This window comes from Spermophilus citellus, assembly GCF_964194105.1.
Source record: "Spermophilus citellus genome assembly, chromosome: 6".
NCBI classification, from domain to species: Eukaryota; Metazoa; Chordata; class Mammalia; order Rodentia; family Sciuridae; genus Spermophilus; species Spermophilus citellus.
The window spans coordinates 139,020,915-139,165,093 of NC_138187.1; the positions used below are offsets into that span (position 1 = coordinate 139,020,915).

At 34.9% G+C, this 144,179-nt stretch overlaps 2 protein-coding genes across 2 annotated transcripts in view; both read right to left on the reverse strand.

Moving 5' to 3' along the window:
• The window catches only part of LOC308652198 (coagulation factor XIII B chain-like), a gene marked incomplete at both ends in the record, with an annotated part of 22,866 nt that extends 8,371 nt beyond the window's left edge, over window positions 1-14,495 (reverse strand). Inside the window, 8 exons of the mRNA XM_081299975.1 lie at window positions 1,253-1,435; window positions 2,527-2,712; window positions 2,797-2,976; window positions 5,527-5,703; window positions 6,152-6,328; window positions 6,529-6,714; window positions 8,416-8,616; window positions 14,432-14,495. Coding sequence (XP_081156101.1) covers window positions 1,253-1,435; window positions 2,527-2,712; window positions 2,797-2,976; window positions 5,527-5,703; window positions 6,152-6,328; window positions 6,529-6,714; window positions 8,416-8,616; window positions 14,432-14,495 — 1,354 coding nt within the window. The remainder of the gene's footprint in view (window positions 1-1,252; window positions 1,436-2,526; window positions 2,713-2,796; window positions 2,977-5,526; window positions 5,704-6,151; window positions 6,329-6,528; window positions 6,715-8,415; window positions 8,617-14,431) is intronic.
• A 10,959-nt stretch (window positions 14,496-25,454) lies between these two features.
• On the reverse strand, window positions 25,455-105,922 carry LOC308651314 (abnormal spindle-like microcephaly-associated protein homolog; the record flags this gene model as incomplete). The annotated part of the gene is given in 30 exon segments (XM_081298230.1): window positions 25,455-25,560; window positions 27,675-27,796; window positions 27,800-27,844; window positions 28,849-29,025; window positions 30,567-30,721; window positions 31,297-31,489; window positions 31,671-31,835; window positions 31,839-31,862; window positions 32,823-32,972; window positions 34,121-34,330; window positions 35,410-35,471; window positions 35,474-35,499; window positions 36,653-36,819; window positions 38,654-39,052; window positions 39,418-42,957; window positions 45,253-45,447; window positions 46,628-46,756; window positions 46,856-46,998; window positions 47,107-47,314; window positions 48,537-48,758; window positions 49,577-49,662; window positions 49,757-49,902; window positions 51,698-51,873; window positions 52,564-52,694; window positions 53,473-53,614; window positions 54,993-55,060; window positions 56,025-56,270; window positions 61,461-61,607; window positions 62,042-62,146; window positions 105,856-105,922. Coding segments are annotated over 30 exon segments (7,752 nt in total).
• Between the last annotated feature and the right edge of the window lie 38,257 nt (window positions 105,923-144,179).

The following is a 144,179-nucleotide window of genomic DNA, read 5'->3' on the forward strand; positions in this document are numbered from 1 at the left end:
AGGTGAAGATACATTTGAATTTGAATGGGATAGCATCCTAAGACTTACTTGAAAGACAGGAACTATGAACAAAAGGCTTAAAACAGCTTAAGACTTAAGCATCTATATTTTAAAACACTAAAAATAAAAGTAAAATAAAATGGTTGCAGTATACATGATTCTCAAATACTCCATTTAATTTATGTAGATATACCTTATGAGTCTGAAAAATGGCTAGGGTATGAACAATCGCTAGTAGAAAAAAACAAATCTGTGGCCACTTAGAAAATGGAAAAAAAATGCCAAATTGGCTGATACTTAAGTAAATCAAATAATTTTGCTTATTAAATTAAAAATAAATTTGAAGATTAAAATACTCAAAGTTGACAAAGATTAAAAACTTCCTACTTTAATACACTAATGGTAGGGTTATAAATCAGAATAAACTTTCTTTTTTTCTTTTTTGGGCAATTAAGAAAAAAATAATTTCCAGATCTTTCTATCTAGAAATTCTACTTTGGAAACTCTGAAAAATAAGAGAAAACTAAAACAAGGTCAAAATATATTTAATTAACTTTTTAAATGAAAAATAATGTTTTTAAAAATGTATAAACATTCATTTACAAAAATGTACTGTTTGGAATGTAAATATATTTAATGCTAAACATCCAGCAATAAAGTTATCAATTAAATTAATTTTTATGTACCTGCACTGTGGGATACTATTTAGCCATTCAAATGTATATGTAGAAGTTAAGATCAACTATGTTTACAAATTTTTTAAGTGAAAAAACAACAAGATACGTAATGTCTGCACAATATGGCAGCATCTTTATGTTATGTATGTGTGTTTAAATGGGAATAGAAAAAAGCTTAGAAGATTTTTCATTATCTAAATCACTAATATCAGTTGTTTCAAACAAGTTACTGATATTTTCTGTTTTCTTCTATTTGGTTTAATTTGCTTATAAATGTTTTTGGCAAATAACAACGACTTGCTTTTACAGTTTAAAATTCTAATACTTATTTAAATGAATATTTTAACTTACAAGAAGTTTAGCGTGCATTACACATTTGAAAAAGTAATGTTGTAATATGTTAATGCAACTACAGTGTTAGAGATTTTATACTTGTTTAGAGAGTTTCTAAAATGAAGGGGATAACATGTCAGAAAAAAAAGAAATTATACTATTTCTATGCTATACAATATTTAAAGAAAATCAAAAATAGAAAACATAATAGTAAAATAAATTTGGTGTTTTCTTTTTCTTACCCAAGCAAACAGGTGGGGATGACCATCTTCCTTGTTCACAATGAGATATTTTTGATCCCCTCAATAAGTAATATTCATTGCATCTATACTCCACTGAGGATCCTGTTGTGTAGCTTGGCAATAACACACCAACCACAGCCCCATTTGTTATATTAGGTGGAGGCCTACAATTCTCATTATTTTCTAAGAGAAAAAGTTATTTCAATTAATATAAACTCATAACAATATAATAATATAATATTGTTACCCAAACTATGGTATCTCAATAGTCCTGTATACTTAGGACAACTGATTTCTAAATTCATCAGAAATGAAAGAAATGTTGTTCAGCTGAGGTATTTTTAAAATTTATTAAGTAAAAACAAACAGCAAGAAAAGTATGCATACTTTTCTCTTAATTGTGAAGGAATTGTGGTAAAGATATTCCTGAGATGTATAGAGGGGTAAATGATGTACTTCAACCTAAAGATTATAGTTAATTCTAAAACCACCTTTTGGCATCAATGCACCTCTATCTTCTTGCTTCTTGTTGTGTTCACCTCAGTTCTCAATTAACCCAGGGATGAAATATCTATTTTTCTCTCTTTAGAATCTTTCTCTTACTCTGCAAATTTATTTAGCATCATTTACAGCTGTTGTAAATATACTAGGTAAACACATTTGGAGTTTTCCTCAATATCTGGTCAAGAATGAGAAGGATGACAAGAAGGGTAGCAACTAGGAATGATTCTGTAGCCTGGGAGTACTCTTTAGCAACACCAAAGATTAGCAACCTGTCTTAGAAAGGTATAAGGTTCAGAATGGCCAGATGCAAAAGTAATATCAGTAGGACTTACCTAAAGACAGAAACAGAATGCTAGACCCTAACTTCATAGGACATGTGGGGAAAGGAACTAGATCACACGCACGGTCATTCTCCAACATGCCTTTACTTCTCCAGTGAAGCACATCCTCACCTGTTTGTAGGTATTTAAGCTCATAGGTCATGGTGCTCACAGAAGTCAGATAACCGGGCCCAGCACTAATGTATTTAAACCTTTTTTTTTTTTTTTTCGGTTAGTTTCTGAGTTATTTACATTGGCTTGAATTCTAAAGATGACTCCTTACACACACACACACACACACACACAAAAAAAAAAAGTAGCAAAGGAGGTATAGTAGCAATGTACTTACAACCCTTGTAAGCAGTGGTTTTGAGCTATGAGTATGTAGAATAAACAGAATGGAAAATCTTGCACTATAGTCCTAGCTACTGTTAAACGTGGCAGACATACCAACACACTCAGGGGGAATTGTCCATTTTCCACGATTACAAGCTATCTCATTTGATCCACGGATATGGTAGCCTCTGTCACATCTGTATGTCACTTTATCCCCACTGTAATAAATCTTAGAATATAGGTTTGCTGCGCCATTCTCCACGAAGGGTGGTTCCTCACAGACCCTCTTCTCCTTTTCTTCTGAAACATACCATTTGAAGAGAAGGGATCATTTAGCTACACATGCATAGTTCATTTAGACTGAGTTTACTCAATGTTACTAACCAATGCATTTTGGAGGTTCTGTCCACTTTCCATTTTCACAGCGTATTTCTTCTGACCCCTGAATCAGAAAATTAAGTTCACATTGTATACGAACCATTTCTCCGTGACGATAAGCTGTTGAATACTTTTCAGTTTTGGAGTTTAGGGGCAGAGGTGGAGGAGGACATCGATGTCTTCTTCCTTATGGAAAGATATCAGCATATTTATTCATATAATTAACAGAAACAATGAAGATTCAATAAGAGCTTTTATGGTATCAGGCACCATAGAAACTATGACAGACAGGTTCAAGGAGCACCCCTAGGACCTCACCTCTTGACATTTACTTCCTTACGTAATATTCCGAGCAGTGAGACCAGTGAGACCTGTGACTTGCTCTGGACAATCAAATACAGCAAACATGATGGATTAGTATATGATTATGAATACGTGATTATGCAACATAAATTTATGACACTATTCTTCATGGAAGATTCTCCCTGCTGGTTTTGAAGACACAGCTGCCTTGTTGTGAGCTTCCAAATGGACAAGGCTACAAGGCAAGGAGAGGAAGGTGGCCTCCAGCTAATAGCCAGCAAGAGACTGAAACTCTCAAGTTCAGCAGCCTGCAAAGCTCTGAATGCTTCCAACATGCTCAATAAATTTGGAAGATCATTGCCTAGGCAAGCCTTGGGAGAGCCTCCAGGCCAGCCAACACCTTCACTGTGGCTTTGTTAGACACTGATGCAGAGGAGTGAGTTTACCCAAACCCAGACTCTGAGCTACAGAACCTGGGATTAATGCATGGATTCAATCTGAAGCGGCTGAATTCATGGTTTACATTGTTATGTACCAGTAAAGTAATAAAACACCAAGCCTTTTAAATTCACTATCTCCTTAGGTCCTAAATAATTTTCTTAAGTAGGGACTATTATTTCTCTCATATTACAGATAAAGACACTGAAGCTTATGAAGTAGGTGACACATTTGTTCTTGAGCCCGTGTCCATCTGTATTAAATCTGTTCCTAACTATGGAATACTTTATTAATGGTTTACTATTGGTACAGTAACAAATTGTCATAATTTAGTGGTTTAAAACAGCAGAAATTTATTCTCTAACACTTCTGGAAGCCAGAAATCCAAAGTCAGTTTCACTAAGCTAAAATTGAGGTTTCAGGAGGACTGTGTTCCTCTGGTAGGTTTTCAAGGCAGATCCAATACTTTGGCTTTTCTGCCCTCTGGAGGCTGCCTGTATTCCTGGGCTTAGGTTCACTCCCGCCTGTTTATGCATTTCAAATCGCCTACTTCCTCCTCTGCAGTCAAATCTTCTTTCAGTTTCTTAAAAAGGACACTTGTGATCACATCTAGGGTCCAAATGAATAATAGCAGATAACCTCAAGATCCTTAATCACATCTGCAAAGTTCCTTTTGCCATATAAGGTAACATTACTGGTTTCAGGGATTAGGATGTGGGTATCTTTGGGGGGAATGGGGAAGCATTATTAAGCCCACTATACTACAGCTCTTGAGTATTTATTATCAAATAGCAGGCATGTTGGCATACCAGTTCGGAAGGGGGAAGGGTGAGGAATAGACAGTAAATATTTGTGCCACTTATGTTTGAAATAACATGCTGCAGACAGTTTGCTAAAAATCTTCCTCTCCACTGTTGTCCCAATGCTATTTTGTCCTACTGGAAAATGACAAAACCGCCAAAGTTTTCATTAAGTGCAATTAGGAAACTCTGATAGTTCCAGGCAATCCCATTGCATAGCCCTGGTCAGAAACCTAGTTCATTCTCCCAGCTCCTGTTTCAAATTTTACTGCTCTCTTCCAAATTCCACCTTCATGTCTTTCACCTGCCTGTGGATGATGAATTATTTCCTATACTACAGAGAAAACGGTTGCTACCAAACCCTGTGCCTCCTCCCAGTCCTCAATCTCTTATTCATCTCTTAAGACCCAGTCCAAATATTATCCATCACTTCTGTGAAATATTACCCGTTGCCTCAACAAATACCATCTCCCACCATACCTATATAATAATCTAATGATTATTTAAATATTTTGTACCTGATTTTATAGCAACATTTGCAACATCAGAGCAATTATTTTTTCATATTTCCTTTGCTGGATTAAGACCTTCTTCAAATGACATTGTAGTTATGGTTAAGTAATTATTAAGTTGGTGTCTACTGACAGATAAGCATACCACCTGCCTGAACAAATTCAGTGATAGAAATGTAACCTTAGACATTACACTTTTGGAGTAGCTCTAACTAGATGACCTCATTTTCCATTTTCACTTTGAGGTAATAGTCTTCCAAGTTTTCTGCTCTCTATCTCACTACTTTGGAGATTGAATTTTCACATCAATAAATACGTAACCAATGGAGAAAATGCCCTCACAAAGATGCTCCCTTGGGGCAACTATCTGTAATAATTTCCAATTTTTTAAAGTTATTAATTATAAGAAGAGATTTAGCATTGATAATACAGATTTTTGAGTATTATATTTAAAAGATACTCCCTCTCTACAAACTAATTTAAAGCTTTAAGTTTCTTTAAATGGAATAAAGATTGATGAAAAGAACATTGGTTTAAATGACATTATTTATTTTAAAAATAGCACTAGAGACTAGAAATAGATATCACCACAGATATTTTTTCAGAGCTCATAGAGATTAAAACTTATTAAAATATGAGGTTAAGATATGCTACTTCCCCACGCATAGAACTTAGAAATTTACCTTCACATACAGGAGATTCTGGGTACCAACCAAAGTTATAGCACTGAATTAGGTCAGGTCCACTTAGATAATAATTTTCATGACAGAAAAACTGAACCACATCTCCTTCTTCATAGGTTTGCTTTATAGGATGAAAATAGCCATTCTCAATTAATCTTAAAGAAGAGCACTGTAATTCTAAAATTGAAAGAATGAATAAAAACACAGTGTTTATTTTTCCTACCAGAACAAAATTTATATACTATTTACAACCTATATCTGAATAGAAACTAATAAGTTTCTCTTATGCTGTTTTAGCTAGCAAAAGTTTTTGAATTTATTTCATATATATATATATATATATATATATATATATATATAAAATATATCATTAGGGTTATTTAAATTCCATAAGCAAAAATGAATTTTCCCACTTGAAAACTTTAAATGATCAAATTCTATAAGCAAAAATGAATTTTCCCACTTGAAAACTTTAAATGATCAAATTCTATTATGAAAGTAATTAAAACTAAAAACAAAAAAAATATGATTATGGGTCATAGTTATCATAACAACTTTTAACTACTTCAGCGTGAGAGGTACTTTTTCAGAGTGAAAGTAAGTTGTGTTGAACGTGAGAACCTACTGGTGCACTTTGGTGTGAGAGACCATCCATACGTGTGGCATTCCACCTCCTCTGCGTGCTGTCCTCCAGCTGTGTAGTAGCCAGCAGCACATTCATATTGCACTTTATCCTTCACTTTGAATGTTTTCTGTGTTGTGGAATAATTTCCATTATGTAATTCAGGGGCCAAACATGTTTCTAGAAAATTTAAAGTTACTTATTTTATGAACCTCACCAATAACTTAAAAGAGATTTTATATATATATATATATATATATATATATATATATATATATATATATATATATATACATACATACCTGCTCATAGAAGGGAACACTAGTTTTGCAAGCTCTTATCCTCAGTCTTAAGATAAGATAAGATTCTTAGATACCTACCATGCTCCTTCCTACAGGTTGGCTGAGAAGACCATCCATCAGAAAGACACTGCACCACTTCTTCATCCTTCCCTCCAGTGGTTTTATATCCAGAAGCACAACCATAACGCATATTCTCTTTAATTTTATACAAGAATTTTACATCAGAGACATAACCATTTGTTAGGTCAGGCTTAGTGCATTTTCCTGTGGGGGGGGGAATTCTTTGTTTAACTTAGTGATGAAATGAAGCTTGCCTTTTATTAAATTGCAAAATGAAAACAAACATTTCATATCACTCTTAATTGGAATTTGAAGGAGGAGAGAGAAATAATTTCTCTCTCCACAATTCCTTGATTTAATTTTGGAAATATAATCTTATAGGTCATGAATAAAATTTCTTTGAAAATGGATTCAGTTTGACACTAACTGTCTCTGTATTTACTAAATTTAGTCCTTATATTCATTCCTAACCTTACCTACTTTTAGACTGTAAGTTCACACATGCTAAGCAGTCTCTCTACCATTGAGCACATCCCCAGCTGGATGGATCCATAAATAATTCTGCAAACATCTTAGATTAATATGAAAACTGTTCTTTCATTCTATTGAATATATAGTTTAAATAAATCTGTATTTATTTAAAATATTTATTTAATTAATTAATATTTATTTAAAATATTTTGGGATCACCTAGCAGCACAGGATTCAGTATTTAATCCATTTAAACTGTGACTAAATCATACAACAAAGTTATTTTTGGTAAATATTTGCAACAAGAACGTATAACATAATAAATTTCTACAGCGTTCTGTGGAAATCTATCATTTTTATAAGCTATATTGTTAGACCTTCATAACAAAGCAATTCAGAAGAGTTAATAAATTTGTCCAAGGTTCATGTAAGTTTAAATATTTTTAATACTTGCAGTATGTCCAACATTATGTAAAGCTTATCTCATTGAAGCAATACCAATTCCATTGTACAGATAAGAAACTAATGTTCAAACCACTTCCCCATAGCAGAGCTGAATTCACATACCGTCAGTTTGACTGCAGAGATTTGTATCTAAACCATTAAATTGCCATGCTAATTTCTTCTGACTCATATTTCAATATTCTATTTTCCAAGATAAAAGAGTCAATAAATCTAGGGCTTATAATTTATTTCTATGCTTTAGTTATAAATAGGATTTATTTACTAGAGTTAATGTATGCTCTGTGTTAATACCAAAAGTGCAATGCCTAAAGTATGAGCTGTCCTGAAGCCACAGAATGGATAATTATCCCAAATGGATGTGGTATATCAACCACAGTTACTACCATACCCAACCTCCTCTTCTAAATGAAACAGACCCAAGCAAAGCCTTTTACTCTGGAAAACAGAGCTTAGGGAATTCTTAGCTTAGGAGAGTTCACCTGAACCACTGGAAGCCCACCAATAAATTGAGTGTAATTTTTCAATTAAATAATGAGATGAACCTATCATAATACCTGCTCACAAATTTGGACTCAGAATTTTTCATCGGTATTAGAAGTTGGCACTCAAAGGAGTTAGGAATTTGCAAATGATAGGCCCTGGAATAACAACCTTGTCCTTGCCGAGAATGTTTCATAAGTACGTTTCCTGGCCTATTATGCAAAATGTTCCATATAACAGTTTCATTTATTACCCGTGTTCCCTTCACAGTATATGATTTTAAAAATATATAGAAAATAACATTTTAAAATGAAAACATTATTTATACTATTTCAGATACAGAATTTTTTAAAAAGAAAGTTTGCTAGTAATTTTGTTCTTATCTACCAAAAGGTTTTTTTTCATAGAAATAAATTAGCTTTTTCAATAAACTAGTTTCTTGGAGCACCATAGCCATCCCTCGTTGTGTTAACACAACTGCTCACTTACTGAAGCACCTTGGTTCTGGAGACCAGCCCTCTGCTGTACATCTGCTTTGCTCTTCTTGTTTCCCACTTTCAGTTGTGTAGCCAGCCAAACAGAAAAATGGCAACTTTTTGTCTATGCTCATTGGGAAGTAAAAACTCTTAAAAGTATAGTAATATTGGGCAAGCCTTCCATTTTCTACCGTGGGAAAATCACAGCGTTTCTCTGAAATGAAGAAAAACTCAAGCTGAGACCATGGAATTCGCAATCAAGCAATAACACATTTTTAAATCCAGCACTTATTTTTATTACCTAAAATTTAAAGGTGATTTCTTTTGGACAATCCAAGCATTTGTTTTCTTTTTCCACCATAATTAATATACTAGTAGTTCTGAACAACTCTAATAGATGCATAATGAAAATCATATGTAATTGTAAAATTCCTAAAATTCTCACATTACTAAAAGTAAAAAAGAAGCATTGAAGTTCATTTTAATAATATGCTTTATTTGGTCCAATACCTTAAAATATGTTGCATTCTTCTTACCCCCTTTAAAATCCTCTGTATTTACACTGACAGCACCTTTTCACTCGGACTATCCATATTTCAAGTACTCAACAGTCATAGGATTTTCCCTCAAAATTAGCAAGAGATTGGTTCCAGGGCTATCCAGCAGATATCCAAACCCATGGATGCTCAAATCCCTTTGTGTTGGTCTTGGAGTAAAGAACAGTAAAACATGATGTCCCTAAAATGCCCATTTATATTCCCAAGAATCTAACCCTCTCAAGGGAACAATGAGTGGCCCCAGCCAGATGGTCCAGATAAGTGTTACTTGAAGGACACTGACTTTCTCTCAGGCATGCTGAGAATTAGGACAAATTAGTGTTATCTTAGAAAGCTGCTTTCTTGCATGTATGTCAAGTTCCTTGGAATGCTGGTCACATCATGCGAGGAAGCAAGGTAATGATGTCACTGCTTCTGTAGCCTAACTCATTGATTCTCCTCTCCCTGCAGTAACTACCACAGAGCAGAGAGCTGTGGAGAGGATCAGTGCTCATCCAGCCAGCTGCCACTGGACAGAGCACAGTGAGGGATAGTCACTGCTTTCTGGCAAGGCACCATAAAGGACAGAAGAGCTATGCTTCCAGCCCCTCACCACTGGACCTTCCACATAAGCAGTTTTCAATAAACCTTATGTCTTGCACTCTGTCTCCAAGTCTTTCAGCAACATGTCCCACTGCCTAGTACAATGGGACTGTGGAGTGTTATGTAAAAGGTGCACCCTTATGTAAAATGCAGTAGTATTTGCATGATGCCTACAGCCCTCCTTAGGCAGACTTTAAACTCTATTTAGATATTAAAATACCTAAAGCCATGCCTAATGCATGGATTCAGCAGAACACTGGGCAACATTGCAAATTCAAGTTTCACTTTTTGGAACTTTCTGGAAATTTTTCTAATATTTTCTATCCTCAATTGCTTAAATCTGCAAATGAGGAACCCGGGAATATAGAGGACTGATTGCACGTGGCTACTATCCTCTGTATTGGACAGCATCGTTCTAAAACAGATGAACTTCTCCTTAAGATAGGCAAGCCCCTACCCCAAACTGTGAAGTAAATGGTTTTTGGTCATCTCTCAAGACAAAGACAGATTAAAATAAAGATTCGAATAAGAATTTAACAAATAGGATATTTAAATGGTCAGAGATCAAGTATTCAGCCTTTTTCATCATCAGGGAAATGTAAATTGAAACCATTATGAGATACTGCAAATCTACTAAAATTGTTGAAATGTGAAAGATTATCTCAATGGTTGTTAAAGATATGGAGAAACAGGACTTCTCATAGCACTATAAGTGAGAGTATAAATTGGTACATGAGAAAATACATTGGTAATACTTATAGAAGCAGAGCATGTATCCTATTATCCAATAGAAGAGCACACATCTGTGAACACAAGGACGTGTCAAAGATTTCCATAGCAGCACTCTTCATGTGGTGCCAAATCAGAAACAACCTAAATGGCCTTTAATGGTAGAAAAGGTAAGCACGTCTCAGATGAGGCATACCTGTAATGTTCTATGTACAGCAACACAAATAAATGAATGATGAATCTCACAAATATAACATTACATGAAAGAAGCCAGTCAACATACATTATATAACTCTTTACGAAGACAACTAAAAATCCCTGGTAAAAGAAGTCAGAAAAATTACCTTTAGAAATTAACACCTTTGAGAGGTCATTTAGAAAGTTTTTTTAGGTGTTATTGATGCTCTATATCTTGATTTGGTTAGTGAAAAGCTGCCTAAAATTCACACAACTCTATCTTATGATATTTGCCTCTTTCTGTGTCTATTATATTCCAAATAAAATGTTTACTTGAAAAATCTCTGGTTATGTTGGAGATCTTTAAAAAAAAAAATGCTTAAAGGAGAGAAACCCTTGGGCAATTCCTGGGAGTGGCGCTGAGTGAAAACCAGACTCAACCAGACTTGTGGGTCAAAGAAGGCCTGGAGCCAGTGGGTTATTCTGGTTTCAATGCCTTGATTACTGCCTACCCTAAAACTGCCTTAAAATAATAAAGAAATAAAATAATGATACTGCCAGCCCATGGCTGAGGGGAATGGGCATGGAAGGATGACTAATATAAAATTGCCAGCATCTTGAGAGAGCAGAGCAGCAGATAAATACATGTGCAGAATAGCCTCCACTCCCTGAGAATTACACCATTTTTCAGGAATTTCAATGAAAAGACTTCAAAAATACTAGTGAATACACAAGGATGCTCCCTGAGGGTCACTGTTGCTGGACTGAGTGGGATGGGGGCATGCGTCTTTACCACTTTGTGGCTTCAAAGACTGTCCTGAGGCATGTATCTCTATCACCAGGAGAGGCACATTACTGGTCAGTAGATGGCATGCCTTGGAGAATGTGAATTCATGAGAAAAAAGAAATAAGAAGAAATAGGAGGAGCTCAACTCCAATAAAATAATGTCAACAAACTGGATAATAAATATCAGATGAAGTGAACTGAACAATTAAGAGGAGAATTTCAAGTTTGCATAATGAATAACTCAAATAGAAAATGGAAAATACTGGTATTACAGACCATACATAAGAAGCTATAAAGAAGCAACAATGAAGTTAGCCAATCCCCCCAAACCAAATGCTGAATGTTTTCTTTGATATAAGGATGCTGATTCATAATGGGGTTGGGGGGGGGCATGGGTGGATTAGACAAACTATAGATAGAGCAAAGGGGAGGGAGGGGAAGGGAAGGGGCATGGGGGTAGGAAAGACCTTCATGCAAAAATTATCCTATTATAGGATATAATTAGGGTATAGGACATCATTACCCTAAGTACATGTATGAAGACACGAATGGTGTGATTCTACTTTGTGTACAACCAGGATATGAAAAATTGTGATCTTTATGTATAATATGAATTGTAAAGCATTCTGCTGTCATACATAACAAATTAGAATAAAAAAGTACAAATTTCAAAACATGAATTTTTTTTAAAAAAAAGAAGCAACAATGAGATACACTGAGTATGAAAATATAAACAACCTGTTAAGTATGGAAAATAGCAGAAAATGGTTTAAGCCAAAGAATTAATTTGTACAACAAAATATAAGATTTTATCATTTCTAACTCATAACATCAAGGCCCCATATTGCACAGTTCAGGAGGTACCAATCACACTGTATGATAGTTCAAAGGTACAGGAAAAAAAAAAGAAACTAAAGGGTAAAATGTAATGGGTTTGATTATTTAAAAATTTGAGAATTTCTTTGAAAGTCATTTTCCACAAAACACATACATACTACTTTAGAAGAAGGAACTTGCAATGTCTAAAACTGATAAGAAGTTACAACTTGTAGTTTATAAAGACTTCTTACAAATCAGCTCCAAAGAGCCATAAAGCAAAGAGAAATGCTAATCAGAAACAATTTAGGAAATCCCAGAAATCTGAACATCTAAAAAAGTATATGAAGAGATGTACAAACTTACCAAAGATCAGAGACTATCAAATTAACATAAATGAGATGGCACTTTATGAACAACAGTATGGCAAAGAGCACAAAAGTAGAGAACAGGAAGTGCTGCTGAGGGTGATGGGAAGCAACAGCTCATGCCCATCACCTTTTGAAGATTACATACATTGAAACAGCCATTTCACAAAGTAATTTGTCATTCTGTTTCCCTAGGATAATTGACCTAATAATCCCACCTGTGAGTGAATACAGGCTGAAGAAATCTCACAGAGCTATAGATGACTATATGACAGTATCAACGTCAGAATTATTTGAGGTTAGGAAGGAAGTAGCATGTCCATCATCTGAAGACTAGATAAATAAAATATATGAAATGCTACACAGTTCAAAAGGGAACAAAATAGTTTTGCAAAGTGGAAATATATTTGAACAGTATCTAGTAAAATGAGAAAATCAAATCTACATCAAACTTTCATTAATGTGAATGTGAAACACATGCACAAATAAGACATGTAACAAAGGAATTTGAATATTTAAGAAATATGGAAATCATATAGAATGGAATTCATTATCAGAGATGATCTAATCATCTCTGAGTGAAAAGCGTATAAATAAACAAAAGCAAGGTCTTTCATAGGTCAGTAATGATTGTACACCATGAAGTGAGAAGGACCATTATTTCACTCTTGTCCCTGAGGTCCTTAGTTGGAGAATATGAGATCATGATCCCTGCTTCATGTAGCTTACTTTTTTGTGTCAGATGAGTTTATGCTCATATAATAGAAAATTAGCTACAATTTTACAAAGTCATCACAATGTAGCTAATAGATAATGATATCATCTTGACTTTTCCTACTTATAAAAATCAAAATCAAAGGAAACTTCATGCAAAAATTATCCTATTATAGACAGAAATGTATGAAATGAAGATGAATTTTATTTATTTCACCTTCATAATTTATTTGTAGACCTTCTGGCAGAAAATTTGTAGTGAACTATTCAATTAAGAAGCAATTATAACTTACAGGATATTTTATTTCAACAATTCCTCTAAGATGTTTATTTTAGAAAAGTTTTGTTGCTGTGGTTTCCAGGTTTTCATTCACTCTTGCTAACTGCTAACTGACCTGCCTAGGTTCTTAATTAATCCTACAGTTGAAAAGCACTGATAATCCTTCCTAAGAACATGGTATTGCACTGCCTACCTTTTACTGACACAGATCTTACACACCAGGCAGTCTGTTAATCACTGTTGTCCAGACATAATTCTTTTTTAAAAAACATTTTTAGTTATAGATGGACACATTTATTTTACTTACTTATTTTTATGCAGGGCTGAGGATCAAACCCAGTGGCTCACACATGCTAGGCAGGCACTCTGCCACTGAGCTACAGCCCCAGCCCCAGACATAATTCTTAATAGAGCCCTCTCACTCTCCAAAGTGGAATATAAAAAAAGTTTCAGCTATGCGGATTTCATACTAACCACTACTTAATAATCCAGCCAGTGAATAAATAAATCATGGAATAAAAATCAAAGTAGCAAGAGTAGAAAATCTTGTTGATGATTTATGGTTATTTCTTTTTCAAATTTCCCTCAGTAAGCTCTCACCTTGTAGACAGAGAATTAAAATTCTGTAAGTTGTGTCAATGTTAAGAATGGATTCTTGCATAAAACTGGAATTAAGGTTAACATGTGACTTCTAAACTGCCACATTATTAACCAGAAACCCTTTAAAGTATATTTAGATAATGTTAGATCATGGTCTCCTATGCTCCCAAACCTATATATTCAAAGGGTCTTTGTTTTGTGTTTTTAACTTAAACTACTTTAACAACAGTTTGCTAGTTTATCTCAAAGGGGAAAAAAAAACATCTTTCTAAATGCTATAACAAGCTAAATTTACATAAAGAATGTGATAAAATTGATACATCAAAATGAAAGATTATACCAAAACTTAAGTTGTATGAATATTAGAATTTCCATTTATAGTTTTTTAGAGAATAAAGCAAATTAAGGATTAATTTTACCTTCTGCAGAGAGTTCTCCTAAGATCATTAATATAATAACAAAAGCCAAATCTTTCAACTTCATCTTCAGTGGTACGTTTCATAAAGATTCTAACAATTCGAAAACACTAGGGAACTCTTCATTAGGTAAACAATGCTTCTCTTGAAGAAAAAGTTAATAATTTACTACATCTAAGTCCGTTAGGAACAAGCCTTTTATTTTACCTAAAATATTTTCAAATAATGTTAAAATAACACAACTATATAAATTGACATTACTTTTCCTACCAGAGTCTAATAAGAACATGTGAACCAATAAGGGCAACAATAGTAGCATCACAAATAATTAACACAGGCTGTTTAAAACAAAAAAGGAAAAAAATTCAACTTTGATTCTCAACTGTCAGTTCATAGAGTAAAGTACACGTAGCCATTGTTGTTTACTAATATTGATCAAGCGAAGAGATGAACTTAGGAACATGAGATCATAGGTACTGGATGTTAAAACAGGTTGTTGTCTATATAGCGTTCCTTAAAGACATAAATGATCTTAGTTGTCTCAATGATAAAAAAAAAATATTAAAAATACTAACAGCTAACATTTAGAGAATTTGAACTCTGTGGCAAGTGGCAAATAAACACTGTGTTTTATGATCACTCATTTGTGAAAAAGATTTTGAATGTCCACCATATTCGAGTCCACATTGTGGTCCTGAGGCAGACAGCAGTGAAAAAGCAGACTAAAAATATTACTCCCATGAAGTTTACATTCTAATAAGGTTTAATTTAAAGGAAAAATTAATACTAATAAGAACAATAATGAGGAAGGTATTAATGTTCCAATTTTAGAATATTTTATTAAAATATAACATTAAGGGATGGGGTTGTGGCTCAGTGGTAGAGCACTTGCCTAGCAAGCGTGAGGCACTGGGTTTGATCCCGGCACAACATAAAAATTTAAAAAATAAAATAATGGTATTGTGTCCACCTACAACTAAAAAAATTTTTTTAATAAAAACATAAAACATAATATTAATAGAGAAGTACCTATATCAGTGAATTTTTATATCAGTGAATTTTTACATCACAAATTCAGAACCCAGAATAAGAAACAAAATATCTGCATCCCAGAAGCCCCTTCCAAGTCACTACCTACACCCTTCTACCCGCCCCAGTGTAAAAACTATCTTTACTTCCAACAGTGTAGATTAATTTTGCCAGGTTTTAGACTACATGAATGACATCATTTAGTAACCATTCTTTTATACCTGTTTCCTTTTGTTTCACGTTTTGCTTAAGAAATTCATCCTTATTTGGGGGTATAGTAGTTTTTTTTTTTCTATACAGTACTCCATTCTATGCCACAAACTTTCTATCCTTTCTACTGTTTGTTGAAATTTGGGTGATTTGTAGTTTAAGAAACTAATGTGGCATATGCTCATTTTCAAAGAAAAAAAAAGGTATTTTTTTTTTAATTTGAAAACTTGCAAACAGAATGCTTACCTGAATTCTATCATTAATATATATATAAATTTTACAAAGTCATTATATATAATGTGCTACAAGTCTGGCAATTAAATTTTTGATGTTTTTATAAATCTCAATATTTTCCCCCCATAGAACTGTACCAATTGACTTTCCCATGGAGAGTGCACAAGGTTTGTTTTCTCCAAATGCTCACCATCAATTGTTATTCTTTGTTTTATTGATAATAACCATTCTAACAGTAAGAGGTGGTATTTCATTTTTAACTTACATTTTCCTAATGATTTGTGATGTTGAGCACCTTTTCATTCACCTGTTGGACATTTGTTTGTCTTTCTTGAAGAAATGTCTATTCAAGGATTTTGCCCATTTAAAGATCAGGCTATTTCATTTATTATTAAATTATAGGAGTTACTTATATATTTTGGATAAAAATACCTTATCAAGTATATGCTCTGCAACTATCTTCTCCCAGTCTCTGATCTCTGAGTGCTGATGCTTCCACTGCTGGGCCCAAGCTTCTGAGTTTGTTGTATTCCCACTGGTTCACTTTTTATTTTTTCCTTGAGATTTGGGATGAATTCCAGGAAATCATTGCTCAGACTAATATTCAGAGATTTTTTCCTGTTCCCTTTTAAGAATTTCCTTGTTTCATATTTCACATTTCTCTAACTCATTTTAGTTGAATTTTGTAGTTGATGCAAAAATAAGAATCTAATCCTTTTACCTCTGGATAGCCAATTTCTCTAAGACCCATTGTGGGAGATTGCCATTTCCTCACTGTGTATTCTTGGTACCTTTCTGAAGGTCTGTTGATTATATTCATGTGGGTTTATCTGGAGGTTCTGTATTCAGTCCTATTTGACTGTATGTCTGTTTTTTACAACAAAACCACACTGCCATAATTCTGTAGCTTTGTAAATATGTTACATCAGCTTTGCTCTTTGTTATGGTTTAGTTATTAGGTGACTCCAAAAATCTCATGAGTGAGACGACGCAAGAAAGTTTACAGGAGATATTATTGGGTTATGAGAGTCTTAATCCCTTGATGGGGTTAACCGAGGAGTAACTGCAGGCAGGTAGGTTGTAGCTGGAGGAGGCGGTCCCTGAGGCTGTTTGAAATCTTTCATGGATCCAAATGAATTTTAGGATTATTAACATTGTTCTTTTAACAATGACCAGAGAAGGAAATTAAGAAATAAATTCCATTTAAAATTGCATAAAATACTTAGTAATAAAATTATCCAAAGAAATTAAAGACATAAATTCTGAAAACTACAAAACACATACAAAAGAAAATTTAAGAAGTAAATGGACAAATATCTCATTTTTATGAATTGAAACAATTCATATTGTTATAATGTCCACATTCCCCAAAATGATATATAGATTCAATGTAGTACTTATCAATAATTCCAATGGCATTTTTTTTTACAAAATGAATAAATCCCCAGAAGTGAAATGTGGATTAGAAACGGATAAATATTGCTATTTTCAATGAAAGCATGCCTATTAATTATTTTTTATTTCACTATGAATTGCCTATACAGGTTCTTTGCATATTTTTCTGTTGAGCTATCTGTCTTATAGATATCTATGAGCCCATAATATGGAAAGTGGAATTGCTTTGTGATTTTGAATTTTATATTCTTATTATGGTTTGGATATGAGGTCCTCCAAAGGCTCCTGTATTTACACAGGAAAGTAAAGAACTGAAATGATTATAGATTATGAAAGCTGTAACATAACCAGTCCATACTGGTTTGAATGGACTGAATGAGTGGTAACTCTAGGCAGGTGGGGCAGGGCTGAAAGAGGTGGGTCACTGGTGGTATGCCATGGAAGGGTCTTCCTGGACTCTTCCTGGACCCTTCTCTGCTTCCTGGCTGCAAGGAATGAAGAACTTCACCATGCCCTTCAGCCACAATGTTCTGCCTCACCTTATACCCAGAGCAATGGAACTGCTTGTCTATGGACTGAGTCCTCTGAAACCAAGAGCTCCATATTAACTTTTCCTCCTCTAAGTTGCTCTTGTTAGATGTTTTGGTCACAGAGATTAAAAGCTAATTAACACAGAAATTGATACTGAGAAGTGGGGTCATTGCTGTGACTAACCTGACCATGTGGTTCAGAAGCCTTTGGAAGTGGTTTGTAAAAGTTGAGAGATGCAGGCTGGAAAGGGCTTAGAATGTTGTAAGCAGTGATTAATGGGCAATTTTGGTGGGAGCTCGGAAGATGCAGAGAGGAATGCAAACAGTAAAGCCTGTGCTCTCAAAGTTTCAGAGGGGAATGGGGACTCAATTGGAAATTGGACAGCATGTTTGTGTTATATTCTGAGAAATAATTTGGCTACATTTTACTCATGTCCTGAGACTTTGTGTGAGGCTGAATTTAAAAGTGAAAGACCAATTAATCTGGTGGAGGAAATTTTAAGGCAGGACATCATTCAGTCCATGGCATGGATATTTCTGGCAGTTTGGGGCCAGGTTTATTCTAAAAATTAAGAGCAAAACTAGATAAAAAACATTGTAAAAATTTGCAATTTGGCCAGAAAAATGCTTTCAAAACTGGGGTCAAGAAAGATGTGGTTGTGCTGGAAGCATGGTGGCACATGCCTGTAATCCCAGTGGCTAGGGAGACTGAGGCAGGAGGATGGATTCAAAGCTAGCCTCAGCAAAAGCGAGGTGCTAAGCAACTCAGTGAGTTCCTGTCTCTAAACAAAATACAAAAAAAAAGGCTGAGGATGAGGATCACTGGTTGAGTGCCACTAAGTTTAAGTCCCTGTACCCACCTACCCCCTCCAAAAAAAGAAAGAAAGAAAAGTGTGGTTGTGGGCTGGAGTTGTAGTACAGTGGTATAACTTAGAACCATATAAAAATAAATAAATAAAATAAAGGTGTTGTGTCCATCTACAACTAAAAAATAATTATAAAAAAAGAAAGTTGTGGTTGTTTTATTAAAGACATTATAGCTACTAAAGAGATGCTAAGTATTTGCACAAGACCTGATGCCTTGAAGGCATGGCAGGAATTGACAAGACCACATTACATCATAGGCTCAAGGGTGTAAAAGGAAAATTTCTTTTGAGAAGAATTTCTGGGCACCCTACACACACAGTTGTTTCACTGTGCTCAGCTGCCCAATCACTCAGAACTACTGCACCTGTAGTCCCAGGAGGCCCAGGTACTGGTCAAGATGGCAGTAGACCATGGCATTCAAGTGGTACTATTTCTGCAGGAATGCATGATGATGGATTCAGTGAGTCATGGAGGTTTCCACTGATGTTTCAAGGAAGGCCTGGGAGGCCAGGCAGAATCTACTAAACATAAAATTTTTGTGGATAGTTATCAGAGAAGTAACTTTGTTTTCCCCATCAGAATTGCCAATTTATTCCAATTATTTATCAAATAATTCACTGTTTTTGCACTGTTCTGAATTTCCATCATGGTAATTTACTAAATTCATGTACATATTTTAGGTCTATTTTTAGATTTTTCTAACTATTTCATCATTTATTTTAGTTAGGATTTTTTAGTATCATATTTTCACTACTCTCACTATGATAGATAATGTGAATCTAGTTTTCACACTTCAAGTCATCTTTTCAAAAATTTTCTGACTAGTTTTGTTTGCTTATTTATTATTAATGTAATACTGGAGTAAAGACTGGAGTCGCTCAGCTAATTCATAATCTCAATATCCAGATTGTGAGTTTGGAAAAGCACTACTTGTTTTACACTTAAAACTCTTGATCTCAAAAATAAAACTTTAAAATAGTAGCAATCTTGAGGTATATTGTAGACATACTAATGAGATAATTTAGTATTCTAAAGTTTGATCTTTAAACACACACACACACACACAAATTAGAAGTGGTTTTAGAAATAAAATCCTAAGTTTCATAAAAACAAGACAAAATACCAAAAAAAACTTCCAATCTACAACTGTAAAACCAATTAAAATGTTTCAAAAATGAAGGCCAAAAATGTAAATAATAACAATAATAATAATAAGAAAAGGTCCTTTTAGACATGCATAACTTGAAAGAATTCCTGATCAGTTAGTTTACATTATGAATCATGTTGAAAGGAAGTCCTTTAGGCAGAAGGAAAATGACACCAGATAGAAATATGCAACTATTAATTGACTGAAGATTAACAAATATAGCACCTATATGAATAAATATGTTTTTAAAATTTAAGTCTCTTTAAAATTAATGATTATTTAAAGTAAAAATGATGAAATGATAATTTATTTAATACACTAGAAGTAAACTATTGATAACAATCCAAAGGCAGGGGAGGAATAAATTTAATAAATTGGAAAATCTTTGTGTGTGTGTGTGGTGCTGGGGATTGAACCCAGGGCCTTGTGCACGAAAGGCCAGCACTCTACCAACTGAGCTATAGCCCCAGCCCTAAATTGGAAAATCTTTAATAATGTATATAAAGTTGTATAATATTACTAGAGATAGTGTGTTAAGTTAAAGATGTTTACTAAAAACCTTGAAGCAGCCAACAGAATAACAGAATAACATGACAAATATTTAAAGCCAATAAAGTAGATAAATTGTGATCACAAATACTATTCAATCAATCCAAGAGAGGGAAAAAAAAAAAAAACAGAAAAAAGGAACAGATGGGATGAATAGGAAAAAAAGAACAGGGAGAAGAATTAAACCATCCATACTAATAATCATAATAACTTTAATAAGTCTAAATGCTCCAATTAAATGGACAATTGTTAGAGTAGATTAAACAATAAAGTCCAAATCATATATCTTCTGCAAGACACCTCTTAAACACAGATAGGTTAAAAGTAAAATGTGGATGGGTATACTATATTATAGTAGATCGGGTGGGGACCTCCAAAAGAGATTTCAATGTTCAAATCCTGGAACCTTTGAATGTCATCTTATTTGGAGAAAGGGTCTTTGTAGATATAAGTAAGTTGAGAATCTTGAGATGAAAATACCTTGGATTACCATTGTGTACCCAAAACTCAATGACATGTTTGAAAAGTAGGGCAGAAGGAGATTAAATAAAGAAAAGAGAAAGAGGCAATATGACTATAGACAGAAACTGTAGTGATGTAGCCAGAAGCCCAGAAATATACCAGGAGTCAACAAAGTTGGAAGAGGCAAGGGACAGTCGCTCCTGGATCCTGAGGGCTGCAGCTCTGCCAACATCTTCATTTCAGACCAATGATCTCCCAAACAGAATAAGTTTCTGCTGTTTTAGGCCAATAAATTTGTGATCATTTGTAATAGTAGCCCTCAGAAATTAATATACATGCTTATGCAAACCAGAATTAGAATACCCAAAATGTGAATGCATGTCATACCAATAAACTGCACACACTTAAAAATGGTTAAAATGTTACATGTGTTTTACCACAATTAAAACATTTTAAACATAGGAATGGGGGGGGGGGGGTCGGTGGCCAGAGACAGAGAGAAAAAGGGAGCAGGAACTGGAGTTGCTATATAAATATCACGCAAAATTTTACAACAAAAAAAGTTACTAAGAAACTTGATCATTCCATAATTAGATTAGTAGACGTATGAAGACAACATAACAACCTTGAAGATTACAGAATAAGAGAGCTCCAAAATACATTCAGTTAATTGGTTTTTGAATCAAGGGGACATAGACAAATCTGCAATTACTACAACCCTCTATCAATAACTGGTAAAAGAAGACAGGTAGTAAGAGGACAGAAGTCTTGAATAGCACTATCACCTAATTTGCCTGAATTGGGTTTGTCAAACACTCTACACAACAGCAGGATATATTTTTTTTTTCATATGTATGTGGAACAATAGCCATGTGGTCCAAAGAACATTTTGCAAACCAAAGAAGCCAGATCATAAAAAAAAAATACATTTCAATGGAGAAAGAATAGTCTTTTTAAATGAATTAACTTGAAATGGATCAATGAACTAAACAGTACAAATTTAATAGAAAATCTTTATGTCTTTGGGTTAAGCAGAGATTTTATATCACCGAAAGCATAATCAGTAAATGAAAAAAGACAAATTGGATTTCATAAAAATTAAAAACTTCTGTACTTCTCATATCCTATAAAGGACTTGTGTTCAAAAAGATTTAAAGATCTCTAACAACTTAGAACAGTCAATTTTTTCAATGTGCAAGACTTGATAGACACTTTCACCAAAGACATGTAAATGAAACCCCCCCCCCAAAATACTCAATATCATTATTGTTAGGGAAATGGAAATTAAAACCACAATGAAATAGCACTAGTCATTTTGAGTGTTTAAAACTACGCATGACCATAGCAAAAGTGCTCTTCAGGATGCTGTTGATGTAAATAAATATGCAAAAAACATATTGCATTATTTAAAGGAGTCTTACCGAAAATTGAAATGGACATAAAAGAGATGGATAAAATGGGAAGCTGGCCAAGTTAATTAAATGAAGTGTTCACACCTGAGTATGAGATAGAATGAGGAGACTCCACTGGAAGGGCATGTAGGACTGGTAAGTGAAAACGAGGAATGCAACACAATTACAGGGTGGTGATGCAACTACACTGCTTTTTTTTTTTTTTAAGTGTTGGGTATTTCTTTTAAAACATTAGATTGTATACTCTATTTATTTTTATGTGGTGCTGAGGATTGAACCTAGTGTCTCACATGTGCTAGGCAAGTGCTCTACAACTGAGCTACAACCCCAGCCCCAACTACACCGCTTTTTATATTTTTTCACCTTATAACAATTTATCTTTAATTTGTTCTAATTAGTTACACATGACAGTAGAATGCATTTTGACACAGCATTCATAAATGGCATATAACTCCTTTCTTTTGGTTGTATATGATGTAATTATACAGATTATATAATCATATATGGACATAGGGTAATAATGTCTGACTCATTCTACTATCCTTCCTATCCCCTCCTCTCACTGCCTTCTGCCCAAGCCAAAGTTACTCCATTCTTCCCTACCACACCCGCCACATTATGGATCAGTATCCACTTATCAGAGAAAACATTCGGCCTTTGCTTTTTTGGGTTTGGCTTACTTCACTTAGCATGATATTCTCCAGCTCCATCCATTTACCTGAAAATGCCATAATTTCATTCTTCTTGAAGGCTGAGTAATGTTCCATTGTGTATATACACCATATTTTCTTTATCCACTCATCTGTTGATATATAAAGAACTCAAAGAAACAAATAACCCAATCAATAAATGGGCAAAGGAACAGAACAGGCACTTCACAGAAGAAATACAATCGATCAACAAATATATGAAAAATGTTCAGCATCTCTAGCAATTGGAGAAATGCAAATCAAAACTACTCTCAGATTTTATCTCATTCTAGTCAAATGGCAATTATCAAGAATAAAAGCAATAATAAGTGTGTTATTAAAGATGTGGGGGAAAAGGTACACTCATACATTGCTGGTGGGACTGAAACTTGGTGTAACCACTTTGGAAAGCAGTGTGGAGATTCCTCAGAAAACTTGGAATGGAACTACCATTTGACCCAGCTGTCACACTCCTTCGTTTATACCCAAAGAACTGAAAATCAGCATAATTCAGTGATATAGCCACATCAATATTTATAGCAGTTCAATTCACAATACCTAAAGTATGGAACCAACAATTATTATTTTTAAAATCTCACCCTATCTAGCTGTACTAAGATGGGAATTGTACTTCTGTGTAATGCACAAGACACAATATCCTTATCACTAAATTTGACAGTGTATAAACCATAAAGGAAATTGCAGAATAGGCTGCAACTTCACCCCACGTAGTAAAACAGGGTTGTGCAGGAACAGCTCTATAATTCCTTACTTGTTAAATCTAACACCTCTCCCTTGGAATGGGCAAAGGGGAAGTCCTGGTAGGACTAACGTTACTGCTTACTGCTCCCTGGCTCAGTAATACTGTTAAATGTCCTTCAAAAGATTTTTGGTTTTGTGTAATATTCAACAAGGAAAAAAAAAACTATTTAAACATCAGGAAGTCATTTTCTTGCATGCATAATATTTATTGTGCAATTACTAGTTGGTTATATTTATAAGAAATTAGCACCATTAATGTTTATATGCTGGCCAATTAAATCCTAGAAGTATATATAATTTACCAAAGTAAATAGATTATTTATAGTAAAGCTCTGTTGAATGAAGGAAAACAAAACAATGAGAAAGTCAATAAAAATTACAATGTTTGAAAAACACTTAGTACTGACACTTCATTGAGGAAAAAAAAGAGTGGGAAACAAAAATCTCCATCATATTTGAATATACTTTTGAACACATCAATATGTTTAGATCTATCTTAACCAAATTATAAGTTGTGTTAGCTTTGGATCACTGTGACCAAAATATCCAACAAGAACAACTTAGAAGAGGAAAGGTTTATTTGACTCTCATGGTTTCAGAGGTCTTAGTCTAAAAACAGCCAATTCCATTGCACTGGGCCCAAGGTGAGGGCAAAGATCATGGCAGAATGGTGTGGTAGAGAAGCACTGCTCCATTCATGGCATCCAGAAAGCAGAGAGAGAGAAGGGATTTCAGGGAAGATGAACCCTTCCAGGGCATATCCCCAGTGACTCACTTCCTTCAGGCCTGCCTCAACTGCCTACAGTTACCACCGAGTGAGTCCATTCAAACTAGGATGTACTGATTAGCTCTCATAGTCTAATCATTTCACCTCTGAACATTACAGCATCAACACAAGAGCTTTTGGAGGACACCTGAGATGCAAACTATAACATAGGCAGATAATTTTAGGCTAGTTAGGATTTACTTACTATTTCAAAGAGATAAAATTTTTATAGTGTCCATGCATGGAAAACTTTGGGGTCCTATCAGACTTCTGTGGCCCTGGAGCCACATAGATACAGATGTCAATAACCTAAAGTTTACAAAATAAGTAACTTTCAAACTAAATAACTTTCCAATTTGTAGTATGTAAATGAACAACAAGTTTCTTTTAAAGCAATACTATTCTCTTCCCACTATAAATTATAATCCAAATTAAAATCAGTTCAAAGTTAAGGGGTTTTAGTATATATACTGACTGGTTATATTCTTATAATTTCCCTAGAGAAGCTCATTTACCTCTCTGGATGCTTTAGCCAGTGAAGGATACAAATTAGTACATTATCCATACACATGTGTGGGAATATTTTATGCTCTTCTCATTTTCTAAGTGAATAGATAGAATCTTTGACTTTCAACATGTGTTTTGGTAAAATGCTTTTGCTTATCAATAAAACAGGTAATAATTGATTCCTTTCCTTTTAGGAATATGACTACATTCAAACTAATATAACACTTTAATAGACATGAGTAACAGTATTATAATCATCTTATGACATATTTATTTGTTATATGCATACAGCTATATTAAATAAAAAACAATGAAGAATTTAATAAACAGCTTAGTTATTTGTAATATATTTATTTTTAATACAAAGTCAGATTTTAGAAGTTGTACATAGAAAGCAAAAAGCAATTTACATATTCATGATTAGCTTTAATATTTCTTTATACTGTACACACTGAAAATGTTTATATTTACTGATAAGGAATGCCAAGTGTATCCATCACCATTTGAATAGCTTGCAGAGAATTGGTGATTTCTTCTATACTATCTCTTCTTAAAACCCAATCCGGTTTAAGTCTGTTTTAAAAAAATAAAAATACAAATACGGCATTAAAACAGTACATTTCTTAAAAGAGTTAATTTCTTAAAAGAGTTAATTTTTATCTTTATGTGTTAACTAATTCATGACACATCATTTCTCTTACAACCTTTTCAAAGAGGTGGAAGAACTTCATATTATTGCCAATTATCAGTTCTAGAATATTTCCTTATGATACTGGCTTCTTTGAAGCTTATACTACTAATTTTGCTACCATCTTTTGCTCATTGACCATCTCCTAATTACGAACCTGCTCTTGGACTTCCCCCAACTCCTGCTACCATTCTCATTAATATCAACATCCATATGGCTAAAAACCCAACAGCATTCTGTTTTTGCAACCCTTTCCTTCCATTCTTTCTTAACCAATCCTTTCTCACATAGTTTACATTCTAGACTTTATCACCACTTCTGATTTATCCATGTTATCTGCTTTAATACAGTCACTGAACCAATTCCTCCACCCTGCTGAGATCTCTAGTTTACTTGACCTCAACACATACCTATTGTTCATTAGAATGTTATTCTCACTTTCCTCCCTAACTAGTTTAGTTATCTCAATATGATTCCATTCTGTTTCTTTCTCCTATCAAACTTGTCTAGAAAATTCTATTTGGATTCCAAATTAAATAGAAATATCTTCTTTCTCCCTTCCTATACAGATATTGCTAAAGAAACTATACATTTTTATTTTATGTCAAATGGGCATTTGAATTGCCTAGTATGTTTCTACTCTCCCAGATGACTATTTTATTTCTTTCCTCTTTTCAAATATCCCTTCCATACCCTCTAAGCTACTTCTGAGTTGTTGAGTTTAAAATATCACACCACATGGAGAAAACGGTATCAATCAGGGGAGAGCTCATGTATCTTCTCACACAAATCCCTACTATATACACTTCCATCTTCTTATTCTTTCTTATTAAAAATCTAAATGCCTCACCATTGGTTATGGTCAAAATGCAGTATGTATCCATACGATGGAAAGGAGTGATATAAAGGAGTGAAATTTCAATCCATGATCACATTCATTCATCTTTTGGCCTTAAGTGCTATCTACATCCTCAAACCAACAGTACTCCAATTTTTATCTAAAAATTTGTTCTTCTGTTCAACCATAGGCATGATTTTCCAATGGCTTATTTATATTTTCCTCTTATTTATGCTGTAGGTTTCTCAAGCTTATTCAAAACAAAAGCCATGCCATGATGCAATACTCCTGCCCACTTTGTGCTATCCTCTCCTCAACTCACCCTCCAGGACTTAAAAATCACATGATGCTTTCTCGGCCATTCTCTTTATCTTAGTAGTTGTCACTATCTTTATTATTTTACTCATTAATCTGTTTGCTCATTGTCATTCTTCCTGAACCACATAGCTTTATGCTGCACAACCAAATTTAAGCACTTTGTAGTTCAAGATGCAGCTCTATATGATTTCTACTCCTGATCATGGGGACTAACCACATAAACAAACACACCTAAAAAAAAAAAAAAGTAACATAAACTAGTTAAACCACAATTATCTTTATGGGTCTATAACAGGCTAAATGGTGACCCTGAAAAATATATCTATGTTTAGTCACAGAATCTGTGATGTTACATTATTTAGAAAAAAAGAAAACAGGTTTTTTTTCTTTTTTTGCAGATATACTTAAGTAAAAGATCTTGATATAAAATCATCCTGGATTAGACTGGGGTTTGGCTCAGCCGTAGAGTGCTCGCTTAGCACATATGAGGCCCTGGGTTCGATCCTCAGCACCACATAAAAATAGAGAATAACATGGAAAATAAAACTGATATAACAAGGTTCTTAGCATTAGGTCTGAACTATTTAACATAAGGAATTTGTTGAATAGCTACTAAATACCCAAAGCTACATCAGTATTATTTCATTATTTAGTGAAATCAATTCCTTTAGATTTACTGAATAGTCTATTCTTTTTCTTTTTTTGGGGGGGGATAATCTATTCTTATTCATATGTCGTTTCTCTATGGTTAAGGACAATATCTTGCTTATGATAGTGTTAACAAATATTTATTTAAATGAATGAATGGTGACATGAAATTACAGAATAGAATTAACTGCTTACCTTGAAACTATTCTGGTCCTTATTGGTGTTTCTGGAATAAAGGGAATGCCTATGGAAGAATTCTTCTTTTGATTATTAAGTATTCTTTCAGCATTTATTTTATGTTTACGAGCTGTAAGTTTTTAGATGCTATAAATGCGGTCAACAACTTTGGGACTACTTCGTACATCCTAAAAAAGAAAGTGTACGTTTACTAAAACCTAATAAGAATTCAATCTCTCCTAGAATAACAAAATCAATCATTTGAATACTATGCAGTAGGCTTTCGAGCTTTTAACAATCAAGAGCACGGCTCTCTAAGTATAGTACGCAAATTATTTTAAATTGTGAAATAATATGTAAGACAATTATAAAGAGGAGAAATATTCAAAAATTGTACATTTAACTCGATACTGAATGCAAAAAGGAACTATACTCAATATAACCTGTCATATCTAGTTACTAAGTCCTATGAATTTTACCTCTTCCAACTTTCTAGAATCATCCACTTATCTCTCATTGACACAACCCTAGGTGAAGCACAATCTCTTGTCTAGCCACTACATATCTACATTTGCCTCCTTTAATGGTCTCCCCATATCTATACATGCTCTCACAAATTCATTCTTCAGTCAGTAGCCAGGGGGATGCTAAAACTTAAATAGGAAAATATTATTCTCTTGCTTAAAATGCTTCAGTGGTTTCCACAGTTATCATGATAAAGGCAGGGCTCTGGTTACTCTTATGTTGATTGTGATACCTGGAGAGAATAACTCAGATGTCTTGGCACAGAAAAGCTTGAGACATATTTATGGTTATGTTAGGTGGATAGAGAATTATACGTATCTTATTTCCTACCCTGCTAAGGTAATTTGTTATACTCTCTAGTAAGTAGGAAATTCTTATTTACATGACTGAAATAAATTCTATTTTCAGAATTCAGTTTCTTTAATATCAAAATGAAACAATGAATACACACACACACACACACACACACACACACACACTGATACTAGGCAAAACAAAAACAAAAACAAAAAACAAAACATAAAAACAACAACAACAAAAAAAACCCAAGTTTGATCACATGCAAAATCCTATTTTAGTGTAATGGTTACTAAAGGAAAAACATAAAATCTATACATGAAAGAACATAGAAAATAAGCTCAAAGAAAAGTAACTGATCAATACTTACAGAGGCTCTGTTTGTTGTCTTCAACAAAACAGCCAACAAACAACAAGTTTTTGTGAAAATGCTTCCACCCTTGTCTGCAACTTTGTCACCAGGCTTTTCTCGGTACATCTGCAAAAGCTCCAACAATGTGTGTATACAGTTTTCTACATCATAAACTGCTGAAGTAGTTTTCTCATACTTGAAGAGAACAGAATGAAATTAAAAGTTGTAATAAGCATACACCTTTAAAACTGCCCAAACATAAAGACAGCTTAGAGCCAAATCTTTGAAGTATCTGCCACAGGTACAAAGGACTTCATGAGATAATGTTTTATTACTCCTATCATATTTGAATCTTATATGCATATTAATCTTTTACTTTCCTAACCACTTCAAAAGTTCCACATAAAACAAATTAAAGCTAAAATCTCTAAAAAAGAATATCTTGAAGTAAATAAAAGCAAGCTTCTAAAGAGAAGACCATTTTAGCAAGACTCTCTCATGAAAGAGAACTTATCTGTTACAGTTAGTCATAGGGTAAGATAATGAGTAAGGCAAGATCTAATTACACTATTTTACATCCTTCTTGAGAGGAAGATGTACTTTAGAATAAAACAAATTTGATACTAATAAATCTAGGATTAGTTTTTCATGCTTTATTTAATGATACTATTACATTCATACTGAAATTTGCATGGTTTCAAAAAATAATCATTCTAACATAAAAATAAGAAACCATTAATAGCTAACACTTGCATGGTATGTTTATGTATCAAAAACTTTTAAGTATATTAACTCATTTAATCTTCACAGTAACATTTTGAGATGAGTATTTTTTTTTATATACTCATTTTACTGTTGAAGAAAGTAAAGCAAAGAGAGGCCAAATAATCTATAACAGCTTGCAGAACTGGGATTCAAATTCATTAGTTTGGGTCTATGTTCTTAACCACTATTCCTCAATATATTGGGTACACTACAGTCGTGGTTTCGAGGGTGGGCAAGGAAGGTAAATGTCTCATCTTAATACCACTGATTGTATGCAACTTCTGTAAGCATTATCATTCCTTTTCTATAAAATGGGAAATATATGAGTTACTTTACAGGATTATTATAAGGATTAAATTAAATAATGTACAAAAATATTGGCAAGTTCTCAATAATACTATTATTCATATTATAAAAGTAATAGAAATAAAACAACAAAATAGCATTCATATCTATAGTTATATTCATAAATTAAATATTTTTCCCCATCAAGACTCTTTATTTACATGAATTTTAATTTAGAGGCCTAATTTCAAACTTTGTTTTTTTTTTTCCTTTTTTGGTGCCATGGATTGAGACCAAGGGTAGTGCTTAACCACTGAGCCAAATCCCCAGCTTTTTTTTTTTTTAATATTTATTTTGAGACAGTGTCTCACTAGGTTGCTTATACTCTAAGCTGCTGAGGCTGGCTTAGAACCTGCAATCCTTCTGACTCCTTCCTGAGCTATTGGGATTAGGCATGCAGCACCATTCCCAGCCTAATTTCTAATTTAGAGCATTTCTACTCTACTTCATAGAGACTCCTCCAGTCCACACTGGATGTGTGTATATGTGGACGTATGTATTTAATCCTGCAGAGTAATATCTTTATTTTACAATTTATATAAATTCTATCAATTCTATCTATCTATTAATTTGCAGAGTTACATTTCTTGAACAATGATTATTTCATTATTAAAATGGAAAACTACCTTAGCTACATTAAGCAAAACTTGTACAGCATATCTGATGACCTCCATACAAGGAACACTACGATTACAACTTCGGATTAAAACAAATATTTTAGAAATTGCTCCACTCTCAGCCATGTTCTCACAACAACGTGGAGATAATCTGGTAACAACCTCTGAAAGAGAAAAAGACACATGTTAATTTCCAGTAACAACAATGCATTCCAAGTTTATATATAACTATAATGTACTAAGTAGAAAAATAAATAAACAGAAAGAAGACCAATTGAATAGAGAAAGAGGACAGGGGAGGGACTGGGAGAAGAAGAAGTACAAAGGATTGAAATGGAGCAAACTGGCCGGGTGTGGTTGCACATGCCCGTAATCTCAGAGGCTTTAGAGGTGGAAGCAGGATGATTCCCAAGTTCAAAGCCAGCCTCAGTAACTTAGCTAAGCCCTATGCAACTTAGCAAGATCCTGTCTCTAAGTGAAAAAATAAAAATAAAAAACAGACTGGGGATGTGGCTCAGTGGTTGAACACCCCTGGGTTCAATCCCTGGTACCCCTCTGCCCCCCCCCCCCTCAAAAGAAATGGAGCATACAAAGTTATATGCAAAATGAACCCCACTACAATGCTCCAAGAAAAAAATGAAGTCTTAGTTAATACTGTGTAATCACAATGTTCTTTAAATATTCAAATATAAAAAATGCATTCCTAATCTTATGCAAGATATTGTTATAACAAACTAACCGAGGTGTTTTAGGGCCTCAAGAATGGCAGAAAGGTGCTTATACGTTAAAAGATAATGAAGTGCAAGTGTGGTTCTTTTGTAGAGTTTATCTTCTTCTCTAATCTCCCTATTAACCATCTGAAGACTTAACCGTATAGCTTTAATTTTTGTACAATCATGTTTCTTCCTCCAAGAGTAGCCTCTCCATAATGCCTTAAAGAGATAAAAGAATAATTTTAAGATTACAGCCCGTATTGTTTTGAATTTATATATACATTTACTTCTACAAAATAAATATTTTCAGTAAATTTATATGATATAAACAGATACATTTCAACTAAAACCTCAATTTTGGTTTTATTCCTGTATCAAAAACCATAGAGTTTTCACTTACCTGAAGTTTAGTGATTCTACTATTAAATTTTTCCTGTCTTTTGCGAAGGAGAAAGTGACGTACTGCTTTCTGTGTTACTGATGCAGCCCTATTTTTCTGGTTCATACATTCTTGAACTTCATGCTCAATTTTTATGATGCTATAATATTTCTCAATAAATCTCTTTCATTCTAATTTTGCTCGAAACCATCTCTGTTTAAAATGTGAAGATTTTTTCACTTTTAATACACACATTTTTAAAAGTAGACAAAAACGTACATACATTTATATACATATTTTATATATGTTAGCATTCTTCATAACCATGTGAAGTTTACATGCTCCTTGAATTCTAAAAGCAGATAATATGAAGCTGCTATGAAGTGAAGGGGGAAGCCAAACTGGCTGTCAATGCTAAACTCTAAAGGAGAAAGAAACAGAAGGTCAAAACGCCTTTCAAACCTCCAGTATCATTTCCCCCTTCTACTTCATAGAGACTCATTCAGTCCACACTGGATGTGTGTATATGTGGACGTATGTATTTAATCCTGCAGAGTAATACCTTTATTTTACAATTTACATAAATTCTATCAAACTACAACATTCTGAAAATTATTTTTTCACTAAATATTTTATTGGTACATGCATGTTAATTACACAAATAAGAACTTTATCCAGAATATAGAATTCCTATAAATCATAATAAAAAAGAACATCAAGTAGAAAAAGGGACAAAGTGCATAAAAAGAAAGATTAGAAAGAGCACATGATACACAGATAAGAACTTGAATAATAAATGTAAAAATTTCAGAATTGCTGGCAATCAAGTAAATGAAAAACAAAATGAGATACCATTTCCAATTCACTGGAATGGCAAAAATCAGGGTGTCTTCTGATGCCACTGTTGTGAAGGATTTAGAGGAACAGGTACCCTCCAACTTTACTAGTGGGAGTATAATAAATGAGTAAAATTACATCAGAGAGTAATTCACAGCTTTATTGCTGTTCCATAAAGAAGATATCCAAACTTCCAGCCATCCTAATAGTTATATGCTGAAAGTGTTACATATTATATGATATTACCATAAGGAATCTGAGAATTGTTCAATATATGTCAAAAATTTCTAAGAGGAAAGTTACATCTCATAGTTTTTCTGCAAAAGACAAACTGACCTGAATGCAAATGGCTGAATTAACCCGTTTGTTAGCATTCTTCATAGCCATGTGAACTTTATATGCTCTTTGAATTCTAAGAGCAGACAGGTGATAATATGCAGCTGCTGTGAAGTGAAGGAGCCGAGCTTTGGCTCTCTGTTCTAAAATCTAAAGGAGAAAAAGAATATTAATAATCAAGTGTCTGACTTTTTTGATACACTAATATTTTAACAGAAGAAATTTTTTGAAGTACTATAACAAATGAGTTGATTGCTCAGTTGTATAGCATGTAGAATATTAAAATATTTTATTTTTTTATTGGTTCTTTTTAGTTATATATAATATTAGAATTCATTTTGACATAATTTAAAAACAGAATATAATTTGCTATAATTCAGATCCCAGTACATCTCCTTTCCTTCCCCCACTTCCTGCCCTGTTCCCTTCCCTCTATTAAAGTGTCTGATTCTTAAGATAGTTTTTTCTCTTATGTAACTATCATGATTCAATGTGATTATAATCCTATATTTCAAAATATTTAGAATAATTTAACTCATGATTCAGAATATGTAAGCAAAATTATAGCATTTAATGTAACTAAACTACCCAATAACAGCAATTTAAGACCTTCAATGTATGAATAATGAAAGATATCAATGGTAAAAACCAAAAAAGCCTACTGTATTCCAGCAGAATAGAGATGGTGACGTTAAATCTGATAAAATTATATGAATTAATTGTTCCAGTATTAGTGTAGCACAAGTCCAGTGTAAGATTCTTATAGTATGGCTTTCAACAGTGATCTTGGGGCTTTAGATTTCTAATATATATGAGTAAAATACAAAAGAACTCTATTTTAGGTTCAAATCAGGCTGTTATGTCTATGCCAGTGCTTTATATATTGGAAGCCAAATGTCATGAGCTCCCTTAACAGAATTCTCTTTTGCTGAAGATGTGGGTGACATCACAGGAATGGTAGTTACAATTCCTTAAGGGCAGCAAAAGGCTACCTGAGTAAAAATTAACATCTTTAACCTATGAAACCTTTCCCTCATACTTCTTTCAGTTTTTTTATTGAGTCATTATACAAGAGAAATTTTATTTTGCATCTCTGGCAATGGGAAGCAGCAGGGTCACAGAACAAAAATCTGTGACACCCAATGCCCTTCTATGTAGCTCTGCAGCAGCTGAATGAACTCAAACTAATAATTATATTAGCTCTGAAAATATTCTCCAAAGACCAAAATGTCTTACCACCACTTAACATCAAATACTTTCATTTCATGTGATTGAAACATTCTACTTAAAAAACTTACTTTTCTCCTTTCTAACCAGCCACGCACTAGTGCTTGTAGAATAACTGTAGACTTTTTTAATTCAAGATATTTTATTCTTTCACATTTCCCAGCCTCCCAGGCTCGTATATGTCTTTGTATGATCAAAACAGCAGATTTCTGCTGAAGAAAGAGCTGTCTTCTTTTATGTCCTCTAAAATGTGCTTGGATCAGACAAGCAGCACTATGTTTCTACAAGGAAAATTTTACAAGTGATATTAATAGATAGAAATAATAAGATTTTCAACCTACTAGAGATTCTTGAATTTTTTCAATGTTTGAGGATGTCATATTTCATAGATATGAAAAGGTGATACAGTCTATATAGACCTATAGCCAAAATTGAAGGGACAAGCCAAGATCAATAGATATTTGGTGTTCTCTCCCTCTTACCCTCCTGATTCTTTTCATTGTGAGGAGGAAAAGGACTAAAGTTATTATAGGAAAAATACATTTACTAAAAGAGCTAGCTACAATATAAAGAGCAGAGTGGTCATTATAACCAGCCATGAGGGAACTTCTGTGGTTTCAAGAACCACAAAGCATACCACCAGCATACTTTATGTTGCTCAATTACATAACATCCTGACAATCGAATTTTCACACACACAGAGGATGTGAATTTAAATAATTTTAATTCATTTAAGCTAGGTTTGTTTTATAAACCTCCAGCTATTTGGGCAAGTAAATTTACCTCTCTAAACATTTTCCTCACCTTTAAGTTGAGTAGGATAATAGTAACTATTTTATAAGATTGTATGAAGATCAAATTTGTTCATATACAAGAGCTTATCCAATGCTTGGCATACTTTAAGTATGACTAGTAAGAGTAATAACAATCATAGTTATATTATTAACCATAGTGAATATTACATGAACACTAAAATTTAAGTCAAATTTTAATTTTTGATTTTTTTAACTAAAGCCCAAAGCTATTTTATAATGCAGATGTTAAACAATTTAAATATATAATCAATAGTGGCTTAAAGAGCATGTTACTAAGTATTTGACTTATACTAGACAAAATATGCTACATTTATTATGATTTCTCCAGATTGGTTATTTTCACTGAAAGCACTTCAAACTTGAGTTTGAAAATAACTTATAAATACATATGATATATGCATGCACTATTATATATATATAAAATACTAGTGTCTTTCCAAGTAAAAATAACTTTTACTTGAGTATAATAGATATAAAATAAATGAATAATTAGGTCTAAAAAATTCTTTTTGTCTTATAAATGAGTTATTTTTATTTACACCTACTTTTGCCATTAAGTGCTCATGAGCCATTCTTACAGAAAGTATAGCTCTCCATTTTCTCTGATAATTGTTGATGCTCTCATCTTCAAAAACCTAAAAAATAGTTATTATTGAAAAGCAATTTCAAATTTAATATATTCAACAAATATTTATTGTTCTCTTACTTCCAATACTGAGGAGAAAAAAATACAACAAAGGCAAAACAAAAGGAAGCAGGAATTCACACTTAAGTTCTAGCAATCACAATTTTATGCATACACTTAAGACACAATAAAAAGGAAGTTTTGCAATTGGCAATATCCCAGTGAGTAGGAAACAAGAAGTTCCATAATTCTGGTGTGACAAATAATTTTGAACAAGATCAAAAGAAAGTATGACCATTTGGGTCCAGACAAAAACCTCCATAAAGTGAGTCATGACAAATAATAGTAAAGAATAAAGTCTGAGTGAGTCTCTGAGCAGACAGGAGGTGGTCAAAAAGAGAGGTTGGAAGATTACAAGTAGCATCAGATAAGAAAAGGACACTTATTTGAGAAGAAAGATGGGCTCTTTAATTTCTTCTCAGTATTATAGAAAAGGTAAAAAGATGAGTTTGATTGTCAGATTTCTTAGAAAATAAGACCGAATATCATTGAGAAAATTCACCATTTTGGTACAAGAAAATAAGATACCAGTCCTTAATATTGATAGTGGCAACTGTGTCTATATATTAAGTCTTCTAACTCTGTTCTGCTCTCCTAAACTGGACAATAATCACAAATTCTGGGATGTGAAGAAAAATTCTTATAGTGTGAAATTTAAAAAAAAAGACCATTTAATAGCAGCCTCTAAAAATGTATGTAAAACATACATTAAATGACTCGGGTAAGTAAGGAAATAGAATATGCATAGAAAGTTGGTAATTAGGGTCTTCATCATTAAGGACAAAGAGTATGAAGAGTAATACAAAGTAAAGAAAGAAAGAAAAAGAAAAAGAAATATGAAAACAAATTTAGCCAATAGCTATATCAACAACAACAAAAAGGACAAAAGCTTTAAGTGTATGTAAATATTTCTTACTAAATTATATCATCAAGGCTATGCTCTATATTTAAAAAGCAAGATATCCCAAGAGATATATTATGGTTCATGAATGGAAAAAATACCAACAAAACTAACCATATAAATTGAGCATAGCAAATACTTATGAGGACTTGCCAACCACACATATACTGTTATGCTCTTCCACAGGGCTACAATACATTACCGTGTTCTCTCCCGTTTGGCATAGAAGCAACCTTGAATAATTTCAACAGCTTTTAATACAGCTAAATATTCATTGCGTGCTCTCCAACACCTATACCAGGCTTGAATCTTGCAGGCAGCTCTCACTTTACATAAATATTTCTTAGCTTTATATCTTCTCCATATAGCCTATCAAATGCAAAAAATATAACAGGTATGCAATGATTGTCATTTTTTGTAAATTGGAAGAATTAGTATTAAGACAGTCAATCTGAGGTTAATGCAGATAAACAAAAATCAATTGTAGAAATAAAGTCACATACTAACTCCCATTAGAGTCTGGCATATAGTGAGTCCTCTGAGGACAGTGGTGCCGATATAATGAATGCCTGCCACGTACTTTATCACAAATACCCTGTTGCTGGCTGTCAGAAAAGCCTAATGTAACCCTAGCCAATATTTTAAATTGTAAGATGTGCATTACATGTGGAAATCCAGATATATGTGCATCAATGCATTTGGAAGAACAGAAAGAAAATGAACACACTAACCTATTCTCCACTTCCTGGGGAGTAATCCTTACCACTCCACATACATTCTGGTTTTTGTGTGTAGTCTAAAGGAATCCTGCTCTTACCTTTGTTTCCGGTGTCACTTAATGGTATCTTCTGCTGAATTACCTAAGCCATAAACATGTCTTGGATCCCTGTTCATGCTCAACATGATGACAATTCTCTTCCTAACCAAATTAATTCTCCAAACTTCATTTTCACTAACCTATATTAAACTGTTGACTTTCACCTGATCAATGGCCTCCCAAATAGTCTCCCTATTCTAGTTTTGTTCCCTTTACAGTTCACCTTTCACATTCCTGTCAGAGTAACTTTGTAAAAATAAAAATAGTTTTAGCCTTCTCCTGCTTAAATTCCTTTATAAATTTTTTTCTGCATCTTACAAAGATATTCACAATTTTGCTCCTGGCCAGTCTTGTCCTATCTTACTTTGTACTCCTCTCTGAAGTTTTTCAATTTTTTGTATTATCTCCTATAGCTGAAATAGTCCCTCTATACATTTTACTTGGCTCTTTCCAAATTTATCCTTTAGCCAAATATTTGAATATATATGTCACTCACTCTAGAAAGCTTTCTCTGACCACAAGATTAGCTTAGATTCTTTTTGTTCCCACTAACATACATTTCTTACTTAATATTATCATTTCCCTTGCTCAACTAAGTTGTTTGAGGAGAGCAACTAAGTATATCTTACGGTCTATTCCTAAAACCCAGTACAATATTTAGCACCTTATTAGCACTAAACAGTTGTGGATTTTGAGAGAGAATATTATTTCTAAGCTTAACAGCAACTATCAAGATAACAACATATCACACTTAGGTTCAAAGCCCAATTTATTGCACATAGAACAAAAATAGCTCAAGTGCTCAGATTCAATTCCTGGATCTGCCTCCTTCCAATACAACATTGAAATTTTTGGTTAACTTTTTCTCAGTTCTCTAATATTTTAAGAGATAAAACTCTATTTTCCTCACACATTGGAGGATTTATTAAACAAAATAACAAAATGCTTTAGAAGCCAAAAGTGCTAAGCTGAATAAAGTACATCTATATAATAAGCAGCTCTAGCTAATATATTATCAGAGGAATATAATTATCCTGTTTCATCCAATTATGCTAAATAACAGTTCACTTTAATTTAAAATTTACTCTTAAAAAATGTCAAATATGGAGATCCCATCTTTTCAAAATTCTTCCAGGAGTGCTATAATTAACACCTATGAAATGCATGAAGTGCAAGGTGACCAGGGTCAAAACAACTCCAGTTCTGTGCTGTCTTGCCTGAATCATCATTGGTGTCTTTTCTCACTCTCAAAATAATGTTTTACTTTGGAAGATGATAAAATGGTCACTCAAAGTACTATTATTATTTATGGCCTGCTTAAACTCATTTAAAAAATTCTCATAAACACTGACCAAAATATTGAAGCTTTATATTTAAAATAAATACCTGAATTTTTATGGTGCTACTTTTAATTTTATAAAACTTCTGTTTCTGTATAAATCCTTTGATTCTAGCTTGAATTATAATAACACTCCTCCTGATTTGCAAATAGACTTGTCTTTGGTGTTTTGCAGATAGACGGGCTCTGTAGTGATTTTGTAAAATGACCGCTGCTTTTCTATATAGTAAAAACTGTTTTCTGGTTTGCCATGTCCTGATATAACGCTGTAAAGCGACAGCAGCTCTTTTCTGCTGAACAAATCTTCTCCGAAACACAGCCATCAGAAGGAAGGACTGAATTTGGAGGGCAGCACCTTTCTGCATTTCCAGTTTTCTTGTGACTGTATCACAAAGATCTCTTTGAATCATTACTATAGTCCCACTTTGAGAATGATACTCTCCTTCCTGTGAAAAGCAAACAGAGAAGTGTTAAACCACCTGTAAATCATAACATCCCCACTTTGAACAGCTTCATATTGGGTTTTACTTCTGTAACAGTTGAATGCAGATTGGTTAGCAAGACTACCATCCTTTCCTCATATATATTTTAAATTTCTGTCATGCCATTAAAGGCAGCCTGAAGAGGTCAGATTTCTGAATCTGCTAAAACACTTTTTTCTTTCCTTTTTAACTCTGACATATGACCTACAAAAATCTGTGTAACAAAAATCAGTTTTCTTTGTTCAATAAACAGCTTTGGCTCTGTGCATTAGGTAGAATGACCAAATTAGTGTGGCAGCCAGGTGCATACATTGGATATTACTTCTTACCTTAAAGCCTCTGTAAGAAGACTGTACAGAAGTAACTGTTTGGGTTCTTGTTGCAGTTAATGCTCTGTATCTTCTTTGAACAGAAATTACTGTTGCTCTAAAGTGGAGATAACGTCTCCTTGTGAGAAAAGCTTTAAAATGCTTCTGAATAATAATGGCAGCTTCATGCTGTTTCTGAGTTTGTTTCCTTATGTTGATGTCCTGAAAACTTGCTTGAATGCTATTTGTTTCTTCTTTACACATATTGGGTTGAAGAGCTTTTTGTTTCTTTTTATTTGCTCCATATCTGTCTTGTAACACTTTTGTAGCCCACCGGAGCTTTTGGTAGAAACAATATTGCTTATACATTTTGTATGTGCTTTGTATTCTAATAGCAGCTCTGTGTTTTTCCCTTAAAAGCTGTCTTGTTTTCATTCCTTTATATGCAGCTTGAATGACCACTGCAGAATCCCATTGTCTGATAAAATTTTCTCTTTGCAATTTTGCAGCTCTGTATGTTCTATAATGTTGTTGAAGTATAATTGAAGCACGTTTCTTAGTCTGAAATGAAACAAATGTTCTGTGCATTCTGAAAGTCGCCTGAATGAGAACAGCAGCCCTCTGCATTTTTTGCATTTGTCTCCTTACCACCCACCCTCTGTATGATGACTGGATCTTAATAACTGCCTTTCGTAACTGAAGGACTTGTAAGTGATGCTTCTTTCCACAAAGTTTTGCACGATATGTTCTCTGAATCCAAATAACAGTTTTCCTGAGAGAAAGGAATTTTCTTCTCATCATCACAGTTCTAAATCTCCTCTGAATAAGGGTGGCAGCTAAATGCATAACTTTTAAAAGTCTCCTAGTTTTCATGCCCCTAAAAGTAGCCTGAAGGCATACTGCAGATTGCCTCAATTGGTTATACCTCTGAAATTGTTTGTTTCTTGCCTTCACTGCTCGGTATCTTTGCTGTACTATTTTTGTTGCCTTCTTTAACTTATTAAAATACATTTGCTGCCTGTATCTTCTATAGCATGACTGAATAAGTGTTGCTGCAACCTGCATTTTTCTTAGAGTTTGTCTAACTCTTGCTCCTCTAAAACTTGCCTGAAGAGTATTAACAGCCTTTAAAGTTGCCAGGTACTTTTCACGCTGAATTTTACCTTGACAATATGCTCTGTATCTTACTTGAATTGCAACAGCTGCTCTTCTCATTGCATGGTATCTTACTCTTGACTGATACATTTTAAACATGGCTTTAATTAAAGTGGCTGCAATGTGCATGTGTTGAATATGTCTTCTTACTCTAATACCTCTATAAACAGCTTGGATTTTAATTGCTGTCTTCTTTAAATTAAGATACTCCTTTTGTTGATGGTTTGTAATTTTGATATCTCGATACCACCTCTGAATTATGATAGCTGAAGCTCTGTAGATTGCATATTTCTTTTGGGCTCTGTAAGCTCTATATTTAGATTGTATAGTGATTGCTGCTTTGCTGAATTTCTTTATTCTTTTTCTCACTTTCATACCACGGTAAGCTGACTGTAAAACTAGCACAGCCATTTTTGTTTTCAAATACAAACGATGTTGTTCTCTCCCAATTCTGTAAGCTCTATAATACATTTGAATCAAAAGAGCAGCTTTTCTCATGAGTCTCCACCTCTTTTGTTGCACATGCATTCTATAGTATGACTGTATGATGGCCGCACATTTGTGCTTCCTTTGAATTTGTCTTCTCAGGGTTCTTCCTTTCCATGCAGACTGAAGCACCAGTACTGCCTGATGGAGTTCAACATACTCCATACGTTGTTTCTTTCCTATAGTCCATGCTCTTAGATGTTGCTGGATGATTAATGCTGCTGATTTTAACAATCTGAATTGTTTCTGGGCCTTGTTCATTCTAAAAGTAGACTGAATCTTGATTGCAGCTTGATGTTCCCTTCTGATCTGCTGCCGGACTTTCCAGCCTCGATAAGCAGACTGAAGAGAAATCACAGCTGCTCTTTTCTTTAAAAAATGTGTTCTTATATCATAAGCAGATTTGTGTGCCCTGTACCATCTCTGAATTTTCATTACCGACCAAAGAACAGATTGATATTTTATTCTTTTACTGTAGCCTCTAAAAGCAGTTTGAATTTTAAGAGCCGCTAGAGATTGTTGTTTCAATAGTCGGCGAACTTTGTAACCTCTGTAGACTGCTTGCAAACAAGTAGCTGCTCTTTTGACTTGCAAGAAGTTCTTCCTCTGATTGACTTGTACTTTGTATGCACGATAGTAATTCTGAATGACAACAACTGCTTTATAAGTTTTCAGGTAGTGCTGCCGCATCCTTCTCATTCTGAAATAAGACTGCAGCGAAACGGCAGCTTTTCTTTGCAATCTCAACTGCTTTCTAACCAGGTATCCTCTAACAAAAGCTTGCAATTTGATACAAGATTCACGTATCTGCACATATTCTTCTCTCTTTCGTGCAGCCATTTTTTGTGTACGGTACCATTGCTGGATTAATAGTACAGCTTCTCTTAAAAGTAAATATTGTTTACGTGCTTGTTTCATCTTGACAACTGACTGCAACTTTATTGTAGCATTTTTTAGACTCACAAATTTCTTTCTGGAAATATAAGCACGATAATATGACTGAATCTTTATAATAGATGTTAAGATATGAATAAATGTTTTCCTGGCTTGCATCCCTCTAAATGCAGACTGTAGAACAATGACAGCAGAACGTGTTCTCCGATAAGTTGCTAGAACTTTCCTGGCTGAAATGTAAGCTCGGAAATGAGTCTGAATTATAATGGCTGCTTTCTTCATCCTCTTATATTTCTGTAATTGCTGATGTTTTCTTATGTGTGCCTGCAATCTGATAACAATCTTCTTAAGGTTTAAAAATCTAAATTTGTCCTGTCGCATTCTCCAATATGATTGCAAAACATAAGCAGCTCTAATTTGTCTGTATAAATTCCGAGCCTTCATTCTCCTGAAAGCTGCCTGTAGTTGAATGGCTGCAGCTCGTTTCTGTAAGTAGTTGGTGCGCTCAGTCTTTCCTTTAAGATATGCTTTGTAGTACTTCTGGATAGTCAGTACAGACTCTTTCTTTCTTTTATATAACTTTTGGGCTTGAAAGCACCGAAATCTTCTCTGAATAATAACAATACAAGATCTAATATAAATATATTTCTGTAATTCTCTGTGCCTTCTATACCATGATTGTATGACAATAGCAGACTTTTCTTTAGCTTTTCTCCTAGAATGCCATTCTCTAAAAGCTCTTTGCAATATTACTGCAGCTTTTATTTGTAATTGCATTTTACGTTGCTTCCATCTTCTGAACACAGATTGGATTATAAGGCATGATGATTTTAACCTTTTATATCTTTGTTGATCTTGTTTTCTTCTTAAACTAGCACTCCAATGCCTTTGAATTACAATTGTGGCCCAAAGATATCGTTTATAAGATTTAACAGCAATTATCATTCTTATTCTAGATTGCAGGATGACTGAATAATATTTCAATTTCAGAAATCTTTTTCTAGTGGAATATCTTCTCCAATACCCCTGGGAAAGGTAATAAAGGACAAAATGTAAAATAGACATAGCTTTCTATTCTTAATACTTTTGAAAATATTAAGTTTTCTAATACCATGCTTAAAAATGAACACATTAATTAGAAAGCCAATATTTCATTGCTAACATCTTGTTTATAGTTTAGTCTTTACATTGATACAGCTGTAGTCAATTCAGAAATCCATTTCAATTCTGATTGTATTTACACTGCATTTGTATTACAGAGTCATAAGTAGCAATTTTGTTATATTAGAAGGAAAAGAAAAATATTATAATATTTTTGGTATCTATTGGTTATATATAATTTCTGAAGACTTTATTTCCAGATCTTAAATATTTCCTTTATTTTATGGTTGTTAAACTATCTTATTATGCTTGAAAATTCTGTACATAAGGCATCCTGTACTATAACATATAACATTACAGGACTGAAAATATAAACATAGTGAGCCCTCTGTTTCCATGGATTTCCCATCCATGAATTCAAACAGGTGAGGGTGGAACATTTTCCAAAAGAAAAAAGAAAAGAAAGATGTGACTGTATTGAACATGTACCAACTTGATTTCTTGCCATCATTCTCTAAACAATAAAGTCTAAAAACTATTTATACACCACTGGCATTGCATTGAATATTAGAAATACTATAAGAGAATTCAAAGCATACTGGAGGATGAGGATGTGCATGATTATACACAAATACCATGCCATTTTGTAAACATACAGATTTGGATATCTGCTGGGGTCCTAGAACCAATCCCTCATGGATAGCAAGGGACAACTGTACAGGAGTTTGAGAAACAAATGGGCTAGACCACTTTCAGGGTTATTGTTGTCATTAAAAATAAAATTACTTTCTTTTACCAAATATGGGGATTATAGATATATAATATATATATATGGAATTTTGGAAACACTCTAAAGTAAGCGAACTTTTGTCTCTTGAAAAGCCACAATTATAATGTAGCTTCTTAGTCAATGAAACAATATGTTGGCTCAACAAACAGGACTGCAGACTTTCCAGCCAATTCCAGTTGCTGATATCTACATGATCCCAGGCTACTGGTAATCAAGTTCTAGATAATTCTTATAGAAACCTGTCCAAAACAATCTATAAATTGCTGATTAGGAGAGGGGCATGTTGTTTCTTACTATATGGTTTTTTTTTTTTCCCCCTTTCATGCAAGTAGAGCAGTATAGGGACTGGGTACCAAAGAATCTACAGAAAAGAAAAAAAAAAAAAAGGAAAAAAAAGAAAAAAATCTCAGAATAATAAGTAAACAATAAATGTATAAGCTTAGTACTATTTACATTTGTAGCAAAACAGTGAAATGCTAAGGTGCATATCTAACAAAATATGTACAAAATCTATATGAGCAAAAATTCAGAACTGATGAAATATCAGAAATTTAGATCTAAATATACCATGGTCATGTATGTTTAGGAAGACTCAAAATTATCAAGATGTCAATTCTTTATTTTGATTCAATCTAATCTCAATCAAAATCTCACCAATTACTTTGGATATCAGCAAACTGATGCTAACATTATATAAAAAAGCAAAGGACCCAGAATAGTCAACACAAGGAACATATTATGTTAAATAGATGTTACATATTTTGGCTAAAAATAAAATAACATAGACATTCTATTGACTAATTATAAGCACTATTTTCATTATATACTAACTAAATGGGCTTGGAAGAAAAATGTGTGTATTATTTGTTCCCAAAGAGAAGTTTCTAGGACTCATTATTAAGATAAAGCTATACCTTGGTAAGGTACATGGATTCAAAGTAGAGTGATGCTGTATGCCACAATGTCCCATGCAGTGGAAGACTACAAATCTCTAATACAAAATGAAGACAGCAAGATGCATAGAACTAGAGTCTTGTCCCTTTCAGAACAAAGAAGGCATTTCAATTATGTTTCAGTCTTATGCTGAATGTAGCAAAGAGATTCACAGGTAGTAAGGAGACGCTAAATATTTTTTTAATCAAATATAGTCGGCTTTCTGTATCTATGAATTCTACATTATTAAATTCAACCAAGAGATTGATATTCCAGAAAAAAAAGTGCCTGTTCTGAACATGTACAGACTTTTCCTGTCATCATTATTCCTTCAACAATACAGTATAATAGCCATTTATAAGGCACTTATATTGGAGACAACATTAGAAAAAGAATTCTAATATATAATCATTGAAGACTTTGTCATATTTTTCCTTCTTCCTTTAAAATGTTACTAGGAATGTTTAAGTTAAAAAAATTTGTTCAGGATACTATACCTGAATGACCGTTGCTGCTTTATTCTGTACATTTTCCAGTTTTTCCTTTTTTAACATTAGTAATTTTCTTTGTGCTAAGACTCTTCTCCAATATTTTTGAATGACCAGTGTTGCATTAATCTTTCTTTTCATTCGTTGTTTGGTTAGAAAATTTATTACAGCTGACTGAATAATTCTTGCAGCTTTGTCTCTCTCCTTAAAAAACAAAACAAAACCAGCAAATGTGAATTAAATACTTAATTATTTAAGACTTTATTCCTTATATGATAATTAATTTTTTTAAGTTAATTAAGTTACTACAGGACTTTGGGCAAGAGCAAATTATTTCAGTTATTATTCTTTCTAAGTCAGACACTGTATAGGAAAGCAGGTTATGTTTCGTAGTTGCCAAAATGTTAATTGTTTTAGATAGCTACTGAAAACTGGCCATAAATATAAATTTACTGTAATTAAAAATTTGAGGAGCAATAATGAATGTAACCTATTTCTGAAATATCTATGATAAATTTTATTAGACGATGACTACTTGTTCTATTATTGATTGTTTTCTAAATATTAAGTATAATATTGGTTAGTAGGTAGGAAGATGAAAGGGTTAAAATAATCTGTTCTGTTCAACTGGTCAAGAGACCATTTCTCAGATTATTAAAAATGGCATTTTTCTCAGAACCTAAGAATGAAGCTATTTTATGTTAATGAAAAATTTTGTACTGTTGGGATCACAAAAGAAAGCAATAAATAACATCTCTATCCCTGTGTCCAGATCTTAAACATTTTGAAAAATAAAATAATGGACACCAAAGTACTGCTTTATAAAGGATAAACTGAAAGATGGTCTCAGGACAAACAAAATGGTCTTGTTAATTACTGCAAAATCAGACACTTGATGTCCAGACCCAATCAACACTAGCACTAGGAAAAGCCTCACAGAGCACAACTTGAAAAAATCAAAAGGAGAGTCCTGCTGTAAGAAGAGCTGAGTCAAGCATCCCTAAGTTATTCTTCACAAATTTACAAAGCAGACAACATTATTCCCCATGCCCTAGGGCAGACTAAGTGAAAGGGTGGACAGAGGTGGAAAGGAATCAAATTAAGAAAATAGTAGTGATTAGAATATTCACACCATGTCATCTCAAAACACATACATGCAATTATTAAATTTATCTTTTTAACTTCATATATTAGTAAATATAAAATTCACATCAAGAACCAATCAACTGGAGGCTGTACAGTAGCTCAGTGATAGAACATTAGCCAAGTATGTCCTGGGTTTGATCAACAGCACCATTAAAAAACAAACAAACAAACAAACAAAAAAACAAAACACTAGCATATTTTAAAGTACAATTCATATGTCTTCATTTTCTAGGATTACCTTATAGAGCTTTAGTTCTGTTTTTATTTTATATTTTCTCCATGCTGTCTGTATAAGTCGAGCAGCTCTTATTTCTTTACGAAGATCTAAAAGCCTTGCACAAAGAAATGACAAATAGGTAATAACCACCTAAAAAAACACAAAAGATGAATACAGAAGATCAACAGAGAATATATACTCACTGTTATATTCTGAGACTTATTAAGAGTTTAAGAAACTCTTATTTACCTTTTCATCTGGAATTGTATTTGACATATCTGAATGATGAATCATAGCAGGTATTCCACCAAGGTCTCTAACTGCAGACCTGACCAAATAAAAATTTTTCTTTTCATTTTCCAGAAGTTCTTTGTGGAGTTCTGAAGTATTTTCTATCATGCAAGTAAAGAAAAAGAAAGAAAGAAAGAAATTAGAATGCTATAGCCCAAAATCAGACATGGCAAAGAACCAGAAAGGTTGATCAACAAAAAAGGACTAACCAGGATCAAATGATTTAAGAGATATGTCCAGAGTACTGTCATCGGATTCAGAGGAAGAATTTAATACCACTGAACCAGTTTGTGTGCATTCCACAGTTTGAGTAGTACGCTGACATATAGCATCAAAAGGCACATAGCAAGGATGGTAGTGATGGATAAGGTAACATAACACACGGCCATCTGAGAAAGACACTGTAAAATTCTCTACCTGATTGGAAATACCAGAAAAATAATTACTTGTTTTTAAATACTCATATAAGCTTTCATAGAACATTATATCCTTTTAGTAGTTAAAGACTATCACACTAATTGTTAAGAGAATCTAGTATACCATATGCACAGCCAAATTCTCAAATATTAAATCCTAACCATTTCAAAAGTAGGATTTTATATTATTACTGTCTTGGATTAGATAGTATCAATCAAAACTTCACATCCTTCCCAGAACCTCAGGATGTGACCTTATTTGGAAACAAGGTCATTATAGATATAATTAAGTGACATGGGGTCATACAAGTAGGGTGACTTCTTAATCCATTATGACTGGTGTCCTTTTAAGAAGAAAGAGACACACAGACAGAAACACAAGGAGAACTCCATAAGATGGGAAGAGGCAGAGACTGAAATAATGCACAGATGAGTCAAAAACTACCAAGCACTGCTGGCAACCACCAGTACTTAAGAACATGACACAGTTCCCTAGAGACTTTAGTGAGAGCATATTCCCTTCTCAGGCATGGTATCAGACTTCAAGTCTCTAGAGCTGTGAATAGAATAAAGGTCTAGTTTGCAGTAATTTGTTATAGTTCTCTTAAGAAAATACAGTAGTTATAGTCAATTCTCATTATCCGTGAACACTGAATAGGGAATACTGACCACTTCTCAGGGGGGAAAGACACAGTTAAGTTGCTGTGAGTCTCTGGTCCCAACATTTTCATCAGTCTGTAGATGGCATTGTTCTATGTATGTTTCTGATTCAGTCAGAAACAAAGCATGGCCAACAGCACTATATACTCAATGCCTAAACAAAGTTTACTTAATGTACATACTTTGTTTGGAACATCACAGTTTTCTCTTATGAATTCTGCATATGCTTCTACTACACTTGATAGCCATTTCAAACAAGAATATAATAACAAAATGGACATCATATACCAGTTCTGTATAAATGCTTAATTAAGGGCATTTTCCCCCTTAGTGATATATAAAACTTACATCATGCATTTTCCAATTGGTGACAACTTAGATTAGTTAAAATCTAGCATATAACAATATAATCATTCATGTGAGGAAAAGTCTGCTTAAATCTAAAAATTACATTATTTAAGAAATGTAAGAAAATACTTTATGCATTAAGCTTAATTGACATCAATCAAAATTATTTAAAGATAGTGAATTAAAAAAAAACCAACCACACAAAAAAACTTTACCTTCTTATTATAGAAGGCACAAACTGCATTTACCCAGTCCATCAATAATTTCACATTTTCACTATACTGTTCAAAGAAACCACTATTTCTTTTGTCTTTTTTCTTATTAATAATAGCATCAGAGCGGCACGACACTGCAGACAATGATTTCTTTATACTGTGTGTGTATTTTAGAAAGTGAATTTCTTCCTTTAATTGCTCTAAATTAAGGGAAATATCCACCTGAAACATATAAAAAGGATAAATTCCTTAATTTTTCATATATTAGTTTATATTTTTAATGTTTTATTGGTGCTTTATATTGTACATAATAGGGGGATTCATTGTTACATATTCATACATACCCATAACATGATTTGTCAATGCCATTTCCTAGTACCCTTCTCCCCTTTTCCTCCTCTCCTGCCTTCTCCTTTCTTGCCTCACTTTCCTCTACTATACTGGTCTTTTATTTTCATGAGATTCCCCACCCTATCCCCCCCTTTTTTTCCTTTGTTCTCTCTAGTTCCACATCATGTTATTTTTGACCTACAGAATTAAAGTATCTATTCTGTATTTTGATCAACTCAGGTTAAAAAAATAAAACCGATTAGGTTTTAAAATTTTAAAATCCAAAAATAAAATTCCCAAAGTTCAGAAAAATCTACATTTTCTTTAAGGACCTCATACATGCTAGGCAAGGCAAGAACTCTTCTACTAAGCTACATCACCACCCTACAATCTACACTGATAAAATATCTAGTGGTTAAGAAAATGAGATTTGGGGCCACACAAGCTTAGATTCTCAGCACAGTTCCACATATCAATGATATAAACTTGAGCTTCAGTTTCCGCACCTGTGAAGGAGACTTAACATGACCTAATGCATGTGTGAGAAATATTAAAATAAAATACATACAAAAATTATCACAGGCCTGAGACAGAATAAATTCTAATAAGTGGTAGTTATTATTGTGTTTATTTGATTCAAATTCCTTTTATAAACTAGTAATCAAAATTGAAAAATAAAAAAAACACAAAATGTGCCAAATGTATAATACCTGAAAAGCAAATACAATTTTCCAAAGCAATGCAAGAGTCTTTTCTCTGTGCCTATCCACAATATCCTTAGATAGGATTGAATTTCCTGCCAATAAAAATGCAGTCCATTAGCATGATTCATGTATATATATATCTACCAATATTCAATGAGAATAAGTATTTCTCTGTTTAGTTTTTACCATGTTCATCACGTAATTGAATTCCTCGTGATTTAAGAATTTGAAGAACAATGTCAACATTGTGCATTTTTTGAAGACGACTTATTGCAGGAATCCTGAGTTTCTTTGAAAGATTCCAGTTCTGTGTGAGAAGTTCCATGGTTCGCCTAGTAGTAAAGAAATTTTCAGATGAATTTGCTATGTAACAATATATATGAAAAGAAATATTCATTTAAAAATAGTTATTACCCACATAAATCCCAAGAGTTTAAAGAGAGTAAGGTCAAAAAGACTCCAAATAACTATCTCAAAACTGTATTGCTCCATAGTTAATGAGTAGCTGGTTTTCATTTTTAATTTTTAAATATGGAAATCCATGAATAAAATGATAAGAAAACTGAAACATACACAAAAATATACATACATATCAACAAAATAATAAACTTCTACAGAGAAAGAAAAAAAGGAAGGAGAGGAAGGATAAGAAGAAAGAGGCATGTATTAAGGTGTGCTATAATCTATTAATCAAGTTAAGTGTTTTTTTTGTTTTTTTATTTTAGTCATCATGGTAAATCCCATAGTCAGGTATTAGTGGCCCCCCCCCTTTTTTTTACAGAGAAAGAAACAAAGGCCCAGAGGAAGTTAATTTAATTGATCTAATTCATCATCATATACTGCTATGACAGAAATAAGACAGCAATTAAAATCTTGTTTCATCAGTTTCCATAACTACAGTTGGTCGAATTCTCTTTCTCTCTCTGTGTGTATAATAGTAATGCATACAATAAACATATTTGAATGTCTACCTAAAAAAGACATGTACTCCAGAGCTTGAATTCAAATTCCTAATATCATCTAGGTTACCAATATTTTATCCACTACACAATAGTCAATATTTCCACAGAAAAAGCAAGCCTCATCTGATGTTGTATATAACTAAAAGGTGGCAAAATTATTTACAGAATCATAGTTTCTAAAGGCTAGAAAATGACTTAAGATCATCCTAGACCAATCAATGTAGGAAACATTTCTGCAACAATAGACCAACCCATTACCAGTTTAACTGGCTGGTTTGAAATTCAAATACACATAAAAAAACATACATAATGGTGCTGGGGCTGTAGCTCAGTGGTAGAGCACTTGCCTAGCATGTGTGAAGCACTGGGTTTGATTCTCAGCACCACATAGAAGTAAATAAATTAAATAAAGATATTGTGCCCATCTATAACTAAATCTCTCTCTCTCTCTCTTTTTTTTTTTTTAACCCCCAAAGTGTTTCCTTGATAAGGGTATAACATATTGAAGAGTTCCCTAGAAATAAGACTATTGTCTCCAATCCAGAAATTCTAAAGAGACTAACTGAAGTACATGGTCAAAGTCAGGCCTTCCAAAGCTGAAATAAGCAATCCATTACTAAAATCATAGCCAATTGTGAGGGATTCCAGTTTATTATTTGGTAAATATTCTGTAATTTAAAGTCAGGCATCAAAGAGTCTATATCTCCATTTTACTCTATAAAACTTGGACAAGTCATTCTATCACTTCATCTGATTTTAATCAAACATTAAAACAAAGTAAATGCTACTAAAGCTAGTCTGAAATGATAATGGAACTCATGAAGCTACTGTTGATATAAAATGTATTTAAGTGTTTCATGTTTGAATTAGTTTCATGCTCTTTCCCAGTCCTTTTCTGAGATATCAGTAGTTCCTAACCATGTACTGCAGAGCATGTACTCAAGTCACATGCCAACAGAAAAAAAAGTGTGATAGGAGAAAAGTTTCTGGGCATAAAACTGATATCATTTTTTTGAAAGAGAAATCTCAATTTTTTTCAACCCTAAATTTATTCCATTACAAGAAAGAACAAAAATATATATATATTTATGAGTACAGAGTACAATGTTTTCCAAAAAATTTTAGTCTATTCCATTAGCAAAATGATTCTATTTCTTATACTTACACAAGACGCACTCCACACTGCAAATCTACAGCAAGATTTGTAACAGAAAAATCAAATTCATCAAATGGTGTCTGAACATGGCTAACAGGCAATCCCAAAAAGCCAAGGTGACGGGAGAGATCACCTTCACCACTTAGGAAATCTCGTGAAAAAGCCAGAAGGATTTCTTTACTAGCCTACAAAGAAACAGATTGCAGATATAATATTTCAATAGTATAACTTTTTATATAATAAAAGCAAATCCTTTTGGTCATTCTGTATATATAGACATAAAATTAATTATAGTATAAAAAGATTTTCAGTTTCATATCAAATGTTAATACTGCAAATATCATACATTTTCAATTTATGTTCTCTTTAAAATTTGTTCATAATTAATAACATACTACAAAACCTAGCATTAATTTGATAATATACTACATCAAAATTAGGTAAGAAATTTCCCTCAAAATTAATTTCTTAGAAACATAGTTTAGTTCATTTTCATGTCAAAATTAAGAGTAATAATGATGTACTGGTGAAAGGTTAACCAACAAAAAATCAGGCAAGGTAGAATTACTGATGGGATTCACTAAATAAACATTCATTCATATTATATTCTAACATATTAGCCTCTAGAAAGTTAATGTTCTTTCTGGGCTGGGGATGTGGCTCAGTGGTAGAGTACTTGCCCCACGTGTGTGAGGCAATGAGTTTGATGCTCAGCACCACATATAAATAAATGAATAAAATAAAGGTTCATCAACAGCTAAAAAAAAATAATTAAAAAAAAGTTAATGTTCTTTCTAAACAGAAAATATGCCATAAGATCAAGAAAAGTCTTAAATGGGAAATTTGAAATATATAACATAAAATGAAAACTATACCTTGAATTCAGCATCTTTACAGAAGAGACAAGGATCATGATCAATAAGTCTGGAAAGCTTAGCATGATCAAGAAAACAGACCAACAACAATAACTTTTTCAATGTGAACTTAGACAAAGCTTCTTCATGACCTTAGAAAAAATATTTAAAAAAAATAATAACAAATTCATCCATGAAAGGCAAGTTTCACTTAAAACATGAAAAAAGTAGTAGCAAACAAATAAAAAAAATCACACTATGTGCCTTTCTTAGTGTTTTACATATATGAATTCAATAAACCTATACAACAACTCTACATAAGAGGTACCATTTAATATTTTCAATTCATGGATAAGGAAAATGGGCACATGAGGAGATTTAGCTGGATTCATTCAACTGACATTTAAGGAGCACCTACTATTTGCAAGCTTTGTCCTAGGCACTATATATACAGTAGCAAAGCATGACAAATATAATCTGAATAGGATTTATAACCTACTGGAGGGAGAAGATTTAGCTGGATTCATTCAACTGACATTTAAGGAGCACCTACTATTTGCAAGCTTTGTCCTAGGCACTATATATACAGGAGGAGATTTAGCTGGATTCATTCAACTGACATTTAAGGAGCACCTACTATTTGCAAGCTTTGTCCTAGGCACTATATATACAGTAGCAAAGCATGACAAATATAATCTGAATAGGATTTATAACCTACTGGAGGGAGAAGATGGATAGAGACAACAAATAGTAGTAATAATTATACATAGTGAAGAGGAATAATGGGAATAAGGGAAAGGAAGGCAGTGGAAACAGACCTATTTAGACTGGTTTCTTTAAGAAAGTAAAACATAAATAGAAACAGGAAGAATAACTAGAAGCCATTTGTGCATAGTGTGGAGAAAATGCAAAGGACGCAGCAATGTTTACCATCTCTGTATAAATGAGGAACAGTAGGGTGTCTATATTCAGCTGCTATATCAGGATTCCAAAGCAAGCGATTCAGAATAAACATAGCCAACCCTGTGACATCACTATTGTCTTCCAAAGATATGAGTTCACCATAAATTGTCTAAAAACAAAAAATTAAAACCTAAAGTCAGAATCATACTACCTCAAAAAAGGAATGAAACGCTATTGGAGAAGAGTAGACAACAATCTTCTAAAGAACTGGTAATAGTCTATACCCTAAACAGTAAGGAAATGACACAGTCATTCAGTAAATAACCCTTTAAAACTGTACATATATATTTTATGCATTTTTAAATGTTTACTTCACAACAAAAAAAAAACCAAAACTTAGAACTTAGATAAATTTTTAATCATCTGACAAGGAGCATTTACATTTATGTTTAAAATTTAAAGGAATATTACAGGTATATACCACTGCCCCCAGCAGTGGTATATACCTGTAATCTCATTTACTTGGAGGCTAAGGCAGGAGGAACACAAATTTGAGGCCAGCCTCAGCAACTTAGCAAGACCAGTCTGAATAAAAAATAAAAAGTATTGGAGTAGAGTACTGCTGGATTCAATCTCCAGTACCAAAATTTTAAAAAGTATAGGAACATTGTTCAAATTTAATTATAACCATGCCACTACAGATATCATGAAAGTATAACAGAACCCTAATTATTCAAAATGTTATAATAGTTAACAAGTACTATGTAATAACTCAAATCTGGATGACGTTTTTTAAGTAGTAGTCCATCAAATAATTGGAAAGTTGTGATTTGGCTCAGACAGTTGTAGGTACAAGGCTTGACCAATTACTGGCATTTTACAAGTCACTTAATATCATAGCTTTCACTTTCTTAGAGAAGTAAAAATAATAATACACATCTCATTGAGTTTTAAAGAGACTTAAATTAGAAAATATGTTTTAAACAGCCTAGTCTTTTCATTTATAAATGTTCAAAAAATTAGTTTACTATACTATAGGTTCATTACAGCCAAGACCACATTATGTATATTTAAAAGACTACAGAAGTAGTTGGGCATGGTGGTGACACAACTGTAATCCCAAGTGGCTTGGAAGGCTGAGGCAGTTTGAGGCCAGCCTTAGCAATTAAGCAAGGCCCTAAACAAGTTAGCAAGACCTTGTCTCAAAATAAAAAATAGAAAAGGCTGTAGGTGTGGCTGAATGGTAAAGTGTTCAATCTCCAATACAAAAAAAAAAAAAAAAAAAAAAAAAAAAAAAAAAAAAACAGAAAGAAAGAAGAAAAAGACTATAGAAATAAATTACTCTGTAACAATATGTCAATAATAAATAATGACATGGTCTACTTATCTAATCAGTATTTCCTAGTTGACCTTATATTTTATATTGAAGATGAAGCAAGCTAAACAAATAATTTTATAACTTCTATGAATAAAACCACATTTTATTAAAGAATATTCTAAGTATATAATTGAAAAATAAACTGTTTAAAACTAAAACATATGCTCACCTCTAGGCCAATTCGAAGCCACAAAGGATTATAGGATAATAGCCAGTTCAAGACTTTCTGACGTTCTCCTGAAATATAGATTAAAAGAAAGACAAGTTCAGATCACTAATTAAATAAAGAGGATAAAATTCCATGGAAAAGATATCAGTGGAAAAAAAAGAATAGTCACTTATATGAAGCAAATTGTCTATATGAAAAATACTTCTATTCTTAACTATACATGATTATATTTATGTATGTGAGATTTGGGGCAGAAAAGCTAAAGCAAGTAAATTTAGCTTTGAAACAAAAAATATCTCTATCTATCTATCTATCTATACACACATACACATACACACGAAATGAAATCAGTGTCTGGAAGAGATAATTTTATTTTTATATTTATTGTAGCATTATTCACTGTAGCCAAGATGTGGAAACAATCTAAGTATCCACCAGTGAAAGAAAGAATAAAGAAAATGTGTTGTGTCTATACACATAATGAAATACTATTCAGCCTCTAAGATGAAGGAAATACTGTCTTTTTTCACAACATGGATAAGCCTGTAGGACATTATGTTAAGTGCAATAAGCCAGGAAAGGAAAAACAATCACTATATTATCTTGCTTGCACATGTAATCTAAAAACATTGAATTCACAGAAGCAGAGAGAATGGTGGTTGCCAAGGGCTAAGGAGATGCTTATCAAAAGGGTACAAAGTTTCATTTATGCAAAATGAATAAGTTCTAGAGATCTACTGTATAGTATTGTGATTATAGTTATCAAAGCTGAATTACAAACTTGAAATCTGTTAAGAATACATCTTAAATGTCCTCAACCAACCCATCCTCCCCACAAGCGTAACTATGTAAGGTGCTAGATATGTTAATCAGCTACATTGTAGTTATCATCCTATAATATATATGCATATCAACATCACACTGTACATCTTAAATATATACAATTTTTATCTGTCAATTATACTTCCTTCAATAAAACTGGGGGCAGGGACTAAATGCGAAATTTAAAAAATTAATCAGTAACCTTCTTACCAATATCTTTCCAGAGGTGTTTATCTTTTCGAACAATTAACCGCCTATTTTCAATTTCAATTTCAAGCTTTTTAATAGCTTTAACCATTTTTTCAGATGTAAATAAACAGCATGCTGTGCGGCGTAATCTATTCAACCTGCACCGTGCAGTATAAGCTCTGAGAGACATTTCATCTTTTGTAGGCGCTCTAGGAACACTTATTTTATGTTGATTCTCCGCTCCCAAAAGAAGAGTAGCAGCATTTACTGGGTAAAAAAAAAAAGGATAAATGTTTCTGGTTAAAAAATATCATAAATTCTTAAATTCAGCAATAAAATCCAACTTAAGATGATAAAAATGGAATCCATTTCCCACTCCTTCCAAGTTTTCTTCTGATTCTCTAATCTTAAAATGTAGTTGTCATCATTCACTAAGTACCTTGGGCCAATATATCTCCACAACCTGTCAGCACTACCTGCTACCACCAACATTTTAAACATTAGCTTCTCTAATCCAGAATATTAAATGACCTTTGAACTGGCTTATTTTCCATCATTTTTATAAATTAATAAAAAAAAAGTTAAGCTCCTAAAGAATGTGATTTTTGCTCAGATCCAAGATGGTAGACCAGAGGGAGGCAGCATTCTGTGTCGCTCCGTGACCGGGGTCTCAGCCTGTGGGAATACTGTTTTGCTGAGAGTGATAGAGGACCCCCCATAGCTGATCCCGAGCAGGAATCACAGCCTCTTTGCCCGCAAGGCCCCAGGCCTCAGCTTTAGAAAAGGACTTCTGACTCCTGACTACTTGCTCACGCAGGTCACAAGGTGCCTTAGTGGGACCACTGGCATCAGCACCAGCGCAGAATTCCCAGATGCCGCTCCCACGAAGTATAGCTGCTACCCATGAGCAGGAACTCCAGCCACCACTCTCATGTGGACCCCCATCTACCAATGTGGGGCTCCCTCTTGGGACTCCTCTTGGGTCGCTTCTATCTTGGGACTTGGCAGCTACTGCCTTAGTCCCCTGCTTGTGGTAGCTGGCCTGCACCTGGGGACATCAGAAGCTCTGAAAAAAAGCTGAGAGCTGCAACATTGCCTGCTACAGAGCTCATCTGAACCACAACACATCTCCTGGCTACCCCACCCCACCCAACACCCCATTGCAGAAAGCAGCTGCCTCCATCTTGGGTCATCTTCATCACCATCTTTAGTTGGGGCAACTACTAGTTTGGAACACCAAACAGCCATGTACCCATAGTTTTCTAATTCCTCCCAATAGCCAGGAGCTGCTAACTTGGAACAGTGCAATAAAAAACAGCCCTCTATGACAGCCACCAGAGTGCAACATACAAGAACCTCTGGAGAAAGGCTCCTGATTAGGAAGTAGAAAGGGGCGGGGTGAGGGAGATACACTTTAGAGACTAATTTAGAGGGCAGGAACTGTGAGGTCTATAGGTGAGATAAGGAGATAAGACCCAGCACCCACATGATAGGAGCAGATAGATGCCAAAGGAGGTCCTTGAGGGGCAGTCTCCCAACTGGAGTGCCAAACCCCACTTCCAGGTGCCCTGCACACAAGACCAACCCTCACACCCTAGTAACCCCCACCATCATGAGGACAGAGATACCAACTAAGAACAGACAACCCCACCTACTGGATGAGAAGGGAAGCAGGAAAGATTCTCATCTCCAACCAAAACAATCCTTATTTCTTCCTTTGAGATTTTTTTTCTTTCTTCTCCCTCTTTATTCTCCTGCCCTCACATCCCCAACATATGTGAAAGCAAGTACTTTGCATGAATTAGGATATTGAGGACTGGTATGACTGAATAGTATATTACAGTTGTGTTGTATATTCTTTTTTTTTTTCTCTCCAATTTTTATTATTTTAACATTTTTAAATTTTTCTTAATATACATGTTTGTTTTATGTATTCTATGTCTTTCCTCTTACTTGTCTACCCCAAATTACTACCTCTCTATTCTCCTGCTACTAATATTCTTCTTTAGATTTCTCTTTCACACACCCTAAGATTAACTCTATATCCTCATCTCATACCTCCTCAACATATCTTCCTACACCTCACCCTGGGTTCTTTGCCCACCATCAGAAACTGTAAACCCTTTTATAAACCTACTGATTATATTGTAGGTAATACTTGAATTTACCATTTCTGTACACTGTGACCAAATTGTAAATATCTTAATAACAAATATTTCTTTTTAGGTGGTATTTTGTTTATATTTGTTAACATTGTCCTTTCCCTCAGGAGAGGTATTGGAACCCTACAGGGGCACTATAAGCCTATGGGATAAAAATGGTAACGCCTTGGATCCACAGAGCTAAAAAGGAAGACACAAAAGCAACATGAAAAGAAACGGGAAGAAGGTGCCACAAACAAATGAAGATACCACATTATTAGAATCCATGGCCAGCACAGCAGATGAAATGACAGAGAAGGAGTTCAGGATGTATATAGTTAAAATGTTTTGTGAATTAAAGGATGATATAAGAGAGCAAATACAGGCAGCAAAAAAAAAAATCATCTTGACAAAGAGCTACATAAGCAAATACAGGAAGCAAAAGATTACTTCAATAGGGAGATAGAAGTTCTAAAGAAAAACCAAACAAAAATCCTTGAAATGAGAGGCTAAGGATGTGGCTCAAGCGGCAGCGCGCTCACCTGGCATACGTGGGGTGCTGGGTTTGATCCTCAGCACCACATAAAAATAAAATAAAGATGTTGTGTCCACCGAAAACTAAAAAATAAATATTAAAAATTCATTCTTTCTCTCTCTCTCTCTCAAAAAAATCCTTGAAACGAAAGAAACAAATTAAAAGTTCAGTTGAAAGCATCACCAACAGATTAGACCACTTGGAAGACAGGACCTCAGACAATGAAGAAAAAATATATAATCTTGGAAAGAATATAGATCACACAGTTGAAAATGGTAATAAACCATGAGCAGAACATTCAAGAAATATGGGATAGCATAAAAAGACCAAATTTAAGACTTATTGGGATAGAGGAAGGCACAGTTCCAAAACAAAGGAATGAACAATCTATTCAATGAAATAATGCAGAAAAATTTTCAAACATAAAGAACGAATTGGAAAACCAAATTCAAGAGGTTTACAGGACACCAAATGTACAAAATCACAACAGATTCACACCAAGGTACATTATAATAAAAATGCCTAACATACAGAATAAGGAGAGAAAATTAAAAGCCACGAGAGAAAGGAATCAGATTACATATAGGGAGAACCAATTAGGTTATGTGCAGATTTTTCAACCCAGACCCTGAAAGCTAGAAGATCCTATAACAACATATATCAAGCTTTGAAAAAAAAAAAAAAAATGGATGCCAACTAAGAATTTTGTATCCAGCAAAATTAAGCTTTAGATTTGATGATGAAATAAAAATCTTCCATGATAAACAAAGGCAAAGACACATCAAAGAAATAAAACTTCAGACCAATATCTCTAATGAACATAGATGCAAAAATTCTCAATAAGATTCTGGCAAATTGAATACAAAAACATATCAAAAAGATAATGTACCAAGATCAAGTGGGTTTCATACCAGGGATGCAAGGCTGACTCGATATATGGAAATCAATAAATGTAATTCATTACATCAATAGACTTAAAGAATCATATGATCATCTCAATAGATGCAAAATAAGCATTTGACAAAATACAGTACCTATACATGTTCAAAACACTAGAAAAATAGGGATAACAGGAATATATCTCAACATCATAAAAGCTATCTATGATAAGCCTAAGCCCCAGGCCAACATCATTTGAAATGGAGAAACAGTAAAGGCATTTCCTCTAAAAACTGGAACAAGACAGGGATGCCCTCTTTCACCACTTCTATTTAACATAGTTCTTGAAACACTGGTCAGAGGAATTAGATGAAAGAAATTAAAGGGATACAGATAGGAAAAGAAGAACTCAAATCAGCACTATTTGCCTATGATTCTTCTATACCTAGAAGATACAAAAAACTCCACCAGAAAACTAGTAAAATGAATTCAGCAAAGTACCAGGATACAAAATCAATTCCCATAAATCAAATGCATTTCTGTATATTGGTGACAAATCCTCTGAAAGGGAAATGAGAAAAACTATCCTGTTTACAATAGCCTCAAAAAAAGAATAAAATACTTGAGAATCAAAATTTAACAAAGGAGGTGCAAGACCTCTACAACGAAAACTATAGAACGCTAAAGAAAGAAATTAAAGAAAGAAATTAAAGAAGACCTTAGAAGACGGAAAGATCTACCTTGTTCTTGGACAGGCAGAATTAATATTGTCAAAATGATCATACTACCAAAAGCACTATACAGATTTAATGCAATTCTAATCATAATCCCAATGATACTCCTCATAGAAATAGAAAAAGAAGTCATGAAATTCATCTGGAAAAATAATAGCAAAAGCAATCCTTAGAAAGAAGAGTGAAGCAGGTGGCATCACTATACCAGAACTTAAACTTAAACTTTTGTTACAAAAGTAACAAAAGCAGCATGGTATTGGCACCAAAGCAGACTGGTAGACCAATGGTACAGAATAGAGAACACAGAATCATATGATTACAGTTATATTAGACAAAGGCGCCAAAAATATACATTGGAGAAAAGATAGCTTCTTCAACAAATGTTGCTGGGAAAACTGGAAATCTATATGCACCAAATGAAATTAAACCCCTATCTCTCACCATGCACAAAACTTAACTCAAAATGGATCAAGGACCTAGGAATTAAACCAGAGACTCTGCATCTAATAGAAGAAATCCTACACGTTTCTCTGGTGAATGTGAAATATGGTCTGTTTGAATATTGCAACAATGGGGAAATCACCATTTTGCAAGATTACACAATGGTTTGATAACTAAAATCATTTTAGTTATCTGAAATGGATTCCTATAATTTCTATGAAGAATACACAAAAGTTAATTTCTTTCTCTTTCAGAAGAAAATCCTTCAAATGTTTCGAAGTATCATGCTTCTACCTTATCCCACACCCAAGTCTTCTCTTCCAGAATAAACACTGCAGTGTTTTAAAATTTCATCTGAATTGTCTCTCACAGTCCCTGTAAGATGCAGTGTTCTGACCTACTCCTTAAACTAAGGTATTAACAGTGGAGTCAATACATCCAAAATGTTCAGGCCACAAAGGACTGCTTACATTGGCTGATAAAATGATAGAATGAATGGAAGGTAAAAAGAAAAAGCAAGTTTCAGTACTTTTAGTACAGAAGATCTATTCATGTCAACTTATGTTAAGAAAAATTACCTACACAATCTTAAAAACTTAAGTCAATAAATTAGTGAAATATAACGTAATAAGTAAAGTATATATAATTAAAGAATGATAAATCCTGTCAAATTTTGGTCTGCTAAAACAAGAGTATTATTAAATTTAAACATTAACTTAATGTTTACCTTCAGAAATACTTGTTTTTACACTGAAGTCATCCGGAGTTAATATAAAATTTAGCCACCAAGTGAATCCTTGTTCCTGTTTTTCCTTCCAGCGCTCATCATAAAACATGTTTTTTGCAGCAAATGGCATTGGGTGTCTAGGAATATCTAAGAATACAACTAGATTATTACATATAAAAATTTCAAGTAAATTACTGTACAATATATAGAAAAATAACTTTTTTTAAAAGTAGTGAAACCATAATAAAAAAAACTGAACAATATTTGCTTTTCACTACTTGCTGCAAAGACTTGAAAACATTTTGGGTATGAAATGTGATCAAGCAAAATGATAGGGAATAAAACAAAATTCCCTGATTATTTAAAAATCCTAACCTACCATAAAGCAATTTCAGTAAAATATGATAGAATACCTTAATTATAATTTGCATACACACTTTAAAAATTCTTCAAGGCCTTTATTCAAAATTTTAAAAAAAACTCTTTTCCATTTGAAATGAAATTGATGCTTCATTCCATGTCACTTTTTCAGATTAAATATAATAAACTATATTTTCAGTTTAAATATAATAAGTACTTACCTGCTTTTAATGGTTTTATGAAGGTCAAATTAGACTGTGCCACAGCAACAATGGGTTTTATCCTTTTGTTTGTTTTAGAAATAGGCATTTTGAATGCCATTGAATCTAAAATACATTAGAAAACAAAATTAATAGCATTAAAAAATAAATTCCCAAAGTTGGTACCTCATTTAAAATTAAAAGTATGGGTTCTTCATAATCATATTCATTTAGCAAATACTTAATAATTACTATGCTTCAGATACTAATATTACGAACTTAGTGGTCAATGAAACCAACATCTAGAATGTACAGACCAAAAAAACACATATAATTTTTGTCTACAGAAGTTACTGTCCAGATTTAACCACAATTGACTGTGTGTATATATTCCAGACTGTGTTAGGTACAGGGAAAATACAGAATAGAAAGATAATTGTCACAGCCTATAGGCAGTTAAGTCTAATACAAAAAAAGTTTAAAAGGGGCATAAAAGACCTTCTGGATAAAAATATACATGTGCTAACTCCTAAAATGAATATTAAGCACAAGGGATATGGCTTGCTGACAAAACTATAACAAGGATACAACAAAGAATAAACACATATAAGAAATTACATAAAAGAAGTTGGAAGAGGAAGGGAAGAGTTCAACAATATTAATAATAGTGGCAGCTAATAATTGAATATACTATGCCAAGAGCTATTAAGTATCAATCTTTCACTCATATAATTATCCCAATAAATCTATGAAAACAGTACTATAATTATCCAAAATTTACATAATTAGGATTCTAGGGCTTAGAGGTCACATAAGTTAGGAAGCAGCAGGGGTTTGAACCTGGGTAGTCAAGTTCTAGAGCCTGCACTATTAACAAGTTTGAAGTACCCTCTATTTCAGTGACAGATTTTATTTCAAGAAATAACACCTTCATCTTTATTTTTGAAAATAGTATAAGCAAGAAAATGAATGGGGTTATGACTAAAGATAAAAAACTACAAGGTAGTTATTAGCCAAGTTAGATATGATAAAACAATTTTTAACAAAGGTAGGAAACAGAGCAGAGTTATTTTAATAGTCGAAACAATAAGTCTTAATACCAACTCACTAGGAAAGTGGTGAAGAATGAGAACAGACTGATTCCCAAGTATATAGCTTACATGATTAATAAATAGCAAGTAATTATAAAGGAAAAGGCAATAAAATTCATAGTAGCAAATACCTATAGGAGTAGCAGTTCACTCTCTCAAAAGCAGGTTTCATACCAGCATATTCTGCTACTAAATGTAAGCATCTTTCCTAATTAGAGCAAACTATAGCCCATGTGTAAAATCCAGCACAATCTTCCTTTGTATGTTCTATAAGCAAAGAATAGTTTTTACATTTGTAAATGAATGGGGGGAAATGAAGTGAATAATATTTGATGACATAAAAACTACATGAAATTCAAATTTCAGTGCCTATAAATAAAAAATTATTAGAACACAGGCACATTGTTAATGGCAGAGCTAAATAGTTGTGATAGAAATATGGCCTGCATAACCAAAAATATTATCTGAACTATGAAAGAAAAAGGGGCTGGGGTTTTAGTAGGCAAGTGAAAGAGCACTTGCCTAGCATGTGTGAAGCCCTGGGTTCGATCCTCAGCACCACATAAAAATAAATAAATAAGATAAAGGTATTTAAAAAGTTATTTTTAAAAAATCCCTAAAAAAAAAAAGGCTGCTTACTCTTGTTTTAGAGGAATCTTCTCAAATCTATACCTATTATGAAGATAAGGAACATGATCAAGTTATAACATTTATTAAGTTATAATTTTCTTTTTATTTGAACATTTAAAACATAATAGGGAGACTCACTTTGCAACCTTCAACAAGCTAGTCCCTCTAAATTGAAATCATTTTATTCATTAGGAAGCCTGCATTAGTACCTTATCACATTCTTTGCCATTCATACAACATCTCTGCTTCTATGCTTCAATAATTCCCTGGGCAGAGCTTAATCATTAAAAACTGGGAGTAGCTTGAGGATACAAATTATATTTTTTCCCAGGGAAAACAGAGCCTAAACAATGTATGAACACTTAATATGTGCTTTATTAAGGGGCCTCATTAATGTTAAAGAAATATATCTGGAGAATTGTTTGTCAGAAGAGAAAGAAGCTAGAGCAGCTCTTAGTGAATTACTGGCTCTTCTATGGGCTCATATATCAGATACCAAATATGTACAGTTCTCTCTAAACCTAACAAAGAGGTTCAACCACGTGGCGACCTCAAAAACAGATACGGGTTTGAATGTCAAAAATTCAGTGGTCTTTGTTCATTCATTTATTCACGAATTCATTCTGTTCATCATTTGTTGTATACCTTGCAGGAGACCAAAATGGATATGTTTCTTAGAATCAAATAATTTGTTATCGGATCAGAACATATCTACAAAAAAACAGTAAAGCAAGAAATAGAACGAACAGGTAGGTTCAAGATGTCACATAAGCTGTAATTAGTTTCTAAGGGAATATAATTAGAGGGAAATTCATTAGAGAACAGTATTAACAAAAGTTGGTTATAGTACTTGAAATAAAGGATTGAATTAATAAGAGAAAAACAGATATGAATGTTAGTAAGAGGATACACAGACAGAATGGTGAATAAAGATATCTGGCTAGATAAACAGAGATCCTATAACTGATGACCTAAAATGACAGAATAATAATTTTGTAAATCATCTGATAACAGTAAAGCACCATTGGAGTTTCCTGAGCAAGGAAGAAAAACACCACATAGTGGAAAATTAGAAGAGTTGTTTTAATAATTATACATTGGCACAGAACTTTGAAGCCAGTGAATCCCATTGTGCCATCACTATAATCCTTGGTCGTTATCCCAAATAAAAACTTTTATTTAGCTTTTCTTCCATTTAAACCCCAATAGTTTAACAAGAATGGTGAAAAAAAAAAAAAAAACATTTATGTTGTAGCTAGGTAAACCTAAGTTTAAACTGTGACTCTAAATATTTGGTAGCGTTTGAGAACCTGGGTCAAGTCACTGTTTTGAACATGATACGATGATGAGTGAACTAAATAAAAAAGTCATTCTAGTTAGAGAAAACAACAAACTGCAAATACCCTGAGGACAGAGCATAGTTGAAGTTTCAAACACTACAAGGAAGCCAAAGTGGTAAAAAACAGTGAGTAAGGGAAAGAGAAAAGTAAGAGACTGGAAAGTCAAAAGGTCATAATATTGATGTTATAGGGACCTGTAAACCATTGTAGGAATTTTGGCTTTCAATGCAACAGGAAGTCATTAGATGTTATGGAACTGAACAGTCCAAGCCTCTAATATTTTAAAAGTAGTATGTGGGTACGCAGACTATGGAAAAGTCAAGGGTGAAAGCAAGGAGATCTGTTTGCACATCCTGCAATGACAAAGACTGGCCCAAACGGTGCCATTCAATGGTGAGTGAGAAGTGATCAGATTATGATTATATTTGAAGGAAAGAGAAAATTTGTTGGTGGACTGAGTTTAGAATCAGATCTGCATTTGAGTTTATAAAGAAAGGATGAGAGAGAAACACAAATAAGGACAATTCCACAGCTTTGGGCCTCACTATTGAGAAATAATAGATGAGATCATTAAGAGAACGAGTAAAAATATAAAAATGTTTAATGACTAGCCCTCTGTAATCCAAAGTGTAAGGGAAATAAGAAACTTCCCACAAAGAAAACTGAAAGGAAGCAGTCAATGAAGAAGGAAGAAAACCAGGAGAATGAGAATGGCAAGATAAAATGTTCCAAGAAGATAGAGGTTCAAGGCTCCAAACTGTTTACAAATAGTTCAAGATGAAGATTGAGAATAGCCAGGCATGGTGGTGCACGCCTATAATCCCAGCACTTTGGGAGGCTAAGGAAGGAGGATCATGAGTTTAAAGCCAGCCTCATCAACTAAAGGAGACCCTAAGCAACTTGGCCAGACCCTCCAAATAAAATACAGGAAAGGGCTGAGGCTCAGTGGTTAAATGTACCAGGGTTCAATCCCCAATACAAAAAAAAAAAAAAAAAAAAAAAAGATTGAGAAATAATCACTGGATTTACAGTGTGGAACTCACTGACCATTTATCCCTTCAGCCTATGCTCTATGCTTATGTTGCTTACATTTTCTTTTAAGCAAAACTCCTTAACAGAGTCAATGTTCCCTTTGTGATCATTCACTGAGTTATATACTGATTTGTATAATTTTTGCATATAGATTATACTTAATTAAAAGTTATTTTCTGAAGTAAAACATCATTTTGAAAGGAGCTTTATTAGTTATTTCCAATTCATCACCTAAAATTGTTGAATCCACTTCAATCAGTTTTTGCTATTTTATTGAAACTTTTCTTGTTAAGGTCGATTATAATGGGTTTATTGGATGTAATCCTTAATAAATAGACAAGCATCTATATTTCTACTCCCTCAGTGAAATAGGAAACGGGTCATCAGCTTGGATGAGGATCACAGAACTGACATTACCTGGGGTAGAACCCCAGCTTTATCACTGACTGACTGTAAAATGGGCAAATTACTCAAGTCTCAATGTATTGGTAATGCATTGGTAATGAGAAGTGGATCTGGGGTCCTAAACCGAATCAGTTTATTTTCACTAAAAATAATGCTGACAACCCATCAATAACTTCATTTATTCTACTGTCAGTCCTTGGAAATCATGGCTTGCAAGTAGCTGGAAATCCATAATCTTGTGGTTTCCATGGCAAACACATTACAAATCCACCCAAGAGTACTTCTGTATTCAGGCCTCTCTTCAGGTTGAAAACTCATGTCCTCGTGTCCAATGTTCATTTGCTGGATTGGACCTACACCCTGTATTTTCTTATTTCATTTAAAATAATTAAATTTGGAGAACTATAATTTGACTTAAATCTAAGCACAAGAAGCAGAAGATTATATTTTAAAAAAAGATAGAATAACTATAAAGTTACATTTTGTCATCATTAAATTGTAAATCAATTCTGCCTGTTCATGCCCCCTGCCCAACTGTATAAGGGGGGCAGACCTTGGACAGGCCATTATAAAAGAGAAGACAAAAGAAAAATTTCATACAATAGAACATTTATTCACTTATATTCTATTAAGAATTCATATAATAAAGGGCAGCCACAATAGATAGCATTTAGGCTTGCATGAAATTGAGTTTGATACCACCACCTCTTCAGGGGAAAACAATTAGATACTTCAAGATCAATTCCACTCCTTCCCTCTCACTCCTCTTCTGATTCCATATATACCTGCATATATGTATTCATATACATATATAATATATATCAAGGTATCACATTTTATATATATAACATATCATAACTACATACATGTATACACATACATACACACAGAGAAGCCTCCAAAAGTAAAATATATGCACACAATGTATATATGCATATATGAACATACATGTATTTAAAATATGAAGCTGTTACAAAGACTATGGGCATATATAATATAAGTATAAGCAGCCATAACCCCACCATAAATCCAATAGCCTCCGGGTCAAATTTCATAAGAACTACAAATAAACTCTCTTTTTTTCTAGGAGAACAAACGAATACAAAAGATGCTATATGGTCTCTAACTCTGATTGCAATGCAGACAGTTCCCAATTTATCATAGTTCAACTCACCATTTTTATAACTTAGGAATGACATGAAAGTCATACAAATTCAATAAAAAACATACCTCAAATGTTCAGAGTTGCTCTTTTCCCAGGATTGCTAAAATACTCTCAAGACACTGGGCAGTTGCACTGAGCCACAGTTCCCAGTCAGCCATGCCATCAGACTGGTAAATAACCCACACTCTGCAGTGTTCTATATTCTCAGGTTTGGTGAATACAAGTATTCAATAAATTACATAAGATATTTGACAGACTTTGTTATAAAATAGCTTTGTGTTAGATTATTTGTCAAAATTTAGGCTGATAATGTGTCCTAAGCACATTTTCTATAGTATAGACTAAGCTATGTTTGGTAGGCTAGGTATATTAAATACATTTTTTTCCTAATAACAACTTCAATTTATTTATTGAATAAATTATTTGGATATAATTATTTGGATATAACTCCTTAATAAATCAAGGAGGATTTGTATTGCACCAATCAATTTAAAACCTTGAAGGAAAACATAGTAAATCATGGACAGTGCAAGATTACTAGGAATGGCATGTAAAAAAACAAAACCAAGTTTGGGAAGAAATGTATTTGCACAGAGGGAACTATTTGGTCTCACAAAGTCAGGACATGTTCAACAGATACTAGTTGTTAGTATGAAACTAGAGATGACACAAACACAATAATATGTAATGCAGCAAGCACTTTTCATTTTTAGTTAACATTTCCCACCAAAAATATAAGATTTTAAGACACCCCGCCCAACAAGCACATTCATTTGGGATTTTAGACAAAGAAAACACAATTCAATATATGTAAAATAAATAAACACTTGTAGTTAGAAAAAGAAAAACAATGGCTCAGCTATTTTAATTTAGTGTGATTGATTCCTCCAAGAAATAGTTACTTAGGAAAAATAAAGATACAAAGCAATAAAGAACTTCACTGTTTATTTCTGAAAATTTCTAAAGATATATTTATTGAAGGCAATACAGAGCTCCTTAACTTAACAATATTTCAATTTAATGATTTCTTTTTTGCTATTTCTTGGCTTTTCTGTTGTATAAGAGTGATACGCATCCAGTACAAACTGTACTTTTAATTCAGAATTTTCATATTTTCCCAGGCTAGTGATACACAGTAAGATACTCTCTCTTAATGCTAAGCAATAGCAGCAAGCAATAGCTCTCAGACAGCCATACAATCATTAGAGCATATACCTGATACTCTCCAATGTACAGTTTTAGCAAGCTATGATGTTCAGAATATATGGAATATTTAAGGAATTTTTATTTACAATATTTTCCATTTATGATGGGTTTGTTAAGATTTAACCCTATCACAAAGTTAGGAGCATATGTAGTCTGTTGGCCTGGCAAAAAGACACCAAACAACAGCTTACTCTCTAAGAATTCAAATTCACATTTTTAAGTCTCCACTAATTCTGAATTATTTATCAAGAATTTTGTACATTCAGAAACCCAAAGCCAACATCATAGTGAATGGAGTAAAAAACAAAATGAAAGCATTTCCTCCTTTAAAATTTGGAACAAGATAAGGCTATCCACTATCACCACTCCTATTTAATACAGTACTAGAAAATCCAGCCGAAGAAATCAGATAAGAGAAGAAAATAAAAGGAATAAAATTAGGAAAGAAAGAAGTCAAATTATCATTGTTGGCAGATGATATGATCCTATATTCAGAAGTTTCCAGCTGGGCCTGGTAGCACGCACACCTGTAATCCCAGTGGCTCCAAAGGCTTAGACAGGAAGATCACCAGTTCAAAGCCAGCCTCAGCAATAGCAAAGCACTAAGCACTGAGTGAGACCCTGTCTCTAAATAAAAATTTTTAAAAAAGGGCTGGGAATGTGGCTCAGTGGTTGAGTGTCTCAGAGTTCAAACCCAGGTACCCCCAAAAAAGTTTCAAAAATCTCTACCCAGAGATTGCTAGAGCTAATGAACAATTTCACCAAAATAATAGATTACAAAATGAACATTAAAAATCAATAAGTTTCCTATATACCAGTAATGAATCTGCTGAGAATTAAATCAGGGAAAACAATCACATTCACAATAGCCAAAACACATAGGAATAAATATAACCAAAGAGGTGAAAAACCTCTATCATGAAAACTATAGAACATTGACAAAGAAATTCAAGAAGACACATGAGGAAAGACCTCCCATGTTCATAGATAGGCAGAATTAATATTGTTTAAATGGTCGTACTACCAAAAAAAATATACATATTCAACACAATCACCATCAAAATGCCAATGACATTTTTCACAAAACTAGAGAAACTAGTCCTCAAATTCATTTGTAAAAAAAAGACCCAAAACAACCAAAGCAATTTTAAGCCAAAAATGGAATAGTAACAAAAACTGCATCTTAATGACATAAAAACAGATATACCAATCAATTGTACAGAACAGAACATATAGGAATTGTCATCTGATAGTTGAAACAGGTACTAAAAGCATACATTGGAGAAAAGACAGCCTGTTCAACTGCCAGAAAAACTGGTTATACATACATAGAAGAATGAGACAAAACCCTTATCTCTCACCCTGGACAAAAATCAACTCAAAATGGATCAAAGATATAGGATTTAGACCACAAAATAGGCAACTTCTAGAAGAAAATGTAAGAACTATTTCAACATGTAGGCACAGGCAAAGACTTTCTTAACAGAACACCTAAAGGTCAGAAAATACTACCAAAAGTCAATAAATGGGATGGCATCAAATTAAAAAGCTTCACATAGCAAAGGAAACAATTAGTATTGGGAAGATAGAATCTACATAATGGAAGAAAACCTTTGCTAGCTACTCTTCTGACAGAGAATTCATATACAGAATGCACAGAAAAATTATCAAAAACTTATCACCAAATAATCAATTAATCAATGGGCAAATGAAATAAAAAGGCACTTCTCAAAAGAAGAAATACATACAGCTAACAAATATATGAAAAAAAGTCCAAGATAATTAGCAATTAGAAAAATTCAACTCAAACCTACACTGAGATTTCATCTTGCTCCAGTCAGAATGGCAGATATCAAGAGCATAAACAATAATAAATACCAGAGAGGATATGGAGAAGAAGGAACACTTTTACACTATTCGAAGTAGTGTAAATTAGTATAATCACTACAGAAATCAATATGGAATTTCCTCAAAAGACGAGGCACAGAACCACTATTTCCCTGCTATACCACTCCTCAGAATTTATCATAAAGAATTAAAGTCATCATACTACAGTAGTACATGCTTAACCATGTGTACAGCAGCACAATTCACAACAGCCAAACTATGAACCAGCCTAGGTATCCATGGATAAAGAAAATGTGGTATATATTCACAATGGAGTTTTATTCTTCCATAAAGAAGAATGAAATTATGCCATGTCCAGGAAAATGGATGTAACTTGAGAATATTATGTTAAGTGAAACAAGTCAAATTCAAAAGGTCAAGGGTCATGTGTTTCCCCTTATATGTGGCAAAGAAAAAATAAAGTGAAGGGAAGGAGGAATCTCATGAAAATCCAAGGGATATCAGAAGAATAGAGGAACCAGAAATACTGGGAAATAATATTGTCCAAATTGTAAAGTTATATTGTGTGCATGTGAGAATATATAAGAACAAATCCCACCCTTATATAAAAGTATCATTCATGAATAAAAATATATGAGATTTTTTTAAAAAAAGAATTTTGGTCATTCAGAATCAGTTTTCTACCCTTGATACTTGACCACAATGACTAATATCTCATTGCTAATATTTCTCTTTCAAACCATTTCTAAAGCTTACTCAAAAAGTGCAAAAGTTTGAATAAATTTAGTTTTGCTAAGTTAACACATTTTTGGTGACCTTTCAATTATTTATACAATGATACAAATTGAGGTATATTATATTTGTTGCTAATTATTTTTAGTAAAAAATACATGAGACTTATAGCATCATTTTTAATGACTACATGCTATTCTTCTAGATTTAAATTCACCATTTACTTACTAATCTCCTAACAATGAATCTTTAGGTTTTATAGGCAATCATAAATAACAATAAATAAAATAAAATCAATTCTATTTTATAAAAAAAATTAAATATGAATAAATAATAGATTTCCTATATTTTTCACTAAGTAATGTGAAATCTAAATGTTAAGTTATTTATATGTGTGCATTCATGTAAGTCAAAAAATAGAGCAGTAGTCTATAAGTTTAACAGATTCTCATCATTTTGAGTAGTTAACTAAGTTTCCTCCATGGAACTATCCCAATACTATTTCCCCAAACTGTCTGAGAAAGTAGACAATGATAAATTTAAAATGCCAAAATGTTAGGCTAGAAATAAATTCCTGTCCATTCTGTCAGAAAAAAATTATTCAAAACTTGGAAAAGGCAAAAGCAATTACTACATGCTCTTTCACTATAGTGAAAAGAGCTTGACTTTGTATTTTCTGTGGTATTTTACCACTGTGAAGGGGTAGACATTAATGTGCAGTTCTATCTAATAGATATGAAAAACTTTTCTGCCCAATAAAGGGAATAACTACAACGGTTTTGGTTTATGGTCCTGTAGAACAGGGGCAGACAGGTACCAGGAGGAGGGGCTGACTCAACCAACTTACTCTAACAATTTCCAGAAATAAATATCTTAACAAATGTTCTGTTCTCCTCATTGACTGATGATGAGTAGAATAAAATGTCTTATATGATTTAATGTTATATTTGTATGAAGCACAAACTTTTTAACCCTTAGAAAATTCTACTTTAGTACTTCTTCCTCCTCATATTAAAAGGATGTCTTATCATTGGCCAATATTATTTAAGTTGATGTATTCACTTTGGAAAACTAATTGATGTTTATGATATATAGAGAGTTCATAAAATTCCAATCCAAATTCATACATCTACTTCACAAAACTGGTTCTATAATAGGAAAAAGATCAAACTGTGCAAGTTTTTGAGAAGAAGATAAAAGCATAGATATTTTCCCTACCTGATATCAAGAGTTATTACAATGGTGCAGCAATTAACACATTATGGAAGCAGCACAGGAGAAAACAAACTGACTGTAGAGTAAAAAGAGAATCGACCAAAACTTTTTTAAAGTTCATAGAATTACTTATGTAGGAATATACATGCACCTGCTAAATTGTAGTTTTTAAAAGCAAGAGAATGTCTATTCCAAAAAAAATGCATAATATAAAAAAACATTATTCACTCAGCATTTATGGTCCCTGAATACTTTGCAGATTTTCTTCAAAAGCTTTTGCTGTGATTTGGGCAAAAACCTGATAAACTCATGATTTCCTATTTGCCAGTTGGCAGATGCAGAATGGAAAAAAAAAAAAGCAAGAGAATGAACAGGCCAACATCAGCACAGAGGTGAGTTCTGGAAGAGACACCATGGAAGAAAGTTCAAGATTGCAAAGTTAGATATAGGTTATTTAAAAGAATTGGTTCAGGCTGGGGATATAGCTAAGTCTGTAGAGTGCTCGCATGCACAAGGCTCTGGGTTCAATCCTCAGCACCACAAAATAATAATAATAATAATAATCACAAAAGAATTAGTTCTTTGATTGCCATAGGAATCTATACTTTATTAGTTAATTAATAAGGAACAAAGGAATAAATGCATGAAATGAATAGGGTTTGTACACACAATGATGATGAGAATATACCATAAACTAAAACCTACAACTCAACTAATTCTGAGGCTCTGGAAAATAGAATTCTTGAATATTTATGTTGATAAAAAAAAAACAGGAATAAGGAGAGGACTCCAAGGCACTACATAAAAAGAAATATTTATACCAATAAGTATATGAATCAAATTTTTGATACATGTAGGAATTTGGTAGAGAACCATATAGAAGAGGACTGGAAAGCTTGGGTGGCAGACAAGAGGCTTGGAAGATCTTTTCTGATATAAGAAGTAGAAAGTACAAAGAGAAAAAAAAATGTAAGGAAAAAATATACATTCAGGGAATCAAAAGGAAGATATGAAATAGCACAACAGAAGTCTAAGTTACAAGATCTTGGATAAAAACTAAGAGATATATTCATAAATAATAACAATAATAGAGGAACTACTTACTAACAATGTCTGGATACTATAATGAATACATAGAAATAGTGTTTTTCTTAATCCTCAAGACAAACCTTTAGTAGACACTATAAATATCTCCGTTTTGTAGATTAGAGGACAGAGGTATTTGCACAAAGCCATAACAACCATAAGCGGTGATACCCGTATTTACATACAGGCAGTCAAATTCCAAATATCACAGACTTAACCCTGACTTGAATCGAACTTTATTGTTTAATTTTAAGTTATTGTATATATTTTTTCTGATTACAAGACATGCATAAACAGATTATTAAAATGTATTACCATAGACATTTCATTAATATTTTGGAGAAAATTTACTTATATGTGAAAAATGCCCATCAATTCCAGATTCAAATAATGCAAAAAGCATATATAATTTCCTAAGAGCCTATTATATGTAAAATATCATACAACTGAATACAGTAGACATGGAAATGTGGCCAATTCCTCTTCTTCAAAAATAGCTGGACTAGGCACAGTAGTGCAGGCCTATAAACCCAGCAGCTCAGGAAGCTGTGGCAGGAGGATCATGAGTTCAAAGCCAGTCTCAGCTAAGGTGAGACATTAAGCAACTCAGTGAGACCCTGTCTGTAAATAAAATATAAAATAGGACTGGGGATGTGATATAGTGGTTGAGTGCCCCTGAGTTCAATCCCTGGTATTCTGCTCAAAAAAAGGGGGGGCAATCTTCAACTGGTTTCCTCAGTTGCAAGGAGCGCCCTTACCTGAAATCACACCTTCCCAGGATAAAACTCCGAACCAGGTTCTGATGCCAGAGAATCCAACCAGATGCACAATTACTTTCATTCAATTGTCTATGAACTTAATGGTAATTTTACCTGATCTAAAGCAAACCATTGATTATGATTAAACTAACAATATTTGGATGAGAACAAATTGCTTTACCACAGAAAAAGTTTCAAAATAATTCAGGACTCTACTTCTGACAATATGGTAAACCAGATGTCCCACAAAATCCTCTCCAAAAGGAACATCTAAAAAAAAAAAATGAATAAACTGAATAAGTCTCTCTCGCTCTCTCTCTCTCTCTCTCTCTCTCTCTCTCTCTCACACACACACACACACACACACACACACACACAACACACACACTTTTAAACATGACTTGCTTAACCCACACAAAAGGGAAATTCTTAGAAACCACTGGGTAGAGCAGGGAGGGCAGGGCAGGGCAGGGAATAGCAGGATAGAAAGTAAGGGAAGGGAAGAGGAGTGGATGAAGGAATGAGAGGCAAGGCAAAGATCCAGAGAAGCATGTTAACACCAAAGCCATTGTTCAACCCAATTTTTCATGGTATGGTGTTTTTATGTGGACAAACTAGAGACATAAAAGAAATCCTCCACAAAAAGCCTCACAGAAATCCCCAAGTTCTTTGATAGCCATCACTTATCAGTGCATGAACCCAGCAGAATCTTTACAGCAGAGGCAGTTGGTGAGCATTCTTACCATCTTGGCAATAGTTCAAAGCAGTATTAAAAAGATGCCATAGAAAGATACTGAAATTTGTAATTGATTTGCTAGGGCTGCTATATCATATATCAGAATTCCTGAATGACTCGAACAAATTTATTTGCTAATAGTTCTTGAGGCTAGAAGTCCAAGATCAAGCTCACAGCATTTCTCCTGCAGACTGTCTCCTTGGCTGGCAGAAGGCCACTTTCTTACTTTGCCCCACTTGGTCTTTCCACTGTGTGCATACATTCCTGGCAGGCTTCCATTTGTTCAAATTTCCTCTTTGAAGGATATTAATGACTTTGGGTTAAGGCCTGCCCTAACAACCTTATTTAAACTTATTCACCTCTTTAAAGAGCTGAAGAAAACAAAACAGTCACTGTCTGAGGTACCCTGGCTTAGAGTTTCAACATATGAACACATTTCAGCCCACAGCACTTGCTAATATGAAGTCTGAAATCATTGGTTCAATTCCTCATCTCTTATTGTTTCTTAAGCCTGTTTTCTCTCCATCAAAACAGCAGATATCCAGGTCACCAGTTGCCTCTACATAGCACAATGCAGAGCTTGAGCACAATCCTCACCTTATTTATCCTATAAGCATTAAATACATCACTTCTTCCCCCTTGAATCACTTTCCTCATATGACTTCCAGGACACCCAATTTCCATGATTTTCTTCCTACCTACTGGTTACTCTTTTTGAGTATTCTTCTCTGATTTTCTCTTCTGTTCCCCAAAATAAGTTCCCTTTTATAAACTCAAAATGTAATCCATGCATATGGCCAGAACTGTCAAATTTTATCCCCAGCCCAGTCCTCTCCCCCAAATTCATGTATTCAAATGTCTGTTCAACTTTTCTACTTTATTCTGTCTTGGACTTTTCTAAGCCAGCATATCTAAATCTAATTGCATTCCTAATATTCATCCCTGAATCCTTCTAACATTAGCTGATGTCAAATACATTCCTCTTATACTTCAACCAAAATCATGCAGATTATACCTGAATCCTCTTTTCAATTGAGTGCACATCAATATTGTTTTCTAAGATTCTCTGAATAGTAAAAAAAAAAAATCTTTTACCAGAATAGTAAGCAATAAAAAGAAAACGAAGTGCTCACGATGACCATGTTCACTTAACACTAGCAGTAGTGACCCAAAGATATTTAAACTTGTCTTCAGGCATAAGACATGGAAAAACAAATCAGAACAAAGCTTGAAGTGAAAAATGGAAATACTAAACCCAAAATAAAACTCTATCCATGTATCTATCTACAAAAATAGCAGCAAAACATTACACATCATTGAAAGTACTATGATGTGCAAAGTCTTCTATTCTAAGGCATGACCTTTAATTAGATATGACTACAAAAACTACGAGATTGGATCCCCAGTGTGAGTGATGTATAGTGGCACAAAGAAAAGTATTGGAAAGGAAATAACAACTCACTTTCTTCTTCCCTCCTTCTATTGTATCTGAAAAAAAGAGGTGCTCTGATCCACCTGCTAATTTTCTATGCTGCTTTTCCTCGAATTCCTTTATCCTGTCTGAGAAAGGAGGTACTTTGATTCACCTGCTAATTTTCTATGACTATCTTCTCCCTTCCCCCCAATTAATTACAATTATGACATGCTAGATTCTAAAAAAAAAAAGTTGTGAATTGGTTTAAGTGAAAATAAGGTTTGTCATTCAAGAGCTTCTTAAAGCCTCATTAAAAGTCAAATTTCACTAAAGAAATACCCATTTTCGCTTAAAATTTTATGTCCAGTACTTCAAATATAGGGGATGCTCACTAATATAAAATGGAATTAAAAGTTACTCTGCAGTAGTTACATCTAACACCCTGTTAGCATACAAAGTCGACAACTATCAGCATGCAGGGGCTGACAATCTGTGGAAACTGCCATCTGGCATCTATGCTGGGAAACAGAAACTCCCAAATAACCTTGCTCCAAAAGGGAGAACACATTTGTTAATTTGAGAATTCATGCTTCTGATTTGTTATGGATGGTATGAATACTCTAGCTTACCATCGTACCTCTTTATTTTCTCAACCAGACTTCATTATCATATGAATTTCCAATAAAAAATATTCAGCTGGACATTAAAATGAACAACAACTGAATTAACTAAACTTTCTTGCTTATTTCTTCCAGACCTACCCTGCTCCTTTTACCTCTCATTTTTTATGCCATGTGAACCTTCTTCTTCATTCAAGTATTAGTTAAATGACACGTTGACTTGCTTATTGAGCCCCTTCCATTCATAATATTACAATATAATGCAATTGCTGTTTTATTGTCTATATTCTTCAATTAGACCTTAGAGATCAAATAACTAATGGGATGCCATAGGATGTAAAACTCATCAGTATAAAGAGAAAAAAATCTATATTTATATAATTACTAATTTAGTTAACTAAATTTTGAAAATGTATATTTTCCTTAAGCAAAGTAGAAGTAGCTTAGCTTAATGCTTTGAAAGAATAATGAGCAAAATAGACCAAAATAGACAGGAAGCTACCAGATGGAATGCATCATTAATAACATCCAACTATGAGCCTCATCAAGAGTTGATTTGAGGGCATGTTTCTTGCTGTGTGTCCCTTCAAAGCTGCCAGTGATGGATTTACTTGGATCTAAAACTGTGAGGGCAGGAACTATGTCTAGTTTGTTCATTTTGCTTATGTTTTCAGAACGTAACACAGTGCCAGTTGTACTTATTCAGTATTCTTCAATCTCAGTTCTTTTACTGAGTGTTGAATGCAGGTTGCCTTTCCTCTTATTCCTATCTGTAACTTTTAAAATCACAGTGACAATCATCAATAGGTTTAAACATTTTTTCTAATGTTCAATCATCCCTTCTTGATGCATACTAATATTGGGGCTTATTTGGAATTACTACAAATGTCCTGCAACATCCCCTCAATAATCCACCAAAAGAAGCAGTAGTATATTCTGTGTGGGAGAAGCATCATGGGAAAAAATGCATTCCTTACTGATATTCTCAGAATAATTATCTTACTTTATACAAATTATGGATAAAACGTGGCTAAAAATATATACTATGTAAACATTTACTCAAACATTCAAATAAATGCATGAATTATATTTAAATATAGGTTGAGTTTCTCTTATCTGAAATGCTGGAACTCAGATCCCTGATTTTTTTTTTGCATTTTGGAATATTTGCATGTATGTCATAGGATACAATTAAGAAATTTATTTGTGTTTCCTAGACACCTTATACACATAATCTGAAGGTAATTTTGTATTTTAAATAATTTTGTGGATGAATAATTGTAGTCTCCTTCTCCAGTCTCAAATTTGGGACATGGACAGGATTGAATACAGGATGAATCTAAGACACATGGACTGAGATTGAGGGAAAAATGTAATTTTGCAGTGAGAAATCAAGTGTCAGGCACAGGAGTGTGTGCCTGTAGTCCCACCTGGTAGACAGGCTGAGGGAGGAGTTCAGGGTCAGGCTTGGTAACATACAAAGACTGTCTCTCTTACAAAAGAAGTTAAGAATTGTTATCTAGAATGAGAGAATGAATACTCATCAATGCAAAATAACTGGTACACGCTGAGGACAATGCAAATAAAATTATATTTTCACTAGCATCATATTCTATGATAATTCTTCATATTTCTTAAAATGCTACAAGCGAGGTAAACAAAATAATGTTATCTCATTTAATGTCAGTGTCTCAAATATTCATGAAAGATTTGTGATACAAAATAATGATGCTTATCCAGCTCATATATAATATTTATTCTTAATATTAAGAAAAATCTTTATATTCTTATATTCTAGATGCCATACATATGAACATATGTGAATATATATGAACACTCAAATTGACGGTGATGTATGTTCATATATTATGTACAGTCATGTGCCACCGAGCAATGTTTTGGCCAGTCAAGGATGGTAACCACTATAGTAGACCCATACATTTATATTGTCCAGTGATGTCAGAGCAATCTTGGTCTGTGTACACTGTAAGTTGTTTGCAAGATGATGATACTGTCTAATAATGCATTACTCAGAAAATGTCCCTATCTTTATGTGATACATGACTGTCCTTAAAGCATCACTTACTCTGACCCTCAGGACCTACCACATAGTGTTATTTGGACAGGTTCACGTAATCTTATCTGTTCCTCAAATGAAATCATGAACTGTCTCCTACACATTTACATCATGTTCATTGCATTGATTCTATAGTATGTTCCTCAAAAGTCATTATTTAAGAAGCCAAAGTCCATTTGAAATGTCAAAATATCTCTTTCATTCATTTTAATAGAAAAGGGTAGATCTCATACCACTTATGAGGAGTTGTTTATTAGCTTTATAAATTAAGTATAAGAGGTTAGCAAAACAAAGACTGAAAGTGCAAATATAGATGCATCATATCACCATAAAATTAGGCAAAACGAACTGTGTTCAGAATTGTTCACACTTAAATGATAACACTAGCAAAACACAGTAACATGAAATGAAAGATATTAATAATCAAATAAACTTTCAGAAAATGAGGCCATTATCTTTACAGTGTCAAGTACTTTAAAAGCTGCTTGAATTTCTTTCATGGAGAAAAATATTAATAGGAAACAATTATTCTGCTTGTGAATCAGCATGTGCTCCTAGAAAGTAGTATATGTTTCTAGCATATGAAGGATATATGAATAATTACTCAGAAACTTTCCTTTACATAATAAAGTTACAAATTGAAAAGTTCCCAGTAGATTAAACAATTTAATGTGAAGCATACTTACTGATGCACATGAAGGAACCTACTACATATATTTTAGATACATTAAAAATAACAGTTGAATTCATTTCTTTCTCTAATCAGCAAACACTAACGCTATTTCCTTCGTTCAGCAGTGGCCATTAAAAAGTTCAAGTTGGAGTCCACAAAACTATTCAAGGAATCTGTTTTTCTACTCCTGTATCATCAAAAAATTACCTAGCCCAATCACTTTATCCTAATCATATAGGAAACTGAAATCATGCAGAAAAATTGATATACAGGGTCAAATTGAAATAAAAGGGGAAAAATCCCAAATCGCTAATATTAACAATGAGAAATATTTAATTAAAATGAAAATTTTTACTTCCGAAAAGTACTTGTATTATATTAATCAATCATAAATACTATTACAGGTAGCCATGTGGATTATAGCATTTTAATTACATGGTTGCTGTTCACCAGCATGATTTTTCTTTCATTTAACATTATAAAAATTCTTTGCACTAAGAATCATTATCCTCATACAGATGAAATTGGTGAGGTTAAGGAAGTTCAACACATTGCCAAGATCACCTTGCCAGTAAGTCATGATATGGGATCAAAAAAAGTGCAATTTTACCATAAAAATAAAATGCATTTTGAAGACTCGCTTCCCCATTTCTTACACTTTACTCCCACAAAAGTGAACATTTAAGGTCTTCTTCTACTCAGGCGTCCATTAGAACTAAATTATCTTCATAGGAAACGGAAACCCAGTATAGATAAGAAATTTGAATAGAGGTGTCCCTCTTTTATTCACTGACAGAGCAAGGATAGAACATCTCTGATTCTTTCATCGTGACTCCTGATAATGAACCAAATTTCTCCTGCCATTCCTCCTTCCTCTCAACTTTCAAACTTTCTTAGTCTTAATGATTCCAATTGACTACTTAAAAAAACAAAAAAAAACAAAAAAAAACAAAAAAAAACAGGCTAATGGCCAATAGTGGAAGAAGAGCCATCTTGCCACTGATCACAATCCCCATAACCACTTCTTTAAGAGAATGACCATGCATACTATAACTGCTTCCTGATAAAAAGTTAAAAACACATTGGTTTTTCATTTAAAAAAATCTCAATTTATCTTTAGTTTTCTAATTTGTTGATAGACTTCTTTTTTTTTCCTTGTAAATCCACAGACTGACTAGTCCTTTTGATTTTACATGACAGTATAAGCTAGAAAGTTGGAATCAGATGTAGAGGTACTCTGTATAGAAAATTTACTTTCAATATTAGAATCCTGAGTAGGATCAAGTATTTACAATCCTGAGTAGGATCAAGTATTTACAAAGATTGAAAAATGGCTTTTAGATACTAAGATCTTATTATTCTATGATTTCCTCTGAACATAACAGAAAATTCCAAACTGTCATTTCAGTTGCAAAACAAATTATGTGATTCCTTTCCTCAGTTCTTTTAGAAGTATTCAGGTAAATATCAAATAAAAGTGACAGGCAATGATTTCTTATTTTCCATTGATATACAAGCCAAAGTAGATGTAACTGACCAGAAACCAGTAAGAATGCAATAAATCCATAATCATTATGGATTATTACCCAAACACTTACTTTAACATAGTCCATTTAGGGAAGAAGTATTTTAGTTTTAAGGGTTGATCATAAAAACCACCGTCATTAGTGGAATAGGAATTTATCTTTTGTGGGAGTTTCCTTCTTGATGGCTCATGACTGTTTGTCAGTAATAAAAATTGGTTAGCACTTCCCTTGCTTATTAGGAATTATTCCCTTGACTGGTGACATCAATGTATTTATAACAACCCTATCTGCAATGCTAGCAGCCTGGCCTGAAACATACTGATAAAAGGACCAGAAGCAGGCATTTTGAGAGATAGTTACCCAAGCCATCCAAGAGCTTAGAAAGTCAGACATGATATGATTAGGCATGAGCTTGCTTCATGCTACAATTATACTATACATAAGTATTTAATTTGAACATGTATCCTAAAATAAATAATGTGATTGAATGTTTTTTTTTTTTTTTAGAACACGTATTCAGTGTAACATACTCTAAATACTTCCCGTTTTAATAATAATGTGAGACAAGGGACATTATTTCAAATTAGAGGAACTTTGTAATTTTAAGAGTACACTATGTACTCCTTTATTTTAGAGTACATTAAAAAGAAACTGTTGAATTGAATATTACTAATGCTAAATAGTTTTAACATATATATCCTGTTGATCATTAAATAAATATATTTAAAGCACGCAATATAAGCTCATTACAACTACGGATTATTAAAAGTACTCCATCTTGGAGAAACAAGTAAGGAGAAAATAAATATCCATGTAAACAAAAGCAGTCAAACCTTGTTTGCTTCATATCAGCCCTTGGTATAACAGTTAGCAAACTCGGTAGAAGAGTTACCCTATATTACCTTTTTCTTGAATCACATACTGATGGCTGAACCCGTGGAAAAGGCACAAATGTGGATCCACAAGGAACTAGCTGTGGAGACATTATGATCTTTTTTTTTTCTTTTTCTTTTTTTATTTTTTTAAATTTATTTATTTTTTTAATTGGTTGTTCACAACGTTACAAAGCTCTTGACATATCATACTTCATACATTAGACTGAAGTGGGTTATGAACTCCCAATTTTACCCCAAATGCAGATTGCAGAGTCACATTGGTTACACACCCACAATTTTACATAATGTCCTATTGGTAATTGTTGTACTCTGCTCCCTTTCCTATCCCCCACTATCCCCCCTCCCCTCCCCTCCCTTTTACTCTCTCTACCCCATCTACTGTAATCCATCTCCCTCCTTATTTATTTTCCCATTCCCCACCCAGCCTCTTATATGTAATTTTGTATAGCAATGAGGATCTCCCTTCATTTCCATGCAATTTTCCTCATCTCTCCCTTTCCCTCCCATCTCATGTCACTGATTAATGTTACTCTTTTCTTCCTACTCTTCCTCCCTGCTCTGTTCATATTTGCTCTCATTATATCAAAGAAGACATTTGGCACTTGTTTTTTAGGGATTGGCTAGCTTCACTAAGCATAATCTGCTCTAGTGCTGTCCATTTCCCTGCAAATTCTATGATTTTGTCATTTTTTATTGCTGCATAGTACTCCATTGTGTATCGATGCCACATTTTTTTTATCCATTCATCTAATGAAGGGCATCTGGGTTGGTTCCACAGTCTAGCTATTGTGAATTGTGCTGCTATGAACATCGATGTGGCAGTATCCCTGCAGCATGCTCTTTTAAGGTCTTCAGGGAATAGTCTGAGAAGGGCAATAGCAGGGTCAAATGGTGGTTCCATTCCCATCTTTCCCAGGAATCTCCAAACTGCTTTCCAAATTGGCCGCACCAATTTGCAGTCCCACCAGCAATGTACAAGTGTACCCTTTTCTCCACAACCTCTCCAGCACTTGTTGTTGTTTGACTTCATAGTGGCTGCCAATCTTACTGGAGTGAAATGGTAACTTAGGGTGGTTTTGATTTGCATTTCTCTGACTGCTAGAGATGGTGAGCATTTTTTCATGTACTTATTGATTGATTGTATATCCTCCTCTGAGAGGTGTCTGTTCAGGTCCCTTGCCCATTTGTTGATTGGGTTATTTGTTATCTTATTGTCTAATTTTTTGAGTTCTTTGTATACTCTGGATATTAGGGCTCTATCTGAAGTGTGAGGAGTAAAGATTTGTTCCCAGGATGTAGGCTCCCTGTTTACCTCTCTTATTGTTTCTCTTGCTGAGAAAAAACTTTTAAGTTTAATTAAGTCCCATTTGTTGATTCTTGTTTTTAACTCTTGTGCTATGGGTGTCCTATTAAGGAATTTGGAGCCCGACCCCACAATCTGTAGATCAGATCCAACTTTTTCTTCTATCAGACGCAGAGTCTCTGGTTTGATATCAAGTTCCCTGATCCATTTTGAGTTAACTTTTGTGCATGGCGAGAGAAAGGGATTCAGTTTCATTTTGTTGCATATGGATTTCCAGTTTTCCCAACACCATTTGTTGAAGATGCTATCCTTCCTCCATTGCATGCTTTTAGCCCCTTTATCAAATATAAGATAGTTGTAACTTTGTGGATTAGTCTCTGTGTCCTCTATTCTATACCATTGGTCCACCCGCCTGTTTTGGTACCAGTACCATGCTGTTTTTGTCACTATTGCTCTGTAATATAGTTTGAAATCTGGTATCGCTATACCGCCCGATTCACGCTTCCTGCTTAGAATTGCTTTTGCTATTCTGGGTCTTTTATTTTTCCATATGAATTTCATGATTGCTTTGTAAATTTCTACAAGATATGCCGTTGGGATTTTGATTGGCATTGCATTAAACCTATAGAGAACTTTTGGTAATATCGCCATTTTGATGATGTTAGTTCTGCCTATCCATGAACAGGGTATATTTTTCCATCTTCTAAGATCTTCATCAACTTCTCTCTTTAGGGTTCTGTAGTTTTCATTATATAAATCTTTCACCTCTTTTGTTAGGTTAATTCCCAAGTATTTTATTTTTTTTGAGGATATCGTGAATGGAGTGTTTTTCCTCATTTCCATTTCAGAAGTTTTGTTGCTGATATACAGAAATGCCTTTGATTTATGCATGTTGATTTTATATCCTGCCACTTTGCTGAATTCATTTATTAGTTCTAGTAGTTTCTTTGTAGACCCTTTTGGGTCTTCTAGGTATAGAATCATGTCATCTGCAAATAGTGATAATTTAAGTTCTTCTTTTCCAATTTTTATGCCTTTAATTTCTTTCGTCTGTCTAATTGCTCTGGCCAGTGTTTCGAGAACTATATTGAATAGAAGTGGAGATAGAGGGCATCCCTGTCTTGTTCCGGATTTTAGAGGGAATGCCTTCAACTTTTCTCCATTCAGAATGATGCTAGCCTGCGGCTTAGCATAGATAGCTTTTACAATGTCAAGGTAAGTTCCTGTTATCCCTAATTTTTCTAATGTTTTGAACATAAAGGGATGCTGTACTTTGTCAAATGCTTTCTCTGCATCTATCGAGATGATCATATGGTTCTTATCTTTAAGTCTATTGATGTGGTGAATAACATTTATTGATTTCCGTATGTTGAACCATCCTTGCATCCCAGGGATGAATCCTACTTGATCATGGTGCACAATTTTTTTGATGTGTTTTTGTATTCGATTTGCCAGAATTTTATTGAGGATTTTTGCATCTAGGTTCATTAGAGATATTGGTCTGTAGTTTTCTTTCTTTGAGGTGTCTTTGTCTGGTTTCGGAATTAGGGTGATGTTGGCCTCATAGAATGAATTTGGAAGAGCTCCCTCTTTTTTCTATTTCCTGAAATAACTTGAAAAGTATTGGTTTTAATCCTTCTTTAAAGGTTTTGTAAAACTCCACTGTATACCCATCCGGTCCTGGGCTTTTCTTGGTTGGTAGTCTTTTGATGGCTTCTTCAATTTCATCCATTGATATTGGTCTGTTCAAATTGTGTGTATCCTCCTGACTCAGTCTGGGAAAATCATATGACTTAAGAAATTTATCGATGTCTTCACTATCTTCTATTTTGTTGGAATATAGGTTTTCAAAATAATTTCTTATTGTCTTCTGTATTTCTGTAGCATCTGTTGTGATATTGCCTTTTTCATCCCGTATGTTAGTAATTTGAGTTCTCTCTCTTCTTCTCTTCGTTAGCATGGCTAAAGGTCTGTCGATCTTATTTATTTTTTCGAAAAACCAAGTTTTAGTTTTGTTAATTTTTTCAATAGTTTCTTTTGTTTCAATTTCATTGATTTCCGCTCTAATTTTAATTATTTCTAGCCTTCTGCTACATTTGCTGTTGTTTTGCTCTTCCTTTTCTAGGGCTTTGAGATGAAGTGTGAGCTCATTTATTTGTTGGTTTTTTCTTTTTTTGAGGAATGACCACCAGGCGATGAATTTTCCTCTTAAAACTGCTTTCATTGTGTCCCATAGATTCCGATATGTTGTGTCTGTATTTTCATTTATCTCTAAGAATTTTTTAATTTCCTCCTTTATGTCTTCTGTAACCCATTGATCATTCAGTAACATATTGTTCATTTTCCATGTGATGTAGGATTTTTCCTTCCTTCTTTTATCATTGATTTCCAATTTCATTCCATTATGATCAGATAAAATGCATGGTATTATCTCCACCCCTTTATATTTACTGAGGGTTGCCCTATGGCATAATATATGATCTATTTTTGAGAAGGATCCATGTGCTGCTGAGAAAAAAGTATATCCATTTGATGATGGTTGATATATTCTATATATGTCAGTTAAGTCTAGGTTGTTGATTGTGATATTGAGTTCTATAGTTTCTTTATTCAATTTTTGTTTGGAGGATCTGTCCAATGGTGACAGAGGTGTGTTGAAGTCACCCATAATTATTGTGTTGTGGTCTATTTGATTCTTGAACTTGAGGAGAATTTGTTTTATGAATGTCGCAGCACCATTGTTTGGTGCATAAATATTGATAATTGTTATGTCTTGTTGGTGAATGGTTCCTTTTAACAGTATATAATGTCCTTCTTTATCCCTTTTGATTAACTTAGTCTTGAAGTCGATTTTATTCGATATGAGGATGGCCACTCCTGCTTGCTTACGAGAACTGTGTGCGTGGTATATTTTTTCCCATCCTTTCACCATCAGCCTGTGTATGTCTTTTCCAATCAGATGTGTCTCCTGGAGGCAGCATATTGTTGGATTTGTTTTTTTAATCCATGATACCAGCCTATGTCGCTTTATTGGAGAGTTTAGGCCATTAACATTCAGAGTTACTATTTTTTTTTTTTTTTAAAGAGAGAGTGAGAGACAGAGAGAATTTTTTAATCTTTTATTTTTTAGTTTTCGGCGGGCACAACATCTTTGTTGGTATGTGGTGCTGAGGATCGAACCCCGGGCCGCACGCATGCCAGGCGAGCGCGCTACCGCTTGAGCCACATCCCCAGCCCCCAGAGTTACTATTGATATATGGTTTGAACTTCCATCCATGTTTGATTGTTTATCCTTATTTTTTTTTTTTTGGTTTCTCCGTGATTATCTTTCCCCTCACCCTCTGTCTTTACTGAGGCACTTCCCACTGATGGTTTTGGTTATTGTTTTTCATTTCTTCCTCGTGTAGTGTTTTGCTCAAAATGCTTTGCAATGCAGGTTTTCTGGCTGCAAATTCTTTTAACTTTTGTTTATCATGAAAGATCTTTATTTCGTTGTCATACCTGAAGCTTAATTTTGCTGGATACAGAATTCTTGGTTGGCATCCATTGTCTTTCAGTGTTTGAAATACATTGTTCCATGACCTTCTTGCTTTCAGTGTCTGTGATGAAAAGTCCGTGGTTAACCGTATTGGTTTACCCCTAAATGTAATCTGTCTCCTTTCTCTTGTAGCTTTTAATATTTTCTCTTTGTTCTGTATATTGGATATCTTCATAACAATGTGTCTTGGCGTTGGTCTACTGTGATTTTGTGTGCTCGGTGTCCTGTATGCATCTTCAATTTGTATATCTGTTTCCTTTTTTATTTCTGGAAAGTTTTCTGTAATTATTTCATTCAGCAGGTTTCTCATTCCCTTGGTGTGAATCTCTGTACCTTCTTCTATCCCGATGACTCGTAAGTTTGGTTTCTTCATGTTATCCCAAATCTCTTGGATGTTTTTCTCATGATTTTTTACCAGCCTTTTTGAGTTGGCTAGACTCTTTTCAAGATGGTATATTTTGTCTTCATTATCTGATGTTCTGGTTTCTACTTGTTCCACTCTGTTAGTGATACTCTCAATTGAGTTTTTAATCTGGTTTATCGTTTCCTTCATTTCTAGAATAATTGTTTGATTATTCTTTATAATCTCTATCTCCTGATAAAGATGCTTAACTTCTTCTTTTAGGTGTTTATGTAACTCATTCTCAATGTGTTCTTTCGCTGCTTGAATTTGCTGTCTTGTATCCTCTTTGATGTTCCATTCCATCTGTCTAAGGTGTTCCTTGAGGTCTTTATATGACCATTTTTCTGATGACTCTAGGTCCTCCTGAATATTTAGGCTATCCTGCATTGTTTGTACTCCTTTTCTTCCTTGTTTATTGAAGCTGCTCATGTTGCTTCTTGTTCTGATTGACTGCTGAGTTACTGTTTATTCCTATAAATTTATTTGATGCTAGGGAGAAAAGGTATTAGAAGGGAAGGGAAGAAGTCACTAAGGAGAATGAGAGTAGGCAGGTAGAATTCAAGGACAGGGGATAAGAAAAATGAACAGACAAAAGAAGAAAGAAATAGGAACTAAAAAAGAACAAAAATTAAAAAAAAATATTAATAATAATTTTAAAAAATTAAAATTAAGATTAGAAGAGAAAGAAGAAAAAAAGAGAAAGAAAAAAAACAAGATAGAAAAATGAAGATGAAAGAAAAACCCCAATCAAGAAAAAAAAAAAAAAACCTAATAAATGCCGTCTTAGAGTTTGATTAACTTCTCTTCCACTAGGTGGCGCTGTGCCCACCAGGTCAAGCCTTTCCCGTCAGTACCGGGAACCAATCACTGTGCAGCAGCTCCTCCCAGACTGGGCGAGTCTCCAAACCTGAGTGCCTAGGGCCTCATCTTGTGTCCAATCCCTTCCACTTTTCCTCTAGCCAGGCCCCTCTCACCACAGTACTGGCTACAGGCCAGGTCTGCTGCTCCCGGGAGCCCTGTTTTCATGAACGACTGGGCTCACTCCTCCAGATTGCCATTCCCTCAGACCCTAATTTTGTAGAGCTTGGTGCTGAGAATCCTCAGCGAATTTTACTTGCCCTCCGGTAGCCACACCCCCGTAGCTGGTGCAAGAGACCTCAGCAGTCAGCCCTGGCAGGAGCGGCATTCCCGCACCACCTCTGACTCCCTCGGGCTGGCTGAAGCACTCACGGGAGAGCTGGGAGGGGCTCTTAAGTTTTCCCCGATGCGTGGAGAGGCAAAGCCAGGTGTCCACACACCTGTAGCAGCAGGCTTCAATGAAGTTATCTCCTGTGCTGCAGCCCTGCGACTCCAGCCCTCTGCCACAGTGGTGTCCTCCGCAAACGGCGACAGTTCGCCTCCCCCTGCCGGGCGACCAACGCCACGGGCGGGTCCCCACTGTCTCCCAAGCCCCGCCTGGACCCTGCGGCCACTACCCACGAAGGCCCGGCAGGCATCCACCTCCGCAGGATGAGAAGGGCTGATCAGCCGCCTCGGCTGGATGGCTTAATGCTGAGTCGCCGCTGTCAGTCTCAGCTTTTCAGACGCGGCGGCGCGGGGCGCGGAGCACGGAGAGACTTACTCACTTCCCGCCACCATCTTCCTCTTCTCGCTATTTCGGGATGATGGCGGGGTGCTGGCTCGCTCTCTCCGGTGTGTCTCTGCCTCGAGCTCCCACGCCTCCACAGCCAGCGCTGCCCTGGTCGCTCTCTCCGCCCCCGGCGTTCCCGGCTTCTAGCCAGCCGCGCGGCGTCCCGGTCCGTGTTTTTCTGGCTCGCGCTCCAGTGGCGCACGGGGCCGGGGGGGCGACGGCCGGCAAGTACCACAGTCCCCGGGCCCCGAGTTCCAGCGGCCACAAACCGACACTTCTAATAGACCGACCAGATCCCGGCAGGACCCCTCTTCATGGAATTTTGCTAGGAGTTCCTCAGTGTGAAGACTGCCGCTGTTCCAAAGGGTCTTTTTGATCTCGTTAATGTGGAGACATTAGAGTCACTGCTTCCTCGTCGGTGGCCATGTTCCCCCTCGAGACATTATGATCTTCTCCTCGAATGTTTGTTCAAGCGAAGGAAATTTATTGACAGCCACAAGCTCCTTTCATCCAGTAGCATGATCAAAGGAATGGAAGCTTGTTTTTATCATTTTATTTTTTAAGGACTTCGTAGGATGTAAACATTTCAGCTTCAGGAGCTGACTCCAATTTTTTTTAGTGCTATCTTTGATACAGCATTGCTTGACAGACTATTAAGGAAATGTTGATGATGCAGGAAGGCCAGTGTACTGGTTAACACAATTATTTTACAGAGCACTGTGCGTTCATTAATAGCAAATAAATTGTCACAATATTCCTCTCTGCTTCTTTCTAAATCTTTTATTTATGTTTATTTGATCTCAAGATGTTTGGTGTTCAAAATAGAAAACATAGCACTTATTTCAGAAAATATAAACCTATGATCTTTTCTCTGGGAAACAAAATGAGATGTTAAAAAATCTGCAGCACTGATACAATGCCTACCAATATGTATGCCTTCCCATTCAGGAAAATATGCAGCATTCATACCTCAATTACACCAGCATGAGCCTTCTGCAATAAAAAAGTGCATACACACTAAATGTCACATCCCAGGAAGACACTACTATTTGACACATGCCCTATGAAATGGATGACACATTTACACAAATATTAAACACGCAGGAGTCTCTTTTAAAACATTTCAGGAATTGCAGAATATTCAAAGGAAAGGTATATATGTATGAATTCATAAAAATTCAGAAACATAAATAATGTACAAATGTGTTTTTGCCATCAAAAACAACATGTTGAAGAGATATTTGATATTTATAGGAAAACCATGGTACACAGACGTATATAAATATTTTTGAAGCCTTAATTGTTCAATAACAGAAAATCAATTAAATTTCTTTGGCTCATCCCAGTAGTACGGAATAGTACTGGAACATGGAAACCTATTTAAGATGTACTATTAAGTGGAAAACTAATATAGAAACAAAAATAGGTTACCAAATACTATTATGATTAGTTTGGTTAAATCACATATGCATAAATACAGGAGGATAACAGAATTGGGGAAATTTATGAGAGCTTGTTATGGTTTGGATATGAGGTGTCCCCCTAAAACTCATGTGTGAGACAATCAGAATGATCAGAAGGAGATTATTAGATTATGAGAAGTATAACCTAAATCAGTGGATTTACCCACTTGATGGATTAATAATTTGAAAGGACTACTGAAATAAATACTAACTGTAGGCAGGTAGGGTGTTGCTGGAGGAAGAAGGTCACTTGAGTCATGACTCTGAAATTTATATTTTGTGCCTAGTGCCACAATTACTTTCTCTGCTTCCCAGTTGCCATGAACTTACCAACTTCTTTGCACTGGGCCCTTCTACCATAATGTTCTGCATTATCTCAGGCCCACAGCCACAGAGTCACCAACCATAGAATAAACCTCTGAAACCAGGAACACAAATCAACTTTGGCTCCTCTAAGTTGTTCTTGTAAAAGAGATGAGAAACTGAGTAACACAGAGAAATTTTTAAGTTTCTGATAATTGTTTTAATTAGTATTTTCTATCTTTACTCTAGTAACCACTGAGACATAAATAATAAATATAAAACACAAAATAAGGTACATCATTTGTACCTATTGACCTCAGGATCACAAGGTCAAACCATGATTTTATTTCCGAAAATCTTCATCCTTTCAAAAATCACCTTTTGAGTATTTAAATATATGAAAATCAAATAGATACTTTCTAGTGATATTGGGTCACTTAAAAATAGGAATATTAGAAATCACATCACACCCTTTCTCTAACTACTATTTACTAGATATTTCAGCCAATCAGACTTCAATTGCTCCCAATTTCCAGAATTATCTCTTGTTTCTGATAAGAACTCTAAAAAAAAAGAATCAAAGTCCAAATATTGACTATAAATATTAATTTTTCAATGGACCTTTATTTTATTTGTTTATGTATATGTGGTGCTGAGAATCGAACCCAGTGCTTCACACATGCCAGGCAAATGCTCTACACCTGAGCCACAACCCAGCTCAAACATACATTCCTGACCTAATCACTACCCCAAGACTGAACACTGTCATATAGTATTCTTATTATTTTGTTCTGCTGAAAAGAGAGTGAGGAGTTTCCTCATTTTTTTTTCAAATACATTGTACAGCTTTGTCACCTACAGCTTTGGAGTCGTTTTCTTCAATTCAGATAAGATGGACCCATACTTTTCTCCCAGGCCCATTAGTGAAAAAAAAAAAAAATATTCTTGCAGTTCCCAAAGCAAAATCTTTCACAGATTTCTGAAATGACAAGTTCACCTGAGGACGGTAATGTTGAGAGAAGTCACACAGAGTGAAAGAGGACAAGCTCTGTAGCTACACTGATTTGTTTTAAAATCCAGCCAAGGAACTGGAAAACTGCAGGATTCCAATGTACAAAAAGCATTTGGAGTTACTTGTTCTTTGACACAGTTTCCTCTGCATACAATGGAAGTAGTGATTCCTACTTTTAAATGTTAACAAGAAAAAAAATAAGAATGTACATGGAATAAGTATTATAAGAGGTATATAATAGAAACTGACAAGGAAAAGCTTTTCAACTATCTTATATCTTTACTAACTTGATATACTTATAACCAATATTATCAGAGAAGGTTGATAAAGCTTCACTTAAAACCTAATAAGACTTTCAGTAAGGCCGCAGGATATTATCAGAGAAAAAAATGGCAAGGTTCTTGAATTAATAGAAATGACTTTAGAGCCCAGGGATTATTTCAACAGTCTCCAGTCAGTTGACATTAGAGTCTTTCTCCATGAAGTAATGAAAGACGTCTTTATTTCAGTAATTTTTGTAATTACTAAAGTGCCTGCTGTAGAAGTTAAGCAGTAACTACTAAAGGGGTACTTCCTAGAATTCAGAAATCACATGAAGTGGCAATCAGTGGGTAGTTGTAATAGACTTATCTGTAAGTCAACTTTCTTGTTCTGGTTATAGCCACCAAGACAGTCAAATTTGTAGTTTAGCTTATTTTGCTCAACACTGCAACAAAATGTTTGTTTTAGTAAATAAAGCCTCCATATCATTAGTGTTTTCCCTCTTAGAAATGGGATGCCTTATCACATATTCATATTTACTTACTTCATGGTGATTGCAAAAGAAGGATTAACAGAAATAATATTCTGATTTAAAATTTCAGTCCATGAGTCCTTTTTTCAAAGCATCAGAGTATAGACTAACTGCAACCAGGAACAACTCAGTTTCTGACTCTGAATAGCTCATAAACACTTGCAGTGGCCAAGCAAGAAACAGAAAAATGTGGTATTTACATTTTCCACGTAATTTACTTGGACATGATTTTAGTTTCCAAAACTAATAATAATAGAACCATTCAAGCGTCAACTTCATTTTTGACTTAAATATTCTAGAACTCTTTAACATTTCCAAGTTCCAACTTGTAATGAGTCTTATTAACAAGAAGAAAAATGTTGAGATAAATAAAAGAGAACATACACATGATCCTTGAGAATATGTTTCTTATTTCATTCTTGAATTTTCATCATAACTAGCTGAATTCAATGTGCATGATATTGATAAATGACATAAAAAGAAAAAAGGAGGAAATTGTGAATATATGCCAAGAATTTATGATCAGAACTGTAACACGTTTAAGGACTTTGTTGCTGAGTCAAATTCATTTATTGTCACTCTTTATATGACTTTTTCCACATGTAAAGGGATATTCAAATGACAATATTCTTCTCTATTAATATGCTTTGATCAATAACCAGATTAATGGGCTCTTAATATAAACTGAGGCATGAAACTATATGACACATTGCAGAAAACACAGCAATGAAACAAAAAAGATCAGATTGCTTTCTTCTCTATGTAATATTAGAAACATTGTTTCCTCCCATTAAAATGTTGGTCACTCAAAAACTGGCCCCTTCTAGAAGAAAGAAGTGGCAATGCAACAGCAAAGTGGTTCTCAAGATACCACACTACAGAGAACTTATCTGGTCACAATTGAATTCCCTTCTTTTCCTGAGCAAACCAAAGATAATATAAATGATGTTGGGATAATATTTATATTAGTTAGTGAGCAAGTTGATTATTAAGAATATGACAATTCAAATTAGTCATTGTTTCTATCAGTATCTTCTAGTGCACAAGACTTAATGATGCTGACAGAATAACTAAGAGAAACTCATTGAAGTATTAAAACTTACTTCCTCAATGTACAATTATAGATCTTTTTAGGACTCTAGTGTAACAAGAAAACTGCCCCTTGATTACAAAAAGGATCATGGTCTGTATCTCTAAGGAGATTATGTATGTCTCATAATGATAAGGATCATTTTAAAAGAGAAACATGATGATCCAGAAAGAAGCAAATGTAAATATAGACTAGTTGGACTAGCATTAACTGATATCACTCCTGTGAACCAAAATGCACTAGGAACATTTTCAAGTTCTTCAATTTTCTGGGTATTTCATCTTACATAAAGCCAGTGGACTAGCTTTCTCCCAGATCAGAAATCTAGCAATCCTTTCATTCAATCCATGAGCAAATAAAAGCCTTTACCTGGCTGCAGAGATACTTATTCCTTCAGCAATATTTTACTTCTTTCTATTGTGGTTAGCACTGTAATTAAAGCACTAAGCAAACTAGTTTTTGTTCTAACAGAGCCCAAATTAGAGACAGAAGAAGCAGAAAATAAATGGAAATAAATGTTTAATTACAAGTTGGAGCAAATAATATGAATGAAAAATCCATGAAATAGAAAGATTGTGTATATTGAGTGGGTGGTAGGCAGCAAACTTCTACCATAAAGCCTGGGCCAAGGAACTTCTCAGGAACTAAACAGTGATTTTGTTCACTGAAAACTGGCTTTTAGTCAAAAGTTTGAGATAATGCATGATATCTGCCATTAAGGCCCAATAGTCTTATCCTCTGCACAAAAGCGTGGAAGGTGATGGAAGAGGCTAGGGGTTGGGGGAAAGAAGGGAACATTTTTACTTAAGACATAGCAAGGTACTATCTCAGAAAACCATGTTTTGCAAAGACTGCTCCTGATTGTCCATATTTCAGCTTTGACAGATAACCATCTTTAATACAGTTAAACTCCAAGAGAAAATCGTATGGAGGTAAAGTTCCATGGAGTTTCCTACTAGACTATAAAGGCACTGTCTCTGCATGAGAAGCACCCAATTGGTGAGGTAAATTACTTTATTTTGTTCTTCAATACTACCCAAGGCAGTAAATATGCACAAGCCACAGTATAATTATTAATACAGTATTTCCTAGACTTGAGAGACTATTTGAGCCAGAACAGAACTGCCTATGTCCTCAGATTATCCTCAGATGAAGAATAAGAAGAAATGAGAAGACCAAGAAAGCTACTGTGAACTAAATTAACATTAAGTAGAACAAACATTAAAAGAAAGCTTTCATCTTAGCCTTTAAAATGGGGAGGGGGAAGATGGGTTCTTAGATATTTGATTTCAAAATACATAGGAATAAATTTTATGCAATTATGGGTATGATGTAGATCTTTAAAATTCTATTTATAGACTATGTATAGAACTGAGATGATTTCAGTGACTGCTTTGTGCTGAACCATCTCTAAAAAGGAAGAGAAAAACTGGAAAACAAGATAGCATACCCCATACTAGAGAAGTATTTCATAATTTTCCTAATGGAGAACAGTCACAAGAGAAACAACCTATTATATGCCACTCAAAATCATCCACCATCTATTTCTTTATTTATCTGATTCCATATTATCAAAGTATAGTTCTGATTACAATTTCCCTTTCCACACATATGATTTAATAAGCCACTTCCTCAGCATTACACTTTGTATCTTGGTCATACTTTAGTTTGCTAAACATAGACATAACTTCTAAAATTATGGAAGCCCTCATGAATTCATATGCCCAGCTTTCTAAAAGAAGTCTAAGACACTGCACCTCAGGCTGATCAAGGTAAGGCCTTTGATGTACTAAGTGGCTAATCCCCACCTCAATTTTTTCTTTGATTTGGCTTTGAAATATCAAAGGATGAGGTTTTGATTGTTACCTATGTGCAGTAATGTCTTTCCTAGGCACTCCTCATTTAAAGGTAGCCTCAGTGGCACATGGGATATTGGAAGGTGATGGAAGAGGCTGGGGTTGGGGGAAAGAAAAAGCTTGAATTAGTTAATGACAAGCCCATTCAAAAATGACAACTGGGAATCATTCGAACAAATATTTGAGAAAATGTAATGAAATTTAATCCAATTTAGCCTCTTTAAGAAGCTCCCCCAAAACTATTTTTGGAATCATCCTCATTTTTTTTGTTGTTGTTGTATTTGCCTTTACTACAGGTAATTACATTTATGCGGAAATGATCATTTAAAGTTGATGACTATGCATAATGTGAAGCCATATTACAATTCAATTTTACTAAATTATAAAAATTTTAATGGACCATTTGACTATATTTACTCTAATTATTCTTAAAATTTCCTAACTTCTGCTTATTATCCTAACATCACCCAATTAAAAAGTTAACTTTAAAATTACCAAGAAGGTTAATGTTTGAAAAATGAAATAAGGGTTTCCTTGAAATAAATCTCTATTTGAATATGAAGAAAAAAATGATGTTACCTTCTTTGTGTTTTATTACAGTACAGTTTTATATTTTGTCTAAGCAAGGTCTTCTCATGCATCACATAAAAACTGTTCTTAAATATTTCTCTGATGACAAAAAATTGAAATGAATACAGAAAAAGAAGTTATATAGTTTAGTAAAAATTATCAATGATAAATCAACTCAGTTTCTTTCGATATAAAAACAAATAGATATTAATTTATTGAGAAATTATATAAGAAAATAATAATTTTCATTGCAAAAAGCAAAGTATGTGGACAGATTCCATTCATTAATTCACCCAATAAATATCGAGTGCCACATATGTATTGGTATTATAGAGGCAGCTGGGCAGCATTGGAAGAGGAAATGTTCTTAAATCATTATTATGCAAATAAAAAGTATCATTAGTGACATTATTGAATGTTTCATTCATTTCAGGATGTATGAAACATTTATAAAAAAAATCTCACAATTATTAGTATTTTACACTGTGTTCACAATTACAAAAATCCAACTAATGTTTTAATGATATGATATCTCTAACTTAGAACAGCATTGTTACATTTTCTTGCTAGCTCTTCTCAATTTTATGGCACACAGTATTTAGTTTTTTTTTTTAAATTAAATTACTCTTCTCAAAAAAAAAGGAGGGGGATTTCTCTCATTCTCTCATTTATCTTTGTAGTTCTTAAGTAATGATTATAACTCATCAGTTTCATAAAATGCAATGGCATGATCTCAGTATTTGTTTGCTTTAACGTTTGAAAGTAGATATTAAATGAATACTTTTCTCTAATATCTAAAAGTAATTCCACAATTCTTCTAATTATTAAGCTCTAAAAAGAAACCACTAAATTGTCCGATTTATATAGCCCTATAATTTGGAACAAATAGTTTAAGTGATTATTAGTCTTCTCCCAGAATCCTTTCCATAGACTGGAAATCAACCCAGAATCCCTAAAAGGATTCTAAATGTATATTTCCAGATCTAAAGAGAGAATGTTTTGTGATATAGCCAACAACTGTGAAACGTCCTGACCATCCAACTTATTAACATATTTTAGGCTGTTCATGAATTTAGATACAAACTGAAAATTTAACCATTTATCAAAAATGAGTAATAATAGTAGTTACAGTGGCATGCTGTATTTTGTTCTTACTTAAAGAACTTTGTTCAAATAATTTAATAAATTACTTTATATAAGAACTATAAAATAAATCAATATTTATCAAAAAAAATTCAAATTTAAAGAATTATACAATGAATTCAAATGTGTTTGCTTTGTTGTACTGTATTATTAAAGCTAGCTAAATTATATAGACTATTAACATTGTGAACATAATATAATGTTGTTGAATAAGAGATTACTCTGAGCAGTTTTCAGTGTCAGAAAAAAAATGTACTTTTACATATATTATAATCCCCATAAAAGTACATTTCATTCTTCATCTAACTGCTGTCAAAAACAATGTTCTAATACTAGTACATCATCAATGTTGTTCTAAACATCAGAAGATTTCAGAGGAAACTGAATGAAATTTAAAATTCAAAATATAAATTATTTATATGACAGCAAGGCAGGGACAATATTGGGGGTGAGGGAGAATTTTTATTTCAAACTCTGTCAATTTTCCAATCCAATTCCCCTGAAAAGGAAACAAGATAGAGTAAAATCACTCAAAAGAAAATACTATACAGCAGCAAAAATATGGATTCAATTTCTCTGTTTTGTGTTTTAAGAAAATAGCATCAATGAGGACCTTCTCAACATGGCACATCAGAAGCACCTAGCACTCCCTGAAGCTCCACAAGGCAGAATTAGAATAACTGGAAGGTAGCTGTGTACTGAGATAGAGGACTGTGGAAGAACACTGGATTTCAAAGAGAACAGACAGATGCTTGGAATGGAAATTGAAACAGAAACCAGGTGTTGTGGTGGCATATGCCTGTAATCCCAGCAACTCATGAGGCCCAGAAGGAGGATTGCAGGTTCAGGACCAACCTGGGCAACTTAGTGAGACCCCACCTCAAAATTAAAGAATAAAAATAGCTCAGGATAGAATGCCCCTGGGTTGAATCGCCAATCACACACACTTTGAGGGGGTTTGCAGGGGGCAGGGGGGAGAAGGAGGTAGGGTAGGAGTGAAAGAAAGTGAGTGAGAGTAAAAGACAAGTCAAACAGGATGCCCCAGCCCAATTATATGAATGCAGCAGAGGGAGGGATAGAAGAGAAAGGAGAGTTCTGATGAACAGCACCAGCATGGAATTGAGCACCTTGTAGAAATACAAGCTAAACAGACAGTTATTCTAAGATTTGAATGGTGGAATGGCTTGGAATTCTCTGCATTTCCCAATGTAGTCTCACCAGGCTATTACTAAGAGCCATCTTGAGAAGGCTAAGTTTACTGCTTTGTGAATCAGTATACAGGGAAAAAGAAGATAGATATTTTAACCACATTAAAACATTACACAAGCATACCTGTATCAAAATATTACATTATTCCATTAACATGTACTATTTTATGTGTTGCTTACAAATAAATTTAATTTTACAAAGTATGAGCATATCAAACACTCTAAGCACAATCATTTTGTGTCAAATAAAATCCAGAAAATATCTAGCAGCTTAAAAACTATGTGTCACAATATGATTTATAATAAGAAATGTATGAACATATATAATTTTTTAAATCCTATTTAAAAGGTTTAGGTTAAAATTATATATAACATCATTTATAAGAGGAAAAAATACACAAGACATTTATAATTTTTTAAAACCATGATTTAAAAGGCTGAAATAACTGATTTACACAGTTAAAATCTATCTAATATATTAAATTAAAATAATATAGTTCCTAAAATGTGCTGCTAGTCTAATTACAATTTCTTAATTACATTCCTGAACTGACCCAAATATGCATTACCCTTCCAGTCATAAAAGTGTATCAAGTATTTTCAAAAGAACAAAACGGGACAGTCTGATAACAATTAATTTATGGATATAAAAATTTAGAGAACATTAATAAGTAAACAATTAAATATTTTTATATAACTCTCATTTTCCAAAAGAGAATACTAGATAAAGAGACAGAGCTAAAATACCAGTCCTGGAGGTCTGGAAGTGGCTGAAAAATAACTAACATTGAACAACTTTCTGCAGTATATGCCTCTTTATTTTTTTTCTAATTCCCCTATGAGTTCATTTACTTGTTTACCCTCAAAGAAATGGACTTATGAATAAATAACTTACTGGAGAAGGAGAATGAATGTTTGAATGGAACTTATAGACTGGGAGATATTTTTAAGTTCATTATTTCAGTTCTCAATGAAAACACAGATAGACAGATGATAGACTGAGTGACTACTGTGGGTATGGCACTAAGTGTAGTACTTGGTAACACAACAATGAGCAAAAGATGCCTGCTTCTCCTCATGAAGACGGAGAGTAGTTCTGAAAAAGAATGATCAGAGGAACTTGCTGGAAATGTTATGATGTGGGAGTTAGGGAATCACACAAAAGGCAGATGTAAACTACTCAAACCTCTTACTGGTAAAATGACCATAAAACAGAGATCCAAAGGGTAACTTAGGTTATCTAGCGAAAAAAAAAAAAAAAAACTAATATAATATCAAGTAATAGAAATTGTTCAAGGTGAAGTAACAAAAATAAACATGGTGAGATATTTTTTATAAAATCATAAATAACTACTTAGCAAATATGTAAGCAAAATATTAATGCAAAATATAATCGCGGTGGTCTTGAAAGCTATTGACTTAAAATGCATAAGGTGAATTTACTAGTTAAGCTTTTTTTGAGAATAATTTTGTTCAAAATTTAATTTGTCCCTTCCCAAGAATTACATTTGATATGTAGATAATTATCCCATCTGTCTCTCAGCAATATCTTAGAGAATTAACATTTTAACATATTGCAATTCTGAGGATTCTAAAATCAGAATACTAAAGATCAATCTCAGTAAAATGTATTGTGTATATCTAATGAGATATTATTAATCTTGATGTATCTTGCTGTATGACCAAAAAATTCATCAGTATTGTCAGATTTCATAGCAATAAATTACATTTATTTCTTTCTTCAGACTCTCAAATCTGTGAAGATAACAATGTGGTAGAAAAGAAAATACTTAAGATATAAAAAGGGTCTAGACATAAACCAAACAAACAATTCAAAAAGTTAAAAAATATAATCTTTATCTATTACTATCTTTGAAGAATTACCCCATGTTGGAAAAATAAGTGTCTGCTATGTTTTTTAATAATCTTATAGATGAATCAAATGAAGCATGTAATATTTCATATTTAAAAAGTAGATCATTTACATTAAATCCATTATGTATCAGAGTGACCATAATTAAAAATAATGACAACCCTAAATGCTGTGTGGAAAACTGGATCATATATACACCACTGATGGAAATTCAAATGATAGAGTTTGGCTGTTATTTAAAAACTAAGCATACAATTATCACAAGATACAATTGTTTCCACACATTTGTGCAATGGAAATAAAATTGTTTGTCTAATCAAAAACCTGCACAGAAATATTCATGGCAACTTTATGCAAAGCTCAAAGCTGGAAGCAGCCCAGTGGATGATCAAATTATAAAATATATCTGAACCATGGAATATCACTCAATAATAAAAAGGGAAAAAATTATTCATACACACAGCAACTTACACAATTCTCCCAGACAGTTTAAATATCCATGAAAGGTCACTGTATCAATAACTTATTCCATGCCCACACAAAAGATCATGTTGCAAATTTTAAAAACATAAGGAAACTCATTGTACTGTTCTGAACTGTTCTGGAAATGTCTCCAAGACTTCTCACAAAAGTTTTAAAAGAAAGGACGAAACAGACTATGTAGTCACTATAATTTGATTAAAGAAAGAAGATTATATGTATATATAATATATATATAATTCCAAATTTATGGAGTATCTTTAGAATCATATACTGGAAATAGAACACCCAGCTAAAAAGATTTTCTTTGCAAATGCAAACTGAATAGAGTCAGACATATAAACAAATTTATATACTATTCTTATTCCCTCCTTTTAAAATTTTAAACCATGTCAGTGTTAATACCAATTCAAAAATAAACATTTTTAATTGAAAAATTCAGCTTCTAATAATTATTTCTCAAAAGAGTGATTTACTTGTAAATGGAGCTGTGATTAGAAAGATGAAAAGGACAACTTAGAAAAATTTTAGATTTAAAACTTGGAAACAAATTTGCCTAATTTGTCATCAGTAGGAAAGTGAATTTCAGGATGTCAGAAAGACTCAGATGGTTTGGGTACTTTCTTTGATATGATTCCATCCTCTCATTGAGCAAGGTTTTCATTGTAATTTGTTTTCAGACACAGACTTCACTGGAAAAAAGAATGTCCTGAGCCCCATAAAAGCACATTGGCAGACTTGGCACTTCAATGTCTCATTATACATGATCACATTTGTTTTATAATACAAATAATGTCTCCTCTGAGACTAAGCAGTGTGATTTTTTTTCCCAGAATATGAGCAGTTGAGAAACAAACTTTAGAATAACAACTGACTTCATGAAAATAAAAAAGTTTGGAGTGAAACTAGTGTTATGAAATGTTTTTTTTTTTTTTCTGAAAAAGAGAGAAAGAGAATGTTGATTCTCATTCTTAGCAAAATATTTTTTTTTTTTTTTTGGTAAATCTAAGCCCAGTGGAATCCTCAAAAGTTTGGATACCATACAATTTGATGCAAATATATTTGTATTTTCTCCATGTATGCAAAATGCTACTAGCAGACTCTAAAATTGCTGTGAATTATGAAATGTTTCCCAGAGCTTTAATCCCAACAACCATGTAAAAACTGTCCAGGCTCGGATTTTTACATCCACAAGAGTCAAGGAGGATATAGCAAACAGGATACAGTTATGAGAAAGGGAGCAAGGGAAGAGTGTAATCCCTTCATCCACTTAGATCCTTCCTTCACCACCATCACAAAACAAGCCAACTGTGTGAATTGAAAAATTGAATGACCTGCACAGAAATATACAAGGAAAAAAGAGCAGAAGGCAAGACCACAGAGAAATAGGATCAGGCAGGAGAGGATGTTAAGCATAATAAGTGATCAAAGAGAAACCTGGGAGAAATGCTGAAAGCTGAGCTCCACATGGCTTTTTTTCTTTCAGTGGCTTTACAGCAATATAAATCATACAGCATGCAATTTACCTGTTTATAGTTCATTGGTCCTGCACATATTAATATAGCTGTGCAGTCATCACCACAGCTCAGTTTAGAACACTTTCAGCAACCCAGTGACCTTCATTCTTCTACCCTCCAAACCTAGGAACCATGCATCTACTTCGTGTTTTTATGTATTTACATTTTTAAATATTTCACATAATTGTAATTGTACAATGTTTCATCTTTTTGTGACTGGCTCCTAATGATTCAAGGTTCATCCAATAATAGCCCTTTATTAATACTTATCCAGATACACCACATTTCATTTATACATCCATCCATTTACAAGTATTTGGTTGGCTTCAGCTTTGGGGCTACAATGAATAATGTTGCTAAAAACATCCATGTACACAATTTACATGAACATGTGTTTCCATTTCCCATGAATATGTACCTTGGAGTACAATTGTGGTGCAATACGATAAATCTAAGTTAAATCTTCTGAGAATTGCAAACCAGTTTGTATTCCCAACAGCAATGTACGAGAATTCTAACTTCTTCACGTCCTCTCAAAACTACTTGTTCCACTCCATTCTGCACTCCAAAATTTTTGTCTTCCACATTGTGAATTACTTTTTCACTTTTGTGGATAAAAAGTTGTGGCTGCTGTCATCGTTTTTAATTTTAAATAATTCAAATTTACCCATTTTTCCTTTTCTCCCTCATATTTTAGTGTTATAACATTTGTATCTATCATAGAGAAAACTATATAACCCCCTAAGAAATGAAATACAATTAGTTACTTTTATCATCTTTGCAGCATATGGGCCTTCTAGTGATAGTGCTCAGCAATTTGATGTTTATATTATCAATGCATATATTTCCATAATTGTGAGTATAAGTCAGCTTTGATTATATCCTTTGGCCACCTGACATAATAACTCAGAACACTCATTAGGTTCAAAAGCAGAAGACCAATGGTAATTCCAGAAAGAACAGTGCAGTAAAGAAGGAAACCTAATTATTAGTGTCTTGAGTGATGAATTTTACCACTTATTACTTCTGTGATAAGAAGAAAACAAATCAGAACACACAGTTTCTTAGGAAGGAAGGAAGGAAGGAAGGGTGTAAAATAGGAAAGAAAAGAAAATCATTACAGGTATTATAAAAGAAAACTACTATTCTTACAATTTAGAAACTTCACCAACTTAAAGCGAGTTATACACAATGAAAAGCTGATAACGAAACTAAGACATCTAGAAAAGAAAGTCAACTTCTTAGAAAAAAGAACTTAATATACAGTCAGCAAAGAAAGGGTGGGAAAATTAGAGTGATCTGAGATTTCTCGAAGGAAATAATCAATTCTTAAAATGCAGCCTTATATATAACATTGTGCAACAAAGAACAACAAAAGAATTACATACCTATACCACTGGTCTTCCAGTATAAAGGCAGCCTACCTTCACTAGCATTCATGTTATAGAAAACAATACTCACTATACTATGCTTGGGAAGAGAATAGAAATATGTGGTGAAATATTGAATATTTAAAATATTAATAACTATAGTATTATATTAGATAGTAATATTAAATATTAATATTTGAAATATTAAGAAATGACTCCAAATTGAAACTCAGGATGGGACATACTATGGTTAAGTACAAGAAATGTGACAATCATAAATCTAGATATACAAATAAGCTTACACAATGATTGAAATTATGATCATATAATGGAATGTGAACATTAGAAAACTTGCACTATAAAAAAACTGTTTTGAAGAAACGAAACTGGGAGGTGGGAGTGTGAGGCAGTGTGGATATTTCCTCATCCTTCATTGGACAGGCAACAGATGTCTGAACTTGAAACACATCCATCTCAAAATGTTATTACATTTTAGAAGACTTGAAAAATCTAATAGCTCTTCTTGTAAAGAAACATTTACTTCAATTTCATCAATACCTTCAATTTAACCTAAGTTTCTCTGCTTTTATCAATTCTGAATTCAGAAGTTAGAAAAATTAATTTTATTTTAAAATATTATGTACAAACGTAATCCATTTCAGCAAAATCCTGTTTGACCCTTTCTTCAAACAAAAACAATACAACTAAACTCAAACCAAAATAACACAGCTATCTTTTCAAACTGTAAGAATTGGTTTTACCCTATTTCATAAGGGGAAAAAATAGAAATGAGATCCAGTGTGATAAAGTCCAAGGAACTTCTAAACCTTAAAACAGACAAATAAGTTAGGGATTGTCTAAATGCAAGATCCAATTCAGTAGGTCAGCAGTGGGCCAAGAAAGACGACATTCATAAGCACCTAGCACTATACACTTGAGTAACAGGTCAAAGGAATTTCACAACATTGCAAATTAAATAAGCAGAGCATTATAAGCCATGTAAATGAGGATATGAGGAGAATTAAAGAAATCAACAGTAACTAATAATTAAAAATAGTAAAATCCTTTTGTGTGTGGAATAACTAAGGAAAATTTGCTTTTATAATTCTTTAAAAACATTTCTTCAGATAAGATGTTATAATAAAGCAAAATGTCTGTTCTACCTAATGAACTTTATACTTTTAGAATTCATTTATTTTCCTTTTTCTCTATTATGATCCCCTCTTTTCTTTTTCAATTCATGAATTCTAAATATTCCAAAGTGAGTTGTCATCAGTGAAACTCCAGAAAAAAGGACCACTGAATTATCCTATAGGTAAATAGGTCCCTGTCCTAGTCTGTTCTGTATCACTACAGTAGATGATCATAGTCTGCGTCATTCATAAAGAAAAGGAATTTATTTCTGATGATATCAGAGCCTGGGAAGTCTAAGCTGGAGAGGCCCATGTGTGTGGCAAGAGCTATTGTGCTGTGTCATCCCTGGCAGAAGGCAAGGGGCAAGAGTATGAGAGCAAGAGACAGAGTATGTAGGCCCTTGCCAGGCCTTTTACAATCTGAATTGATCCATGCACAAGGGTGAAGTTAGCATAATCACTTCCCTTTCGGGTCCACCTGCCACAGTCTGGCTGGGCACAAATCATGAGCCACTCAAGCAGGAACAAACTTTATTTCTGAACTCCACCAGCACACTCCACACACACTCCCCAAGAACTCTCCCGAACAAGACCCACAGGGCTCCTCCAGGAACACCACACACCAACCTGAACTCCCTCCCCCGGGCTGCGCATGCACTCACGCACTCACTCGCACTCACTCTCACTCACTCTCACTCACTCTCGGAACCCCGCAAGAACTCAATGGGAACTCCAAAGTAGCGGGTGCCCATCACAGCAAGAGCCATCCTATTACCGGACAGTAAAGGTCTAATATACAATTGAATCAATCCAGTATCATCTTACTGGCTCGCCTCTCAACCATTACTTCTGGCAAAATGCCAGCGGCCATTCTGACTGGCTGTGGCTCTCAACACCCACCTTCCAATGCCACTGCCTTGGGGATGAAGCTTCCAACACATTGAAAGCACATTCAATCCATATTGCTCTCACTCTCCACAAGAGAGCAAAAACAGGTTACGGAGTAAAATCGCACAGAATTTTATTTGTATATTATTTTACTATCTATATAAAAATCACAACCAATTTCCTTATGTGATTTGATTAATATTACCACAAAAATCAAATAGTCCACCTCTGGACTACCTGTAACTTGACTTAAATTCTTCCTAAATTCGGGTAGTTTACAAAATTCTGGAATAATGTTTCTCAACTAGCAACAGAATCTTATGGCTATACTGGTTAAAAAATGGACACTAATGGGGATGGGGTTTGGGCTCAGTGGTAGAGAGCTCTCCTGGCTCGTGTGAGGCACTGGGTTCAATCCTCAGCACCATATAAAAATAAATAAATAAAATAAAGCTATCATGTCCATCTATATTCCCCAACCCCAAAAAAGACACTAAAAAGCTCCAGGAGCAGGATCCAAATATGAATTTTCAACAGGTAATCTGGGTGATGCTTGCAACATATACTAAATTTTAAGAACCATGGGCATCTCTTATTCAGATTGTATCTGAGTACTTTTTATTACTAGTTGAAAATGAAGTTTAATTGAACAGGATGTGGATAATTTGATGGACGTGAAACTAAACAGCAAGCTATAAAACTCACAATGCTTTGCAAGAAGGAGAGCATGTAGTAGGAAATCTTATAAACTCTGAGGCCTGGTTGTCTTAAGCAGAAAAAGGATGACCAAGAAGACAGAGGGCAATGGAATGCAGGTAAGAAGGGTAGGAAAGCACCCAGGACAGATGGCATGGATGTGACAAAGAATCTAGGACCGACCTGTCCCTTGTTCTAGTCAGACCACCCAGAACTAGAAGCACTCTCCTTGCACAGTCTAGCCCATTCACAAAAGAATAAGAACCAGAAGTGTGACTGCTTCCCTGACATCGTAAGGATGGTCTCTCAATTCTTGATTGTCCCTTTAAGGCATACCACTTGATTTCTCAGAAGCCCATTTTATCGACAGAACAAAATTGTTAATTATATCATTTTAAAAACTTAACATTTTTAGTTTATGTTCAATATATGTTCAAGATCTTTCTTACAGGTATAGAGCTCTAAATATGCTATGCCTAATTGTGTGTTTCCAAAAATAACAAACCCCAAGATAGTAAAAGTGTGGTGACATGATAGATATGATAATAATTATCTTACTGCCACTGTGTGAATTTATTTTTTTTCTATAAGGTTCTTAATAATGTTACCTGAAAAATGTATCTCTATAACTATAAAGGCTAAACAAAATTAACCATGACCCTATTTTTTTCCATAAGTCCCATATCAGAATGATTTTTACATAATTTAATCCAACTTTCAATACATTTTAGTTCATCACTGGTTAGTTTCAAATTTTTTTTGATACCTTACATTTTTTGAGTGTTCAATATAAATCAACAGCTTGTACCAAATTGAATCCCACTCCCATATGCTTATTATCAGTTTAAGGGAGGAAAAAATGCTATGCTCAAATAGACTAAATTGCAAGTATGTGCACTTTCTCAGCAGGAGAAGAAAAAAATTATACCCAAATATCCTGGCAAAATTATTTGGAAAATCAAACATTTGGATTGTCTAGATTCCTCTTCACTGTTTTGCTTCAAGTATCATGTGTAAGAAAATATACATAATGAAGATTGCTTATTTTAAACAAGGCACAGTTTGTGATCGCTCTGTTAAAAAAAAGTGGAGATTTACATTACGTACGTAATTTCTATTATTATAATAAATGATTATCAAAATCAAGGGAATAGCTTCAGCCTTGTAGTCTTTCTTCAATATGTTATCCCTTGTGTTAACATACAGAACGCCATTCAGAATTTAAACCTAGACCACATTTATATTTTACCCATGTATACAAGCTTAAAAATAAGCACGAGATCACTTGTAGATGTTCTAAAATAAATCAGCCAGCAGACATCAGGAAATTGAACATACTCTGTTTCTCACTTCTGTTCCCTTTCTGCTTAGTTATCATGGGAGCCTGTTACCTCCAGGCAGCTGCTTTCTGTTCTCTGAACCCAAGGCTGTGGGAGCAGAAGAGAGGAGGAAAAGGATGCTGAGAATAAAGTCATGTGGCCCCCTGGGAAATTTAAAGGCAACATGGGCAGATCATGTTCCAAATCATATTTTTCTAAATACAAAAACTCTTCCCCTTTATATGTTTGGCATTCATGATTTGAGTTCACAGTTGGTGGTGTGTGTCTTTACAGCACTGCCCCCAGGGGAGTCAAGGAAGGAAGCCAGGAGGCCAGCCTGACCTCCAGGAGACCCATGGAGCCCATAAGTAGCCTGTGCTTGCTTGGTCCATGCCCCCATGCTGACTACTCAAGAGATGGATGGGAATTAACTCATGCTTAAATAACCCCTGGGGTCCTCCATCCTGTCTTAAATCTGTAAGGTCTGTTGAATCATTTTCTTCAGATGATAATACAAAGACACTGAACAAAAGGGCTATTTTTGTTTTTGTTTGAAGACCAACACATAAATTTGATACTTGGAATTGTCAGTGTAAACAGAAGGAAGAGATGGAGTAGGAAAATCAGCCTGTGGCAGGAAGATGTGGGGGTTTTGAAGATGTTAAAAATGGGAGGACTGTTTTCAAAGGAGTGGGATTGTGGTGTGGAGTAAGAGAATCACAAAAATAAACTTTGACTACTTTGCTATTTCATTGAGATTTGAGTGACTGCAGCTTTTGTATGATAGGGACACATAAAGGAGAAGGATCCAAAGTTAAATAGGAATACCCTTAGAGGCCACCCTCGCCTTCTCTTCCTAAGACAGCCACCTTCCAAATCATCCATGAAACATTAAGTATCTAGCATTTGCAATAAGGTTCCCTGTGGCAGGGAACCCACCTCTTTAGGATTAAGTCCTCTCCTAAATATGGAACAACGCTTCTTCTAAGTCTCTTCCTGCAGCTCCTTTCCATCTCAGTGTCGCTGTGACTCAGGACAAACAACAACCAATTACATTAATTTATAGAATAGCCATTTCAGGTTGTAGTTGGAGCCACATTAAAAAAAAAAAAAATTCTTTCACAACAAATTAAAAGGCACGAGGTTTACTTCCCCAAGGAGTTTAACTATATCCATTGTGCCACATCCTTTGCTTTTAAGTTTCCTGTTTTATTATGAACACGACCTGGTTGATATCCTTACATGATTGTGCCTATAACATATCAAATCATCTGAGATTTATTTGGGGATTTCAGAATGCAATAGGAAGCAGGACATTATATTAAAATTTTTGATTATTAGAAACACTTATAATTACAATGATCTTCAAACTCTTTCCAAATCCACTGTCCTTTCTACATATTTCATTAGGTCATTACAAAGATGCCTACCCAATACCAACCTCTTTCTTAAACCTAAGTATAATAAACAGGAAAAAAAAAGAAAGAAAAAGAGAGTCAGAGGTGGCTGGGATAGGGGAGGCAGAGAGGAAGGAAGGAAGGAAGGGAGGGAGGGAGGGAGGAAGGAAAGGGAAGAGAAAGGAAGGGAAAGAAGAAAGAAAGACTTATTACAATAGAAAACACAGAGTCTTTACCTTAATTCTTCTGGGATTTTGTATCTCTGTGATTTTTTTTGTGTGTTTTTTTTTTGTTTGTTTGTTTTTGTTTTTGTTTGGTTTGGTTTGGTTTTTTGGTTTTTGCCTTACTGGGATTGAGCTCAGACCTCACACATATTAGGCAAGCTCTCTAGCACTGAGCTATATCTCAGCCTTTTTATTTTTATTTTGAGATCAAGTCTCACTAAATTACCAAGACTGTCCTTGAACTTGCAATCTTCCTGCCTCCACCTCCTAAGTGACTAAGATTATAAGCCTGTGCCCACACTCTACTTCGAAATAACACTTTTCAATTCTCTAGATAGACGTATTCATCCTGCATGAAACTTGTTTTCTTAAAAAGAGGAACAGCTGATAATTGTATCATAAAATGATGTTTTCCTTCCAGGAGTCTCCATATCGTTAATAAAACTAAAACATTACTATTTAACAAACACATAGAAATGGCATAACATCTCATTTTTCCAAGAATTCTATGAGTATTTGAAATTTTGCAATAATCTTGAAAGTGGGTTTATTTTGAAAACGTAGCAAATAACATCTTACTCCATTTCTTAAGGAATGTAACCATAGTGGTAAACAATGCAGCTTGGACTTAATTAATAGTAAAGGTGTAAATTTTCATGGCCCCTGTGGATATTCTTCTCATTCAAACTTTAGGACTAAACATGATCTTTGTAGAAAAAAGGAACATTGAAAAGAAAAATGACTATCTGGCTTAGCAGGCACAGGCTTATTCATTAATAGCAGAGTAATTGTATTTTGCTTACACGTGCCCACCTAATTTCATGAAAATGATTCAAAAAAGAAAAGTATAAGATTAGAAAGGGATGTGAAAAACAAGTCTGATATGTATGAAGCATTATTGGTGAATCAGATCAGGTAATTTACTTAAAGAATTCAACAAATCTACATTCTTTTAAATGAAAATATATTCACTATCGCAAGATGCCTCTTTTGCTGTCAATGAAATAAACTTCTTTATCAAATAATTTCTTTCAAAATTATTAAGAAAAAAACAATAAGATCTAATTATTCTTATGTGGCAAACAGTGATGCATATGCTGCCAGAGAATGTTCTGCAATATTTTATCTCATTTTTTGTCACCAAAATGTGACAAATTAGCATCCTGGCAAAGTGGGTGATGTCTTACACTTTTTATAAACTTCTCGTCAATAGCAAGCTAACATTATAATTGAATGAGGGATTAATTTTTATCCCTAATGAGAAAAATTACATCATGTAGTGAAACCAAAGAAAGCAGCTCCACATGGTAACCACTGCTGAACAAATTGTACATGTAATTTTCACAAATCATATGAAAATGTGTATATTTGAGTAATGGATGCCAAACAGAATCAAACAGCCAAGTTAAAAAAAAATCCTTATTATCAATGTTTAAACATCATAAAGTAAAAATGCCATATCTGATATAATTTTACATCATTTTGAAAATCAGGCCTGAGGTAGAGGGTGCATGTGTTTGGACACTTTGTGTTTGTGTTGTTTTATTCTGCTTAGTTTTTGCTGGCTTTTTGAGTATATTTTTTTGAGGGGGGCCTAAAGCATTCTTAGGAAAATGGGAGGGATAATATTTTCACAACCAGTGCAATAAGCCAAGTAACATGTCACTTACCGGAATCTCTAATGTCTTTGGAAACCTGGTCAATAGTTTTCCAGGAAAACAGAACCAAAACTAAAAAAGCTGTTAGCTAAGGGAAAAAAAAAAAAAAAAAAAAACTACATGCTGAATTAAACTAGCAATTACCTTGATTTTACTGTTTTGCCTGAAAAAAAATTCACTGAATATTTTCCTTAAATTGATCTCACCTAATTAGGTGATTTTGAAGAAGACTTGGATATAAAGTATGTTTTCAACAAGTCTTTCATCTATCAAGTTTTTGCATTTGATACAGGTCTCAATAAATAGAATGTTGGTTCTGTTATCAATTTACAATGTTTGTGCATTATCTGGGAATCATAAAAAATAACACAGAAAAACAAATTCCCCATGTTATTTCAAACACAGGAATTTACCCCATTAATATATAAATTCCATAAACTAATAAGCCATTCTTCCAATTTTGAATATTAAGATTATTTCCAGTTTTATACTATCATAAGTGAATTATAAATCGGAAAGACAACTCTTGAGTTTCAGAATATAATCTTTAGGTAAACTGTCAAAAGTTGATTTACTGGGGCTGGGGCTGTAGCTGTGAGGCACTGGGTTTGATCCTCAGCACCACATAAATATAAACAAATAAAATAAAGGTATAAAAAAATACAATAACAATGTTTCTTTTTAAAAGCTGATTTACTTGATCAAAGAATACAAATATTTCAAGGTTCTTGAAAAATACTGACAAATCATTTTACAAACAGTTATACAAATTTATATTCCTGTTTGCAATGTAAGAAAGTTTCTGTTTTACTCTGACCCCATTCGTATTAAAAAGTGTAAGAACTATTAAATATGGCATCTCGTTTTAATGTGCATTGCTTAGTTTACAGGTGACATTTTTTTCTATGGTTAGAAGTAATCTCAATCTCATCTTATCTGAATCTTCTAGTTAATTATTTATAAAATAAACTCTGACAATGTTTCACAATACAACAACTAAACCACTGGTGTATATTTCCCTGTATATGTTTGAGTATGCCTATGTACACATGAGGCATGTTATATCAAATTTGTCATTCTCGTTGTTAAAGACACTAGTTCTACAGTCTTATTTTTAACAATCCCTTAATCCTAGGAAGTTTCTGTCCATCCAGATTTTTAATATGAATCACATTATCTATTATTTTTTAATAACTTAATTTTCATATTATTCTTTCTTATCCATTCATCACAAAAGATTAGTAAAGTACTTACTATTTGTCAAAAAGAAATACTTTGAACCCAGCATAAAGCAATAGTGGATACAGCCCTTCCTTGTGTTTTTGGAGCTAAAAATCTCCTGCAACAGGCAGCTGTTAATGAAAGGAATGTTGAAGCTGAAATGAAAAAGATAAGGAATTCTAAATTAGGTGAAGGGGTGGTGAAGCAGAAAAGTGTTTTTGTTATGCTAAAGCAATGTGGTGTGAATTCTGATAAAATAAGAACAATGTAGCTGAAAATGTTTGAGAAGGGAGCATGGAGCAAGACAGCCAGAGAGGCCAGGGGACCCTGCCACAATACAGGCCCCCTAAATTTCCCTGGGTTTTATCCTAGCAAGACAGGAAAATATTAAAATGCTTTTGGTGTTAACACCAAAAGCTAAAAATTAAAAATAAGCAGCTTAGTTCTCCATGCTGAAAATAAGGGAAATGATTTCTCTGCCCATTTTTTATTTATATTTACTTTAGAAGATTAGCAATTGAAATGTAAATTCCTTTAAAAGCAGAAAGTTTATTTTTTGTTTTTTGGTTTTTTCCTTTTGTTAGCTTTGCAACACAGGAATCTTTCCCAAGAACCAGGAAGTATGGTTTTGAAATATAAACATCAAAGGAGATAGTGGCCCTATCTCTCAGTGAGTACCTGTTCCAGGTGACAGAACTTCTTCCCTTACTACAGATATAAGAAGTTTGGATTCCCTGTGGATAAAGGCCACTTTGTAGTTAACATACATGGTCATCATAATTAAAAGGTAAAGTTAAGGTGAACTACTTGTGATAAATGGTGCTACCAAGTCCAATTAGTCTTACTTTAGACAGATTATTATCAATTTGAAAGCAATGATTTAAAAGATCATACTTCCTCACTAATAAAATGATAGTTCTATCTTTTCTCTAGTCTCTGAGTGGAGCTGCCTATGACGAGCATCACATTCTCACTTAATACTTATTTATAAATAAATGCTTTCTTTTTCTACTACCTTTGTGAAGAGTTTCCGGGTTGGAAGATTTTGCTTTTCATTGTATTTACCCAACGATGTAAAGGAGGGGAGACAGGCTTAGTTTTATGTACTACAGTAATATTTCCTTTAAGTAATCTAAAAATAGATTGTATATTTCAAAATGAGCAAAAAGGTTGATTTTAAATATTCTCACAAAGAATAAGTACGTGAGATTCTTCATTACTTTGACGTTAAACCACATCAAAATACCACATTTTACCCCATAAATATGAACAATTATTATTTGTCTATAAAAAACAAAAAAAAAATAAATGTTGGGTTCTAAAGGAAAAATGATCCCTCTGACTGGAAAAAAGAAAATGGATTCTAGAAATGGAATAGTTGTTTCTCCTGACTAATGATGAGTTCAGGTGAGAAACGACAGGTGCTTAGAATAAGGCTGGTGTGGAAGGAAGAGATGTGCATATATTCAAAACTTCATGTGTAGGGTCAGGAGGATCTGGGGATGAGCTATAACAGGAGGACAGGCATTATGATAACTACTGAGTTACTGGATAACAGAGTAGATAAAGTCCCAAGAAAACAGACACAGAAGGAGCAGGTATTAGAGAAGACTGTGTGCTGGTTTGGGAAATTCCCAGAATGGATTTGAAATGACTGGGAAAAAAAAATTAAAAATGATAAAGTGGTCATTAGATCATTTATTTTGTATTTTACTTTGGTTACTGAAATAGCGTTCTAATTCCCATTCCCCTCTCTCAATTATAAATTGCCCCCAAAACAGCTCTATTTTAGTTTGATACCTCAAAACACACAAAACTGAGTACCCAATTAAAAAGTATCTTCTTGGACTGGGGTTGTGGCTCAGGGGTAGAGTGCTCATCTAGCACTGGGTTCGATCCTCGGCACCACATAAAAATAAATAAATAAAATAAAGGTATTGTGTCCAACTGTAACTAAAAAATAAATATTAAAAAAATATTTTCTTTCCAACCAGATAGATGTCTTTTCAATTTAACTAGATTCCACCATGTATATCTAATGCAGAATCTCTGCTCAACTTCATTTGAGCTGCCTACTTACTGTGTACAAAGAGAATTATATAAAGCAGTAGAGAGTTTGTTACTTAGACAATGTCCCAGTATTTCAGCATTTTTATATTTAGGACTTGTGCTCCAAATTATAATTTTTCTATGCCATTAGCCTTAGGTCTTTCACCCCAAACTGCCAATAATCTATGAACCATAGTGCAGATCCTATTCTCCAGTCCTCCCAATCGCATCAAGAAAAGCCAAGTGTTAGGATCACAAAAAGGAATGAGGAAGAACTTTGTTGTTGCTATTCTCTCGTAGGGAAAACAGTTTTATTTCAAATGCCCTTACCAGTTCTTCTCCAATCACTGGTAATGAAAAAATATCATGACTGTCTTAATGTAATTATCACAGGATGTGGAAAAAGGTTCCTATATTCTTTAAATCCTCTATGTAGGCTGGGCGCATGGCACACGCCTATAATCTCAGCAGCTCTGGAGGCTGAGACAGAAGGATCACGAGTTCAAAGCTAGCCTCAGCAATGGTGAAGAGCTAAGCAACACAGTGAGACCCTGTCTCTAATAAACATATAGTTTGATATATTTTATATATATATACATATATAGATATAGATATATACACACACAAAATTGGGCTGGGGATGTGGCTCAGTGGTTGAGTGCCCCTGAGTTCAAGCACCACTACCAAAAAAAAATTCATCAATGTAGGCTGCTATTCAAAAATGCAATCACTTCAAGGGAATAGACATTGTCTTTTTCATTGTATCCACAATTTTTTTAAGGCTTAAAAAAATATTTCTCATGCTCTTCCTAAAAATAGAAGAAAAGGAAATACTTCCAAACTCACTGAACAAGGCCACACAAAAACTCTAGTACACTGCAAGAAAAGAAAATTACACACAAATATACCTTAAGTACATAAGTCCTCAACAAAATACTAGGAGCCCAATGCAGCAGCACATTAGAAATACCATTCTCTGACAGGATCAAAGAAAATATGTTCCTGTGATACAAGGATAGTTCTAAGTATGCCAGTCAATGAATGTGATACACATTAGAAGAACAGAAGAGAAAAAAATCATATGATCATCACAATTCATGCAGAAAAACATCTGAAAAAATTCACCATCCTTTGATGAGCAAACACTCAAAAAATGAAGTATAGAAGCAATGAACCTCAACACAGTTTTATATTACAAACCCACAGCTAACATCAACTGAAAACTTTCCAGTCTCACCTCCATTTCAGATAATAAGAAAATATGGCCATGTTCATATTTGATTAAGAGTTATGGAAGATATCCTCCATAAGCTTATTAGCTCAAGTTAAAAACTGAACATTTAATATATAACACATGAAATACACATTTCTTTAACATGCAAGGAGTTATGAGGGTGTGTGTTTCCAAATTGGAAAGTCAGAGGTAAAAAGATGTGTTTGCAGAGTATATGATACTATATACAGAAAATCCTAAAGACTCCTCCACCAACCCCTGCAAAAATTAAACCAATAAAACAATTCAGTGAATTTGGAGGATATAAATTCAACACATAAAAATCAGTAGTTTCTGTACACTAATAATAAACACTCTGAACAGAAAATTTATGAAAACCTCATTTACAATAGCTACAAAAACAGCATAAATTAAATTTTTCAAACAGATGAAAGACCTGTACACCCTAAGTTATAAAACATGAATGAAATAAAGAACACAGATTTAGATGAAAAGATATTGTGTGTTCATGGATTGAAAGAATTAAAATTGGTCAAATGACCATATTACAAAAAGCAATATGTATATTCAGTCCCTATGAGACTGCCAATGATGTTTTATTCAGAAAAAAAAATCTGAAATTTGTGTGGCACCACAACAGACAACCAACAGTCAAAGCACTCTTAAGTAAAAAGATCAAAGCTAAGGACATGACATTAATCAACTTAAAAATATGCTATAAAGCTACAGCAATCAAGGCATCATGCAACTGGCATAAAGACAGATGTATAGCCCATTGGACCAGAACAAAGAGCCCAGAGTAAATACATGCATTAACAGTTATCTGATTTTCAACAAAGGAAACAGGGACATACAATGGAGAGAGGGGTAGTTTCTTCAATAAATGTTGGAATAACTGGATAGTCACTTGCAGAAGAAAATGGGATCCTTATCTCATATATAGAAAATCAATTCAAAAACGGATTAAAGACATAAATGAAAGATCTAAAACTGTAAAACTGCTGCAAAGAAACATTGAGGAAAAACTCCATGACATTGGTCAGGGTGATGATTTGGGGGGTTATGACCCCAAAACCCAGGCAACAAAAGCAAAAATAGACAAATGAGATTACATCAAACTAAAAAGCTTCTATACCATCAAGAAAGCACTTAACAGAGTTAAAGTGCAGAGACAATTATAGAATGAGAGAAAACATTTGCAAACCACTTATCTGAAAAGCTTTAATATTCAAAATATACAAAGAACACACACAAACACACACACACACACACACACACACATACTCGAACTCAATAGCAAGAAAACAACCTGATTTTAAAATGGGCAAAACACCTACTATATACATTTCTCAAAATAAGACATATAAATAAAGCAATGGGAGATATATATATATATATATATATATATATATATATATATATATGGTAAAAGTTCCCCTCAAAGTGCCCCTCACTTAAATCCCCCAATGGGGATTTAAGAGGCACTTTACAATTGAGCCACATCCCTGTTTCCAACCTTTTATTTTATTTTTATTTTTTTAATTATTATTTTATTGTTGGTTGTTCAAAACATTACATAGTTCTTAATATACCATATTTCACAGAATGATTCAAGTGGGTTATGAACTCCCACCTTTACCCCGTATACAGATTGCTGTGTCACATCAGTTACATTTCCATTGATTTACAAATTGCCTTTCTAGTGACTGATGTATTCTGCTGTCTATCCCATTCTCCACTATCCCCCCTCCCCTCCCCTCCCCTCCCCTTCTCTCTCTCCACCCCCTCTACTGTAAATCGTTTCTTACACTTATATAATTTCTCTCCTACTCCTCCTTTCCTCTTATATGTAATTGTGTATAACCCTGAGGCTCACTTTCCAATTCCATGCAATTTCCCTTAACTCTCCCTTTCCCTCCCGCCTATCATCCCTGTTAAATGTTAATCTTCTTCTCCAGCTCTTCCTCTCTACCCTGTCCTTGGTTACTCCCCTTATATCAAAGAAGACATTTGGCATTTGTTTTTTAAGGATTGGCTAGCTTCACTTAGCATAATCTGCTCTAATGCCATCCATTTCCCTCCAAATTCTATGATTTTGTCATTTCTTAATGCAGAGTAATACTCCATTGTGTATAAATGCCACATTTTTTTAATCCATTCATCTATTGAAGGGCTTCTAGGTTGGTTCCACAATCTTGCTATCATGAATTGTGCTGCTATGAACATCGATATAGCAGTGTCCCTGTAGCATGCTCTTGTTAGGTCTTTAGGGAATAGACCGAGAAGGGGAATAGCTGGGTCAAATGGTGGTTCCATTCCCAGCTTTCCAAGAAATCTCCATACTGCTTTCCAAATTGGCTGCACCATTTTGCAGTCCCACCAACAATGAACAAGTGTACCCATTTCCCTGCATCCTTGCCAGCACTTGTTGTTGTTGGACTTCTTAATGGCTGCCAATCTTACTGGAGTGAGATGGTATCTTAGGGTGGTTTTGATTTGCATTTCTCTGACTGCTAGCGATGTTGAGCATATTTTCATGTACTTGTTGATTGATTGAATGTCCTCCTCTGAGAAGTGTCTGTTCAAGTCCTTGGCCCATTTGTTGATTGGGTTATTTGTTATCTTATTATCTAATTTTTTGAGTTCCTTGTATACTCTGGATATTAGGGCTCTATCTGAAGTGTGTGGGGTAAAGATTTGTTCCCAGGATGTAGGCTCCCTGTTTATCTCTCTTATTGTTTCTTTTGTTGAGAGGAAACTTTTTAGTTTGAGTAAGTCCCATTTGTTGATTCTGGTTGTTAACTCTTGCGCTAAGGGTGTCCTATTGAGGAATTTGGAGCCTGACCCCAGAGTATGTAGATTATAGCCGACCTTTTCTTCTATCAGACGCCGTGTCTCTGATTTAATATTGAGCTCCTTGATCCATTTTGAGTTAATTTTTGTGCATGGCGAGAGAAAGGGATTCAATTTCATTTTGATGCAAATGGATTTCCAGTTTTCCCAGCACCATTTGTTGAAGATGCTATCCTTCCTCCATTGCATGCTTTTAGCCCCTTTATCAAATATAAGATAGTTGTAGTTTTGTGGATTGGTTACTGTGTCTTCTATTCTGTACCATTGGTCCACTTGCGTGTTTTGGTACCAGTACCATGCTGTTTTTGTTACTATTGCTCTGTAGTATAGTTTGAAGTCTGGTATCGCTATACCGCCTGATTCACACTTCCTGCTTAGCATTGTTTTTGCTATTCTGGGTCTTTTATTATTCCATATGAATTTCCTGATTGTTTTATCTATTTCTACAAGAAATGCTGTTGGGATTTTGATTGGGATAGCATTGAACTTATAGAGAACTTTTGGTAATATCGCCATTTTGATGATGTTAGTTCTGCCTATCCATGAACAGGGTATATTTTTCCATCTTCTGAGGTCTTCTTCTATGTCTCTTTTTAGGGTTCTGTAGTTTTCATTGTATAGGTCTTTCACCTCTTTTGTTAGGTTGATTCCCATGTATTTTATTTTTTGGGGGGATATTGTGAATGGAGTAGTTGTCCTCATTTCCATTTCAGAGGATTTGTCGCTGATATACAGGAATGCATTTGATTTATGCGTGTTGATTTTATATCCTGCCACTTTGCTGAATTCATTTATTAACTCTAATAGTTTCTTTGTAGACCCTTTTGGGTCTGTTAGGTATAGAATCATATCGTCTGCAAATAGTGATAATTTAAGTTTTTCTTTTCCTATTTTTATGCCTTTAATTTCTTTTGTCTGTCTGATTGCTCTGGCCAGTGTTTCGAGAACTATGTTGAACAGAAGTGGTGAGAGAGGGCATCCCTGTCTTGTACCAGATCTTAGAGGGAATGCCTTCAATTTTTCTCCATTCAGAATGATGCTGGCCTGTGGCTTATCATAGATTGCTTTAACAATGTTGAGGTATGATCCTGTTATCCCTAATTTTTCTAGAGTTTTGAACATAAAGGGATGCTGTACTTTGTCGAATGCTTTTTCTGCATCTATCGAGATGATCATATGGTTCTTATTTTTAAGTCTATTGATGTGGTGAATAACATTTATTGATTTCCGTATATTGAACCAGCCTTGCATCCCAGGGATGAATCCTACTTGATCATGGTGTATAATTTTTTTGATACAATTTTGAATCCGATTCGCCAGAATTTTATTGAGGATTTTTGCATCTAGGTTCATTAGAGGTATTGGTCTGTAGTTTTCTTTCTTTGAAGTGTCTCTGTCTGGTTTAGGTATCAGGGTGATGTTGGCATCGTAGAATGTCTTTGGAAGTTCTCCCTCTTTTTCTATTTCCTCAAATAGCTTGAAAAGTATTGGTGTTAGTTCCTCTTTAAAGGTTTTGTAAAACTCTGCTGTATACCCGTCCGGTCCTGGGCTTTTCTTAGTTGGTAGTCTTTTGATGGTTTCTTCTATTTCTTCTATTGTTATTGGTCTGTTTAGGCTGTCTATATCTTCCTGACTCAATCTGGGCAGATCATATGACTTAAGAAATTTATCGATGCCTTCACTATCTTCTATTTTATTGGAGTATAAGGATTCAAAGTAATTTCTGATTATCTTCTGTATTTCTGAAGTATCTGTTGTGATATTGCCTTTTTCATCCCTTATGCTAGTAATTTGGGTTCTCTCTCTTCTTCTCTTCGTTAGCATGGCTAAGGGTCTGTCGATTTTATTTATTTTTTCAAAGAACCAACTTTTGGTTTTGTCAATTTTTTCAATTGTTTCTTTTGTTTCAATTTCATTAATTTCAGCTCTGATTTTAATTATTTCTTGCCTTCTACTTCTTTTGCTGTTGTTTTGCTCTTCTTTTTCTAGGATTTTGAGATGATATATGAGGTCGTTTATTTGTTGGTTTTTTCTTTTTTTAAGGAATGCGCTCCAAGCAATGAATTTTCCTCTTAAAACTGCTTTCATTGTGTCCCATAGATTCCGATATGTTGTGTCTGTGATTTCATTTAACTCTAAGAAGTTTTTAATTTCCTCCTTAATGTCTTCTATAACCCATTGATCATTCAGTAACCTATTGTTCATTCTCCAAGTGATGCATGATTTTTCCTTCCTTCTTTTATCGTTGATTTTCAGTTTCATTCCATTATGATCAGATAAGATGCATGGTATTATTTCTACTCCTTTATATTGTCTAAGAGTTGCCCTGTGACATAATATATGATCTATTTTTGTGAAGGATCCATGTGCTGCTGAGAAAAAAGTGTAACTACTTGATGTTGGGTGGTATATTCTATATATGTCAATTAAGTCTAGGTTGTTAATTGTGTTGTTGAGTTCTATAGTTTCCTTATTTAACTTTTGTTTGGAAGATCTGTCCAGTGGTGAGAGAGGTGTGTTGAAGTCTCCCATGATTATTGTATGGTGGTCTATTAGACTCTTGTACTTGAGAAGAGTTTGTTTGATGAACGTAGCTGCACCGTTGTTTGGGGCATATATATTTATGATTGTTATGTCTTGTTGGTGTATGGTTCCCTTGAGCAGTATGCAGTGTCCCTCTTTATCCTTTTTGATTAACTTTGGCTTGAAATCTATTTTGTTTGATATGAGTATGGACACTCCAGCTTGTTTCCGCAGTCCATATGAGTGGAATGATTTTTCCCAGCCTTTCACCTTCAGTCTATGTATATCTTTTCCTATCAAATGTGTCTCCTGTAGGCAACATATTGTTGGATCTTGTTTTGTGATCCATTCGACTAGCCTGTGTCTCTTAATTGGTGAGTTTAAGCCATTAACATGTAGGGTTATTATTGAGATTTGGTTTGTTCCTCCAGTCATATTTGTTTATTTATGTTACTAAACCTGATTAGTTTTCCTCTTTGATTACTTTCCCCCCTTTACTGTCCTACCTCCCACTGATGGTTTTCAATGTTATTTTCAGTTTCCTCTTCCTGTAATGTTTTGCCAAGGATTTTTTGAAGAGATGGTTTTCTAGCTGCGAATTCTTTTAACTTTTGTTTATCGTGAAAGGTTTTAATTTCATCTTCCATCCTGAAGCTTAATTTCGCCGGATACACGATTCTTGGTTGGAGCCCATTTTCTTTCAGTGTTTGAAAAATGTTATTCCAGGATCTTCTAGCTTTCAGAGTCTGTGTTGAGAGATCAGCTGTTATCCTGATTGGTTTGCCCCTAAATGTAATCTGCTTTCTTTCTCTTGTAGCTTTTAAAATTCTCTCCTTATTCTGTATGTTGGGCATCTTCATTATAATGTGTCTAGGTGTGGATCTCTTATGATTTTGCACTTTCGGCGTCCTGTAGGCTTCTAGGATATGGGATTCTGTTTCATTCTTCAAGTCTGGGAAGTTTTCTTGTATTATTTCATTGAATAGATTGTTCATTCCTCTGGTTTGGAGCTCTGTGCCCTCCTGTATCCCAATGACTCTTAAGTTTGGTCTTTTAATGTTGTCCCATAATTCTTGAATGTTCTGTTCATGGTTTCTTAGCAGTCTTGCTGAACTGTCTATGTTCTTCTCAAGTTGAAATACTTTGTCTTCATTGTCTGATGTTCTATCTTCTAAGTGATCTATTCTGCTGGTAGTATTGTCAATTGAGGTTTTAAGTTGGTTTATTGCTTCCTGCATTTCTAGGATTTCTATTTGTTTGTTTTTTATTACTTCTAACTCCCTGTGAAATTGATCTTTTACTTCCTGGATTTGTTTCTGTAGTTCCTTGTCAATGTGATCTTTCATTGTCTGATTTTGCTGTCTCATGTCTTCCTTGAGAGTCCAGATCATCTGAAGCATGTATCTCCTGAACTCTTTATCTGACATTCCATCTGTTGCAGCTATTACCTCTTCTAGAGTTGAGTTGACCTGCATTGCTTGTGGTCCTTTCTTTCCTTGTCTTTTCATGTTGCTTGCGTTTCTTTCTGCTTGGTGAAACTGTTGTGTTTTTGAAATTTTTCCCCCTGTTTATTTATATTGCTCTTGTATAGTTGGGATATCTCTCTTGTAGGGCGGGTAGTGGCTGTGATCCTCCTCTAATCAGGGTGATCTATCCACTACGCTGGTTGGTCGTAGGTCTGCCCGCCCTGCGGGCACGGGTGGCTGCTCTACCCTGCCCCCACTCCAATTTCGGTGATGTTCCTACCATGTCCTCGGATCGTTGGTCCTGATCCGGATGTGGGCGGCAGCTCTTCTCCACCCCTACTCCAGTTGATGTGACGTGTCTACCACGCTGGTTGGCCTCCAAGCCTGTTCCGCCGGTGGGTCTCAGATCTGCCCACCCTGCGGGCCTGGGCGGCAGTTCTGCTCAACCCCCACTCCCAGTGGGGGTACCTAACTGCCTCTCCAAGGGGTCTCTGGGCTCCTTCCGGACGCTGGCGGCGGCTCTGTTCAACCCCCACTCCAACCAGTGTGACGTGACTGCCTCGATGCTACTCGTCCACCACACTGGCCGGCTGCCGAGCCTGTCCTGCCAGTGGGATGCAGGACTGCCTACCTTGCAGGATCAGACGGCAGCTCTTCACGGCCTCCACTCCAAGTGGGTTGACTTGGCTACCCTGCCGTCGGGTCGCTGGTCCTGTTCCAGGCGTGGGCGGCTACTCTCCTCGGCCCCAGCTGCAGTTGGGGTGTCGCGATACCACACCGGCGGGACCCTTAGCCTGCTCTGGGCGCAGGAGGCAGCTCCACTCTGCCCCCCAGGCCCCCGCAGCACCCAGCAGGACCCGGACCAAGAAGCAGTCCCTGTAGGATCCCCAACCCTGAGCCAGAGCCGCTTCGGGAGCCAGGAGTTGGTCTCTCCGATACCCGCCTCGTTCTGCTAGGAGCAGGCTCCTCAGAGCAACCGCCTCGGGTTCCCCAATCCCAGGCTGAAGCAGCCCCGGGAGCCAAAGCCTGGCTGCACCAGACTCTCCCTGCTCGGTGCCCAAGCCTGGCCGGCCAGACTCTCCCTGCTCGGTGCACGCTCCGCTGGGAGCAGAGACTAAGACGCACTTCCCGCGGGCTCCCCAGCTCCGGGCCAAAACTGTTCCGGGAGACAGAGTCCCACTGCCCCTCGTGGCAAGTTTCACTTGTGGCTGGCCTCAGCTCTCGGTCCCCGCAGGCTCCGCGGCCCTGGGCTCAAGCAGCCACAGGAGTCAGAACCCAGCCTCTCCGATCCCTGCCACACTCTGCTAGGAGCCGGCTCCACAGAGGTACCGCAGCCTCAGGCCCAAACAGCCTCGGGAGCCCGAGCCTGGCAGCTCCAACCTCTCCCAGCTCAGTGTACGCTCAGCCAGGGGCAGGGTCAAAGACGCAGTCCCCGCGGGTTCCCTGGCCCCGAGCCAAAACTGTTCCGGGAGTTAGAGCCACGCCGCCCCTCAGGGCACAATCCACTTGTAACTGGCCTCCGCCCGGAGTCCCTGAAGGATCTCCCGCCCTGGGCCAAAGCAACCCGGGGAACCAGAATCTGGCCGCTCAAAGTCCGGCGCCCGACTTGCCAGGGGTGAGGCCCGAAGAGTATTCTCCTCAGGTTTTCCCGTCCCGAGCCAGAGCGATCTGTCTGCGCGGCGCAGGCAAATACCAGCCCGGAATCACCTGCTCCGTAGCTGAATGAGCTGAGATCAGTAGAAAACAGGGATGATTGCATCAGCTCTCCATGATGGCGGCCGGTGTCCTCCTCCGTGTTCCAACCGGCGTCGGGATTCGAACTGGACCGGTTCTCTCCTCTGTTTCAAATCTGGAACTCAGCACTCAGCGCGGCCAGTGCGCCACTGGCAGGAGCCTCCAGAATCCGCTTCGCTGTAATCCCGGGAGCGTCCCAGACTCCATCCACGGGGCGGTCCGCCGACCAGGTACTGCTTCCCTCCATGCGGAGAAATCACCCGCGACCAAGCCCCTTATTTTTTTATTTTGAAAACCAAATGAGATATCACCTCTCACCCACTAGAATGACTATTATTTTTTAAAAAAATACAAAAGATAACAAGACTCATTGAGGATGTGGAGAAAATAGAACCCTTGCACACTATTGATAGGAATACAAATTGATACTGCCATTGTGAAAAAAGCATGTAAATTCCTCAAAAATCTCAAAATAGAACTGCTATATGATCCAGCAATTCCACTACAGAGTACATATGCAAAAGAATTAAAATCAGTATGATGAGAAGATGCTTGCATTCCCATGTTGATTTCAGCATTATTACAACAACTCAATCTAAATTTCCCTCAGTGCATGAATGAATAAAGAGATGTGACATATATACACAATGGACTACTGTACACCCTTAAAATACAGGATATCTAATTTGTGATATCCTGGATGAATGGATGAATCTGGAAGATATCATGTTAGCTTAAAGAATTCAATCACAGAAAGAAAAACACCACCTGATCTCACTTGTAGTAGAATCTAAAGTTGAACTCAAAGACGCAGAGAGTAGAATGCTATGGTTACCAGTGTATAGAAATCAGGGAGGTTGGACAGATATAGGTCAACAGAAACCAAAATTCAGTTCAATAGGAGAAGCATATTCAAGAGATCTATCCTACAATATGGTAACTATAGTTAATAACAACAACTGTATTCTTGATTATAAAGAGAGTAGATTGGAAGTGTTCTCATCACAAAAAATGGCATTTAATATGTAGGCATTTGTTAATTCACACAATTTATAAAATACACAACATGTACATATTTCAAAACACCACTTTGTACAAAAGGAATATAAATACTTTTTATTCGTCAATCTAAAAAATAAATTATTTTTTATAAAGAAATAGGCAGTGAAGTCAAAGGATAGTTTGGGTTAGGAGATGACTAAAGATCTTCAGTTGTCGAGGACCAGGAGATTGCTACTTCTAGGGCAAATTTCACCCAGTTCAAACAATGCAAAAATGGCCTTCCAAGAAGGGAATATGCTCATAAAAAGAAAGGAGCAGAAAACATATTTATCTGAATAGAGCAACTTAAGTGACTCACAGGTAGGCTGATATTGGAATTGGTGGTCTTTGAAAACTAAATTGCAGAGTTGAGTCTTGTCCTTTGTATCAAACAGCAGACAGGGGAAGCACAATAAACCATTTTAATGAGAAACAGCATAATTAAAGCATTTTATGAATAGGAGTATGTCACCTATGTGCAAGATTAATCAAAGGGTTGGAGCAGGAAACCAGTGTCTTACGAGGCTATTTCAATGAGACATATGTGAAGAAATAAAAAGGCAAACTAAGGTGGTAGGAGTAAGAATGGGGGGGGGGAAGGAAATGTTATAAAATCTAAATGAATATTTACCTGTAGTTTCACAATGAATAAACTGTTATTATAGTTTCACCATGATAGTGTGAACTGGCAAAAAAAAAAGCTATCTAAAGGACATTTCCATAGAGATAAGAAGGAAATTACATATCACTACCATAGCTAACTGTGGTAAATGAATTCTTCATAAAGATGTCAACCTAACATGGGTACCTCCTGTGAGAAAAATATAGGATGTACATAAATAGATGATGAGATTTAACAATTTGTTCTACTGCAGATATTTTTAAAGCAAGATAAAAATATTGCTAGATCTTTGATTATATTCTGTAAATGTCTGATGCAATGTGTTGCAAAATCAATTGAAAAGTAGGTATATATATGATCCATAAACTAAAATCTGTACTAAAATTCATAAACCAGTAAATAATACACAATACAAGGTTCAGAAATCATTTAATTGAAAAGTCATGAATCTGCATTCTCATTACTTAAAAACTTCAGTGGCTGGATATTAATTATAAATTTGAATATTTAATTCCTCAGTTTAGAAAAGGTGCATCTTAAGATGGTTCACTCTGTCTTGTAGTCATGATTCTCACTCCTCTTCTTGCATGTTAAGTTTTTAATTGAACTGCACTACATGATGCACCATGTCTTGAACCTCTTCCCTCTACCTGGAATATCTTGTTGACAGTATAACCACTTGTAAATCTCTTTATCCATCAAGGGCAAAACTTGAATGTCTTCTTCCCTAAATTTAACCTAATGTTTATGTCCTATGTGAAAAGATTGAATCTCAAATATTGTTGCTGACATAACTCTGGGAACTTCCAAAGTTTCTCTATGATTTTTTACCAACATCACTGATGATTGATGTTTGGGATTCATCACGAAGTGCAAGGAGATGGGATCCAGAGAAGGTATGGGGTTTGCTTCCCGGAAAAACGCCTCTTTCTCCATGGAGGAGAGAAAGAACATTGAGTGGGAGGGTGAAAGGATAGGAAAAGGGAAGAAATGAGGAATGAATTTGACAAAATTACATTATATGCTTATATGAATATACTACATAGAATTCCATCTTCAGTTTTGTATTGATTATAAAACACAGATTAAAAATTATAAAACACAGATTTTAAAGTAAGCAAACACTCTGTGCATTGTGGCTCACATCTGTAATCCCAGGGCTCAGGAGGCTAAGGAAGGACGATCACAGGTTCAAAGCCAGCCTCAGCAACTTAAGTAAACCATCTCTAAATAAAATATAAAAAGGGTTGGGAATGTGGCTCAGTGGTTATTCACCCTGGGTTCAATCCCTGGCACCAAAAAATAAATAAATAAACAAATACATAGAAGGAAGACAGTTGAATAGAAGAAGGGGGGAAGGGCTAGAAAGAGGATGGAAGGAAAGAGGAAGAAGTCAGTACTAAAATGAAATAAAGTATGTTCCAGGCAGGTACAGCTATGTCAAAATGAACTCCGCTATTCTATATAACTATAATGCACTGATAAAAGTGTTTAAAAAAACTTCAAACACACACACACATGCACACACAAATACCTCTCCCTAGTGTCTAGAGTAATTAGTGGAAATGTGTTCAATTAGAAACAGTTATATAAACTTGAGGGAGCTCCCCTGAGTGATGGCCTCTGTCCTATTCTATCCTATTTAAAGGAAGGTGAAAGTAGTGAAGAACTATTGAGGAGAGTGGAGAACATTCCAAAAGTGTTTGCATAGGAAGAGAACATTAAGGGACTGCAATAAACTGCTGGAAGTTTATTACATTCCTAAGCATCCCTCAGTACCAAAGCCTTCCTTCATCCCCAACTTCGATTCCATTTATGATACCTCTGTGCCCTTAGCCGTAGGTCTTAATTTATGTGGTTGTGGTTTTCTTTACAATTTTTACCAGGTCTAAAATTAGAACCCACAAGGCATCACTTCTAGCAGAAATAAACACAACAAAATTCCCTGAAACTTACTCCTTTCCAACTGGGTTAAATATCCCTTCGATGTTCTCTCTCAATATCGAGTACTAATCTCCATATGTATTTTCCACAATTTAAAGTGCTTTCTTTACTTTACATAATACACTTTTTTTTCCCCCTTTCCCACTGCAGGTTCTAATATAACTGAAGCAAATATTTAAGTGTTAGTTGAATTCATTCTAGAAAACATCATACTTGGAAAAGAGATAAAGCTCACAGGTCTGGGTTTAAAGGACTTTTAGTCTGCATAGCCAAATCTATTAATATATTTGTATTTTATGGTAATTTTCTATCCTTTTAAAGAAATATTTTTTCCAAGATAAGGGATGTGTGAGTTAAAGAGATAGTAAGTGACTGTTATTTCAATTTTATTCCTGAAAAGTTGTTGATATCCTAAAGATTAATTTATATTTTCTCCTACTTTTTCTATGACTTTTATTTGATAGATAGCTTTTTATTCTATTGAAAAATGTGTGAGGTGATTGACTTGATAGTTATATTTATAAACTTATTTCTCTGCAAGTTAATTGATTACTTCTTGTGAGATTAAATTTTATATCAACTCTGTCATTTCAGAATTGTATACTGTTTCCTTTATCTATTTGGATACTTTAGAGCATATAGTCTATCTAAAATATGCATTAATATTTGTTAAGTGTTCTGTTTTTCAAAATGACCTCTTAAATTCTCAAAATTTATTTTTCAGATTATTTTGATAGTGATGTGTTGATTTTTCAATAAAAGTACTTTTATTAGACTTATAATAAGGCTATGAATTTATCTGATATTTGGTCAACACATTGAAATAAAGCTAAACTTTCCATTTTTATCTCCATTTTATATATTTCAACTAAATTTTATAGATTTCTTCAGGACCATTTGGAACAATTTACTGCTAAGCCTATTTATGGCAAAACAAGGCTGAAGGCATTCAGACTTCTAGAGGGACCTTAAAATGCCCCTGAATTTGTCTTTGTTAATGAAGTTAATTCAAAGGGATAATCACAGAGAAATAGTGTTGGCTATCCATGGGGAGGGAAGAGAATAGCAGACCTGGAACAGTAGGCCCCTATTCAAACTTAGGCAGCTGGAGTTCCCATTGACCCAAATTGACCAGATTGGGGACAAATTAAAAGATGTGTATTTTCTACGCCACTAGAAACTTTTACTTAAAAAGTGAATTAGAAGCCTAGGAATAAGTCCAAATATAAATAGTCAATGTGGGTATTGCTATGGTTTAGATATGAGGTGTCCCCAAAACCTCATGTGTGAAACTATGCAAGAAAATATAAAGGGTGAATGACTAGGCTATGAGAACTTTAACCCAATCAGTGAATTAATTCACTAATAGGGATTAACAGAATGTAACTGTAGCCAGGTAGGGTGTGACCAAAGGTGGTAGATCACTGGGGACATACTTTTGGGGTATATATTTTGTAGGAGGTTAAGTGGAAACTGTCTGCTTCTCAGAATGATGTCTTGAGCCTCTTTCCTCTACCACACCCTCCCCACATGATATTCTGCCTTGTGGTGGAAGACCTTAGCACAGAAGAATTTCCCAAGCTTTCCCTGTTCAAGATGTTAATTTTGGAGCAGAAATTAAGGTGCTAAGGCTATCCTCAGGGAACATCCTAGAATGTAATAGTAGCACTCGACTCAGACTGAAAATGCTGAAAGAAATGTGGGAATACATCAAGTAGGACTCTGTATGTAGAAACTTAAACCCGGAAAGATTAGAGTTAAGATAGTTTTCAATGCAAGTTATAATAGTCTTCAAGACATCAGGTTCTCTGTAATTAACCACATTGGCTATCTGCACCTATTGTGGAATTCTCATTTACAAACAAGATAGTTCTGACCAATAGCTCAATCATGCCTTCATGTGTAGCAAATTACAACTGAAACAATGCAAATCCAAGGAAAGTCACAGAGCTTCTAAGACCCATGTTTCAAGAGACTCAGTAATTTGATAAATGCTCTAGACATGCAGACATCCCTTTTCCTGGGAAAAGTCCAGCTTAACTTGGAATGAGATATATTTATGAAGAAGTGATGTGTGTTCTTGAGACTCCATATAGCAGAAATAACAATTATATTAATTTAGTAGTGGAAACAGTATATATTATTGATAATGTGTACCCAAGTTAAAAATATGACCTTGCTTGCTCAGATGTTAAAACCTGCCTAAGGGAGACATTAAAAGTGAGAAGCAAGGCCTGAGTGGTAACGACTTAACACCATGAAAGAAATGATCCAACAGACACCACTAACCCCTTGGCTTCCATACCCTAAGTCCTTTTAAATCTCTTTTATGAGTAGGCTGGATAATGACAGCAAACCATTTTCCACAATAGATACAGATAACCTTCACTATACAAGAAAAGGGAGGGGGCGCAGGAGTTGTGGCTCAGTGGTAGAGAGATTGTCTAGCACATGCAGGCACTAGGTTCGATCCTCAGCAGTACATTAAAATAAATAAATAAAATAAAGATATTGTGTCTGGCTACAACTAAGAAAAAAAATTCTAAAAAAGAAAAGGGGAGCATGCAGTATTAGGTCCATGAGTTTAAATCTGGTCCCTTTGGTGGCACTACTGGGAGGTAGTGAAACATTTAGAAGATGGGGCCTAGGGTGAGGTCCTTAGGTCATAGGGGATGACCTCAAAGGGAATTATGGGCCACCATTCTTGCTCTTTCTCTAAATTTTCTGGTTCAAGGTTCAACATATGCTCCTACACATACTGCCATCAAGGTGTGCTACCATTTACCACGCTTACCAGCAGTCAAACAAATGGGGCCATCCCACCTAATCTTCAATTTTGAGCCTCCAAAACCATAAGCAAAATAAACCTTTTTTCTTTATGAGTGAGTAACTTCAGATAATTTATTGTAATTATGTAGAGGTTACTCATATAGGTAGTGTGGTGAGCCGTTTCTGCGGACTGTGGTCGCCATTACAAGATGGCGCTGGCTCCGCTGTGGTCTGTAACAAACAACTCCTTATTTGGGAGAGTTGGCGCATGGTTTTTTAACACCCTATGAGAAAGCTCCACGTGGCAGCTTCGCATTGGGGCTTGAGATGCTTTATTAAGGCTGGGAGAGGCATCCGAAAGGAAGAAGAAGAAATATCAAGGACCTGAATAAACGGCTGAAAGAAGATTCCTGTTGTTGCGTCTTCCTTGCGGGCAAGGGGGTCGCGACAAGTGGTGCCGAGACCCGGGAACCAGAACTTTCAGTCGTCAGGGGTGGTGCACTGGATAGTCCCAGTTAAGTGGGACCCGCGACCAAAGCGGGGATAGTCCCAGTAAGTGGGATCCGCGACCAAAGCGGGGTCAGCTCCTCTACAAAGAAAGAGAGAGCCTCATATTTTATTGCAGCTGCAATGTGTACTTTCACTTTTGTTTTCTGTGTTTCTTTTGTCGTCTGTGTCTTTTGTTTTCTGTGTTTCTTTTGTTGTTGTGTCATGGGTGCTGCATCTTCAAGTCCGCTTCTCCTGGCCCTAGATGGCCTGTTACGTTCCAAGGGCCTGGAAGTGAAGCATCGTACTTTACAGAGATTTTTACAGAAGATAGATATTGCTGCACCGTGGTTTGCATTTTCGGGCAGCCTTACCATACCTAGTTGGGATAAATTAGGCAAAGATCTTGACTTTGCTTCTGAGCAGGGCATATTAGAGGGCGGGGTGATACCCCTTTGGAGAATAGTCCGTAGTTGCCTCACAGAGGACAGATGTCATGACGCACTTACTAAAGGACAGGAAGTTCTAGAACAATTACATGAGGAGAAATCAGAGACGGCAGGAAGTGAGGTATCTCGGGAGGATGGAAGTGTGCGGAGCGTGAAACAGGGGAAGAGGCGATTGTATTCAGATCTCAGTGCGCTGCGCACACCTCCATGTGAAAGTGGGTCAGAGGAAGAGGAGAATGAGGAGGAGGAGCTTGGGAGGCTGTCTCGCCAGCTAGGGAGTTTAGCTGTAGGAGAAGGGAGCAAAGATAAGCAGGGGCTCAAGAAATGTGATCCTCCGGATCCACCGCCGTATGGTGGGGGTGTTTCGGGGAGAGCTTTCCATGCTCAAACATGGAAGGCTGTTCACGCTGAGATGGGTCTTGCTTATCCAGTTTTTCAGGACGATAATAGGGGAAGATTCCATGAGCCTTTAGATTTTAAAATTGTGAAGACCCTGGCGGAGTCTGTGCGCACTTATGGGGTGGATGCCGCCTTCACACTAACTCAGGTGGAGAGTCTGTCTAGATACTGTATGACTCCCTCTGATTGGGCTAGCCTTGTTCGGGCTTGTGTTTCCCCAGGTAAATATTTGGACTGGAGAACATTTGTGTTAGAGGGCGCAATAGAACAGGCCGCCCAAAACCATGCGGCGGGACATCCTCATTGGGATAAGGACATGCTTTTGGGGCAAGGTAGATTTGCTAATCAACAGACAGGATTCCCTCTTGAGGTATATGATCAAATTAATAACATTTGCATTCGGGCATGGAAGTCACTTCCAAACAGAGGAGAGGTATCTGGTAATTTGACCAAGATTATACAAGGCCCTACAGAACCCTTTTCAGACTTTGTAGCAAGGATGGTGGATGCCGCTGGAAAGATTTTTGGGGATCCTGATAGAGCCATGCCCCTTGTTAAGCAATTGGTCTTTGAGCAATGCACCAAGGAATGTAAAGCAGCAATCGCTCCTTATAAGAACAAAGGCATAGAAGCATGGATGAAGGTGTGTAGAGAGATTGGAGGACCTTTAACTAATGCAGGTCTTGCAGCTGCTGTCCTTCGGATTGCAAAAGGGGGCGGTCCTGCCGCCGGAACGTGCTTCCATTGTGGTCAACCCGGTCATGTCAGACGTGAATGTCCCAAAAAAGACAATTTTACTGGACCTCCTCACGGTGGCCCTTCCAATGGCTTTCGTCTACCGGGGTTGTGTCCAAGATGCAAAAAGGGGAAGCATTGGGCAAAAGAGTGTAGATCAGTGAGGGACATTCATGGACAACCTATTTCAGCTGGGCCAAAAAACGGCCGACGGGGCCCTCGACCCCAGGGCCCACAAATATATGGGGCAGTGGAGAATGTTACACCCGAACCCGAGACATGGCCATCTCTACGCCATCCCATGAAACGCGGAGAGTCACTACAGGTGCCGCGGGATTGGACCTCTGTTCCACCTCCAGACTCGTATTAACACCTAAGATGGGAGTCCAATTGGTGGAAACTGAGTTCAAAGGGCCTTTACCACCTGGCACTGTAGGTTTGCTAATTGGACGTGCATCCTCTATTTTACAAGGTCTTCGTGTTTTCCCCGGAGTCATAAGTCCTGATACTGTAGGGATAGTAAAGGTTATGGTGGAAGCTCCAGGGGGCATTGTGTCCATCTCCCCAGGAGATCGGATTGCTCAATTACTAATTTTGCCTAGTTTGCATAATCACTTCCCTGCTGACTCAAGGTCACGGACAGGGAATGAGATTGGTGCCACCGGAGGGAATTGTGCTTGTTTGTCACTAGATATGAGCAATCGCCCTACTTTGGAATTAAGCATAGAAGGTAAATCTATTGTGGGATTACTTGATACAGGAGCAGACCGTAGCATTATAGCGCTTAGGGACTGGCCTAAGGGATGGCCAGTGCAGACTTCTGATCAATCTCTGAGAGGACTTGGATATGCCCAAGCTCCTCAGATTAGCTGTAGACATCTATTCTGGAAGGACGTAGAAGGACATAATGGTACCTTTCAGCCTTATGTGCTTGATTTACCTATCTCTCTATGGGGTCGTGATCTGATGAAAGACATGGGGTTCACTCTTAGTAATGATTATTCCCCGGTGTCTCAACAAATTATGCAAAGTATGGGGTATAGGCCAGGTTTGGGACTAGGAAAACATTTACAGGGACGTAAGCATCCTGTACAAGGTCATGAAAAGCTTGACAGATTTGGTCTGGGTTTTTCCTAGGGGCCGCTGGGGCTCAAATACCCATAGCATGGCTCACCGAGGAGCCTGTTTGGATGCCTCGGTGGCCTCTTCCCTCGGTTGGATTGGCAGCAGCCCATGCTCTAGTTAAAGAACAACTTGACTTGGGTCACATCCAACCTTCTACTTCTCCATGGAATACTCCCATATTTGTCATTAAGAAAAAATCAGGGAAGTGGCGCCTACTGCATGATCTACGAGCAGTTAATGCTCAAATGCAACTTATGGGGCCCATTCAAAGAGGGCTGCCTCTGCTCTCCTCTGTTCCTCAAGGCTGGCACATTATTGTTATTGACATTAAAGACTGTTTCTTTTCTATTCCTTTGCATCCTAAAGACTCGCAGCGTTTTGCCTTCACCCTTCCATCGTGTAACCACGAGGAACCAGATCAAAGGTTTGAGTGGGTAGTGTTGCCGCAGGGAATGGCTAATAGTCCCACGATGTGTCAGATGTATGTGGGGAAGACACTCGCACCTCTCAGACAAAAGTATTCCTCCATCAAGATCATTCATTATATGGATGATGTATTATTGGCTGCTAAATTAGAGCAGACAATTCATGAGGCCTATAAAGACCTAGTGAAGTTGTTAGCTCAATATGGACTGCATATTGCATCTGAAAAGGTTCAAACAGGGGATTCTATTAAGTATTTGGGAGCAACAATTGGGTATGGCAAATTACGACCACAAAAAATCACCATACGAACTCAGGATCTCCAAACTCTAAATGATTATCAAAAACTGCTGGGAGATATTAATTGGATACGAGGATATTTACATATTTCTAATGTTATGCTACAGCCTTTGTATGCTACTCTTAGGGGTGATCCAGATCTTACTTCCCCTCGTAGCCTCACTAAAGAGGCTAGAGCGGCCCTTATGACAGTAGAAGAAGCTATACAACATGCTACTTTATGCAGGCTCCAGAGTGATAAACCTTTCCAATTATGTGTGCTTGCCACTATGCGGCAGCCTACTGTTGAGCGTGCTCATCGCACCTTAAAGGAAACTTTACAAAAACAAAAGGGGGGAATAGGAGCTGAACATACTCCTAAAGAACGCCTGTCCTTAGCTCTCTTTACCATTAATTTTTTGAATTTGGATATTCACGGTCGCTCTGCGGCCGATAGACATGTGTCCCCTCAGCCCTCTGTGATTGGCTATGTTAAGTGGAAAGATGTTCTTACGGGCCAATGGAACGGCCCCGACCCCGTGCTGACATGGGCACGAGGATCTGTATGTGTTTTTCCCCAGGATCGCACGGAACCATTGTGGGTCCCTGAACGCCTGACAAGAAGAGTCTTGACGCCAGCTACTCAGCAACAAGAAATACCACAGCAATCCCGTGATGAGGATCTTCATTCTGCTGAGTGCTCTGGCTCTGGTGCTGGTGCCGATGACATGGACGACACCAATGCAGTGGTGGGCAGCGGCACGGGCTTGGCCAATGCCGATGCCGGTTCATGATTTAATGATTCCAGGAATGCCTCCCGTATCATTGGCGAATATTTGGCCGGAAATTGGTCCAGATAAAGCTATGATCACACAAGCTCTTGCAGCTTTAGAAAATGGCATCTCACCTCAAGTCTGGCTTGTGCAGATTAAACAGTAAATCTTTGACATGGTCGTTGCACCCCAAGTTTTATGAACATTGCACTGGGATCGACATGTCTTTCTTTGTTATTCTCTTAGTGTTGGAAAGCCCTTGCACTCTGCCGGCTTTACTGCCATTGCACGCAGATGGGTTTCCACACTAGTGCTTTTCTATCGCCTTAAGACCCGTGCCTTTCTTTTAGGGTGTTGCCAACTTGTTTGTCGTCGTATTTCTATACAGCCACAGTTCAGCCTCAGCCATCCCCCTTCGTCCACCATCATCACGATACAGGATGCGAGGCAAGGCACTGCACTTGAGTGATCCTTGAAGTGGACCTCAAGGAGAGCATGTCCTATTGCATGCGGGTTAGACGCGTCCACGCCCCGTCCCACGAAAAAAGGCGTCGGCTGATATGGCCTCAGATCTGGGGAAGGGCCCTCCTTGGGGCTGAGCCATACTATGCAGCCACTTCTGCACAGTGGGATAGGACCTCTACTCTCGCCTGTATTGTTTTTGGAAAACAAAAGGGGGAACTGTGGTGAGCCGTTTCTGCGGACTGTGGTCGCCATTACAAGATGGCGCTGGCTCCGCTGTGGTCTGTAACAAACAACTCCTTATTTGGGAGAGTTGGCGCATGGTTTTTTAACACCCTATGAGAAAGCTCCACGTGGCAGCTTCGCATTGGGGCTTGAGATGCTTTATTAAGGCTGGGAGAGGCATCCGAAAGGAAGAAGAAGAAATATCAAGGACCTGAATAAACGGCTGAAAGAAGATTCCTGTTGTTGCGTCTTCCTTGCGGGCAAGGGGGTCGCGACAAGGTAGTGACATATTTTGAAAGTTTACTCAGCCTCCCAGTCAAAAACAAACCCTGCAAGTTCAAGTTCTCAATCCATTACACAAAAATCCACTAGGGACTTGGGCTTTCTCCCAATGAAGAGAAAGCTCTGCCTGACAAAGGATCCTCAAAATCCAGAGTAGTCTAAGTGTGGGTAGTAGAGGTTGGTATGATAATGACTGGATCAAATGAATGAGGATCTCTCCCCAGCATGTAGAAAAGGTAGCAGATGAAGAAAACAAAACACAAAGGGATCTTAGGTGTCTCACCTGGGTCTTCTGAAAAGTAAAAGAGTAAGAGAATGTCATGAAAGAATGAGAGAAGATGTAAAAAGGTATAGTAAAGCAAGAAAAATAATATACTTTTCATATTGTCAGTAATAGCATTCAACATCAACACTCTTGATGGGAAAATTTGTAAAGTATAAGTATTACGGAATGCAAATGCTCTCTGATGAGGACAGATACTATTATTTAAAAGCTATGGTATTTGGGCTGGGGATGTGGCTCAAGTGGTAGCGCGCTTGCCTGGCATGCATGCGGCCCGGATTTGATCCTCAGCACCACATACAAACAAAGATATTGTGTCTGCCGAAAACAAAAAAAATAAATATTAAAATTCTCTCTCTCTCTCTCTCTCTCTCTCTCTAAAATAAAATAAAATAAAAGCTATGGTATTTGATTGAACACCAATATACATGTTGATAAATAAATAAAAGCTTTCAATTAATTCTGGAAAAGATCTTCCATGGTCATAAAATGGGAGAATTATTACTGTTAAAATGACCATTCTACCAAAAGTAATCTTGAGGTTCAACACAATCCCACTCAAAATAACTTTATTCACAGAACTAGTAAAAAAAAAAATCCTAAAATTCAAATGGAAATACAAAAGACCCCAAAATGCCAAAGCAATCTAGGGTAAGAAGAGCAAAGCTACAGGCATAAAAATGTCTCATTTCAACACATATCACAAAGCCAGAAGATATTGGTATAGAAGCAGACATGTAAATCAATGGAACAAAATAGAGGATGCAGAAGTAAATCCATGTATCTTCACCCAACTGATTTTCCAAAAAACTGTTTAACATATTTATTGGAAAAAGGGTAGCCTCTTCAAAAAGTGGTGCTGGGAAAAATAGGTATCTGCATGTAAAAGACTGAAACTAGACTGCTATTTCTCAGCTTGTACAAAAATTAATTCAAACTGGATCAAAGACCTTAATACCTAAAACTCTGAAATTACTAGAGTAAAACACAGGGGAAACACTCCAAGATATTAACACAGGTGATGCTGTCCTGGATTGGAATCCAACCACTCAGGAAACAAAAGCAAAAACTGACTAATGGGATTACATCAAATTAAAAAATATCTGTGTACCCCCCTCAAAAAAAAAAAAAAAAAAACAAGAGAGAAAAGAGACAAGCTACCAGAATGGGAGAAAATCTTTGCCAGCTATTCATATGACAGAGGATTCATATCTAGAATATGAATCCTCAAAATAACAAAATAACACAAAAAATTAATAATAAAAATAATCAAATCAAAAAATGAATAAATGATGTGAACAGACAAATTCTCAATAGGATAAATACAGATGGCCAATAAATATATGAAAAAATGCTTATTAGGGTAGAGGAAGAGAATTACAGGAATATGGGAGAATATGGAAACACTGGAGAGCAAAACTGATCAAATTATATTTTATGTACGTACAAATATGCCACAATGAAGTGTACCATTCTGCATAATTAGCATGTGCCAATTTAAAACACATGTAATGTCTTTAGCAATCAGGGAAATGCAAATCAAAACTACCATGAGAATCCGTCTCAACCTAATTAGAAGGGCTATTATAAAAAAAGCAAAAAATAATAAATGCAGGTGAGAATGTGGACATAAAAGGAACCCTAATACATTGTTGGTGGGAATGTAAATTAATACACCCACTATGGAAAACAGTGTGCAGTTTCTTAAAAAAAAAAAAAAAAAAAAAAAACAGCTATAGCTGTACCACTCCTGAGCTTATATCCCCAGGAAATGAAGTATGCATACAGAAGAGACACCTATATCGCGTGTTTATTGCAGTCCTGTGGCACTGTTTACAGCAGCCAAGACATGGAATCAGCCAACAGATGAATGACTAAAGAAAACATGGTGCATCAACACAATGGAATTCATTCAGTCATAAAGAAGAACAAAATCATTTGCAGGAAAATGGACAGAGGACATAATGTTAAGCAAAATAAGTCACAAAAACACAATTACCACGTTTTCATGTTTTTTTCAAATGTGGAAACTAACCAAACTGACTCGAATGGGAAAGAGGGTCTATAAGGGATTGGAAAGGAAGCAAAGAAGATGGTGGGATGGACATGATGGTGGAATGCACAGTGTATGCATGTATGGAAATGCCAGGGTGAATTCTGTTAATTGGTACAAGTAATGTTTTAATAATTATACATTTAAAACAAAAAAAAAAATCCTGGTAGAAAAGCAAAAGACAATTTACCGAGATAAGGGAAGGAACACATTTTGTGGAATGAGGTAACACATGGGAGCCGCTGTAAGAAGCTGCTACAAAGTTTTATGAGTGGAAATGTCTAGTCTATGCTTTTCAGTTGTTCTTTGGTAGATGATAATTCTTTCCTACTTCTCAGAAAACCCTAAGCATTTGTTCCATTCCATAATGGGAAGAGGCTCTTGTGTTTCATTTTTAAATGGATGTTAGGAGAAAATACAAGCACACACGTAAATCAGAAGGAAAAATACCTCCCATAACTATATATCTGAGGTGGTGTTAACCATAGAAGGTCTTCTCTCTTCTGAATTTCAAAAACCTTGGACGTTGGTTTTGAATTTCTATAAGACTACAACAGGTATCAAAATAAATCATACCTGATGGGAAGTCAGATTATCTGCAAAGCAAAATAGGGTAAGAAGAGCAAAGCTACAGGCATAAAAATGTCTCATTTCAACACATATCACAAAGCCAGAAGATATTGGTATAGAAGCAGACATGTAAATCAATGGAACAAAATAGAGGATGCAGAAGTAAATCCATGTATCCTGTTCTACTGCATTGACCTTCAAAGAATAACCTTAGCAATGTTTGCTAAAATAAACAAATAAATAAAAACACAAGTATGTCTAATTTTAAGAATGAAAAATACATGAAAAAGAGAGACTTTTGAAAACTGTATTTAAAGTTCCATGATAGCACAGAATTCATAAAGATATTTATGTGTTTCTTCACTTCATAGTTTCCTTAAAAGTAAAATCAACTGCATTTTTTGTAGCAAGAATTAGCAAAAATAGTGCTTTTGACTTGATTATGTATCCAGCACTACAAAATCATTTGCAGGAAAATGGACAGAAGACATAATGTTAAGCAAAATAAGTCACAGAAACACAATTACCACGTTTTCATGTTTTTTTTAATTTCTGATTTTTTTTCATGTTGGTGATAGGTAATCTCAATTTCTAATCACACTAGAAGAAAGTGACTTTAAGCACTTTGATGAGACACGGTGTAGAAGTCAAAGCTAGATTGAAGATTCTGTTACAGGATCAACTTTTTTTCTAGATGTTCTTCTAGTATTCTTCAAAGTGTTTTAAACATGAAATAATGAATGAATAAAAGAAGAAAAAAAAGAAGATAAGGAAAGAGAAAGGAAGTGACATCTGAATGTGGCAGCCCATCTGTTTTTACAGGAAACTGGAAGAAATATTTATAAGATTTACTAACTTTATTTATAATAACTTGTTTAATGATGGAACCATAAAAACTGTCTTCCCACAGAACATTTTGCATACTATAGTGCAACACCAAAATCAGAAATTGAAATTGGTACAATCCAAGGACTCTCCTCAGATTTTACCAGTTATAAATGCACTCACTACAGGTGTGCTGTTTATCTATGGCTATGTTCAACTTTATCAAATACATCTTCATATAACTATCACCACAATCAAGATACTCAATGCAGCATCACAAAATGCCCTCATGCTATCTGCTCAGAGCCACATCATCACCATCCATGTGACTAACATCTGGCAACTACCAATCTGTGCTCCATCCCTATAATTGTTATTTCATGAATGTTAAGTAAATTTACTCATGTAACATATAATCTTTTGAGATTGGGTTTTTCTCCTTCAGTATAATTGCCTTGATGATCATTCAAGTTGTAGAATATATTAATAACTTATTTATTTTTACTTCTGACTAGTGTATCCTAGGATGGATGTACCATAATATATTTAACCAGGTGGCTATTATAAATAAAACATTCGTGAACATCTGTATACAAGTTTCTGTATGAAAATTAGTTTCATTTCTGAGAATGAAATTCCTCATTATATTGTAAATCCATTTTCATTTTTAAAAGAGACTGTCAAACAATTTTCCCAGTATGGTTGTACCATTCTGTATTTCCACCAGCAATGCATGAGTGATCTGATTTCTTGGAATCTTTGCCAGAATTAGAAGACATCACTATTTTTTGTGCCGTTAGCCATTCTGATAGGTAGTAGTAATACCTTATCATGGACCTCATTTGCATTTCTCTAATGGCTAATAATATTGAATGTCTTTTTATGTGCTCATTTGCTATCTTTGTGTCTTCTATGGTGAAATGTTTGTGCATGTCTCTTTCTAAAGTTCTACCCAGATTCCTTTTTAGTGTTGAGTTTTGAAAGTTCTTTATGTATTCTAGATACAACTTCACTGTCAAAATGTGGTCTGGAAATTTTTCTCTCAGTTTGTAATTTGTCTTTTCATCCTCATGATAGGATCTTTTCCAGAGCAAAAGTTTTGAATTTTAAGAATGCATAATTTGTTCTTTCTTTCTTTCTTGTCGGGATTGTGCATCTGATGACAGAATATAGCTAATAGTACTCAGATCTAAGTCCTCAAAATTTTCTTCTGTTTTTTACAAGATTTATTGTTTTATATTTTATATTTAACTCCATGATCGATTGAGTTGTTTTGTGTTGCGTGTGAGACTTAGGTTCTATTGTTTTAGCTATAGATATCCAGTGGTCCACTGCCACTTAAGTTATGGTTTAAAAGGGCTATACTTCCTCCATTCAATTGCTTTTGCTCTTTTCTTAAAAACTAATTGGACATTTTTGTATGGTTCTCTTTTTGGTTTCTTCATTTGATTCCATTGGGTTATGGGTTCCCAAGATCACACAGTCTTAAATACCATAGCTAAATAGAAGGACATTGAGAAGACTAATTCCTCCCATATTATTGCTTTTATTCAAAATTGTTTTGGCTATACCAAAGACTTTTCCATTCAATATAAATTTTAGAATACAGTTGTCGATATCTACTAAAAACCTTGCTAAAATACTAACAAAAATTGCCTTAACCCTAGAGGTCAATTTACGGTGAACTGACTCTACTGTGTTGTGTCTTCTGATCTAGGAACATGAAAACTGTTTTCTAAACCACAGTATTTCAAAATGCATTATTTTATAGAGCTTTGACATCTTTGTGAGGCCCCAAGGGGAGAATGTCATGCTTCAGTATTATAGAATTAAGAGATCAAGCACTAGCCTTTGGCAATTTTTATAATTTTCATAAATTCAATATTGGATAAGCTTGTTTTGATCTGGGTTAATTCCTAATGTGCAACCATTTACCATAATTTGTTATAGCTGTTGAGCTGTTGAAGTGCATGTTATTCCCACCTAGGAGGATTAGAGACAGTGTCTTTCATCACTGTATCTGCAATAATTACTTGAGCTCATCTTTCATGGTAAAAACAACAAATATTAATTGCATGAATGAAACCATTCTTTAATCCATAAAGTAATTTCTAAAATATCTCAGATTTTTAAAAACCCAGGGGTTCTGAATCTTGAACAGATCAAGAGATGCTCTGTCTTCTCTTGAAATCTTAGGTCACTTCATGTCTTACAACCATTCAATACTCTCTCTCTCACCCATCACATTGACTTAAAAAGTTCAGAAACTTGAAAGAGATAGACTGCTCTCTTGATCAAAAATCTACATAAATTCACAATGTTAACTCCTGACATTTATCCACATTGTGTTCTTAGCTTGTGAGTTACTTAAGTTTCTTGGCTCCCTTAGAGTTCTATACATTTGTGCTTGCTATATTTTCCTCATCTTCTTATCATAATGACCAATGTGACACACTTGAACATCTCATCCTCTTAAAATCCTCCCCCAGTCCTGTCTTTTACTCTGCTCTCACCATACCCATAACTTTATCATAGCATGCTACATGGCCTTCTGTTTATTTTTCCAAATATGTTGAGTATGAATTCACTTATAATGGTGCAGAACCCATAGCAAGTATTACAGTTTCTTGAAAGAGTGAGAGAAAGAGAAAGAGAGAAGGACAGAGAATTTCATTTCCAAAATAAGGGGAAAGCTGCTAAATATACAAAATTTGGTATAATGGAATAATCCAGTAAAGTTGTGTTAGTCAACTTTTCATTACTGTGACACTATACTTGAGAAAAACAACTTAAAGGAGGAAAGATTTATTTTGTATCATAGTTTCATAGGCTTGAGTCCATGGGCATCTGGCTTCAATATTTCTGGGCTTGTGGTGAGACACAACAATATGGTGAGAGGGGAAGGGTACAGAGGAGCAAAGCTGCTCATCTCATGGTAGCCAAGCAGAAGAACAGAAGAACGAGAAAAGGGTAGTGGACAGGGAATGCTCCCTGTGACCTACTTCCTCCATCTAGGTTTCATCACCTATAGTTTCTGCCACCTCTCAATAATCCATTCAATTGTGAACCCATCAGTGGATAAGTCCATTCATGAGATCAGAGCCTTCGTGATCATTTTCCAAAAGCACTACACCTGAACATTGATGCATTGGGGACCAAACATACAAGAAATGAGCCTTTGGAGGACATGTCATTTCCAAACAATTACAGGAGCAGACCTAGGTTTGAATTTTAGCCCTATCATAGCTCCATGGTCCTGAATGAATCATTGACTTTTTCTGAGAACCACTTAAAAGCAGTAGTATTATTTGATCTTTAGAAATGAGAAAATAATGTCTTTGAGGTAAACTGTTATAAAGAATAAAAGGAGTAAATATGAAAAAAAATGTTCTGGCAATAAAACCAACAAATGGAATATTGTGCTTTATTTTATATAAATTAATTTGAATCTATCTCCAGAATCATGAATCCATATATTTGTAAAACTTCTACCAATCATTTTCAAAGATATTGTCTAGGCTGAGGATATAGCTCGGTGGTATTATGCTTCCCCAGCATTTGTGAGGCCCTGTATTAATTAGATCCCTAGTATTATAAAACATAAATAAATAAGTAAATAAAACAAAAAATTATTATCTAATATGATTCTCGCAACAATCCTACGAAAAAGTAAGAATTCTATCTCACTTTTTTTTTTTAATTAGAACTGGTAGTGAAGCTTAATGGCATAGCACTTGTTTAGCATGCATGAAGTCGTGGGTTCAATCCCGAGTCCTTTGAATGAATGAATGAATGAATAAATAAATAAATAAATAAATAAATAAATAAATATTTGGAGTTATGGTGGTTAAGCAAGTAACTAGGAAGTAGGAACAGAAGACCCAAAATCTGGGGACCCAGGTAGTCTCTTGTTCATTTTGATAATGGAATAAATGAAAAATATTCTAAATAACAAGTAGTTTCTCAAGAGAGGTAACTTCCTAATAAGGTCTTCTTAAAAATCACACAATTTTCTGA